This window comes from Dendropsophus ebraccatus, chromosome 10, assembly GCF_027789765.1.
Source record: "Dendropsophus ebraccatus isolate aDenEbr1 chromosome 10, aDenEbr1.pat, whole genome shotgun sequence".
Taxonomy (NCBI): domain Eukaryota; kingdom Metazoa; phylum Chordata; class Amphibia; order Anura; family Hylidae; genus Dendropsophus; species Dendropsophus ebraccatus.
This window is the reverse complement of record NC_091463.1, coordinates 74,367,831-74,512,009: the sequence shown is the minus strand read 5'-3', so window position 1 is coordinate 74,512,009 and position 144,179 is coordinate 74,367,831. Positions and strand designations below refer to the sequence as shown.

Sequence of the window (144,179 nt, the reverse complement as noted above, 5' to 3'; positions counted from 1 at the left end):
GCAGGTTAGACTAATCTAACTTGCTGATAGCTCCCTAATGCACGGGGGCTTTCCCATGCAGTTAGTAGTTAAATCAACTGCCCGAAGCACTGCCCTGCTCCCATCACGCCGATCCAGCCCACCTGCTCCAATGATTATCATTAGAAGGAGCGGGCCAGCTTGTCGCAATGTGGGCGGGGCAGTGCTCCTAATGGTGCTCCAGGCCATGAATTCAACTACTAACTGCAAGGAAAGGGTGCTGAAGAGGAAGGTAAGACACATACCTTCCTCCTCTGCACCCTGTGTGCATTAGGGGGCTATCAGCAAGATAGATTAGTCTAACCTGTTGGTAGTTCCCCATTCACATTTCACATTTTGAAGGTGGTGAGAAATGGAGACACACAGAATATTATAAGAATGTTATAAAGTTGTAGAACTTTATAAAATGGAAACTCCTTGGGGGAGATTTATCAAACATTGTGATAAGTGAAACTGGCTCAGTTGCCCCTAGCAACCAATCAGATTCCACCTTTCATTTTCCAAAGAGTCTGTGAGGAATGAAAGATGGAATCTAATTGGTTGCTAGGGGCAACTGAGCCAGTTTCACTTTACACCATGTTTGATAAATCTCCCCCCCCCCTTGAGTCACATTTCAGAGACTCCTGAGACGCTACATCACTCCTAGCCCTCTGAAAGGCCAGGCCTTTGCCATTCTAACTAACTTCCTGGGAAGCAAGGTGTTTACTGGTTTCAGCAAGGACTGTCAGCTACTGATTTCCAGATTTGCTGGCACAGGTGCCGAATTCCAGCGATATGAGAGTAATGTAGCATGGCCTCTGAGATGTTAGTCATGCCAGGAGAAGGGGTGTTTTCATTGCTAAGAAGATTCTAAGATAACCCCTTTAAAGGGGAACTCCAGCAAAAATATTTTTTCTTTCAAATCAACTGCTGTCAGAAAGTGCCAGAGATTTGTAATTTATTTCTGTTTAAAAATCTACAGTCTTGTAGTACTTTTCAGCTGCTGTATGTCCTGCAGGAAGTGGTATATTATTTCCAGTCTGTCACAGTGTTTTCTGCTGCCCTCTCTGTCCGTGACAGGAATTGCCTAGAGCAGGAAAGGTTTTCTATAGGGATTTGCTACTGCTCTGGACAGTTCCTGACATGGACAGAGGTGGCAACAGAAAGCACTGTGTCAGACTGGAAAGACTACACCACTTCCCGCAGGACATGCAGCAGCTGATAAGTACTAGAAGACGAGATTTTAAAATAGAAGCAAATTACAGATCTCTGACACTTTTGGACACCAGTTGATTGAAAGGAAAAATTATTTTGCTGGAGTACCACTTTCAAGTTTTGAAAGAGTGGAAGTAAAACTCAGGTGCGCACCTCAGTCTTTCTTTGCTAGTGCCTACAGTAGTCAGTGCGCTGGGCACTCCGCTGAGAGTAGTGGTAGATGGTAGTACCAGGTAGGATCCCGGGCAGCTGCCTGCCAGATGATATGTCACGGTTATGGCATGAAGGGATGCAGCTAACCAGCAGGAACCTGACCATGCGGAGCCTGAGCAATTCTTCGTTGTTCTTAGTCACGGCACCAATAATTATGCCAAGGTTCAGAAACAACGGTAGTTGTGTATTTATTATAACGGTGGTAACTAGTAGCAACAGTCTCTCCGGATGGGAGTAGTAGTGAGACTGAGGATAAGATGCTTGGCGGTATGAAACTGAGATGAATACTTGCTGTTGATGATTAGAGAAGATGATGAGAGGAATGACTGAAGAACGGCACCCAGATCTTGTGGTTAGGATGAGAATCTTGAGGACTTGAGAATAGAACACAACCAGGAACACTTCTTGTGGAACTGGAGCAGCAGAGCACACGTACCTCTCTCCTGACAGGGGAGAGAGGACACACACAACCTGTCCCCCTGAAGGTGGAAGACCAGACTGAGGTAGACAGGAAGTCACATGGTATCCTCAGCCAAAGCTCAATAGCCATTGGGATTACCATGGAAGCAGGGGCAGTCACGTGACATCCAGCCATTGCATCATCACACCATTAGGACATATAGGACCAAATATACATGAGAAGTACCATACTTGAACACTGGGGGGCAATATAATACCCTTAGGCACTGATAACTGAATATGCATACAAGAAATGAATGGAATAGCAGACCTGAATACTGAGAGGGGTGACACAATACACACAGTTTGCAGTGAACCATAGCTTTCCAGAACTGGCTATAATAAAGGTGCAGAGACAAAGTGGCAAATAAATACTCTGTTCTGGGACATTGCATCAGTCTTTCTTTACTAGCGCCACAGTAGTCATTCTTTCTTTACTAGCGCCCACAGTGGACATGTGCTGTACTCTAGTTATCATGGCTCCCATCACCAAAATGACTATGATGCAAATAATATTCTTGACAAAGGCAGCCCTTTATTTGGCTGGCTGAAACAAGCTGCCAAATAAATTTTACTGTTTGAATCCTATCAACCGTGAAACTGGTCTACTTGGATATGTCCCGCAGTGGACTCTCCTTGTTGTGGATTATCTTTTAGCCTACCTGCGCCCTATCCATACCTGGGTTACTTATGGTCCATAGATCCCTTTTGGATCTAACTCCACAGATCTCTACACACCTCTGCGTAGGTGTTCTCAGAAGGGGCTATGGTATCGCTACACATATATTCATCATAGAGTTGTGCCTATCCATTCGCACAGCTCCATCAGGTGAGTGCTTTCATTGTATCACTCACCCATCTTGAAGTATTTGCTTCACCCCACTACACCAGGAGGCGCCCCGTTTTCTTCTTTTTTCAATAATATGGCAAGAAACCACAGAGACCGCTGTTTTTCTAGGGAAATTAGACTGGGAGTTTCTCTGCTAAATCACACTGGGATCTCAGAATTCAGTAAAGGTTTTTAGTTTTATTTTTTAGCTCTTTTATTACATTTGCCGAGCACTTGCTGTATTGGACATTTTTGGATCATAGTCACATGAAAGATCAAGCATTCGTTGGGGAAAGAATATCCTCTGAAGATTTCTAGAAAGATAGATCACCCTTCATCGAGTTAGATTGATCATTTATGACCAATTTGAGCAACTTTAAAGAAGCACTTTGGAATTTTTTTTTTATTTGTCCCCCCGCAGCATGCTGGCGTATAGATTCGCCAACAATGATCGGTGTCCTGCGATGCGTCTTTGTTACCGTCCTGTGGCGCCGTTCAAATCCCGCACACGTTCATGTCACCACTCTTCTGATCCCTCTTCCGTCTCCATGTCCATTGAAGGCTGAAAGTCACGTTCTCCAATGCATCTCTATGGGAGAGCATGACTTCCGGCCTTCAATCGACATGGAGAAGAGGGTCAAAAGATCGGTGACGTGAACCCGCATGGGATATGAACAGCACCGCACGACCAGAACTAAGCCACATGGCGGGACAGGATCATCGCTGGTGAGTATAGGCGCCAGCGCACAGCGGAGGGACTCTTTCTTTAAGGGCGGATACCACACACAACCCATAGACAGACATGGTGTTGTTTGAGAAGATAAGTAAGTTCTCTTTTCTTAACGCGTTCTCCCTACCCTGTATGATAGGCGTTCCTATGTATCCTTCCCTTGATATTGTATTAATAGTGTAATCTAGGCTAATGTAGTTTTTCAGTCTATGGACGCTGCGAGACATGAAATAACAGTAGACGTGAGTGAAAGTAATGGATGGGAGCCGTCATTTCCCATATGATTAATTATCACTTCGTCTCAGATTTTTTTGTTTTATGAGGACAAACATAAGAGAATGTTCTGCAATTATTTCCCAATTGCCATCTTCCAACAAAGAGAGCATACATCATAGCACTTTATATTGCTTCATACAGGACAGTGCTGGCTCCAGGCCCGGCCCGCTCTCCACCTCAGTGTAAACACCTTAAGCCACTGGTACTCTGCTCCTTTCTTTACTTACACTGGAATGCACAACCTGAAAGGAACCAGAATTAAAGCTCCTCACTCACAAGACAGAGAGGAGAAGCCAGGCTTCCTTGTAGGTTCTTTCTTTTTTTTTTTTTTTTTTCGCCTTATCAAAGTGAGCAAACTCCATTTGGAGACCTGAGTGACATCATTCCTGCCTAATACATGGATATTTGGGTCAATATTGACTCGGGTGGAGATAGTGAAGTTGTCCAGAGCTTTCTTCCTTAGATCAGGTCAGACCCCGGCGCCAGAGTCCTTTACAGATTGGAAGGAACTTTCTCGACCTTGTTGGAGGAGCAGATAGCCGTTTGATCTTGTTTATACAATTGTGGGATTAGCTGTGCAAACTGCACCCTTTCCTTGCTAGGACAGTCTCCAAATAACTGTGAGGTGCACAATCGCGTTGAATACGGAGACACCACATAACTTCAAAAGAAATAAGTTGAAAAATTGAGACGTGAGATGTCAATCAAAGCATATGGAGGGCTTGTCTGACCCCACAAAGTGCAATATGTAGGTACAATCCCCAGAGTACACCCAACTATACAAAGTAGTACAGGATCTGATCTCCCCCACAAAGTACAATACAGGATCTTATCCCCCCCCACACACACACTGTACAATAGAGGATCTGATCTCCTCCACATCCTGTACTATACAGGATCTGATCTCCTCCACACTGCACAATACAGGATCTGATCTCCCGCACACTGTACAATACAGGATCTGATCTCCTCCACACTGTACAATACAGGATCTGATCTCCTCCACACTGTACAATACAGGATCTGATCTCCTCCACACTGCACAATACAGGATCTGATCTCCCCCACACTGTACAATACAGGATCTGATCTCCTCCACATACTGTACAATACAGGATCTGATCTCCTCCACACTGTACAATACAGGATCTGATCTCCTCCACACTGTACAATACAGGATCTGATCTCCCCCACACTGTACAATACAGGATCTGATCTCCCCCACACTGTACAATACAGGATCTGATCTCCCCCACACTGTACAATACAGGATCTGATCTCCTCCACACTGTACAATACAGGATCTGATCTCCTCCACACTGCACAATACAGGATCTGATCTCCGGCACACTGTACAATACAGGATCTGATCTCCTCCACATACTGTACAATACAGGATCTGATCTCCTCCACACTGTACAATACAGGATCTGATCTCCCCCACACTGTACAATACAGGATCTGATCTCCCCCACACTGTACAATACAGGATCTGATCTCCCCCACATTGTACAATACATGATCTGATCTCCTCCACACCGTACAATACAGGATCTTACCCCCACACACACACACACACACACACTGTACAATACAGGATCTGATCTCCCGCACACTGTACAATACAGGATCTGATCTCCCTCCACACTGTACAATACAGGATCTGATCTCCTCCACATCCTGTACTATACAGGATCTGATCTCCTCCACACTGCACAATACAGGATCTGATCTCCCCCACACTGTACAATACAGGATCTGATCTCCCCCACACTGTACAATACAGGATCTGATCTCCTCCACACTGTACAATACAGGATCTGATCTCCCTCACACTGTACAATACAGGATCTGATCCCCCCCCCCCCCCCCACACACACACACTGTACAATACAGGATCTGACCTCCCCCCCCCCCCCCCCACACACACACACACACTGTACAATACAAGATCTGATCTCCCCCACACTGTACAATACAGGATCTGATCTCCCCCCACACTGTACAATACAGGATCTGATCTCCCTCCACACTGTACAATACAGGATCTGATCTCCTCCACATACTGTACAATACAGGATCTGATCTCCCTCCACACTGTACAATACAGGATCTGATCTCCCCCACACTGTACAATACAGGATCTGATCTCCCCCACAATGTACAATACAGGATCTGATCTCCCACCACACTGTACAATACAGGATCTGATCTCCCACCACACTGTACAATACAGGATCTGATCTCCCCCACACTGTACAATACACTGTACTGACATCAACCATTGTGGGAGCTCTCATGGCGGCCATTTTGATGGAGGTCTAAGCATGTATTGGAAAGTATTCAGAGAGTATAGTATCAGAACTACAGGACATCAATGACCAACACTGAATGGGGCTAATCTGTGTCCATGACCGTGATTGTAAATGTGGTTCAGGGTATAAACCCACACACCGTATAAGCAGCGTATTTACTGCTGCGATACGCAGCAAATACGCAGCAAACACGCAGCAGATTAGATCTAAATAACTGAACACAGCATCAAATCTGTACCAACAAATCTGCTGCGTATTTGCTGCGTATTTGTTGCGTATCTGCTGTGTATACGGTGTGTGGGTTTGTACCCTCAAAGTTATGTGGAAGACATATTTCCTGCCATATCCTTCATGGATACATCTCTGCTATCTGTAGCTATAAATATTTAATATGAACATACTGTCAAGGTAGACACAAGATCACTTCAGCCGAAAGCAGTCTGTACTGTTTCCTCTGTACACAAGAATGCTTGATTTGGCCGACTGTTCCTGGGTTTTAGTGGAGAGAGGACTATAACCAGCAAGCCCTAGAGTATTGGAGACAAATTTCGGACTGAAAAACAACCATTGTTCTGGCAAAGTGGATCCATGGTGGGAAGTGGAACCTTACACCATTGTTGCCATTCCTTATCCATCTGCAGGTGTGTATACCTGGGAGAGTCTCTAAAGCTATCCAACGTAACCATGTGAAATTGTGCACCAGTGAGGAGCTGCTAACACTCCACCCCACTACAGCATGCAATGTCAAGTTATACTCCAGTGGCTGAAGCCATCCCAAGACTACCCACAGTAGGGGAATCTCTGTTCAATTGAAGATTCAAGAATATGGGCGCCTATCAAGTTATCCCTACTGCTGTGTCCGTACCTCATCCAGAGCAAATGCCTGCAGCAAAATATCCTCTGCCTACAACAGCACCTGCCTGCAGACAATGTGGATTACTCTGTTAGGGTGGGTTCATACTGAGGAATTCCTCAGTATGAACCCACCCTTAGGGTAGCTTCACATGTACCGTATCCGCAGCGCATCTCACGCTGCGAGTTTGCAGCGAAATCAGCCAATCAGGGCACCACTGATTGGCTGATGGGAAGCGAGGGGAGCCGGGAGCGTCACACACAGCTGCGGCACAGCAGGTAATGTATGCTCGGGGCCAGGGCTACCATACAGGGGCTGGGTCCCATACAGGCAGCTGCAAACTCGTAGCGTGAAATCCTCTGCGGATCCGGTACATTTGAAGCTACCCTTACTGTTCCTGTTCCATAAGAACCATTGCTGAGACACTCGAAGCAAAGCACCAAGGGTCAGCCTTCTGCCCACTACAGAGAGTAGCACATATATCCTTTATGGTGATTGCCATTGTTGCCGATGTATATATGTTTACTTAACCCAGTTTACCTTCCAATATTGTCATTCATATGTATGGACATTATGTGAAAGAGTTTCCTGAGAGAATATATTTGAGGAAAGCTGCTGCCAGATGTGGGGATAGAAATTCAATCCTGCATCATCTGTCAGGAAAAAGTTGGCTGAACTTGGGAAAACTGGTGGCTTCGGCCAACTTCTCTCTTATGTGTTTGGGGGCCTGTATATTAGAGATGTGCAAATCCTGAGCATGCGGCCTTGCATCCAAGTAAATGCAGAGTGTTCAGGTTTTGACGAACCCAAGCGTGCTCGAGGTTTGCTTATCTCTACTGTATATAGCAGTCAATAAGGAGTATAACGTCTCCTGTTCTTCTTTATGTTTCAGCTTCTTACTGTAAAATTCAGGAACAGCCTGATGGAAGACAAGGTTCTCCTGAGGAAGGAACCAGAGGAAATTTCATCCATAAAAGAAGATGTAATATATGGTATATTATAATGTCTATTACTGTACAATACATCTATTCTCTCGTCTTACAAATGCAGCCCACGTCAGACATTCCCATGCTGATATGTGTGCACACGCGTGTGTGTCTATGTGTGTAATTACCCGCTGTTGTTTTAGGCTGCTTAGCAACTACGCTGGAGCATGACCAATGACAAGTGGTGGGAGGATAGAGATAGATGCAGGACTTTACTAAGTGGTTATAGCTCTGACCACATATAACAGCGAGCCAACATTGTCATGGGAACCCTGAGAGCACTAGAGGAGCTATGGGAGGTACATAGGAGAGCTGGGCTGCACTAGGTAGGAGGCGGAGAGGGAGGGGATTTATTAGTGAAAGTGACATTAAACCATATACGTTCTCTGAGCACATATTTATTGCATATACTTCTCATGAGCAGATTGTTCTCTGATAAATACAATAAACGACGAGCTGGAGCAGGGCCAGATGGCAGACTCAGTCCAACCATGTCACCATGACTTAAGAGATGATTTGTGTACCATAGTCACAAGTCATAGAAGTCAATACAAAGTGAGAGCGGCACAGAATTTCTTGTGACATGGACGGTTCTTGATACGTGGTGACAGCAGCAAAGATGGAAGATATCTCATTAGCCTGGCACCGGCAAAATGACCCACTGCAATGTGGATGAATGGGCCACAGGTGCAGGATATGGTCAAGTGATATGAAAGAGAAGCAAGGAGCAGGGGCGCAGCCTTAGTGTAGACTCGGCATGACTGGGTCAGCTGGGACAGGTTAAAAAATAGATAATGTATGGTATGGGAGACAAGGGAGCAGGGCCGTCTTTCCCATTGGGCAGGGTAGGCGGCTGCCCGGGGGCCCTATGACTCATGGGGGGCCCCAGTGGCAGTCGCCTACCCTGCAGAAAGGGAAAGACCAGGGGCGGGCTGGGCCGGGGGGCATGTGCCGCCCGGTCCGGTCTTCCTCACCACCGAGTGGTGCAGTAGTTGAGACTGAGAGAATAGCGCGGCCGCCTGCCGCGCTATTCCCTCAGTCTCTTCCGGGCCTCAGTGATCCCTCAGGAGCCGCAGACGTGCCGCGCGCAGGCACGTCTGCAGGCACCTACATCAGGTCCCCAGCGGAGACGTCACTTCCCTGACGCGCCGCTGAGGACCTGAGTGGAGAGAGGAGCCGTCGCGCTGCAGCAGCAGGGAGAAGCTGCTGCCAACTGAAGATCCGGCCTGAGGAGAGGTGAGTTGTATTTTTTTTTATTTTCTTTTAAAACCCCTTCACATGTGGCCACAGAGGGGGGCTGTTCTATAAGGGGGGGATGCACAGGGGGGCTATTCTACATAGGGGAATGCACAGGGGGCTATTCTATATGGGGGGATGCACAGGGGGGCTATTCTATAAGGGGGGATGCACAGGGGGGCTATTCTATAAGGGGGGATGCACAGGGGGGCTATTCTATGAGGGGGGATGCACAGGGGGGCTGTTCTATAAGGGGGATGCAGGGGGGGCTATTCTATAAGGGGGGATGCACGGGGGGTCTGTTCTATAAGGGGAGGATGCACAGGGGGGCTATTCTATAAGGGGGGGATGCACAGGGGGGCTATTCTATAAGGGGAGGATGCACAGAAGGGGCTGTTCTATAAGGGGAGGATGCACAGAAGGGGCTGTTCTATAAGGGGAGTATGCACAGGGGGCTGTTCTATAAGGGGAGGATGCACAGGGGGGCTATTCTATAAGGGGAGATATACGGGGGGGCTATTCTACATAAGGGGGTGCATGGGGGCTATTCTATAAGGGGGGTATTCTATATGGGGGATGCACAGGGGGCTATTCTATAAGGGGGGGATGCACAGGGGGCTATTCTATATGGGGAGATGCACAGGGGGGCTATTCTATATGGGGGAATGTATGGGGGGCTATTCTATTGGGGGGATGCACGGGGGGGCTATTCTATATGGGGGGATGCACAGGGGGGGCTATTCTATATGGGGTAATGCACAGGGGGGCTATTCTATATGGGGAGATGCACAGGGGGGCTATTCTATAAGGGGAGGATGCACAGGGGGGCTATTCTATATGGGGGGATGCATGGGGGCTATTCTATATGTGGGCATGCAGGGGGGGCTATTCTATATGGGGGATGCAGGGGGGTATTCTATTTCTTTTTCTCCACATGGGGCTGCACAGCAACACTGTGAGGGGGATGCGGGGACTTGATCTTGTGTTGGGGGGCCCAGTCCGCAGCTGTGCCCAGGGGCCCATAGTTTTGTTAAGACGGCCCTGCAAGGGAGGGGTATGAGGGGTTAAAGACGGTTTAGGAAGGGTAGGCCAGGGTTTGGTTAGGAAGGGAGGAGTCATTAGGTCACTTACCAGGGGTGGAGCTAGCGTGCCTTTAAGAAGTGGTGAAGACAATGTAGAGCGTCAGTTTCCCCCTAAACCAGCTTCAGACCACCCATCCTATGTAGCAGCATTCTGAATGTAATGGTGTCCGAGTGTGGGCTTTTTGTTTTTATTTTCTGCCATGACAGCCTGCCGTAAGAAGGTCTTGCAGGGGACGTCAAAGTGGAGTAGGACCTGGTAAAGGGATGATACTCCCCCACTTCTTATGGTGGTATAAGTTGTGGTGATATGGTGCTGTTCTCACTGGGGTAGAACCGGAGGAAAGGCGGTATGGAAGTGCAGTGCCACCTGACTAATTGTCAGCTCTGTGTGCCTAGGGGGAAAGTTTCGGCACTGGTGCTGCTAGATGGTGCCCTGAATTAACCAAGAGAAAAATCCCCAACACAATAAAAAAAAAATTAAAAAATCCCAACGCACGATTCAATATACACAAACAAAAGGGAAGTGTTTATAGGGAAAATATGAATGTTCTTTATTTATTATTTTAAAAATTAAATTTTTAAATAAATAAAGAACATTAATATTTTCCCTATAAACGCTTCTCTTTTGTTTGTATAGATGGCGCCCTGCCAGACCTCCCTTGTTTTGTGGATCTGGATATGTTGTATGTTTTTTATACAGTATTTATTTACTTGTTCTGTTAAAGTGAATGAACCATCAGGTACATCGCTTTAAGATTTTTACATGAAGAGACTGGCGCCGGGATACCGATGCCGCAGTCCTTTTTTTGAACCGTGGCCGGTTCCCATGCACGGTGCCGGTCTATTCCCGAGCACCAGCCCAGCCTGAAGCAGTGGAGATAGGCTTGCCGATCCCCAGTGTGACTACACCCTTCCTCTTTGTGACACGGCTGCATTGATTCTAAGGGCCCTATTCCACAGTAATGATAATCGGCCGGATGGGCCCTATTTGGCCCGATTCGGCCGATTATCGCTCGGTGAAATAGAAAGAACGATCAGCCAATGATCGTGTCATCGGCTGATCGTTCATTTAGGGCCAGACCTAAAATCATCGTTCCCCCACCGTGCATCGCTACGGTTGAATAGCTGTGCGTGGCGGGCGACCGACGATTTGAGAGGCAGCAGCAGCAGCATACATTACCTGTCCAGGCTTCTTCTCCACGCTGTCTTCATCCCCGTGTCCCGCGCGCTCTATCTTCAGAATGGCCGCGGCGGCCTGTGATTGGCTGAATGTGGCCTGTCAGCTGACCGGCCATTCTAAAGATAGAGCGCGCGGGACCCGGGGATGAAGACAGCGCGGAGAAGAAGCCTGGACAGGTAATGTATGATGCTACAAGGGTTGCAAGGACATCGGTAACGATGTCGCTGCAGCCCTCGCTCAACGATCATCGGGCCGTGGAATAGGCCCAGTAAACGAGCGGCGATCTAGCAGATCGCCGCTCGTTTACATCGTTGATCGGGCCCTCCTCGGCCCTTGGAATAGGACCCTAATGGAGCTGCGCCACAGAGGGGAGGGTGTTTCTTCATAAGACACAAGTAGCCCAGTGGCCTACAGTGGAGCCAGTCCACATCTTGGCAACCAGACACACTTTCCACATAGGATAGTATCAATAAGTTACCTGGCACTTTTTTATCTGTGCACCAATTTTTATTGTTTAGTGGTGGAGCTGTAGCTGTAGGATGAACTGAGGTATCAGGTGCATCCAGGCCCTGGCACTCATTTTGCATTGCGGCATGGATAATGTAATGACCAGATAACTTTAACTGCAGACAGTATAATACTGACCCCCAAAAAATACAAATACAATAGGGCTATGCGTCATAAATGTTATGACGCTTAGCCCTATTGTATTTGTATTTTTTTTGGATTAGTTTTGCGAGGGTCTATTTATCATTATGGTGTTATGTATATACACTGGTATCTGATAGTATAATACTGATGTGTGAGGAAGGCCTTAAAGTGTGTAGAATTATTTAACCACTAGATGGCACTAATCATCACTACTTGTTTTTCCAAGAACAAGAATCTTGGGCTAGGACTGGGTTCACACTGCATTTTTACAGTCTGGTTAAGAGATCAGTTTTGAAATAGTTACTTTTAAAGTACACAAAAATGATAACCTTTTTTTTTTTACAATAGAAATCAACGGATCCACTTAATTGCATCTGTTTTTCCCATTGGGCAGATACAACAGACTGCAAAAACGCTAGCCTTGACTGGTATTTTTTTTTGCAAAAAATACATGAAAGTTCACAAACGTATTCATGCTGTCATGGCATTATGAACTATTCTATAAAGTATGGGGATCATACTAAGTGACAGCAGATTGAACTTTGAGTCATTAGTTGTAGAAAGGGGGAGCAATATACCTATACGGCATCCAAAGATGGGAACAAAAAATCCATCCAAATTTCTTTTCATTAAACCCCACCTATTACTATTAAACATGTTTCCTATATACATTATTTCATGATTTCAATCACAAATATTACTTATGGGCCCTTTTAACATGCTTCAATATGAATACAGACCACAAACTGGATAACCTAAATAAGTACAGACCACAGACTGATAAAATAAATATCCTAAACCAGACCCAGGGACCCCGGCCACATCTACCCTATATACAGACCCCAGACCTGAACCCCATACACTGACCCTAAACTGCCCCTTTAAAAATCCTCAGACCACCTTTTCAGCTACTGACCTCTTTCCATTCCATTGTATCTTGTAACGCCTGTGAACAAGGATCAGGGAATAAAAACTGTTCTTTTTAAGCTTTAAAACCGCTTCACAGTAACGGGAAATAGATAAAGTTGGGGTAAGTAAGGCTGATTTCTAGATAATCACAAGTTAGGCCTCATTTACACGATCTCTGCAATCTGTCCGTAGAATGGATGGTGTCCTGCGGAGTGGAGCTTGGAGCTCCCAGCATCATGATTATTTATGGTGTCAGGAGTAGAGATGAGCGAACCTGGAGCATGCTCAAGTCCATCCGAACCCGAACTTTCGGCATTTGATTAGCGGTGGCTGCTGAACTTGGATAAAGCCCTAAGGCTATGTGGAAATCATGGATATAGTCATTGGCTGTATCCATGTTTTCCAGACAACCTTAGAGCTTTATCCAAGTTCAGCAGCCCCAGCTAATCAAATGCCGAACGCTCGGGCTCGTATTGACTCGAACCCGAACCCGGTTCGCCCATCTCTAGTCAGGAGCTCTGATGGTTTTTAAATGTTTGTGCTAGTTTACTGACACAGCCGCGCGGCTGTGTCAGTACACTAGTTCGAACTTCCAAACAGTATCGAAGCTCCTAACTTTATAATTAATCATGATGCGTGGAGCTCCGAGATCCACTCCGCAGGACGCCGTCCATTCTACGGACAGATTGTGGAGATCGTGTGAATTCCCCTTAGTCTGATTTTGGCCTTTGATTCAGATTGAACACTGGAGACAATTATCATGACCTGTCATAGTTTGCAGGTTCGGATCCATTTTCCAAGTTTTTATTCTGTTTCTTTTGTATTTTGCATTTTCCTGTATGGAACTTATGAATTTATATATACCCAAGAATAGTTACTAGTTATTAAGGTTGAAAAAAACACAAGAGTCCATCAAGTTGAACCTATAATCCAATCAGGGGCTGGCTGGCAGATTTTAGCCTGGGGGGCAAGCACACGGCACTGGCCCTTGACTGGCAGGCTAGCGGCCCATCCACCACCCTGGCCCTTACCTGGTATTACCCTCCCCAAATAAGTGCGGGAAAGGAAGATTACACATGCGCCACAGAATTATAGTATTGTGGCCAGTGTTCCCAGCCACGAAAAGCCCTTGTGATATACATCTATTGGATTAAAGGGAACCTAGCTCCAGGTGCACAGCATAGTACCTTAGGATGCCTTTAAACAGAGAGATTTATCTGACCGATGTTTGAAGCCAAAGCCAGGAACAGACTATAAGCAGAGAACAGGTAATAAAGGAAAAACTGAGATTTCTCCTCTTTTCAACTCCATTCCTGGCTTTGGCTTCAAAAATCTGTCAGCTAAATCTGTCTGTGTGAATGCACCCTTAAGGTACCATGCTGTGTACCCGGTGACCCTGTTATCAGTGCTGTAATGCCCTTTTGGTTCTCTTATCATGTTAAAACCATCAGCCCTGAATCTCTGCAGCACCAGCTGTTATCAGAGGATGTACTACAACTCCCAGCATATCCTGAGGGCTGCAGACTGTAAGTAAATGCTGGGAGTTGTAGTGTTTGCAGCTGTTGTACTTGGAGGATTCCTGGTGTATTGTATACTGGAGGCTTTGTGAGAGATCAGTATACAGAGTTCTGTGAGGGATCAGTGTGTGGATGTGACCCCAGAACAGAACTAATAGGGGATAGAAGAAATATACCGTTACTGACCAAATCCAATACACCAGTATATAAGAAACATATATTGTCACTGTGACCACAACCATTACCACCCCATACTAACTAATACCACCACACCATAACTGAGATCCAGTATAACAAGACCAATAATACCAGTATAAAAGAAACAAATATCACAACCCCTTCACCACCACCGCCATTACTAACTAACATCCACTGTACAAATACCAGGATCATCCCCATAGAAGGTTCTCATTATTAAAATGTGTCAGCTGGTTGTGATCTCATGTGTAATCAAAGATACATAATGAACTGCTAGATAGCTATTTCCTACTGGATATCTATCTATCTATCTATCTATCTATCTATCTATCTATCTATCTATCTATCTCCTATCTATCTATTATCTATCTATCTATCTATCTATCTATCTATCTATCTATCCATTATCTATCTATCTATCTCCTATCTATCTATCTATCTATCTATCTATCTATCTATCTCCTATCTATCTATCTATCTATCTATCTATCTATCTATCTATCTATCTATCTATCTCCTATCTATCTATTATCTATCTATCTATCCATTATCTATCTATCTATCTCCTATCTATCTATCTATCTATCTATCTATCTATCTATCTATCTATCTCCTATCTATCTATCTATCTATCTATCTATCTATCTATCTATCTCCTATCTATCTATCTATCTATCCATTATCTATCTATTTATCTATCTATCTATCTATCTCCTATCTATCTGTCTATCTATCTATCTATCTATCTATCTATCCATTATCTATCTATCTATCTCCTATCTATCTATCTATCTATCTATCTATCTATCTATCTATCTATCTATCCATTATCTATCTATCTATCTCCTATCTATCTATCTATCTATCTATCTATCTATCTATCTATCTATCTCCTATTTATCTATCTATCTATCTATCTCCTATCTATCTGTCTATCTATCTATCTATCTATCTATCTATCTATCTATCTATCTATCCATTATCTATCTATCTATCTCCTATCTATCTATCTATCTATCTATCTATCTATCTATCTATCCATTATCTATCTATCTATCTCCTATCTATCTATCTATCTATCTATCTATCTATCTATCTATCTATCTCCTATTTATCTATCTATCTATCTATCTATCTATCTATCTATCTATCTATCTCCTATCTATCTATCTATCTATCTATCTATCTATCTATCTATCTCCTATCTATCTATCTCCTATCTATCTATCTATCTATCTATCTATCGCCTATCTATCTCCTATCTATCTCCTATCTATCTCCTATCTATCTCCGGTATAAGAACACTGACAATAGAACACAGTTGTCAAACTCCGTCCCTCCAGTTGTTACAACACTACAAATCCCATCATGACTGGACAGATAAACCATGACGGGAATTGTAGTTTTTCAACATCTGGAGGGACATAGTTTGACACCCCTGATAAGTTATAAGACCTTATAAGTTATTATAGTGCAGTTACATTCAGTGACTCACAGTAGGCGTCTTCTCTGCATGACGAAACGTCCACTTTTCCTTTTCTTCTCCATCCGGCTCCAGCCATCATGAAGGCTTCTCTGGCCATGACTCCTCTCCACGGGATCTGTCAGACAGACATTTTAGGCTTCTTGCTCCAGCAACATCCTCATCAATACATCCTTCCATATAGAATAGCCCCCCGCTGCACATCTCTCCATATAGAATAGCCCCCCCCCCCCCCCCCCCGCTGCACATCTCTCCATAAAGAAAAGCCCACCTGTGCATCCCCCATATAGGATAGCCCCCCCCCCCCTGTACATCCCCCCATTTAGAATAGCCCCCCCCTGTGCATCTCCCCATATAGAATAGCCCCCCCTGTGCATCCCCCCATATAGAATAGCCCCCTTGTGCAACCCCCCTCGTAGAATAGCCCCCTGTGCATCCCCCCTCATAGAATAGCCCCCTGTGCATCCCCCTTCATAGAATAGCCCCCCTGTGCGTTCTCCTTTATAGAATAGCTCCCCCTGTGCATCCCCCTTATAGAATAGCTCCCCCTGTGCATCCCCCCCTCATAGAATAGCCCCCTGTGCATCCTCCCTCATAGAATAGCCCCCCTGTGCACCCCCCCAATATAGAATAGCCCCCCTGTGCATCCTCCCATATAGAATAGCCCCCTGTGCACCCCTCATAGAATAGCCCCCTGTGCATCCCCCTCATAGAATAGCTCCCCCTGTGCATCCCCCCTCATAGAATAGCTCCCCCTGTGCATCCCCCCCTCATAGAATAGCTCCCCCTGTGCATCCCCCCCCTCATAGAATAGCTCCCCCTGTGCATCCCCCCCTCATAGAATAGCTCCCCCTGTGCATCCCCCCCTCATAGAATAGCCCCCCTGTGCATCCCCCCATATAGAATAGCTCCCCCTGTGCATCCCCCCTCATAGAATAGCCCCCTGTGCATTCCCCTTCATAGAATAGCCCCCCTGTGCATCCCCCTTCATAGAATAGCTCCCCCTGTGCATCCCCCCTCATAGAATAGCCCCCTGTGCATTCCCCTTCATAGAATAGCCCCCCTGTGCATCCCCCTTCATAGAATAGCTCCCCCTGTGCATCCCCCCATATAGAATAGCCCCCCTGTGCATTCTCCCTTATAGAATAGCCCCCCTGTGCATCCCCCCTTATAGAATAGCCCCCCCCCCCGTGCATCCCCCCAATATAGAATAGCTCCCCCTGTGCATCCCCCCATATAGAATAGCCCCCCTGTGCATTCTCCCTTATAGAATAGCTCCCCCTGTGCATCCCCCCTTATAGAATAGCTCCCCCTGTGCATCCCCCCCTCATAGAATAGCCCCCTGTGCATTCCCCCAATATAGAATAACCCCCCCTGTGCATCCTCCCATATAGAATAGCCCCCATGCACCCCCCCATATAGAATAGCCCCCTGTGCATCCCCCTTCATAGAATAGCCCCCCTGTGCATTCTCCTTTATAGAATAGCCCCCCCTGTGCATCCCCCCTTATAGAATAGCTCCCCCTGTGCATCCCCCCTCATAGAATAGCCCCCCTGTGCATCCCCCCCAATATAGAATAGCCCCCCTGTGCATCCCCCCTTATAGAATAGCTCCCCCTGTGCACCCCCCTTATAGAATAGCTCCCCCTGTGCATCCCCCCCTCATAGAATAGCTCCCCCTGTGCATCCCCCCTCATAGAATAGCCCCCTGTGCATCCCCCCCTCATAGAATAGCCCCCTGTGCATCCCCCCTCATAGAATAGCCCCCCTGTGCATCCCCCCCTCATAGAATAGCCCCCCTGTGCACCCCCCCCTTATAGAATAGCTCCCCCTGTGCATCCCCCCCTCATAGAATAGCCCCCTGTGCATCCCCCCCTAATAGAATACCCCCCCTGTGCATTCTCCTTTATAGAATAGCCCCCCCTGTGCATCCCCCCATTTAGAATAGCCCCCCCCTGTGCATCTCCCCATATAGAATAGCCCCCCCTGTGCATCCCCCCATATAGAATAGCCCCCTTGTGCAACCCCCCTCGTAGAATAGCCCCCTGTGCATCCCTCCTCATAGAATAGCCCCCTGTGCATCCCCCTTCATAGAATAGCCCCCCTGTGCATTCTCCTTTATAGAATAGCCCCCCCTGTGCATCCCCCCTTATAGAATAGCTCCCCCTGTGCATCCCCCTTATAGAATAGCTCCCCCTGTGCATCCCCCCTCATAGAATAGCTCCCCCTGTGCATCCCCCCTCATAGAATAGCCCCCTGTGCATCCCCCCCTCATAGAATAGCCCCCTGTGCATCCCCCTTCATAGAATAGCCCCCCTGTGCATCCCCCCCTCATAGAATAGCCCCCCTGTGCACCCCCCCCCCTTATAGAATAGCTCCCCCTGTGCATCCCCCCCTCATAGAATAGCCCCCTGTGCATCCCCCCCTAATAGAATACCCCCCCTGTGCATTCTCCTTTATAGAGTAGCCCCCCCTGTGCATCCCCCTAATAGAATATCCCCCTGTGCATCCCCCCTCATAGAATAGCCCCCTGTGCATCCCCCCTCATAGAATAGCCCCCCATGCACCCCCCCATATAGAATAGCCTCCTTGTCCATCCCCCCTCATAGAATAGCTTCCTGAGCATCCCCCCTCATAGAATAGCCCCCTGTGCTTCCCTCTTCATAGAATAGCCCCCCTGTGCATCCCCCCAATATAGAATAGCCCCCCTGTGCATCCCCCCCTCATAGAATAGCCCCCCTGTGCATCCCCCTTCATAGAATAGCCCCCCTGTGCATCCCCCCAATATAGAATAGCCCCCTGTGCATCCCCCCATATAGAATAGCCCCCCCTATGCATCCCCCCATATAGAATAGCTCCCCCTGTGCATCCCCCCTTATAGAATAGCTCCCCCTGTGCATCCCCCCTTATAGAATAGCTCCCCCTGTGCATCCCCCCTCATAGAATAGCCCCCTGTGCATTCCCCCAATATAGAATAACCCCCCTGTGCATCCTCCCATATAGAATAGCCCCCATGCACCCCCCCATATAGAATAGCCCCCATGCACCCCCCATATAGAATAGCCCCCTGTGCATCCCCCTTCATAGAATAGCCCCCCTGTGCATTCTCCTTTATAGAATAGCCCCCCCTGTGCATCCCCCCTTATAGAATAGCTCCCCCTGTGCATCCCCCTTATAGAATAGCTCCCCCTGTGCATCCCCCCCTCATAGAATAGCTCCCCCTGTGCATCCCCCCTCATAGAATAGCCCCCTGTGCATCCCCCCCTCATAGAATAGCCCCCTGTGCATCCCCCTTCATAGAATAGCCCCCCCTGTGCATCCCCCCCTCATAGAATAGCCCCCCTGTGCACCCCCCCTTATAGAATAGCTCCCCCTGTGCATCCCCCCTCATAGAATAGCCCCCTGTGCATCCCCCCCTAATAGAATACCCCCCTGTGCATTCTCCTTTATAGAATAGCCCCCCTGTGCATCCCCCCCCTCATAGAATAGCCCCCTGTGCATGCCCCTAATAGAATATCCCCCTGTGCATCCCCCCTCATAGAATAGCCCCCCTGTGCATCCCCCCTCATAGAATAGCCCCCCATGCATCCCCCCATATAGAATAGCCTCCTTGTCCATCCCCCCTCATAGAATAGCCCCCTGTGCATTCCTCTTCATAGAATAGCCCCCTTGTGCATCCCCCCAATATAGAATAGCCCCCCTGTGCATCCCCCCTCATAGAATAGCCCCCCTGTGCATCCCCCTTCATAGAATAGCCCCCCTGCGCATCCTCCCATATAGAATAGCCACCTTGTGCATCCCCCCTCATAGAATAGCCCCCTTGTGCATCCCCCCTCATAGAATAGCCCCCCCCCCCCCCCCCCCCCCCCGGTGTGGCCACATGTTAATGGGTGTAAAAAAAAAAGAAAAACAGCTCACCTCTCCTCGGGCCGGATCTTCAGTGTGCAGCAGCTTCTCCCTGCTGCTGCAGCGCGGCGGCTCCTCTCCTCTCCCTTTCCTATCAGGTCCTCAGCGGCGCGTCAGGGAAGTGACGTCACCACTGGGGACCTGATGTAGGTGCCTGCAGACGTGCCTGCGTACAGCACGTCTGCGGCTCCTGGGGGGATCAGGCGGCCCGGAAGAGACTGAGGGAATAGCGCGGCGGCCGGCCTGCAGAGAGTCGCGGCCCACTCATTGGTGGGGAAGACCGGCCCGGGGGGCACATGCCCTCCTGCCCCCCGGCCCAGCCCGCCCCTGAATCCAATTGTGTTGATCCAGAGGAAGGCAAAAAAAAAAGATGAAAATTGCTCCGTACCAGAGGAAAAAAGTCCTTCCTGACTCCAGATATGATCATATGGGGTCATAAAATATTATTTGGGTATATGGCAGGGCTCAGAAGGACAAGAGCACCATTTTGCATATATAGCGCAGATTTCACTGAAACTGAAGCTGAAGTTTTTGGGCACATGAGCATTTATGTTTTTTATCAGTTTAGTGGAAACCTTTTTTTGGAAACCACCCATTAGAGGTTTCATCTAGAAAAAGTGAACATTTAGATCCCTTAGGTGTTAAAAAAAGTTTTTGGCATTGAGCCGTAAAACAAATATTGAAATTTTTTCCAATAATATGTTATTAACTCCTTCATGACCAAGCTAAAATGGCCTAAATGGACAATTTTTATTTTAGCATTTTCATTTTTTTCCCTCACTTTCTAAGAAAGCCTTTACTTTTACATCTACAGGGGCATGTAAGGGCTTTTCTAATGTTTTACTTTTTTTTACAGTAAACCTTTTTTTTGCCCTATTGTGAATCTTTGTGACGTCTTGTGATGGTTTTAGTTTTTCACCTACAAGGCTGATTGGGGCGTCATATTTTGCACCATGATCTCCAGTTTTTATTGGTATTGGTATATATTGGTATATTTGTGTGGATCAGACGTTTTTAATTATTTTTTTTTACATATAATGTAACCGTGGTGTACCCCCGGGGTGATGTTATATCAGAGGATTGGCCGGCCACTTGCCAAATGGAGATGTGTGACTCCGGAGGTGGTTGGCCGAGATATAGCCGGACCTTGGAGATTTATGTTGTGACACCAGTGTCTAGGAGGCACACAGGTGTGAAGGCCAGTTGTACCATTTTCCCCTGTGGTCAGTGTCCTGCTGGGTCTACTGGGTTCTACTGGGTCCCTTGGGTTAGAGTGATCACGGATGGCCAGAGTGGTGTAGTGACCCTCCTGGACTCTAGGAACCGCCACCCACAGAAAGGGGAAGTGTCCCAAGGCTGCGGTGTGTGCTGTGTCAGTGGATAGCGAGAAATTACACAGTCTCTTTAACGTGAAGGAGCTTAATTTATTTGAAGTTGCAAATGGGCAGCAGGTTATACAGAATCAGTATGAGGTTTCTCTGGATAAAGCACTTGATAACACACTTGATAATAGTTCCAAATAAATACTTGACAATACAGCAACCTGATCTGTAGTAAAGGTGCAATGTAGGATATAGTCGTGGCGCTGAGTAGTAAGAAGAAACAGAGTAGCAGAGAGGAGGATGCCGTTAGAATCTCAACCCATGTAATACTGTGCTCTGCCGGGATGTCGGAGGATGAGGTAGAATACTTAGAAGAAGAAGAACACCTGTGCCCGTGTATTGACTTTGAATTAGTCTTCACACCACCTTATGCCCACTAGACTCGGCTGAACCTTCCTAGAGGGTGACACGGGCCCCAGACCTTGTTATCTGGGATGAGCGAAATGCTGAGGGTTCCCTGCTGACACCCGTGCTGCGAGATAGAGTTCCTAGGCTTACTGCAACTTTGCTCTATCTAGATCAGTTCCTAGCTCTTTGGCTTTTGTGGATACTGTTCTGCTCTGTGACACTCCTTGTCCTCGGCGTGGGTTGAGGTTGTCCCTGGCTTGTCCTCTTCTACGAGGGGCTTAACAGTGCATAGTGCTGTGTTGTGTTATTGAGAAGAAACTGAGTACTGTCTTGCGTCCTACCCATGCGAGGTTCTAGCTAAGACTGACACTTGAGGGTACGGGGACCTGGCAGAGGGCCAGGGCCCAGATAGGACCACTGTGGAGAGTTATCTAGCTTGCGTCCTTTCTCCACAATGCCTAACACGAAAGACCTTTGCTCCTCCTCCACCCATGTGACTTACTTCCCTAGCGTAACTAACGTGCGCTGTGAGTGGGTGAAGAGTGCAACAGAAGAAATAAGGAAAGGGTTGATAGGAGAGAAGAAAACGGGTTCCTACTGGTCTACAGATTCAGGTGACACATAAAGAAACGATAACCCTTTACATCCTTCAGCTGTGCAGCTTCCAAATACACACATATAATACAGTGACATCTAGTGGCGAACTTTAGTACTGCTTTCATCGCCACACAAGTACAATAAGTACAGACTTTTGCGAAGGGTGTATCTAACTGTAACACCCGTGGTAGAACACCACAAAACCAAAAAAATCAGCAATCCTGGCTTTTTTCAGAGAGTCAGACTCTATGAGAAGAACAGGGATCAGACTGCGTGGAGGTAAGCAGTTTATCTTCTATCACCCACACTTAAACACTATGACTCCTGCATGTATATATTTACCATTGTTTTTTTGCAATGTTTTTATTGCTTACAATGTAAACCATGTATACACACAGAAACATCTATTCAGAAAAGGATACACCTGTAAAATAACATATACAGTACGTGGTGAGTCGAAAGTCTCAATACACTCTTATATTTCAGAAACAAATCGGAAAGACATATCTGAATAGCCCAGCAAGTATTGGGTTTGGGCCTATCTTTTAACATGGCTGCCATCTTGAAATTCACCATATTGGATCAAGGGCAAGTTTCCTTAATGTGGTTATCTAGCATATCAAAGAAGAATTGGTATTTTTTAGCAGGATGAAAGTATAGTATAAAAACAGTGAAGAAGGATAATAACGGGACACTATTCAGATATATTTTAGAAGGACTGTCGGAAAGGCCTGCAGGGCACTATGGTGGTATAGTGAACAGTCACTCTTAGCACTAGTGACCTAAACCACATAATAAGGAAGGTAATCCTGCAATATTAGGATGTCCAGGATATGGCAGTATAATAAAAGAGCTGATAAGAAGCATGTGGTATGGTGTGGAAGGTGCAATGACATGGCGGTATAACAGTCAGGATAGAGGCTTTCTGACAATGCTACTCAGTATGTAATCTAGAAGAAGCAGAGAACACAATGACATCAGGAGATCTCACAACTGGGGGACAAGATGAGTTTTGCTGCAATGTAGATTGTGGATGTGTCATTTCTACAGCACTACCCCCAACCTTTCTAAACACCCCCCCCCCTCCCCCGCGAATTGGCAGTGAGCTCTTCCATGATTAGATCAATGGAATATCTGTCAGTAATTTCCCCCAGGACCTCTGTACCTGTGATCATAAGGGAGATCACAGGGAATAATGTCATCCCACATCCCACCCACCGGCTGACTGCCAGCCCTTAACTCATACTTGGCTGGGGATACAATGATATACGAGGCGATGGAGATACTAAATCTTGTGTGCTGGAGAAGGAGAGTGTATTATAATAAGTGATCATATATATAGGAGGAATCACAGCCCATACAGAGCGAGAGGAAGGAGATGTTATTAGCGTGCAAAATAACACAACTGTCATACCCCAATAGGGTCTCCTTCTCCAATTTATTCAATCTTTTTTTTTTTTTGTAGCGTTTGTCCAAACATAGTGCGTATTAGTGTGTTTTTAATAAGCCTTTTTTTTGTCCTGCTTTCTTCTTATTACAAGTGATGTGATGTAATTGAAACACAACCCAATGATAAAGGTTCATGTATGTATTGCATAGTATATTTCTCCCAACTAACATCTGACCAGGGTGTTTTGGCTCATAAGAAAGACACGTTGAACAATGGCTTTTATTTTTAGCTTTTTTACAGAGAAACATCATGTCTGATTCTACCCTTACCCCTACAGCCAGCCATAGTATCCAAATAACACAGCCATACACAGTGCCCATATAACACAGCCATACACAATGCACGCATAATACAACCATACACAGCACCCCCTAACACAGCCAGCTAAAGTACCCAATAATACAGCCATACACAGCTCCCCCATAACACAGCCAGCCACCGCACCACCATAACACAGCCAGCCACCGCACCACCATAACACAGCCAGCCACCGCACCCCCATAACACAGCCATACACAGCACCCCCATAACACAGTCATTCACTGCACCCCCATAACATAGTTATACACTGCACCCCCATAACACAGCCATACACTGCACCTCCATAACACAGTCATACACTGCACCTCCATAACACAGCCATACACTGCACCTCCATAACACAGCCAGCCACCGCACCCCCATAACACAGCCAGCCACCGCACCCCCATAACACAGCCAGCCACCGCACCCCCATAACACAGCTATACACTGCACCTCCATAACACAGCCATACACTACACCCCCATAACACAGTCATACACTGCACCTCCATAGCACAGCCAGCCACCGCACCCCCATAACATAGTTATACACTGCACCCCCATAACACAGCCATACACTACACCCCCATAACACAGCCATACATAGTGCCCCCATAACACAGCCAGCCACCACACCCCCATAACACAGCCATACACAACATCGCCATAACACAGCCATACACTGCACCCCCATAACACAGCCATACACTGCACCTCCATAACACAGCCATACACTGCACCTCCATAACACAGCCATACACAGTGCCCCCATAACACAGCCATACACTGCACCCCATAACACAGCCATACACAGTGCCCCCATAACACAGCCAGCCACCGCACCCCCATAACACAGCCATACACAGTGCCCCCATAACACAGCCATACACAGTGCCCCCATAACACAGCCATACACAGTGCTTCCATAACACAGCCAGCCACCGCACCCCCATAACACAGCCATACACTGCACCCCCATAACACAGCCATACACAGTGCCCCCATAACACAGCTAGCCACCGCACCCCCATAACACAGCCATACACAGTGCCCCCATAACACAGCCATACACAGTGCCCCCATAACACAGCCATACACAGTGCCCCCATAACACAGCCAGCCACCGCACCCCCATAACACAGCCAGCCACCGCACCCCCATAACACAGCCAGCCACCGCACCCCCATAACACAGCCATACACTACACCCCCATAACACAGTCATACACTGCACCTCCATAACACAGCCAGCCACCGCACCCCCATAACATAGTTATACACTGCACCCCCATAACACAGCCATACACTACACCCCCATAACACAGCCATACACAGTGCCCCCATAACACAGCCAGCCACCACACCCCCATAACACAGTCATACACAACATCGCCATAACACAGCCATACACTGCACCCCCATAACACAGCCATACACTGCACCTCCATAACACAGCCATACACTGCACCTCCATAACACAGCCATACACAGTGCCCCCATAACACAGCCATACACTGCACCCCCATAACAGCCATACACAGTGCCCCCATAACACAGCCAGCCACCGCACCCCCATAACACAGCCATACACAGTGCCCCCATAAGACAGCCATACACAGTGCCCCCATAACACAGCCAGCCACCGCACCCCCATAACACAGCCATACACTGCACCCCCATAACACAGCCATACACAGTGCCCCCATAACACAGCCAGCCACCGCACCCCCATAACACAGCCATACACAGTGCCCCCATAACACAGCCATACACAGTGCCCCCATAACACAGCCATACATTGCACCTCATAACACAGCCATACACAGCACCCCATAACACAGCCATACACAGCACCATACAAACACAGCCATACACTGCACCCCCATAACACAGCCATACACAGTGCCCCCATAACACAGCCAGCCACCACACCTCCATACCACAGCCATACACAACATCGCCATAACACAGCCATACACTGCACTCCCATAAAACAACCATACAAACTGCCCCCATAACACAGCCATACACTGCACCCCCATAACACAACCATATAAACTGCCCCTATAACACAGCCAGCCACCACACCCCCATAACACAACCATACACAGCACCCCCATAACACAGCCAACCACCGCACCCCCATAACACAGCCATACACAGCACCCCCATAACACAGCCAGCCACCGCACCCCCATAACACAGCCATACACAGCACCCCCATAACACAGCCATACACAGTGCCCCCATAACACAGCATCCCCATAACACAGCCATACACAGCACCCCCATAACACAGCCATACACAGTGCCCCCATAACACAGCCAGCCAGGGGCGTAGCTAATGTCTCCTGGGCCCTGGTGCGAGAGGCCAACTTGGCCCCCCCCCCCTCCTTTCACGACCAAGTGATGCTATTGTTGTGTGTGTGTGCGTATATATATATGTATGTATATATATATATATATATATATATATATATATACACACAGTGGTGCCTTGGATTATGAGCATAATTCGTTCCAGGACCGTGCTTGTAATCCAAATCCACTCTTAAACCAAAGCAAATTTTCCTATAAGAAATCATGTAAATGCAGACAATTGGTTCCGCACCCCAAATATATTTATTATTCTGTACTGTACAGTAATGGAGAGGATGGGAAACACAAGGGCTGACAGAGACTGCAGGGAGCATGAAGGAATGAGCAGGGCAGATGTGGGCACATACATGCAGCACTCTCTGTCCGGGGAGAGAGGGGTTACAGCTATGGAGAGATTACCCCCCCCCCCACAGTCCTGTCCCCTGATGTAAGCCCCAGCCTGAAGGGGATCTGCTATGATTTGGAAGGTGTTTAGAGTACAGTGCTGTAGACCCCGCTATGCAGGCCATGCCCCTTCTCCACTCGCGCTCCCACCCAATACAGGAAGTTCTTAAACCAAAGCAATGCTCTTAAACCAAGTCACAATTTTGAAAAACTGTGAGCTCTTAAACCAAAACGCTCTTAAACGAAGTTACTCTTAAACCAAGGTACCACTGTATGTATATATATATATATATATATATATATATATATATATATATACACACACACAAAGACAGATATTACCTATTACCGCCATACTGTTACCGACCAAATCCTGTATACTGAGACCAATATTACCAGTAATACCAGTATATAGGGAGGAAACATTACCGCCACACCACAACCACTACCATCACCACCATATTGTTACTGACCAAATCCAGTATACTAAATCACCTCATCCAGTCATATAGAGGTGGCCCCAGCTCTACACAGGCTCTATACACCATATACATTACAGTGCAGATATATCAGGTGACTCACAGGAGACGTCTTTTCTGATCGGAGTTCTTTCCTTTTCATCATCTTCTCCATCTGTCCTGGGCCGTTATGAGAACTTCTCCGAGCCACGAATCCACAGAATCTGCCAGACAGACATATTAGGCTCCACACTCTGACACCATCTCCATCTCTCTACACACTGCACATCTGTACTGTCCCCTTTACACCCTCATTTAGTGGGTAGCCCTGACTCTATGTGACCTCCTAATAATATATGCCCCCCTCTGTGTATTCCCTCTCCCCCTATGTTGCCCCCCCAAATAGATGGCCCCCTCCCTTATAGATGGCCCCCTCTACCCCCTCCCTTATAGATGGCCCCCTCTACCCCCTCCCTTATAGATGGCCCCCTATACCCCCTCCCTTATAGATGGCCCCCTCTCTCCTCACCCTCCCTTATGGATGGTCCCCTTCCCCCCCCCACCCTCATAGATGGCCCCCTCTACCCCCTCCCTTATAGATGGCCCCCTCTACCCCCTCCCTTATAGATGGCCCCCTATACCCCCTCCCTTATAGATGGCCCCCTCTCTCCTCACCCTCCCTTATGGATGGTCCCCTCTCCCCCCACCCTCCCTTATAGATGGTCCCCTCCCCCCCCCTCCCTTATAGATGGTCCCCTTCCCCCCCCCCTCCCTTATAGATGGTCCCCTCCCCCCCCCTCCCTTATAGATGGTCCCCTTCCCCCCCCCTCCCTTATAGATGGTCCCCTTCCCCCCCCCCCCTCCCTTATAGATGGTCCCCTTCCCCCCCTCCCTTATAGATGGTCCCCTTCCCCCCCTCCCTTAGATGGTCCCCTTTCCCCCCCTTTATAGATGGTCCCCTTCCTCCCTCCCTTATAGATGGTCCCCTTCCCCCCCCACCCTCATAGATGGCCCCCCTCTTTCCCCCCACCCTCATAGATGGCCCCTCTTTCCCCCCACCCTCATAGATGGCCCCTCTTTCCCCCCACCCTCATAGATGGCCCCCTCCTTTCCCCCCACCCTCATAGATTGCTCCTCTTTCCCCCCACCCTCATAGATGGCCCCCTCCTTTCCCCCCACCCTCATAGATGGCCCCCTCCTTTCCCCCCACCCTCATAGATGGCCCCCTCTTTCCCCCCACCCTCATAGATGGCCCCCTCCTTTCCCCCCACCCTCATAGATGGCCCCCTCCTTTCCCCCCACCCTCATAGATGGCCCCCTCCTTTCCCCCCACCCTCATAGATGGCCCCCTCCTTTCCCCCCACCCTCATAGATGGCCCCCTCCTTTCCCCCCACCCTCATAGATGGCCCCCTCCTTTCCCCCCACCCTCATAGATGGCCCCCTCCTTTCCCCCCACCCTCATAGATGGCCCCCTCCTTTCCCCCCACCCTCATAGATGGTACCCCTCCTTTCCCCCCACCCTCATAGATGGCCCCCTCCTTTCCCCCCACCCTCATAGATGGCCCCCCTCCTTTCCCCCCACCCTCATAGATGGTACCCCTCCTTTCCCCCCACCCTCATAGATGGCCCCCTCCTTTCCCCCCACCCTCATAGATGGCCCCCTCCTTTCCCCCCACCCTCATAGATGGCCCCCTCCTTTCCCCCCACCCTCATAGATGGCCCCCTCCTTTCCCCCCACCCTCATAGATGGTACCCCTCCTTTCCCCCCACCCTCATAGATGGCCCCCTCCTTTCCCCCCACCCTCATAGATGGCCCCCTCCTTTCCCCCCACCCTCATAGATGGCCCCCTCCTTTCCCCCCACCCTCATAGATGGTACCCCTCCTTTCCCCCCACCCTCATAGATGGCCCCCTCCTTTCCCCCCACCCTCATAGATGCCCCCCTCCTTTCCCCCCACCCTCATAGATGGCCCCCTCCTTTCCCCCCACCCGTACAGGCTGATAAAAAAAACAAAACTTAACTCACCTGACATCGCGCTCCCACATTGATTCTCACTCCTCCTGGTCTTATCCCCGGCAGCGCTCGCGCATCCCAGAACTCCCTGCGCGCCGGAAACCGGAAGTCAGGGCCCAAGGCGCGCAGGGAGTTCTGGGATGCGCGCGCTGCCGGGGATAAGACGCGACACCCCCGGCAGCCGCGCAGCAGCCGGGGAAAGACGGAGCCAGACTCTTGTGACCGCAAGCAAAACAATGCTTGCGGTCACAAGAGTGATTGATCGGGGGGCCCCGCGGGCCCCCCTTGTGGCGGGCCCGGTCGCGGCGGCGACCCCCGCGACCACGGTGGCTACGCCACTGCAGCCAGCTACGTTACCCAATAACACAGCCGTACACAGTGCCCCCATAAAACAGCCAGCTACAGCACCCACATAACACAGCCCTACACAGCACCCACATAACACAGCCATATACAGTACCCAATAACGCAGCCATACACAGCACCCACATAACACAGCTGTACACAGTGCCCCCATAAAACAGCCAGCTACAGCACCCACATAACACAGTCATACACAGCGCCTACATAACACAGCCAGCTACAGTACCCAATAACACAGCCATACACAGCACCCACATAATATAGCCATAGACAGTGGCTACCATGGAGCACGCAGCTGCTATGGGGCCCAGACCCTCTGGCAAAGTGAGGCCTGTCTCCATGGTGCTACAACACTGACAGATTGTCTGAGAGGCCCCACCACCATGACACACTGCCTCAGAGCGTCCCACACATCTGACTCCCAGCATGGCCCGTACCCTACCCTCCCCCACTTCCCACATACACACTGTATGAGACCCGGGGAGGGTGTAGGGACTCCCTCCCCGGGAAATAAGAGCAGTAGAGATGAGCGAACCTGGAGCATGCTCGTGTCCATCCGAACCCGAACGTTCAGCATTTGATTAGCGGTGGCTGCTGAACTTGGATAAAGCCCTAAGGCTATGTGGAAAACATGGATATAGTCATTGGCTGTATCCATGTTTTTCAGACAACCTTAGAGCTTTATCCAAGTTCAGCAGCCTCAGCTAATCAAATACAGAACGTTCGCTCATCTCTAAAGAGCAGCCTGTACCCACAGGCACTCAGAGTGGCTTGTACCCGCAGGCACTCAGAGGGCCCGCACCCCATTGTACCCGCCAACCACAAAATTTCTCAGAGCTGCATCCACCAGCAGGGACTTCAAAAGGCCCACTGCCTCTCACTCCCACCCCACTCCGGACCATATCATCACAGAGTCGCCCACATCTGAAGGGGGACAGCACCACCACACAAACCTTACCTTCCCCGAGCCAGCACCACAATGTGTCAGGGTGGCCTGCAAGCAGGCTGTCTTTGGTGAAGACTAGGGGAAGCTTAGGAGCTTACTGCATACTCTTTATTCATTGGATTCAATAATACCTCAGTATGCAGTATTGTCTTAAAGTGTCACAATCGTTCCGTTTTTTTTTGCAGAAATCAATAGTCCAGGCGATTTTAAGAAACTTTGTAATTGGGTTTATTAGGCCATTATCTGCATTCAAAAAGACTTTCCCAAGGCCCCCCCTCCTCTCTTATTCACTGCTCATTATCAGGAAATCTCGACTCTTTTACATCAGTCGGTCCCTGTGTAATCTATGGAGAGGGGAGGGGGGAGGAGGGCGATTAGTCGCCAGCAGAGAACAAAGGATTACACAGTGAGAGCTGTGTGAAAGCCCGTATTCAGAGGTCAGAGAGGTCAGTGTTGACTTCAGAGGAGATAGCGGGTGATGTAGCTGTAAATTAACTCTTGGTTGTCCTGTTTTGGTGCCTCATCTCCCTCCACCCCTCCCCTCTTCGTAGACAATCATGAAGACAGGGGGGAGAGCTTCAAACTGCTTTTTCATTATAAAAATCCTTTTTTCGGCTTATAAACCCAATTACAAAGTTTCTTAAAATCGCCTGTACTATTCATTTCTGCTAAATAAATTTAAACAACAGCGACACTTTAAATTCTCAATGGCCGTGTTGTCTGTGCAGAGGATTTGGAGCTCTGTATCAGGGAATGAAAGCTCAGCTGTTATAAAGATATATTAAGATATAACTCCGCACAGAATTTTGGTGCTAAATGATTGCTTTTAAGTAGACATATGGATGGGGTGACTGGGGTGACTGGTTTGGGATCAAAGCTGCTCGCATGTTAATGTCAAAAGCTTGGCAATTGTGGGAATATGATATAGACTGAGAGAAAAGGTTTCTATTTGTGAATAGTGACAATCAGTGCAAATTCTGATAAGACCAAAAACAGACTTTACTGCTAAAATCCGCCTTCAATAATCTCTCTGGATGCAGCCAAATCAGCTTTGGCATCACGACAGAGAGGAAGAATTGCTAGTTTGGTACTAAAATTAGAAAGTGCTCCTCGTCTGGATCTTTATGTATATCCCGGGAAGGTTTAGCTGGAGAAATATTTACTTTTTAGCACCAAGGAAAAGACATCTCTGTTGACCTTGGGATGACATCAAGATAAATAATTCCTCAAAATGGAGAAAAGATATGATTGGATGAATTCCTAGCTTTACAGAATAGATTGTAATTGCGACTTGTCAGAGATCTATCCTTTAGGCTCTGCTCAAGATGCCATTATGGCTCCTATTTATTTTGGGAGCCATGACACTTACAAAACATTTGGAATTAAAAGAAAAGTCTGGCCCTTTAAAAAAATTTGGCAGGGGGAATGGGGGAATTTGAACAGGAGTAAAACCTTACCTCTCCCTGTGCCTGCAGTGAGCAGTAGAGCCGGGCTCCGGGATCTCCAGCGCTGACACGTCACAACCAGGCTGATGGACTGGCTGCTCAACCAGGACAGGCATTTTGCTCTGAGCCGTGACATCATCACAGCTTGAGGGAAAATGCCTTCTGGCCGGGGTCCCGAGGCTGGTCTTGCCGCTAAACGCAGACACTGGGAGAGGTAAGTTCCTACTCCTGATTAAATTCCCCCTTGGGGTATGTGCACACTGAGCAATTCTCGAGGAATTGAGGAAGAAAGTTTTCAGGCAGAATTCAAGCAGAATTTAAGCCCCCCATTGACTTCTATAGGATTCCTCTAGCAGATCTACAGCAGAAAATTCTGCTCGGAAATTCTGCAGTGTGAACAACAAAGCAGAAAACCCATTGAACACAATGGGACTTTGCTCTGTACATATTTTACAAGAGGAATTTCAAGCTGAAATTCCTCTTCAATTCCTCCTCTAATTCCTTGCTTTTTCCTCAGTGTGCACATACCCAAAGGGTGGAGTCATACTGAGGAATTCTCGCGGATAATATCCGCGGAATTCCGTCGGCTGTCCGGGCACACGGCCGCGTGCCTTTCCGCCGGCTCCATAGACACCATTCTATGGGCCAGCGTATTCCGCTATCCGGCGAAAAAAGTGACTTTAGCCAACAGGGCAACATCACCCCTTAAAGGAGACCTATCACCCCGGCTGCTGGGTTGAAGCCCGTCCGACCCCCCAGTGGAGCCCCTTATACTTCCCCCTTCCTCTAAGTCTCAGTCCTGGACCCCGTCCCGTTGTCGAGAAATCCCTGTCGGAAGCCGTGCACGCGCTCACCAGAGATGAGTCTGACACCCATAGAGAATGATTGGAGCAGTCATTCTCTATGGGCGTCGGACTCATCTCTGGTGAGCGTGCGCACGGCAATGGGAAGGGGTCCGGGACTGGGACTTCGAGGAAGGGGGTAGTATAAGGGGCTCCACTGGGGGGTCGGGCGGGCATCACCCCAGCAGCCGAGGTGACAGGTTCCCTTAAAAAAAAGAATACATTGGCCAAAGGGACCAGTTAAAATGGCTTTTACGATACAGTTCTAGGAAATATATAATCCTCAATAGTAGGACCTGGATGCCTGTCAGGCTGCCCATCCTGGCTGGAGGAATGTGGCAGATGATTCCCTTAATTTCTTCCTCACAGAGTTAGTGTTCACCATGAAATTGACTCTTTTTGCCCATTCTCCAAAATTTACCAATGACCTGACTCTATTTCTCCTACTGCCTCTACCATCTCTGTGTCAGCCCCATGCTACATTTCTTGTGTCTGTGTCACTGAATTACCCTCCCAGGAGTATAGTTGGTTTTTTCCTATGTATTTGTTATTTAACTGCACCCTGAGTACAATTCCAAAGGAAAATATTTTTCCAGAATACTCTTTTAAATGGAAAATTCTTAAAGTGATACTGTCACCCCAGTTTTCCTGTGTGCTGGTATTGGCATCATCAGTTACAGACAGTGTCACTGAAGCGTGGCTTGGCATCCATTGAGCCCCCTCTCCCTGCCTCCATCCAGTGCCCATGCTCCCCCTGTGATCAGGCGGAGACAGAAGGTTCAACGGATGCTAAGCCCCAACTTTAGGGACAGTCTGCAACTGATGGTGCCAGTTTAGGTTCACACTACATCAGAGGCTGGGTCTCAGCTGCCATCCGGCAGTGACAAATGGAACTTAATGGACCTCTACACTGATAGAAATGAACAGAGACCCCAAGGGACACATTAAATTCTAAGGGGTCCACTGAGTTTTCTGCTCATGACCATTATTTTACAGGAGTGTAATGGGACAGAAAATACTGCATGCAGTGTTCTGTCCCCTCCTTGTAAATAAACTATGTGATGGAGGATCGGAATGGATCAGAGTGGGATGGTCGACTCATGGAAATAGGAACAACCTCTGTTACTGGTTAAGACCACCATGCACTGATTCCCCACATGCTACCATTGTTAGGTCTGTATAACAAGGATCCCTGCAAAGGTAGTCACCATGTAAACAAGCAATCTTGCCAACATATTATTGGGCCTTCATTGTAGGGGCCCTGGTGGCAACTACCTCTGTGGCAGGGATGGAGAACCTTATGCCCTCCAGCTGTTGCAAAACTACAATTCCCATTATCCCTGGACAGCCAAAGCTAAAGCTTTGGCTGTCCAGGGATAATGGGAATTGTAGTTTTGCAACAGCTGTAAGGCCAAAGGTTCCCCATCCCTGCTCTATGGTAGAGATGGCATAGGGAACCATTTGGCAAATCTCCAGTAGAATAAGTTTACAAAACTATCCTAGCTATCATATAAAAACCAATGTCAGTATGTTACACCCCTATTCGTTCAAGCAGCACTATCTTACTGGAGCCATTAGAACAGACGGGCAGTACAACATTGGCCAGCTTAGCTCACAGACTATGAATCCTGTCCAGACTGTATCTCGCTGTGCGTGCTGAGCTAAAACCATATTCTTATCAATAATTCACATGCAATTGTTGTTAATTAAAATACAGAATGGGCTTACATCCATTTATGTGTAACTAGTAATCCCTCTGTATTCCCATGGTCTAGGTACATACATAGAGGCGGACTTCTTCCATTAACAAACTGTCCACCTTCTGAGTCAATCATTCTCAGTATAGAGACCACCTGTGTAGTATGTACTATGGGATCTAAACATTAATGTTGGGCATAGCTATGGTGGGGGGCTGGCAGGGCATGTGACCTGGGTGCATGGAGGGACACTAGAAAGCTAACCTACCTTAACAAGGGTATTCAGATACCTTGCTGAAGGTTATGCAAATATATAGCTAAGAACCCCAAGATGATGTGTACTTCCATATTCCATGGTTTTCATTCTTACACTAAACCTCTACTATTTGCTGCATAATCATTGAATCAGTACAATGGATGTAAATGCACTGGTGCAATCCAGCAATGACTGTATATAGCTGGGGAAAAGAAAGGCTGCGGAGGACGTAGAGTGACAGTGATAAAATGGAGACATGGGAGTGAGAGGGTGATGTAAATGCGTAGGAAAGGGTGAGGGGCAGCTACTAAACTAAGAAGGAGAGAACAAAAGGCTGGTGTAATGCATACTGTAAGACAAAGGAAGGTGCAAAGACATAAGCAAGAAAACCAGGGCCATGCTGAGAAGAGGCAAAAATGACCCCAAGAGGAGGCTAAAACATGAGACAGCCAGCAATCCTTGTCATATCGGAGACAGCCACAAATCTGGGCTCAATCAATCTCTCGCCTACATTCCTATACACACAAGCCATTCCAGTGACTGGGGAAAGATGCAGGATGAAATCAGCTTATAATATGGCAGAAAATCTCCTCCCATCCAATAGAGAAAGAGTCATTTATCCGGATTAACCGAGACAGCAGCATGTGGAAGAGAGACAGCGAGAGGGAGAGAGACAGACAGGGCTAAAGAGAGAGAGAGGGAGAGAGTGTGCAGGGGAAAGTGACAGAGCGAGATCGCAGTGTGGAAGATTCAGGAGGGGAGGGATCAACAATAAGGAGTGAGGGGGAGACAAAGAGAGAAGAGGCAGAGGGAGGGCAGAGAAAGGTAGAAGACAGAGGGATGCAATGACACAAGCAGAGGAGGGGAGACAGCAGGTAGTCTCAGGGAAAGAATGGGGGGCTGGGGACAAGAAGGTGAGAGAAGGAGAAGAGATGGCAGAGAGGGAGAGATAACCTGGAACTGATGCTGATCACTGGCAGAAAAGCATCTCATCTGGACCAGCAGCTTTTTCAGCACTGGACAGCGACCTGGCTGAGGAAGCTGGATGGGGGGGAGCTGGATGCAGCAGAAGATGCAAATGTAGACGGGGGGCAAGAAGAGGCGTTTCTTCTTTAACTCATTAAACAGGTGCTTGTTAAGGGTTGGCTGCTCCCCCGACAGACCATTGTCATTTATTCTCATTCTTGAGTTATTGATCTCAGCCGTCGGGGCATCGATGTAGGAAGGGGCGTGTATTATCCATGTAGGAGGAATTACCAGCCATCTCCTGGAATAGGTGACCAGTATCAAGGAAATGCTGCTACCTGCCCCGTCTAAAAGATTTGGGGTGAGCTAAGGACAAGACTTTAGGCAGCAAAGAAAGAGGGGAGTTGTGGTTCTCCCCGTCTCCACACTGAAGATGTTTCCAAGGAGTGATCGGTAAAATAAGAAGGTGGAAATCCGTAGTAAGAAACGGTGGTTGGAGAGGGGGGCCAGCTCGTTCCTCCCAGGTGTCCGAGCTGAGCACGGCGGGGCAAGAGGCGGACGTGATGGGCGAGTGGACCATACTGGAGCGCCTGCTGGAGGCTGCAGTACAGCAGCACTCCACCATGATAGGGAGGTAAGCTAATGGACTGCAATGGAGGGGTGGGCTGGGGCCCAAGGGTTTTGACACATGGGAAAATATTGTGGTATTGCACACCATACAGGATCGTGTTACCATAAGACCTTTAATATTCAGTAATACAGGGCCTACCATACTCTTATTTACACCATGGCAATGCAGATTTCCTCACACCAGGGTACAGGAAAGGTGGGTTAATAGGTGGGTGTGGTGAGTGCTGTGCATAGAAGGATTTACATACAGGAGCAATAGATGAGGTGCAGGACTATAACGATACAAAATCATATATGTTTTCTGTTTTTCCCAACTGGACATGAAAGGGTTAAAGAAATCTATAGGACCAATCCATACCAGGGTCTTGGCTGATTGAACCCTGCACCATGTATCATTTATACATTCACACCATGGCAGCGACATGAAGGCGGTATTAAATGGGATAAAAAAAAAATTGAATGTGTTCCATTTTACTCATTAAAGTCTATACAATAGAGCAAAAATATGAATGTACTAGGTGTGTCTGTCGTCATTCTCACTATTTACTATATGCCGTGCGTGTTGCTAGGTCACCGATGGAGTGCTAGTGTAACCATGCAAACCTGTCACTGCTTGATAGATGTATAGATGTTACAGTGTATCTCCATGTATACCTTAATCGCCGACTCATAAAGATCACTTGTTTCTCCCAGTCTTTTTTTTCTCCCCCGTCTGAAATGTCACACTCAATTTGCCATTTTCTTTGCCGTTCCGTAACCTTTCGTGGTTTGGTCCGAAAATTTTCTAAATTAATTTATAAGAATCGTTCATTCGTTTAATAAGGACGTCGGTCCGGTTGTAGAGATGATTCCTTGGTGGGTGATTTGCAGAGGAGATTCCCACCAGGTCATTTCATGGTTGATACATAGGGCTGACTCATTGATAAGGCAGCTGTAAGTAATGTAATTATATTCCGAAAGCCTGAAACCAACAATGCATGATGGGGTTCCTTCATGTGTCTACTGTCCACCCTATACTAAAGCTCAATATCTATTATTTTTGTGTATATCTACTATAATGCTGTCTAGTTATGACCTCCGTGTTACTAGATATATGGGATCTGGTGTTAGGTTGACCAGCAGTGGGTATACAATGCTGTATTTCTCGGCTCTAGGCCCAAGGCCAATGGAAGCCAATTGACCGTATTACAATGTAGGCCCTTATATACAGTCAGCAAATGAGCAACCGTACAGGCAGGGAGCGGACTGCGACCAATCAGATGCTGCGAAGGATTTATATGTTCATTTTCGGGACTCTTTATATTATGTACTGTACACAGATTCAGCTCAGTCATTCTTGGTTCCCATCTCCAAGTCAGTGTGTTACTCCCTCAGGATCCCCTATTTCCAGCCTAGCGTCCTCACATACTAGAGGTTACTGACAATGCACTGTCAATGTCAATGTTTTCTAGCTCTAGGCAAGTAAGACGTTTCAATGATTAGAAAAACATGGCTGTTTTCTTCCAGAAACCACTGTACTGTATACGTTGTATACGGCAGGGGTAGGGAACCTTGGCACTCCAGCTGTGGCAAAACTACAACTCTCATCAGGCCTGGACAGCCAAAGCTTTAGCTTTGGCTGTCAAGGCCTGATGGGAGTTGTAGTTTTGCCATAGCTGGAGAACCAAGGTTTCCTACCCCTGGCGTATACGGTATAATGTTACGCCTACAATGAATTGTCCACCAATTTATTATGTCTTTCCAAATGTTCTGAGATAGTCCTAAAACTCTTTCCAGACTTCTCTGGGGAATTGGATGACATGAAATGCAGAATGACTTTCACAAGACTAAATGAATTAGCGGACAGTTCATTGAATTTCGGTTTGACAAATCTTTCTGTGTAATAAATGAACGACTGTAAAGTGGAGGCCCAGTTTAAAAGGGTTTTCCACCCTGTATAGCTATGTATCATGACATGCTCAGGCAGGTAGTGAGGGGCTGACAGGTAGACCTCCGCCAACTACTAATCAGGAACTGTGGCGCAAGGCCCCATTATATGGCAGGGAATGGGGTTCAAGTGAAGATGCCCTGCAAGGAAGGTAGATATGGCTTCCCTACTCCCCCCACACACACACCACCACCACCTGCCAGGGCATATTTGTTACATTGGTATACAGGGTGGAAAATCTCTTTATTAGAATAGAATATAAATTACAATTTAGGTGAAATTTATCACGCTGTCATATAGTAAGATTCATTTTGTTGCCCATAGCAACCAATCACAGCTCAGCTTTCATTTTACGGGAGCTTATCAATATATGAAAGCTGAGCTCTAATTGGTTGCTATGGGCAACAAAATGAATCTTACTATAAGACAGCGTGATAAATTTCCCCAGTGACCATGTTTTTTCTGGAATCCATGCATCTAAGAATATTTCCATAACACAGTATAGGATGGCTTATGCCACAATTTGTTCTTGTTTTGTTCGTATAAGATTCTATGTGTCTCCATATGAACCAAATGGGCTCATATATTCTTATATGCAAGTGTATGAGAAAGTGTATGACGCTAGAGTGCGCCATTACTGAAACACTGGGGTGATGTCTATAGCTGGTCACACAAGTTTTGGCATTGGCATGAGAAAAGAGATGACTGGATGAGGAGATATTCAGATGGCAAAAGGGCTCAATTCCTCATAGAAAACAATATGTGAGGAACTTATAAGGCCATTTGGCAGTCATTACCAGGGAGGGGCGGGCAGTTATTACCAGGGAGGGGTGGGCAGTTATTACCAGGGAGGGGTGAGCAGTCATTACCAGGGAGGGGTGGGCAGTTAAAACCAGGGAGGGATGGGCAGTTATTACCAGGGAGGGGCGGGCAGTTATTACCAGGGAGGGGCGGGCAGTTATTACCAGGGAGGGGCGGGCAGTTATTACCAGGGAGGGGTGAGCAGTCATTACCAGGGAGGGGTTTGGCAGTTATTACCAGGGAGGGGCAGGCAGTTACTACCAGGGAGGGGTGAGCAGTCATTACCAGGGAGGGGTGGGCAGTTATTACCAGGGAGGGGCAGGCAGTTATTACCAGGGAGGGGTGAGCAGTCATTACCAGGGAGGGGTGGGCAGTTATTACCAGGGAGGGGCAGGCAGTTATTACCAGGGAGGGGTGAGCAGTCATTACCAGGGAGGGGTGAGCAGTCATTACCAGGGAGGGGTAAGCAGTCATTATCAGTGAGGGGTGGGCAGTCATTATCAGGGAGGGGTGAACAGTCATTACCAGGGAGGGGTGGGCAGTGAGGGGTGGGTGAGCAGTCATTACCAGGGAGGGGTGGGCAGTCATTACCAGGGAGGGGTGGACAGACATTACCAGGTAGGGGTGGGCAGTCATTACCAGGGAGGGGTGGACAGTCATTACCAGGGAGGGGTAGGCAGTTATTACCAGGAAGGTGTGGGCAGTTATTACCAGGGAGGGGTGGGCAGTCATTACCAGAGAGGGGTGAGCAGCCATTATCAGGGAGGGGCAGGCTGTCATTATCAGGGATATTCAGATGGCAGAAGGGCTCAATTCCTCATAGAAAACAATATGTGAGGAACTTATAAGGCCATTGGGCAGTCATTACCAGGGAGGGGCGGGCAGTTATTACAAGGGAGGGGTGGGCAGTCATTACCAGGGGGTTGGGCAGTTATTACCAAAGAGGGGTGGGCAGTTATAACCAGGGAGGGGCGGGATGTTATTACCAGGGAGGGGTTCGCAGTTATTACCAGGGAGGAGTGGGCAGTCATTACCAGAGAGGGGTGGCCAGTCATTACCAGGGAGGGGCGGGCAGTTATTACAAGGGAGGGGTGGGCAGTCATTACCAGGGGGTTGGGCAGTTATTACCAAAGAGGGGTGGGCAGTTATAACCAGAGAGGGGTGGGCAGTTATAACCAGGGAGGGGCGGGATGTTATTACCAGGGAGGGGTTCGCAGTCATTACCAGGGAGGAGTGGGCAGTCATTACCAGAGAGGGGTGGCCAGTCATTACCAGGGAGGGGTGGGCAGTTATTACCAGGGAGGGGCGGGTAGTTATTACCAGGGAGGGGTGGGGGAAGTCATTACCAGGGAGGGGCAGGCAGTTATTACCAGGGAGGGGTGGGCAGTCATTACCAGGGAGGGGTGGGCAGTTATTACCAGGGAGGGGAACGATAACCATAGGGCACAGGATGCTAAGGATGAAGGTAATGTTCTTATTGTTTTTTGGTAAACCTTCACTTCATTAAATATGTAAATAAGAGGATTTGGTCACAGTGTTCAGGGGTGGTAATCCCATCCTCAGTGCACCAAACCGTCTTATTTGCATGTTGAATAAAGCAAAAAATTTCCCAAAAACAGCGCTGAGGATCAATGTAAGAAAATTATCTTCTGGTCAGAAGGTTCTATCCTATTCTTAGTATGGGTGATAACTAGCCAATCCCAAGTCCTTTGAATGGATGGAGCAGCAGTGTGAATGCCCCTTCTGTGCTCAGCATTCATATCCTATGGATTGCAAATAATTTTCTAAAATAAGAATACCCTTTTAATGTTTTGCCACAGGCAACAGACAGCGCAGACAGATGTCTAGACGTCCTTAGGTAGCCATACAGATTAGATTAATGGAATGAACCCCCTCATTCAGCCGACCATGAAATGCATATGGGTTCTCTCGGCTCTCCCATGATCACAGATATTGGGGACAGATGTGGATTGGGCAATTGGATTTCAACAACCTGATCCTTTTGTTCTCAAAGGATATAGGCTGCAAGTAGACATGTCTAGCTCTGACTCTCCCTATGGAGAATACACGTACAGTATGCTGTATAATCCAGAATAGGGAGACACAATGTTCTGGCACACTCAAACTATCCTTGCATTACATGGGTGGGCAATATTATGAATGGTCACTATGTAATACTTCAATTTCCCTACAACAGCGGCTTCCTCCCGCTAAAAAATTATCCAGCGTTGTGGAGGCCAGACAGGGACCTGGGGCAATCATCAGTGGATTCTATGAGTTGTCTACTAACCATTTAATGATATATTACATGAATTGTACTATAGGCAATATTTCTTTTACCCTTGAATTTTGTTTGTCATCGCACACATCATACAGTTACAAGAAAGCATATTTGAAAGCTTTTCACTGGAAATGTCTTTACAGATCTCCTCAATGCTAGTGAGAATGGAGTCTTTGATTACATTCACTCCACTGCTTGCCATGACATTGTGACGCTACTTGCAGCACCCACTTAGATAGTTCATTACAAACAGATTTATATAGATCACATGCAGTAAGCTTTTATATAAAACCACAGAATTACACAAAAACAGAGTTATCCTATTCACCATTTTCCCCCTAAGGGTGCGTTCACACGTACAGGATCTGCAGCAGATTTGATAGCGCAGATTTGAATCTGCTGCAGATCCGCAGCTGATCTGCAGCAGAGTTGCTTTGCATTGAATCTGCAACTTCAAATCTGCTGCAGATCCTGTACGTGTGAACGAACTAATAAGCATATTATGGACCTCGATTTTGTTCCTACACTAGATTGTATGTGCAACAGTTCCACCTTTCTGCCAAAAGAGTCGGCAGAAAACAATGAAACCAAATGTCTTGAATTTCCCCCAAAATGACTATAGGAAAAACTAAATTATAGATGAGGATCAGCTTATTCCTTTGTGACCGTGTGGTGGCACAAAATATCTGAGTTGTCTATTATGGATGGAAGTGAAGAACAGGGACCACTCATAGTGCTATACTTTATCCTATTGTTCCTACACCTTCAATTCCAGTAAAGACGTCCTTCAAATAAAGATGCCCTTGAGGGAGTGAAGATTGTGAATTTCCCAAAAGGCTTTTTATGCTTCCTGTGGGTGTGACCCATAGTGACCTTTAGTGTCTACCTTCAGACAGCTCAATCATAGGCAGGAGCTTTACATAAATAATCCATGGCATGTCTGTTCTGCAGCCTACATATTTTACTATTGTCTAGTTCTCTTTTACATCAAGCTGACACGTCATAAGCTTCTATTTACCCAGCAATGCATACCTACCCTAGAGATGACCATCTTCTCAACAACCATCCATTGTCATTTTGCTCTTTGCTCACCATTATTACTCATCCCTAGTCTAATGCAATTCGCCTCTCCCCAGATCTATCTCATATGACATTCTTATTAACAGCAATGATTTATTCAATACTCTTAACAATTTTAAGGTAAGAAAGGAAAACCGATCAATCAATGTAAAGAATGACTCACGGACTATGAGTCATTGGTTAGCACCAGTCATATTCTTGTATCTATAGACATAAAAAAGAAAATCTATAATAAAATCTGTGCTGAAGCATTTCTGATCTGCCAATATACAACCCGGAGGGTTAGTGATCCCTTAAACTGGTACTGATGATGACATGACTAGTGCGAGATACCCAACCAATGTACATTAGCCGTAAGTAGAAATGTAGGATCACTGCTAAGGTCCACTAGGCAGTCCATTGATTTCAGCAGGCACCATGTAATGCCTTATTACCCCTGTAGTGGCGCTGCAGGAAATTAAATACTTGCTGCCAGGTTCTCCCTTGGATATTGAAGGTGATCACAGGGATCCTTGCAGGGGAACACACTATGATCACTTTAGTTTGGGAGAACTTTTTAGATTGTCCAAAGCATATAACGCCTTTAAAGTGGTATGTGTGTATGTAGGGGATCACTCGACTGCTGGGTCTTCAGAATGGGTCCCGACTCCTTTGGTTTGAATGGAGCACACATGCTGCCACATCATTCATTCTCTATTTGAGTGTTTAAAGGTAGGTAGAAAATAGTTGTACTCCAGTATCTCTATAGACATTGAATGGGGAGGTGGTCAACCCACCACTCCATTCAAGGCAAAGGAGCTGTGGGCCCGTTCTGAAAATATGTTAAAGGGGTACTCCAGCGGGGGGGCACTTTTTTGCTGGGACCGGGGAGGAGGTGGCCGAGGGAAAAGAAGTCCACTCACTTTCCCAGTTCCAGCGGCGGGTCCGGGTATCTAACGCGGGCCCGAGACGTGATGTCTCAGGTCCGCTTAGCCACTCAGTGACGGAGGCGGAATCCGTTTCAAGTCCGCTCAGATCCCGCCTCTGTCACTGAGTCTCACGTATCGTCTCGGGCCCATGTCAGGCACCTGGAAGCGGCAGGGGACCGGAGCGCCGCAATGCGGGACCCACCGCTGGAACTGGGGAGGTGAGTGGACGTCTTTTCCCTCGGCCACCTCCTCCCCGGTCCCAGCAAAAAAGTGCCCCCCCCCCGCTGGAGTACCCCTTTAAGTAAGATATACCGTTGTAAGGAGAGAACTTCTCTACATTTCTATCACTGCATTTTTCAATATCTATGTTTTAACCCTAAAACAACCCATGCCGTACTATTTTGGCTTGGTGTTATAGTAATAGTATTTCTTGGTGTCATAGTAATGGTGTGGGCCAAGGAGGTGTGCCATCACCAGCCTGCTACAACTAACAGCTGATACAGAGCCAGACACCATGGTCAGACACAATACCAGCGTCTAAACAGAAAGAGCAAAGGAGGCTCACTTTGTCACCTCATTGATGCCCCCTCCACACACACACACAATTGAAGGGCGCCAATGGGTTTCCATAGCAGCTGGGGGCCTAACAGCAATTTTTTTTTGTCATGAATTTGTTCTGCCTTTTAGGCCTAACCCAAGGCAGGACCTTATGTGCTGCCTGCCAGTAAATCACTAGAAGGAAATAATATACTGCAATACAGGAGCACTGGAGCATATCATATGAACCATCAGAACATTGCACTGCCAAGTCCAATATGGGAAGAAAAAAAAGTAAAAGTGAATAAAATAATAAAGTATCTTAAAAATATGCAAAAATAGAAAAAAGTAAAAAAGATACAGCTTACCATTAGAAGGATCTTTAAGTAGCAACAAGAGTAGACAAAGGAGGGTGCACTTGTGAACAAGTTGAAGAAGCCGACACTCCAGGACGTATAGGCAGCTAAAACTTAACTTTTATTCATATGTTAAAAACTAGAAAAATACATGACTGGACCTATGAGTTAAAACAAGAATAAAACAAGGTGACCAACCAATAAAAATGTGCCACATCCAAAATCATGTGCTACCAAGCACAAGTGTTTAGTTAACCCCATCCTGTTTCCAATAATAAGATACATGGTTAAGTGCATATTCACATTTACAAATACCAAAGCAGAAACAATGGGGGCCTTTTTTATACTGGCTATATGTTCATTAATGCATTATTTAAGCTTTCTAATAGTGCAGCCTACATAAAGAAGCTGGCAGCCTATACACTATATAGTATAGATGACATGATGCAATTAATGAATTCATTAATCTTAAAAGTTTGGTTACATGAACTGTTTGTGTACTCTTTGTTATGGATTATATATTTACAAGCGGAGCAACAATTGACTCCACATTTATGACAACCCTTGATGTTACTTGTATCCTGAACATTGATGGGATGCAACATACTGGGTGCTAATAAATCACCTAAAGATTTCACCCTTCTTACTACACACCTGTGGCCATGTTCAAGAATTCGAACGATAATCGTACGTGTAAACGCAGCGAGCGATCAAGCAACAAGCGAGAAATCGTTCATTTTGATCTTTGAACACGTTCTCGAATTGTCGTTTGCAAAAAATTCGCAGATCGTTCCGTGTAAACAGTCGTTCACCAATTTAACCTATGTGCGAGATAGGCTTAAGCGATCGCAAAACCAATTTTCCATACGATATATCGTTCCGTCTAAACGCTGATCATTATAAAAAAAAAAACACGTTACTTCTAAATCGTTAATCGTATGATCGGGCGAATTATCGCTCCGTGTAAACCCAGCATAACAATGGGTAGGTTCTTATTAAGTATCTGTAATATTTAATTATATTCTGGTGAGTATGCTGTGGATAAAGTGGACTTGAAGATGTATGTTCACACAGTGCATTTTTGTTTGTACCTACTAATAGTTGTTCACGATTTCTATTAAACACTTTATTGTATGCTCTTTTAATAATGCGTTTAGAGTATCCCCTTTGTGTTAAACGTATTGAGGCTTGTGTGCACTGTAAAATCTGCATTGTCTGAACATATACGTTTAATGCAAGTGAATTCCCCAACTGGGACGGCTTGTATGATGTGCTCAGGATGTTCACTATGAGCGTGGAGGATAGTAATACCCGCAGTTGGTTTGCGGAAGACGGACGTTTTAACAGATTTATTCTTAGCAAATGCAGTTAAATTAATATCTAGAAAGGATATGCATGTATTACAGAAGTGATGTGTTAAAGACAAATGATGAGTGTTTTGGTTCATGTACTGAATAAAAGTACATGCCTCTTCCTCCCCTCCATTCCAAACCAACAAAACATCATCAATAAAACAGCCGTACCATTGTATATTATGAAAGAATAGATTAGAAGGTGTGAAAATAAAAAACTCCTCCCACCAAGCCATGTATAATCCTGCCAAAGTAGGTGAGAACCTAGCCCCCATTGGTTCCCACTTTTACCTGCAAAAAGAAATCATTATTAAATGTAAAATAATTGTGTTTTAACAAAAAAGTGTTAAAAATAAAAAGGTTTTTAAAAATATATATATTTTTTTATTTGTTTATTTTATTGCAACTAATGTCTGTATAGTCAGAATACTGTACAGTGCATCAGCCTAGCTTGCATTATAGAACCTCCTTGGTAATGAGGGTTGAACATTGCAGAGCCTAACTTATCGTAACCCTGTCCTCTAAAATCCAATTGGTCATCTTGTGATAGACGGCTCCATTATACCACAATCTGTATGCTCCACAACACACAAGCAGTTTCTCCTCACTTTCTGCCTATCAATCACCCATACATTGTATGTCATTAGCACCTGCACTGCATAAATTCTATCTATCATCTATATCCTATCTATATTCTATGTTCTATCTATCTATCTTTCTATCTATTTATCTATTCCTCTCATTTATCTACATCTATCTCATTTATATACAGCTATCTATACCTATTTCAGATCTATCTATCTATCTATCTATCTATCTATCTCCTATCTATCTATCTATCTATCTATCTATCTATCTATCTATCTATCTATCTATCTATCTATCTCTCCATCCACACATACTGTTGCTCACTCACTACTACCGACTGTGCTGTCTTTAGATAATTTGTTTGCAGCTAATAGCGCTATAAAGTGAATAATAGCGCATTATCATACCCCTGACATTATGCATGACCTACATAATCCATCAAAGCCCAGCAGCTAGTTATGGTAAAATATGCAGTCCTATCTAGGAAAGTCAGGCACCAGGTAATTTTTTACATTAACTGATTCATGTTAAATAGACTGTACACAGAATACATCATTTCCATACAAAATATCTGTTTAACCTCTAAAGGAACCATGCAGAGAATTTATCACGCCTGCACAACCATCTGTAATATACATTGGTTTATCTATAAGAAAAACAGAGGTGGCCGTTGCACCTGGGCACTTGTGCCTTAAAGGATTAGAAAAACGTGGCCGCTTCTTTCCAGAAACAGCACCACTTTTGTCCTGGGTGTAAGTGTTATAGGTCTGTTCTATTAAAGTGAATGGAGCTGAATTGTAATACCACACTCACCTGAGGACAGGGGTGGTGCTGTTTATGCAGCAAAGAAGCAGTGTTACCCAGGGACAAAAAAGTCATGTTAGGCCTCTGGTAACAGGCTCCCACTACATCTTCAGTAGACGTCCCTTACTAGAAGTGGTTTACACTTTACATATTTATGACATATCCACAAGAAGAAGAAACTAGATGGGAGTGTAGGTCGTTCTTACCCACCTGTCTCCATATATCCTCTAGAACTAGTGGAGAGAGTGTTGAGAGCAGTGCATTATGGGAACTCCATTTACAGTTAGGGTGGTACTACACAGGACGATTTTTCGGCGATTAACGATAAATGACCGCTATAACAAAGGATCTTAAATCATTCACCCTATTACACAGGACGATGATGGTTATTTACAGTCATTCTTGCGCTTGTCCTTTCCTGGCTGATAGACCAGGGAACGACCAATCAACGTGTTATTACACCGAACGATGTGTAAACAATAAACAATGAAAATAGGTCCAGATTTTATCAAACGATCAACGATTTCTCGTTGGTTGTTTAATCATTGCCTGCTATTACTCAAAATGATTATCATTTAAATCCAAATGATCTAATGATTTTTTTTTAACGATAATCGCCCCATGTAATACGGCCCTTATAGGGGCCCCTGGCATTTGGTTACAACATGCCCAATTTCTTTTGCTTCCTAGAAGGTAGCCTTTTTTTTGAATTCCCAAGTGGCATCTTGGCTTCTCATATTACAGGCCCTGGGGTACAAAAAGATTCAAAGCATCTTATTTCATTTACAGTATACATCTGGGTGCAATGGCTCTGATGGACAGCTGATTGCCAGTCAGTTCCTTACTGGCACCCACCATTTAGATATTGACGGCCAATCACGTTGTATCCAAATTAGTTAGCTGCTTATTTACCTTTAAATTTAACTTTTTTCTAATTTTGGGGGATTTGGGGGATAACCAATTACCAGTTTCCCATAGAGTTTTGGTCTCAACATACAATGGTCGTGCTGGAACCAATTAATATTGTATGTTGAGGGACCACTGTACATGGGTATTTTTCCTTACCATTGCATCTTCATATGGTGACTACATCCCAAATTTAAGACCTTCGCTAGACATCATTTATCTTTTTTCTGGTTGTCCCATGGACACTAACCAACGCAATATATGTGCACCATATGTGCACCTAAAAAATTGCAGTATATGGTAAGCTGTATCGTATTATTATTATCTATGTATGATTGATGTTATAAATGGATGCGTTTCCTCCGAGCTTATGCGTGTATAAACCTCCTCACTGCATCTGGCTTGATAGGCTGATTGAAATGAAACTATAAAGCATTGCGAGTGGTTTCTCTCCACATCCTCCATTTTAATTTCTGCCTTTCGCGAGGCCGGATCTGGCTTTACTGGTGATTAATCATCGGCATGCCAATACCGGGACGTCCAATTAGTCCAATCCATTAAGGGAACTTAATTAAGAAAAAATGATTACACAGAGGAGGTAAACGCTGCCTTCAGATGTCCGGGACAATGGAAAAGTCACAATGATGATTCCGCTTTAATGGATTCACCTGCTTTACTCATCTATTGAACACCCCTGCATATTTTCATTGACATGATGTCATGGACAGATAGGTTAGGTTTTTGTCCCACGATGGCTAACCACAGCGCACCAAGGAGGAGTATGTGAGATGTGAACATTTACTATGCTTTACATTACATGTGATGCTGCAGCATATTACAGACAGTAGAAAGGAGGTCCAGCGCCACAAGGATCAAGAGCAATTCTATCTATATTCGTTGCATCTTAAAGCTACACACATGGGAAAACGGACTAAAACATCAACAGGTTTTGGGCTTTGGTAGCAGCTAGAGATGAGCGAATTTACAGGACAAACAAAGCGAATCACTTCCTTAGCTCGGCAGTCTGCTTATCAGCCGGCTGCCTTTAAAGTCTGTGCTGCTTCGCCTCAGGGGCCTGGAAAAGCTGGATCCAGTCCTGGGAGAAGTTCCCCAGAACTGGCTCCAGCCTTTCCAGGCACCCACGGTGGAACAGCACAGAGCGTCATGGACGTCAAAATCAGCAGGCTGATAAGCAGGTTGCCGAACTTACAAAGTGTTTTGCTTCGTTTGTACTGTAAATTTGCTCATCTCTAGTAGCAGCTCTTCGTTGCTATAAGGAAGGGCTACTAGAAAAGACCAAAACACCGTTTTCCTATGTCTGAATGGAAGGGCTATACTAGCAAAGCCCAAAATGTTTTGGCTTATTCATTCTATCTATCTATCTATCTATCTATCTATCTATCTATCTATCTATCTATCTATCTCCTATCTATCTATCTATCTATCTATCTATCTATCTATCTATCTATCTCCTATCTATCTATCTATCTATCTATCTATCTATCTATCTCCTATCTATCTATCTATCTATCTATCTATCTATCTATCTCCTATCTATCTATCTATCTCTCTATCTATCTATCTATCTATCTTTCTATATCTATATGGAGCTTTTAGATACAACTAATTCAGACTAAAATCCTTTTTTTGCCTTGTGATGCCAGACTTCGTTTCTTCGTATGTACACTTCAAGGGGTAGTCCACTGCCACTCCGTGTGAACAAGGGTAAGCTGGACATCTACGTGTTTGCGGTTTATGTCAGACAATAGACTACTGCAATAAATTAAAAAGCATAACATGAAGCTTTAGGGCCCCAGCTTGAAAATCTGTCACAGGGGTCTCACCTTCCATGGGCTATTTATAATACTCGCCTGGATGCAAGTTCTCTAAAGTAATGCCCCTATCCACAAACCAATATGGTCACTATGATAGACACTAACGCACAGCTTCTTGCTACATAGACAGCAGAGGGCCTCTGTGCGGATCAGTAGATGGATCCTTTTTCGTCAGATAACTGATCCAGTGTTGACCCAGAGAGCTTCCTAAAAAAAACCTCTAGGATCCTCCTTAAAGTAGCCGTGAGCTTAGCTTTCATCCAAATGCTCATTCAGCCGACAATGTCTTTCAATTCACCAAACTGGGCAAATATAATACTTCTGTACAGGGGCGTAGCTAGGATTCACAGGGCCCCATAGCAAAAAATTTTAGAGATACCTGCTTTACTGCTCATGCACTGATAACCTCTGACCTCTGCACATTTTTTTACTTGGTTGCCAGCTGGAGAACAGAAGTCAAGGCTTATCAGTGCAGTAAAGCAGAGATCTCTGTCTTCTGCTTGTTAACCCTTTTTTGTGTTACAGCATGTAAGTAAACATTGGGTCACTTACACACTGCAGTACATAAGGGATTAGGCAGAAGGACCCATACTCTTTCCTTTTCTCCCGGGCCCCCCTCCTGCACGGGCCCCATAGCAACTGACTACCCTGCCTCTATGGTAGCTACGCCACTGCTTCTGTATTATACTACCTGTTCATTTAAAAAAAATTAAAACCTGCATATTCACTTTCCCTGCTGCTGTCATGTCTCCCGATCCCCACTGCTGTCCTGTTCTTCCTGCTTTTTAGGGTACAAACACACAGACCGTATACGCAGCAGATACGCAGCAGATCTGCAGCAGATTTGATGGTGCAGATTTGATGCTGTGTTCAGTTATTTAGATCTAATCTGCTGTATCGCAGCAGAAAATACGCTGCGTATACGGTGTGTGTGTTTGTACCCTTATCGAGTTTTATGATGATAGAAACGGCCTACTTATCCCAGTGATTGGCTGACCAGATGAAACATCATCAGAAGGAGGAAGAACAGAACGGCAGTGGGGACCAGAAGACTTGATAGCGACAGAATCGGGGAGGAAGAGGGAAGGTGATTATGCCAGAGAGGTATTATATTTTTTAACCCTTTAATAACTTTCTAATATCGCTAATATACATCAATCCATCAGTAATTATGTGTCCTTCTTATTGGATATAGTAGAAAAAAAGCCTTATCATCTTCCTTTATGAATGGCACGTATTACATTAGGGGTGATGCTACAGATTTTGCACTGGAGCCCAGAACCTTCATTTTGTGCATCTGAATTTGCCCTCTTTCCTGCAGAACCCATGAGCTGCTATACTGTATGTATAATAAGAGCACATCTGTCCCTAAAATCCACAGATCGTGGCGCCTGTATTTTAATTACCCTGGATATAGTGTCATTCTTAAAGGGGCCTAAAAACTAGGTCTAAACTGATGAAAAATTTGAAAATAAAAAAGAACAAGCATTTCTGAACTGTATAAGGGATATAGACTTCCCCCCATAGGCCTGCATTGCTTTGTTAACCTGTTGCCCTTGTTTACACCCTACTAAGGTACTGGCCAGTGGCGTAGCTACAGTGAAGGCAGGGAAGGCGACTGCTATGGGGCCCCTGCATGAAGGGGGCCCGAGGAAGCCTGACCTGCCTTCATGGTAGGTACCCCGCTCCCCCAGGGGTCCAGAGAGGAAGAGGGACCCCCACTGCACTGTTCAGCCCCCTCATTGTAGTGCCGGGTGAGCGGGCTGAACAGAGGAGCAGGACCTGCCAGACGGCACAGGAGAGGGATGAAGGACCTTTGGGTCACATGACCCAAAGGTCCTCAATACCTATGTGAAGGATTTATGGGGCCCCATACAGTTTTTTGCTATGGGGCCCCATGAATCCTAGCTACGCCCCTGGTACTGGCAAATGGGCTTTACTAAAGGGGATGATTATGGGCAAGGAGCATTGGTAGAAACGCTCCTTCGGCCAATAATCGTCCCATGTAAAAGTGACAGTGATCAGTGACAGTGGTCGCAACGTTTGTACTGCGGAAAAATATATCGCTATTGGCCACATATCTGCATACCTCCCAAATTTTGCAAAGAGCAAAGAGGGACATGTGCGCCGCGGTCCCCATAGCCACGCCCCCATAGTGACCCTCCATAGCCACGCCCCCATAGCGACCCTCCATAGCCACGCCCCCATAGCAACCCTCCATAGCCACTCCCCTACAGTCACCACATGCTGCTGACTGCATAGTGCCCTATACAGTATCCAATCCCCCCAAAAATGCCCTATATAGTATCCAATTGCCCCATTATAGTGCCCCACATAGTATCCAATCCCCCCAATAGTGCCCACATAGTATCCAATCCCCCTATATAGTGCCACACATAGTATCCAATCCCCCATATAGTGCCCCACATAGTAGCCAATCCCCCGTATAGTGCCCCACATAGTATCCAATGCCTCATATAGTGCCCCACATAGAAGCCAATCCCCATATAGTGCCCCACATAGTAGCCAATGCCCCCATATAGTGCCCCACATAGTAGCTAATCCCCCCCTATAGTGCCCCACATAGTATCCAATGCCCCCATATAGTGCCCCACATAGTATCAAATGCCTCATATAGTGCCCCACATAGTAGCCAGTGCCCCACATAGTAGCCAATGCCCCCATATAGTGCCCCACATAGTAGCCAACCCCATATAGTGCCCCACATTGTAGCCAATCCCCCCATATAGTGCCCCACATAGTAGCCAATCCCCCCATATAGTGCCCCACATAGTAGCCAATCCCCCCATATAGTGCCCCACATAGTAGCCAATCCCCATATAGTGCCCCACACAGTAGCCAATCCCCATATAGTGCCCCACATAGTAGCCAATCCCTCCATATAGTGCCCCACATAGTAGCCAATCCCCCATAGAGTGCCCCACATAGTAGCAAATGCCCCATGTAGTGCCCACATAGTAGCCAATGCCCCCATATATGTCCCACATAGTAGCCAATCCCCCATATAGCGCCCCACATAGTAGCCAATGCCCCATATAGTGCCCACATAGTAGCCAATGCCCCCATATAGTGCCCCACATAGTAGCGAATCCCCCATATAGTGCCCCACATAGTAGCCAATCCCCCATAGAGTGCCCCACATAGTAGCCAATGCCCCATATAGTGCCCCACATAGTAGCCAATGCCCCATATAGTGCCCACATAGTAGCCAATGCCCCCATATATGCCCCACATAGTAGACAATGCCCCATATAGTGCCCCACATAGTAGCCAATCCCCCATATAGCACCCCACATAGTAGCCAATGCCCCATATAGTGCCCACATAGTAGCCAATGCCCCCATATATGCCCCACATAGTATCCAATCCCCCAGATAGTGCCCCACAAAGTAGCCAATCCCCCATATAGTAGTCAATCCCCCATATAGCGCCCCACATAGTAGCCAATCCCCCCATTTGTGTGGCCCGACTAGAAAAACAATAAACCAGTAACTCACCTGTCCGCCGGTCCCAGCAGCTCCTGTCCCGGCAGACCGCGCACTCCTGTCATCCTCCGGGGCGGGCAGCGGGGTACAGAGACACTGACTGTGCCAGAAGTAATTCATGACAGAGGCTGCAGGTCACTTCCGGCACAGTCAGTGTCTCTGTACCCTGCTGCCCGCTCCGGAGGATGACAGAAGTGCGCGCTCTGCCGGAAGAGGAGCTGCTGGGACCGGCGGACAGGTGAGTTACTGGTTTATTGTTTTTTTCGGTGGGGCCACATATAATGCGGGACACTGGGTGCTGTTCCGGGACCGTGGGACAGCACCCCGAAAACGGGACTGTCCCGCGGAATCCGGGACAGTTGGGAGCTATGTATCTGCCTGTGTAAACAGGGGATGTGCGGCCAATAGCAATACATTTAAATGGCTGCACGAGCAATACAGCAATACTTAATTCATCGTGCTTTCTAGAGGCACTGCAAACAAGTCCTTGCACGGCCCCATATCGGGCTGTGAAAAAGGACCCTTAGCCTACAAGCAAGGGGGATTGTGGGAAAGTGTGTGCACTGTTGCACAGCAAAATAAGGATCACAGTTTAGAGAGAAAACCAGAGAGTGATTAAATCTATTGATTAAAAAAAAAAAAAAAAAAAACAGTACAGGGGTGAAGGGTACTTTACTTAAAAAAAAAATTGTATGTGTGATTTTAACTACTTTGTTCTTTAGCACAACAACTTCAGGACAGAGGCTGAATTAAGGTGCGCCAAGTATCACCTCATCCCGAAGAACTAACAATGTGCAGAAGGGTCCTATTCCACGGGCCGATGATCGTTGACCGAGGGCTGCAGGGACATCGTTACCGATGTCCTTGCAGCATACATTACCTGTCAGTTCTTCTCCTCCGCTCTGTCTTCCTCCCTGGGTCCTGCGCGCTCTATCTTCAGAATGGCCTGTCAGCTGACAGGCCACTCAGCCAATCACAGGCCGCGGCGGTCCTGGCCTGTGATTTGCTAAGCGCTCTGTCAGCTGACAGGCCATTCTGAAGCCAGAGTGTGCAGGACCCAGGGAGGAAGACAGAGCGGAGGAGAAGACCTGCAGGTAATGTATGCTGTGCTTTTTCAAATCGTCGGTCGCCCGCCGTGCACCGCTATTCCACCGTAGCGATATGCGGTGGGGGAACGATGATTTTAGGTCTGGCCCTAAATGAACGATCAGCCGATGACACGATCATCGGCTGATCGTTCTCTCTATTCTACTGAGCGATAATCAGCCACATCGGGCCGAATGGGGCCGATTCGGACAATTATCGTTCCTGTGGAATAGGGCCCATAGGGTAATATTACAGAAAGCAATTTTCAGCCGTACTTGGCTGATTACCGGCTGTTTGGGGCGATAATCGTTTTGTGTAATAGTTCATCTTTTAAATCAACTATAAGCCAACATACTCAATGTAGGCTGATCTATGATTTAAAGCATGACCTAAAATCCCAACAAGGACAGTGACAGTTTGTTGGCCATTGCTCCATGAAATAAGAGTGGCAGCAGCAGACCGCCACTATCTCCTATGGACTACCCAGACGGGCAGCCTCTCTAGCAGCTACACCCCCCCTCCCAGCAATTCAGTCGATGGAAGCCACTAGTGGGTTTATCCTGTACCTACTAGCTACATACTGTCTGCCACATCTCACCCAAGTTATAAGATTTTCCAAGCAAACTGAAAACTTTCTTTGCTGCCTTTCTTTCCGCTAAAAGAATTTAAAAAAAAAACATACTTACCTTATTGTCTTAATGTAAGAAGAGGCAGAAGGGAAGTTTTCCCCCAAAAACTTTTTTTATTAGTGAATTCTACTTACCCTAGCTAGGTTTTATTAGTCTGGATTCTGAGCTAGGGATTCCTATGCTGAGCACATCCTTGGGCTCTCTATGTGGATTTCTTTATGTAGTATTACTATATAAGTGATACTGTCACCTCCTTTAAGGCCCGTTCACACTACGGAATTGTCAGTTCACGTGAGTTCTTTGAGGGGAGAGTGGAGGCGCTCAAGCCCTCCAATTCAAGCAGATAGCAAGCAGAATTTGGTGCCAAGTTCGCGTATGGGGGTTCCGCACGGAATTTCGGCGCTGATTCCATAGTGTAATCTCGCTTCATTTCATCAGTTAACAGTGTTGACTTGGCGGGGCTTCATGGCAATTAGGCCCCCATCTCCCGGCTGGGCAGAGGGCCCAACTGCAGTGAAGCTCCGCCTAGGTGACACAGTCTACCAATGAAATAAAGCTATTTTAGATTTATATTTTTATATCAAATAGGCAGGATCTAAGCTTGTGGATGGTGTGGAGAACCAAGTAAGGAGGGGGTTATAGTATCACAATAATCTTCTATTTATTTTCTGCACATTATGGCTGATAGACACATACTATAGAGAAGCTCTCCACTAGTGGATGCCGTGATAGCAGACATTGTTTTCTGCTCAGTGCTCGGGATCCACGATGGTACACGAGAGGTGGTGGCACTTGCTAACAATAGCTATTACAGTATCTCATTAACACCTTGAAGGCAGCACCTAGTGCTAGAAGTCGCACCATGTGCTGGCACCTTTACAAGATGCTGAGGATGACCCAGTCACAGCTTATGCCGTTCTTGTGATTAACCTCTTCATGTGACATGCCATGTGTATGTAGAAGGCTAGATTTCTAAAATATACGGCCTACAATGTAGACTAGGGATGGGGAACCTTTGGCCCTCCAGTTGCTGCAAAACTTCAATTCCCATCATGCCTGGACAGCCGAAGCTAAAGCTTTGGCTGTCCAGGCTTCATATGAATTGTAGTTTTGCAGCAGCTGGAGGGCCGAAGGTTTCCCATCCCTGATGTAGACTTTCAAGCTCTCTTGTATCTTATGTAGCAGGAGGTCTGGGGGTATCTGGGGCTGTGTGTGGGCACCTGTGGAAGGCCATCTGGGGGACGTCTAACAGAGAAGCAAAGTATGGGGTCACCTATGGCTGGCCATCAAGAGGCATCTTTGTCAGACACTTTGTATGGGGGGCATTTGTGACGGCTAAGGGTGCTATTCCACAGGCCGATGGGGGCCCGATCAATAATGTAAACTAGCGGCAAACTGCTATTCCATGGCCCAATAATTGTTTAGTGAGGGCTGCAAGGACATCGTTACCGATGTCCTTGCAGCCCTTGTTTTAAAACACCATACATTGCCTAGCATGTTGCAGGTCTTCTCCTGCGCTCCTTCCTCCCAGTCCCGCACGCAGCAGTAGCTTCGGTGTGGTCTGTCTGAGCTGACAGACCGCTCAGCCAATCACTGGCTGCGGCGGTCCTGGCCAGTGACTGGCTGAGCGGTCTGCGCACGGGACTGGGAGGAAGAAGGAGAGCAGGAGAAGCCCTGCAACATGTTTACGTAATATTTGGTGCTTTTGAAATCGTCGATCGCCCGCCGCACATCGCTATTCCACGTAGCGATGCGCGGTCGGTGCCCGATGATTTTAGGTTGGAACCTAAATGAACGATCAGCCGATGACACAATCATCGGCTGGATGTTTTCTCTATTCCACGGAGCGATAATACGATTCGGACGATTATCGCTCTGTGTAATAGTACCCTAAGGCCATTGTCAGGATCTGGAACAATAGACCAGACCTGGCACAATTTTTTTATATTCGAATGAATAAATTTTGCAACTACAGCTTCAAAAAACAATCCATGGCAGATGATATCTACATAACACAGTTATTACATTTAAGAATAAAATACTTTAAATCCATTATAATCTATCGGTCCAGCTCTAATCTGTTTTCCACCAATTATGTAATCCATGAACTAAGCCTTGCTGTTTATTAGGTCAAGGGCCAGTATTATGAACACCAACGTCCCGATTGTTGTAGGCCAGGACGTTATATTGGACCGCTTTTTGAGCATTGCAACCTTGTAGTCACCTTTAAAAAATGTTGTCCTCCACCTCCTGCTAACATGGATGGGTTACAGCTGAATGTGTATAGTGTGTGGATTCAGCAAGGCTTGGTTTGTTAGGAATTGCTGGCACTTCAGCTTAAGATGAGCCTGTTTTTGCTGTGGTGGCATCTTAAATCTCCTGGGCTCAAGGTAATCTATAACCGAGCCTCCAGCTATCATGCGTCATCTATACTAGCATTCACTTCTTCTAGTATTTTTCCCTTGAGGATGAATGGGTGCTAGTATCTGCTTTGTGATGGAAAATTCCTTATAATCTTCAGGGTACTTTTCCTTGGCCATTGGCACCCTGAGAGGCATAGTCATAGTGTCAGTGGCTAAACCAGTTGAGGAAGGCTTGATGCCGAAACGTCCAGTCATATGTATTCTGATGATTTTTCTACAATAAAATATTTTTGAAGCATGATATGGTGAGTGCCGAGAATGGACTTTTGAAGTGGCTAAACCATTGTCGCTGGTACTATCTTTACCAACTAGAGATGAGTTCCATAGGATGTATCCATGTTTTCCCAGGCGCCCTTGGGCTACATTCAATGTCTTCAGCCACCGGTATTCAAATGTTGACCAATCGGACTTGAGCAACTTATCTCTAGTATCAGCCTATACAGAAAAGTTTTGTTTTTCGTTGCCTCTTCCCAAAAATAAAAGGCTAATTAATAAAGTATATATACCCCAAAATGGTGCCATTATAAAAATACAGCTCCTCCCGCAAAAAACAAACCCTCAATGGAAAAATAAAGTTATGGCTGTGAATGTAAGGATGAAAATAGGACTTCCCTTTAAGTACTAGATTCCCTTTAAGGTGCGCTCTTCTGACACTGTTATAGGGTTACCATATATAAGAAGCACTGCGGAATTTGTTGGTGCTGTACAAATAAATATTATTATCATTATTATTATTATTATTATTAATGAAGCAAGAAGATAAGATATGAATTCACATGAACCGTCATTTTTCAGAAAATATTTGACCTTCATAGTTGATTCTAAAACTTACCAGAGTTATTATTTGCAGTGAAGAAACACTATTAGACATCAGCTGTTTGCTGCATCTTTGTGCAAGTTTCTCCAGGCCTGTGGAAGAAGAGAGGAACATCCCACTAGGGCATTGTGTACTTTGTGCCATTGTTTGCGTGAGTGCATGTCTAGAGCCCTGTGGTGCGGTCTGGCACATGTGCGACCAGCCTTTCCATCTGCTCTAGCTGCACGCAGACCATTGCTCTCTGCATGACAGAACTGCAGATCATGGCCTAATATTCCAGCTATTTTATTATATATGAGACACATCAAAGCCCCATCTGTTGTGTACTGTTTGTACTTTGGCTTGTAAGCTGTGGGAGCCCGTGGTGATGGTGTTTATCCTACACACTTTTTGCACAGAATGTCGCCCTATTACACTCAGCATAAGAGTACAACATGTATCCAATAAATTTCCTATATAGTCTATATAGTATCAGGGTTAGTCTGAGTGTATCAGGGCCTGACCCTGACTAAATTTGTATGTGGGCTAAATTAACATTGTAATAGACACAGACGTACATAGCCATGCCACTAAGTAGTCATTTGTGTCCACCCATGTGTGTCGCCACATATATATTAAAATGGGGGAAAAGGTGCTTTCTCCCCAGTATCTGTTTTGCTCTGTTAAAGTGGTTATCCATCAAAAATCTTTTTCTTTCAGATGAACTGGTTTCAGAAAGTTATATAGATTTGTAATTTACTTCTATTTCAAAAATCTCAAGTCTTTCAGTACTTATCAGCTGCCGTATGTTGTGCAGTAAGTGGCGTTTTCTTTTCAGTCTGACACAGTGCTCTCTGCTGCCACCTTTGTCCGAGACAGGAACTGACAAAACACAGTAATCACTGAACTCAAGGAAATTAGTAAAAAAAAATGAAGTACTTAAGAGTCTCCACTGATGCCCCCAAAAAATTAATTATGCAAAACAAGAGTCCGTGGAGCCTCAATTGCGAATCTCAAATTACAGGAATAGCCAGATATCCCTAGCCTGTTGCCACGGGGTGCCTCCATGATGGGGAGAGCACCACACCACCCTGATAGATAGCCCCAAAAGTCCCACTCGGTTGCGAGTATTGGAACATAAATAGGGAAATAACTGTCCAGAGCAGGAGAGGTTTTCTATTGGGTTTTTCTACTGCTCTGGACAGTTCCTGTCTTGGACAGAGGTGGCAGCACTAGAGCACTGTGTCAGCCTGAAAAGAAAACACCACTTCCTGCAGGACATACAGCAGCTGATAAGTACTAGAAGACTGGAGATTTTTAAATAGAAGTAAATTACAAATCTATATAACTTTCTGAAACCAGTTGATTTGAAAGAAAAAGATGTTCACTGGACAACCCCTTTAATATATATGAACAGTATGATATATATTAATTTTTGCCAACATTTATTGTATTGCTTTATTATGTTATGTATGTGGCTGCGGTGGCTGTGTGGATTAGTAACAAGGTGCTGGGGAATTCTGCCCTTGTGTGCCATGCAGATGATAGATGGTAGCAGAGGCTAACATTGGAGACAAGGACAAGAGCTGGGCTGAGCATGTGACTGATCCTGAGTCCATATATATATATATATATATATATATATATATATATATATATGTATATATCACATAACAACAGGCCAGGGTTCTTACTAGTGTGTAATGGGTAGAGTACGTCATAAGGGTAAAGGGACTGTGTATAGTGAGAGATCTGGTAACCAGAGTTCCTAGACTGTTGTTGTACAACATGTCAATTCTTCCAGAGGAATTCAGATCCGTGGCAAAAATTTTTGTGTTGCAGAAATCCCATTGAACTCTATAGGATTCGCCGGAAATGGAAATGATTCAGTGTCCTAGGTTTTACTGTGTATTCTTTACACAACGATTTTGAACAGACTTTATTTGATACTCAAAACAATGGCCGTTATTTAGCATACTTTGGCTTTATTTAGGTTTGGGTTGAACGATGACCGCTTTCAATGCCCTTTTGGGTGTGGCGTTTATTAAAGGTCCATTGAATTTTGTTAAAAAGATGGTGAAAGGACGGCCCAATAACAAAACTAAAAAAATCTGTGTGTGGACCACATAAAATAACGGACGTCATTGCCGAAAATACATCTGCTGTTAAAGGTCATGAACAGCCGTGTCAAATGACGTCCGTTATTCAATACGTTATGTGTATTGGGTGTCCGTCATTCCATTGACTTCAATGCAGATAATTCGGTAATAACAGACATTATTTGACATTTATTTAGCGGCCGCCTTTTCTCTTTTCTCCTAATGGGCCCTTATAGGTAAAAACAGTGGACTGTCATAGCAAGCAGCCATTGGATAAATACATATGTGCAGGAGCAGACTACCTTCTGCTTAACCCCTTATATACTGCAGTGTGTAAGTGACCCAAAGTTCAGAAGACAAGGAGATATCTGCTTTACTCCTTATGCACTGATAACCCCTGACCTCTACACAGAGCTCTGCACATTTTCCCTTACTACTTGATTGCGCAGCTGGAGAACAGAAGTCAGAGGTTATCAGTGCAGTGAAGCAGAGATCTCTGTCTTTTGCTTGTTAACCCTTATTTTGTGTTGCAGTGTGTAAGTAAACATTTGGTCACTTACACACTGCAGTACATAAGGGGTTAAGTAGAAGGATACACGCTCTTACCTTCTCTCCTGGGCCCCTCTCCTGCCTGGGCCCCATAGCCACTGCCTACCCTGCCTCTATTGTAGCTACGCCACTGGTGGCATTGCCTATATTCCAGTGTATATACACATAGCCGCCATGAACCTATAGAATTAAAAACACCACTAACACGAAATAAACATTTTTATAGACGCTCCTGTCCATGAGGTTATGGATCAGCTCTTAAGACATCTGAGCTGATCTTGTATCACCCACACTCACAACTCCCCCCATCATCCTCCGTCCAGCCTCTCCTACTCCCATTCCCATCAGGTATCGCTGTGTACTACTCTAGCACAAATGAGACGTGACATGAAAGCTTCTTCTAATATCTGGAGATCTCATCAAGCAGACACCGACATATGTGCTGGGTCTAACAACATCTGGAGAGGACGCCGCGCTTATTCATTTATAAAACAATAGAACCAGCTCTGTGATTTCCACCTCATTTACCACCGTCTCTTGTTTCTTAATCTAGGTATATATTCTCCTGGTTACCGAACAGCACATATTACTAGATCACTGTGTACAGGGGGATATCTATGAGGACAGGACCTACACTAAAATTGCTATCATATCCTGTATAGCTTCATATTTAGCTGTTTGGCCAATTACTACAGAAATCCATATAACCATTTAGAATGCACTATAAATAATGGTATTGATATATCAGATTTTATTGTCTAGAACAGGGGTAGGGAATCTTGTCTCTCCAGCTGTTGCAAAACTACAACTCCCATCATGTCTGGACAGCCTAAGCTTTAGCTTTGGCTGTCCAGGCATGATGGGAGTTGTAGTTTTACAACAACTGGTCAGTCAAAATTCCTTACCACTGGTCTAGAAGCACCAACCATAGAGACATGTTACAACACTGCCATAAGGCTACCTACATCCACCACTAGGTGGAGTTTATTGCATATAGTGTACAGCTTCACCACTGCCATAGCCATAACACTACCTACATCCACCACTAGGGGGAGCTTATTGCAGACAGTGTACAGCTTCACCACTGCCATAGCCATAACACTACCTACATCCACCACTAGGTGGAGTTTATTGCATATAGCGTACAGCTACACCACTGCCATAGCCATAACACTACCTACATCCACCACTAGGTGGAGCTTATTGCAGATAGTGTACAGCTTCACCACTGCCATAGCCATAACACTTCCTACATCCACCACTAGGTGGAGCTTATTGCAGACAGTGTACAGCTACACCACTGCCATAGCCATAACACTACCTACATCCACCACTAGGTGGAGCTTATTGCAGATAGTGTACCGCTTCACCACTGCCATAGCCATAACACTACCTACATCCACCACTAGGTGGAGCTTATTGCAGACAGTGTACAGCTTCACCACTGCCATAGCCATAACACTACCTACATCCACCACTAGGTGGAGCTTATTGCAGATAGTGTACAGCTTCACCACTGCCATAGCCATAACACTACCTGCACCTATCACTAGGGGAGCTTACTGCATAGAGGTGCACTTCTGCCATAACACTGCCATAATACTTATGCTACTAATATATCCACCAAGGGAGACATGTACACCACTGCTATAACACTACTTGCATCCACCACTAGGGGTGCTCACTGCATACAGGTACACCACTGCCATCTCAAGTCTTCCCATACTTATCAGCTGCTGTGTGTCCTGAAGGAAATGTTTTCTTTTCAGTGCTCTCTACTGACATCTCTGGCCGTGACAGGAACTGTCCAGAACAGAAGAGGGTTTTCTATGGGGATTTGCTACTGCTCTGGACACTTCCTGACACAGACAGAGGTGGCAGCAGAGAGCACTGTGTTAGACTGAAAAGTAAACGACATTTCCTTCAGGACATACAGCAGCTGATAAGTATGGAAATTAAATAGAAATAAATTACAAATCTATGTAACTTTCTGAAAAGATTTTTATTGGATAACCCCTTTAAAGTCAATGGAATTTTATTACAGGACACATCCAAACGGGCCAGTGTCAGTGTTGAGCTAAAATAACGTCTTACAGCCTACATTGCAATGTCAGCCGTAGGAACATGCCAAACAACGGCCATTGTTAGTACGTTGTGGGGACATAGCCTTAATATCATGCATATAAGAGGCCTGGGTAAGGATTTTTGTTGTCAGACTGTTACTGCAACCCATCATAGCTCCATTGTTGCGCCAGTCAGACTAAAAGGTACAATCCAATGTGACAACCAAGTTATCGCGGGTGGGATAGCTGAAAACGCTGCACGCTTGTCCTATGGCTATGGCAGCATCACAAGCTGTCACTAAGTATCCTTCTGTTGCCCGCGCTTTTTCACATGTTGCTTCGCGGAGAATGTCATCCTCCCAGACGGCACACGCTCCTTGCACTCCCATGATCTGCACTGAATTAGCCTAATGATACAGCAAGGGTTAATAACGCTGGTAAAGCTACCAAAAGGGAAAGGGAGATATAAGCTCATCTGTTGTAAGACGTGGACAGATAAATCATTCAGTTCAGTTTAAACATGTCGGCGTGGTTTTACGTCGGGGATTATTTCAAGATTTTAATCAAATTAACAATTAAAATGACAAAGCGATTGTACGGTACATTGTGCTCCTCACCAGGAAGTATGAGGGTGCATGATAATGATACATTCTGTCTAAATAATGTCATTTTATGCAGATTTAGACTTGACTTGTTTATTCAGTTCTACTTGTACATGTATTATAGTCCCCCCTGGTACGTCTACCTAATCCAAACCTGAGAGTAGAAAACACTCCGAATATACCTTCCTATCTATATTACTAGACTCCTTTAAATGTCCAGATTTTAGGTAATAAAAATGTTGGCGAGTATGGATATAGAGGATATAAGATAGAAATTTTCACTCAAACATAACTTTTGATATGTTGCTGCCAATGGTGAGACTAACAATTCCTTCCATACTTTTAATTATCTATTCAGTCTCCTTCCCCCAGTTCTGAGCTGCTGCTTTCTGCTGGAAACACAAAAATCTGTGTGTTAACCTTCTGAGACAGCTGATGTTAACAAGTCTGACTGTTTTTATCTGCAACATTGTAGCTTCTTTGTAATGCTGGGAGGATAAATCACGGGGAGTTCATCAGCAACAAAGAAGGTACAATGTTGCAGATAAAGCCTGCCAGGGATTTGTTTACATCAGCTGTCTCAGAAGGGAGGGGGAGGAGTGGGGGAATGAGAGGGACACTCACACACAGAATATTGTGTCTCCAGCAAAGAGCAGCAGCTCAGAACCAGGGGAAGGGGACTGAATAGATAATATCAAGTATGGAGGTAATTGTTAGTCTCACCATGGACAGCAATATATGAAAAGTTAAGTTAGTGGCATACCCCTTTAAACAGTGCTAGATTAACGTTTTGCATATTATTGGGGAGGAAAATAGCCGGTGCCTAAATATTACCACCAGCGCATAATAATTGTATCATACAGTTCCTATTAATACTGCCATTTAGTGCTAATATAGTGCCCCAGTGCCCAAATAATAACACTACATAGTTCCTAGTAACATGACATAGTCTTAGGAGAATTGCCCCTTTGTGCGCATGCGGTGTCTTAAAATATCAGTATACAGGCAATAGTAGGTATGGTAATCTATGATATATAACATATGTCCAACTGCAGGACGGCCCCGTCCATTGTGTTCTTTTCATTACTCTTATAACTTCCTAATAACATTTCTGTTTTTGGGCTAGACTTGACATTTGTGTAGTGATGTCGGTTTAGATGGCTCCTGGTTATCTGAATAATTTATATTTGCAACCATTATACATGATTTTTTTTTTAACCCAATAGTTCTATGTTATTCGGGGGGGGGGGGGGGGGAATACAGACTTTTAGTCATTTGCATGATTGTAATGCTACGTAAACGTGTTATAACACCTATTGATTACTTTTCGTTGCCTGTGTTGTATCTGGTTTAGGTGTCAATTATTATTATTATTTTTTTTAAATGTAATAATGTCGTTAGAGATCTTATTTGTGGGTGGGGAGCACAAAAGGCTACCCTTGCCTACCAAGCCAAGATTATTGTAGAGTTTGGGTATGCTATTTCATGTATGTTGAGCACTCAATGTCTCCTTCTTTTCCCGGTAGGATTCTGCTGACTGTAGTGGTCATTTTCCGCATATTAATTGTGGCTATCGTTGGCGAGACGGTCTACGAAGACGAGCAGACAATGTTCATGTGCAACACTCTTCAGCCTGGCTGTAACCAAGCCTGCTACGATCGAGCTTTCCCAATCTCCCACATCCGGTACTGGGTCTTCCAGATAATCCTCGTGTGCACGCCCAGCCTCTGCTTTATTACATACTCTGTCCATCAGTCCGCAAAGCAGAGAGACCGGAGATATTCCTTCCTCTACCCCTTACTAGAGAAGGAACTGCCAAGAGAAAACAGGCGAATGAAGAACATCAATGGGATCCTAATGCAGAACCCAGACCTGTCGTCCAAAGATGAACCAGACTGCTTAGAAGTCAAAGAGATCCCAAATACACCCAAGAAAGCAGCGAAAAGCCCCAAGGTGAAACGTCAAGAGGGGATATCCCGCTTCTACATCATTCAGGTCTTCTTTAGGAATGCTTTAGAGATTGGCTTCCTGGCCGGACAATACTTCCTTTACGGCTTCAGTGTGCCACCCATCTTTGAGTGTGACCGCTACCCTTGCGTCAAGGAGGTAGAGTGCTATGTGTCTCGACCAACCGAGAAGACAGTCTTCCTGGTCTTCATGTTCGCCGTCAGTGGCATCTGTGTCCTTCTTAACTTAGCCGAGCTAAACCACCTTGGGTGGCGAAAGATTAAGACGGCCATGAGGGGAGTACAGGCTCGCAGGAAGTCAGTGTGTGAGGTGCGTAAAAAGGAGCCATCCACCCTGGCTCAAGTGCCAACGCTGGGGAGGACACAGTCCAGTGAGTCAGCTTATGTTTGACCCCATGTGTGGTCATGCCAATGATTTAGAGATTTTCTCTATACTATAGAGAATGTAATTGGAAAACAGTTATGGCAGAGAATGGTGTCAGTCTTCCAACCACCAGTGGAGACCCTCAAAACTATGTTAGCGGCCTGTCAATAATTTTGGCTGCTGGCTTTCATGGGAAGCAAAGTTTCGATTTAGTGGGGGAGGATGGGGTGGGATGTGTGTAAAGGGTGGGAGATGAATCTATGGACAATTGCTTTTTTTACGACAACTTTGGGCCTGTAAATTGAAGAGTTTTGCTCAGTATTATTATATTCTGCAACTTATCTTGTTTTTATAATGCCAGCCACATACGGACTGATAAGATGGCGAGTGGTATACATGTATCCTCCAGGGTGTGTATAAATATAGAAAATCTGCACTAACTTATAAGAAGCCATAACGACAAAGGCAGGGAGGACAAATAAATACGACAAATAGGGGTCCTTTAAGAGAGGAGCTTGAAAAACCTCTCACGACTGTTATATACCTCTCACCTCCCACTCACTGCGAACTCCCTCCGATAAAATCCTCATTCACACCTCACCTGCTCCCGAAACAGAATTGCCAATTACAAAACCTGTTAAGGAGCCAGGATTTTCTTTTTTTCCCTTTCTGTTTTTATTTCTGTAACACGTATCATGAATTAAGACAAAGAAGGGCACAAGAACACCCAGCAGGCATGGAGAGAGAACACTGGAACAAATAGGGTCAAAAAAACACAGCAACACTGATGGTATACCTATAGGTATAATGGTAGGAGGTATAATGGTATACCTATAGGTATAATGGTAGGAGGTATAATGGTATACCTATAGGTATAACAGTAGGAGGTATAATGGTATACCTATAGCTATAACGGTAGGAGGTATAATGGTATACCTATAGGTATAATGGTAGGAGGTATAATGGTATACCTATAGGTATAATGGTAGGAGGTATAATGGTATACCTATAGGTATAATGGTAAGAGGTATAATGGTAGGAGGAATAATGGTATACCTATAGGTATAATGGTAGGAGGTATAATGGTATACCTATAGGTATAATGGTAAGAGGTATAATGGTAGGAGGAATAATGGTATACCTATAGCTATAACGGTAGGAGGTATAATGGTATACCTATAGATATAACGGTAGGAGGTATAATGGTATACCTATAGATATAATGGTAGGAGGTATAATGGTATACCTATAGGTATAATGGTAGGAGGTATAATGGTATACCTATAGGTATAATGGTAGGAGGTATAATGGTATACCTATAGGTATAATGGTAGGAGGTATAATGGTATACCTATAGGTATAATGGTAGGAGGTATAATGGTATACCTATAGGTATAATGGTAGGAGGTATAATGGTATACCTATAGGTATAATGGTAGGAGGTATAATGGTATACCTATAGGTATAATGGTAAGAGGTATAATGGTAGGAGGAATAATGGTATACCTATAGCTATAACGGTAGGAGGTATAATGGTATACCTATAGATATAACGGTAGGAGGTATAATGGTATACCTATAGATATAATGGTAGGAGGTATAATGGTATACCTATAGGTATAATGGTAGGAGGTATAATTGTATACCTATAGGTATAATGGTAGGAGGTATAATGGTATACCTATAGGTATAATGGTAGGAGGTATAATGGTATAACTATAGGTATAATGGTAGGAGGACCAACGAAGATGCAAACTCATGTACAAAAAATAAAGAAGAGCTAAGAAGATATGATAACGAATAAAGCCAAGGAGACAACCTGAAGGAACATTGTATCATGAAGCAGACACTACACCCAGTACACTAAATATTATACGTGAAGGTTTCAATGCTTTAATTTAATATGGGATATAGGGTTATTACAAGCTTGGGGGCTGATAAAGTGATCGATGTGATAGGGAGATGAAGATATCAGGTAAGGGAGTAAATTACCCAACCATCATAGGCCATTCTCTACACCCTATATAACAACATCCCTGATAGCAAATATGCACCACTCTGTCTCCAATAGGCTGCCTCAGATACTAGGTGGAGTATTGCACCCCATATTATTGTCATAATATCCTAACTTCCCATGATTGAACTTAAAATATCAGAAAACGACACAGGATCTGGGTGTTATATATAGAGGCAACATGCCCACTTGTGCAACCCATCTACTTAGTTGGCCAATCTGCAGTATATAAAGGGGTATTCTACTCAAACATAACTTTTTATATGTTGCTGCCCATAGTGAGACTTACAATTCCTTCCATACTTGTTATTATCTATTCAGTCTCCTTCCCACAGTTCTGAGCTGCTGCTTTCTGCCAAAGACAAAAAAACTTGCGTTTATCCCTTCCAGCATTACCGAGTTGCTACAAAGTTGCAGATAGGGACTTGTTTACATCAGCTGTCTCAGAAGGGAAGGGGAGCCAGAGAGAAAAGCTCACACAAAGATTTTTGTGTCTTCAGCAGAAAGCATCGGCTCAAGAACTGGGGGAAGGAGACTGAATAAATAATAACAGTATGGAAGGAATTATTAGTCTCACCATGGGCAGCAACATATAAAAAGTTACGTTTGAAGTAAAGAAGAACAAATCAGTAGACGTGAGCTATGAACACGCAACATGTGATAAAGGCTCAAGATTCTACATGACAAAACACAGAAGGGCTCAATACAGATAGAGCACTACAACTTCCAGCTATTAGACACAGACAAAAAGAGAACACAATAAAATGTACCAGTCTCAACAAGAGCAATTAGAATGAGGATACATAACTAGGCACAATGAGGGAGCACCGAAACACCCAGCTGTTGAGCTGCAAGGCTTCAGGGCAGATTTCCGATACTGGCGGACAGTTCGAGTAGCATGACTATTGACGATTAAAAAAAAAACAACAACCTAATTTTCTAATAATTTTGCATGTTAAAGATAACTATTAAGATTTGCTATTTTGCAAGATGAAATGACGCCTCCAAAGACACGAATGTCTTGCTTGAGGAAACCAAGAGTGCATTTAGTGGTTGTAAATTTGGCATGCTGTGGTGCTATCTTCATTCTCATCCGATATTAATATGAACTACCATCGATGTATAAATGATCTGCATTTTCCATTGATAATCAACTGGCATGGTAACTGGAATAGGTTGTGGCCACCACAACCTCCAATCATAGGCAGGACCTTCCACCCAGTACAATGCACCACAACTTTCATTTATAGGCAGAGATTCTAAGCCAGTACAATGCATGGAGGAGTGATTAACCTATACTATTGGTTTAAAGAAAACATTTAACATTCATGACTTTCATCTATAGAGTAGTTACCATCTCTCTGGAGGACCCAGCACATCTGTGCATTACATGGGCAGCCATTGATTTTAAGTGGGCACCATGTAATACTGAATGTCCCCTGTGGAGGCACTGTAGGGAAAAGTAACACTTTCTGCCTATTTCTCTGAAGAATACAGTTTATCCCTGGTATTCTTGTCAGAATCCCTAGAAAGTTGTCACCTACACTAAGTTTGGTCTTTACTATATATCAGGTAATTAACAAAGACGTCATTCTATAACTCTATTATATCTGTTGATCTATATGGGGAAAATGTGATTTCTTTAGCCAACCTTCCCAGTAAGGTTTTGTAGCTAGATATACAAGATTTATATGGATACAGTATTTTTATAAGGTTTAGATAAGTGTTTTCTCTACATAAGCCAATATCTCTATACTCAAGTTACACCAATGTACCCCCAAGGCTATGATCGTTCACTATTCTTACGTAGAGTGCAAGGACTCCCTAAACGGCCTAGTATCTTTGTAGGGTAGACCAAAGGTTTAGGTTAAAAATAAAATAACTTTTTCTGTGATGTAATATGTTCCTTCCAAAGTTGCCAAAAGACCAAACAAGGCTGGGACATAAAGCCGCCAAGTGGTAGCAATTGTGCTAATAGGCCATCTGTGCCAGTGGAATCCAATGGCTTTGCCAATGGAGTCTATTAAATATAAGCATGTTATATGGGACCCTTTTAGTTGTTTTCAATGCACTTTTTCTATAGACTCCAAATATTATGACGCCCACTTAAAGTGGTATTCTCCTGATCCAAAAAGTGATACTCTGGTGCTAAAGCTTACTATAGAAGTAGGGGCTTGAAATGGGTACCAGTATGAAATGCAGCTCAGAAATACAGATTTGGATCTGCTTTGAGTAACTGCTTATGCCAAGTCAGTCTAATGTCAGGACTATGGTACCAATTTCATTTTGGGGCAAATAAGAGTATCATAAGAAAACTCATCTGTGAAGCAAGGGAAGAAGGGATCAATCCTGGAACAGACTAAGAGGGGTCTGGCATTAAACATCCTGGGCCACTACCAACCATTACAGCCATGGACACCTTGAGTTAGGGTAAATTGCATTAAAGGGGTATTTTGGCCAAAGTATTCATTACCTATCCATTGGTGGGGTGCTATTGGCCTCACTTTTACTACAACTAGGTATCCCCCCTCTTGTCTTATAACTACTGCAGGGAGGAAGGAGGAGTCAAGGATGAGTGCAAGCACTTTATTAAAACTCTATGGACATGGCAGATACAACCATGTGCAACCCATGGCCCTAGTGCCCTTTAAAGATATTCTATTCATAGATGTAGATTGGAGAGTGCTACATATGTCCTGACAACTAATTCCTACCTCTAATCTGTGGCTGGGCTTAACAACAAGAGATATGGGACTAAAATTCTCTGATCTGTTGGGGTCTCACTGGTAGGACCCCCCACCTATCGGATTATGGTGTCTTTTGTCAGAATGCCCCTTTAAGAAGTGGAATAATTGACTATGTGGTCGTGGGTCGGGAATGGACATGAGCTCATGAGCAATGCCCTAAATGTCCCTGGAGATATATATATCTATATATATATATATATTGTAAAAGGCTGTTTAACTGCTTCCTGGAGACAAAAGGAAAACATGTCCTGTGTCCCCTTCCCCTCACAGAAAAAACATGGCCTACCCACTCACTTATAGCGCCTGTCAGTCCTTCGTCACCTGTCCCAGAGAAAGTCTATGAGCCATGCTTCCCTCAGCCACATGTGGTGATTGACAGCTTTTCCTGTATAATTATATAGGGTGAGCTGTCACTTTTTATGGGTGTGGGAAGCAGGACTCACAGGCTTTCTGTATAAGAGGGCAAGACAAGAAGGACTCACAGGCTTTCCGTATAGAAGGGCGGGAGAAGCAGGACTCACAGGGTTTCTGTATAAGAGGGCAGGACAAAAAGAACTCACAGGCTTTCTGTATAGAAGGGCAGGGGTAAGCAGGACACTCAGGCTCTTTTTATAAGTGGGAAGGGGTAAGCAGGACTCTCAGGCTTTCTCTATAAGCGTGCCGGAGGAGGCAGGACTCACAGGCACTCTTGGTCATTGGGTGGGAGGAGGCAAGACACACAGTCTGTGGAGGAAATCAGGACACACAGGTTTTCTTTATGAGCGGGAAGAGGAAACAGGACTCACAAGCTTCCAGTACCAGTCCTGATAGCAGTTAAACTACTTTTTATGTGAAAAATTTTGATCCAAATAATAGAAAACAGTATATTCCCGAGCTCAGAGTCTCTACCCCTATCCCATGCTGCCTCAAATAGGAGACCTAACAGATTTGCTTTATTTGATAACTAATAGCATAGCTCCACTTAGAGGATTCATCTGGGACTGCAGCTGCTTCATCCTCAGCATAGGCTTGAACCATTCAGATACACATGTGCCCCCTCTTCTCAGTAAGCCAACTTGTCATATGTCACACAACTTTTCTACAATCATTAGTTGGTATGTAAGCATGTGTTTTATACCTGTATACGGCCTGTTTTTTTCTTTTACTTATTTTTTTTTTTTTTTTTAAAGTGGACAGTATTGTAACAGAATGTTATGTTAGTGGTTTGATGGTTAATTATGCAGATCAGCAATTGGGGAAATCCAGTGGGTTTTTACTCTTTAAATTGATGTTTATTTCCCTTTAAGGAATCACTGCCTCCATTTAGCAAATTCTTCCTCAGGAGAGACAAGTCAATGGACGTCTTTTACTAACTGATCTGTAGGTAACTGTGCGAAGAGTCGACTCATTGCTCCATGCTACGCCCGCCTTCATCTGCAGGCAGCGCTGTTTCATGGTGATGTCATCTGGCATGAAACATGCGCCCCAGGTCAGACTCAGGATACAGCCAAATGGAAGAAACTCAACGGTGCTTGTATCAACCAAATTTACAGAAATATCCACCAGTTTCAGACATTGACTTCCTATCATTACATTTCTGGCACGGGGCCATGGGATGGGGTGAACCGATGATGCAATGCAGATTTCAGCTGTAATACAGGTGCAATATTCTGAGAACAAGTCTCAGGAATTCTATGGAGAATCTATGAATTAATATAATAAATGCTGATATGTGTCTTCTTAATGTTATTGCTCTGTGGGGGAAGGGAGCAGGGGACGCAGCACAGTGGTTGCAGCAACTGTTCCTGTCTTGACCACTAGGTGTCTCACTTCTCTGCATTCTGTGTCCACTGCTTGTCCTCAGGGGAAATGTGTTTCTAGTAACAGACAAAGTAGACCATGTTTTCTGTGTAGGAGAAAGAAAGAGACCCCCAAGAGCTTGGGCTGTGTACTTGCACACAGAGACACTCTCATGCTGAAAACAATCTGCACTGTTCCACAAAGGTAAATCCGGGCTTCCATCTCATCTCTGACCAGCCATGACACTCTGGGAGGCTTTCTCTTTTGTAAATACCAATGTACTTACTCTCCCTCCGCAGTAGCAGCTCAGTGCTTAGTGTAACTCTTTCCTCATTGTGATCCTGCTGTTTCTGTCCTGTTTGCTGACATAGCACGTTGCAAACCCAAGGCAACTGGTAACCACACAACACCCTGATTTGCCATCTATAGTAGTGTACCAGCCTGTTCAGTGGACTTTCACCATAACTGTGTCATGGTATAGAAGATGTGTATGTTGTGCTGTGATTGGCTAGAGAAGTAAGGAAGGAAGTACCTGTGTGTGTACTACTGGCAATCAGCCCTGGTCTGGTCCCACCCCCAAAATGGGCGAGTATGAGAAATATATGTGCACCATAACAACAATGAGAGTAGCATACTGATTTATAAAAATCCTTTGCAATGATAGGCAAGCTTTAAAGTGACTGTACCACCAGGCCCAGGCGGAAACCCTAGCCCCTCTATGATAGGGTTCCATTGATTCTAATGTAGTCACATCATGGAGGGGCTGGAGTTTCTTCCCACTGGGAGTGGGTTGGCCGCCTCCAGTGCTTCAGCCTGGGCCTGGTGGTACAGTCACTTTTAAGCTGGATCTTATCACAATACATCCAAGAATAAAGCCCTCAATCTGGTCATGTGAGCTATAAAGTGCGGCTTATGATTTGTGTAATCACAAATCCATCGGCTATTTTCCTTTGCATATGTGGTAGTCGCAGAATTTTTGCCAACATCAGTCAAAATGATACCATGCATTAACTTACTGTACATTACCTTCCTTATCCTGGTGAAGGAGCAACAAAATTTGCATCTCACCGCTCTTGTGGTACCAAGCATAGTCAATGGCATACGAACTATACCTAGTACATGGTAGCCATAGTACCTCTATTCCTATGTGTTACGCTTTCTCCAATGGTGGCGGCAGCAAGATTTATCATGTACTGTATGGAGGGGAGCAGGGACTCTGTATGGGTTGGATCATCCTTTAATGTCACAGGAGGCTTGGCTGGTTCTTGCCTATGAGCTTTAGCCCCACCCCAAGTGTTGTCATCATATGTGACCAGCCCCTCCAGCCTACATCACCATTTCCCTGTCATGTACATATATACACAGGTGCTGCAACTTCATTGACTGTCCAGTCCCCTGCAGTGAAATGAGATGTCCTACAACAGCTTTGAGTGGGTAATTGGCAAGAGTGCTGTGGGAGGGAAGTGAGCAAGGTGGGAGGACTGTGTCGAACATATGAGGGAAAGCAGTGTATTCTCAGAATAGTACTTAGCAATTGTTCAAGCAGGGAGCTCAGTCATGAAATACAGAACTACAACAAATAGATTTTGGTGGTTTCAGAACTGGGGCAGACAGGTAAGTAATGCTATATGCTTCTGCATCATGTTGATTTTTTACCTGATGTCAGTGACCCTTTATAGGCTATGTTCACGCGACAATTAAAACAGTGGCCGTACTTGTTATAGAAAAATGTGTTGCATCGAAGTCAGTGCAAACAACGGCCGTTGTTCACACAATGTATTGAACAATAGCCATTGTTTGATACAGCCGTTGAAATAATTGACGTGTCAATTATTTACGTTCATTGTGCATTGATTTCAATGCAATTTTCAATGCAACAATGGCCATTGGTTGACACTCAATACAACGGCAATTGTTTTTGAGTGCCAGACAACAGCCGTTGTCCATACATTGTGTGAACATAGCCTTTTAAAGTTGTTGGTGATGTAAAATGATCCCTTTTCAGTATAAGGAACCCTTGCATATTACATGATCACATAGAAATGCAAACAATTTGTTCCAATGATTTATTATTCTGAATAACATGTAAAACAGATGAAACAAACATTCAGAAACAGCAGAATATGTGATATTATAAGTTACTGTACAGTAGTGGAGAGGATGGGAAACACAAGGGCGGACAGAGACTGCAGGGAGCAGAAAGGAATGAGCAAGACATATGAAGGCACATACATGCAGCACTCTCTGTCCGGGGAGACAGGGGTTACAGCTATGGAGAGATTACCTCCACAGTCCTGTCCCCTGATGCAAGCCCCAGCCTGAAGGGGATCTGCTATGATTTTGAAGATGAGGGAGACTTCCTGGGTCAGAGTACAGAGCTGTAGACCCCGCTATGCAGACAATGCCCCTCCCCCACTCGCACTCCCACCCAGTACAGGGAGCTTTTAAACCAAAGCAATGCTCTTAAACCAAGTCACAATTTTGAAAAACTGTGAGCTCTTAAACCAAAAGGCTCTTAAACCAAGGTACCACTGCATATGTATAATATATATGTATATACACCTTATCAGAACTCTCCCATTGGAGACCATGTTCTATGAGCCAATGGCAAGCTCCATCCTTTGCTTTAGCAGATTTATCAAGTCATCTAATTACTAGTTTATTTTCATTATCCCAGGGCAAAATCAACTTCTTGCCAGAGGTAATAGACAGCAGACTGCAGCAACACAATCCCTTTAAGCCCTCAATTAGCAGTTTTCTGTAGGATGGTCGGGTTCTCCAGCAATGTATGGGGTCTTTTCGCTTCTTTTTGGAAGCTGCTGCTTGCTTTGGCTAATTTATGGATGTCTCGTCCCCCAAATAAACACAAAATGCCCTAATAGAGTACTTTTGTATCCACTCCCAGGAATATACTGTTATAACAAATAAACTAGATGTTCTAGTACTGCCAAATCTTTTCTGCTCTCAGCTCAGTGCCAATTCAATCTTCAGACTACATCTGTGACTGGTTACTAGAGATGAGAAACCATTCAGCAGCTGCACCATATGAACACATAAATGAGCAAGGAGTATACATGAACAGATGTAAGCACCGGGTGGTCAAAAAACATGTAATTGGCTATAAAATAATTGCAATATTGTACACAGTCCATTACCACTATGTGTATGAGCACCCTTAAAGTGAAACTATCAGCAGGTTAGAAGAATCTAACCTGCTGATATCTCCCTATAGCGCACACGCCACTGAGGGTGAAGGTAATTTTCTTACCTTCATCCTTGGCACCATTTCGGTAATGTTAGCAGTTTAATCCTTATGCTAACTAGGTGTTTTGGTGCACTAATCCACCTCCAGCTTTCCCACCCTTCCTAATGAACATTAGCAGAGCGGCCGGGGGGATCAGTGCTCCAAAATGTCTAAATAGCATAGAGGTTAAACGACTAATATCATGAAAACAGCGCCAAGGATGAAGGTAAGAAACTCACCATCCTCCTCAGCGCCCTGTGCACTATAGGGAGATATCAGCAGGTTACATACTTTTGTATTATGTCTATTTCGGTCACTTTATGTAGAAAGAGTCAGTGGAGCCTTATTTAAGAGTCTCGAAATATGGGAATAGGCAGATATCCTTCCAGGGAAGGACATACAGGAGCCATCTCTCGGCTAAGGAGACCAACAAAACCACCATATTAAGTGGCCCTTTCAATCAATACCCAACTCACTTTACGATTCTAAGGATATGACAAGGGAATTACCAAAACCAGGTATCGATCCGCAGACAGATGTTTCAGGGTGTTGCCCCTCATCAGTGTGGAGCAGGATTTTGGCTAAGAGGAAGCAATGCCAAGTAGAACATAATGGTAAAACACTCACTGAGCTCAGGGAGACCAGCCAAAGAAAACACCGCAGTCTACTAGCAAAAACACTCAACACAGTGAAAACCTAGGCGGATTGACTTCTGAAAAATACAAATATGAAGAAAGAGTCCGTGGAGCCTAATTTAAAAGTCTCGAAACACAGGACGAGCCAGAAATCCCTCCAAGGAAGAACCTAGCCAGAATCCTACTCCACACCGATGAGGAGCATTACCTTGAAACAGCTGTCTCTGGATGGATACCTGGCTTTAGTATTTCTTTTGTCATATCCTTAAACTAGTGAATTGAGTTTGATAGTGACTGAAAGGGCCACTTATTATGGTGGTTTAGGTGGTCTCCTTAGAGGAGCTACCCTTTGGCAAGGTACTTTCCAGAAAGGATATCTGGCTAGTCCTATGTTTGAAGACTCCTAAATCAGACTCCACTGACTCTTTTTGCATATTGTGCACCTACATTTTCACTATGTTGAGCACTTTTACTAGCAGCCGCCAGCAGTGTTTTCTTTGGCAGGTCTCCCTGAGATCAGTGATCGATTTCCTTTATGTCACAGTGTTAAAGGCTATAGCCACCTTTGCAATGATTATTTTCTAAGCAGCTTTCCTAATAGTGTTCATTAAACATTTCTTTCCATTTAGCTGCTGGACAGAGAGCAATAAGTCTGTCAGATGGTCTTTGTGCTCCCTGGGTGTTAGAGATTACAGTAGTTATGTGGAGGGCGGGGTTTACACACAGAGTTTCAAAGAGTGGACAGAGGGGAGAGAAACCTTGAACTCCCTGCAGGATGGAGACAGAGCGTGGAGCTCACAAAAGTATCTTCATAAGGGGAAATCATAAGGATGTGTATAAAAGTGTACAGGAAAAAACTGAGCCCACATACCAAACTAGAGGATAAGAGAGAGAAACTAAGCAAAATCTTAAATAAAGACCTATGTATGGATAAAGCAGGGTTGTAACTCTGGGTGTTTGCTCAAAAATACATGACTTCTGGTTTCTGGTCCATTCTCTCAATGAAAAATCTGTGTGGCGGGATAACATCCTCTATTTATGGCTAGACTGCTCTGATTTATGATGTTATTTTTCATTTTATGTGCACATTTTTGCTCATATCCACGCAAGCTCTGAGAAGCTATATTTGTACATTTTCAGTGCGTCTGGCTTGCGTGTGGCTTTTCACAAAATTATCACATGGCTTGCAACTTTCTGTAAATTATGCACACGATATGCCCCCCTTTTTGCACTATAAGCACAACGCATGAATAAGACATATGGAGGAAGAATTATGAGACTGATGTAAAGCAGAATTGTCTTGGTTGCCCCTAGCAACCAATCAGATTCCACTTTTTATTCCTCGAAAAATAAAAGGTGGGATCTGATTGGTTGCTAGGGGCAACTGAGCCAATTCTACTTTACACCAGTTTGATAAATCTCCCTCAAAGGTGTCCATAGCCTTTAAGGCCTGTCCTAAACCAGTGTAGACAATGTCACAACAACATCTTATTAAAAGGTGTATATACTCTATAGAAGTGCTAGCATGACACAATGGCACAATAATATCAGTATATTAGATGTATAGCTAGACTTATTGTACACTTCAAGGAAATCTTACAGACACCTTTACAGCCTCCAAGCTACCAGTTGATCAGCATTTCTGGGGTAATTAAAGCTTTAATAGTGCAGTGACCCCCAAGCTGTCATAAAACTACAATTCGCATCCCAGCATGCACTTTGAGCCTGCAGCATATATGCCTATACATTTAATTTAAATGATAAACCATATATACTACTGTATTTTGCATGAACCATAAACCCGATGGGAACACAGGCTAATGGGGTGCTGCAATAGCACATATGGCTGTGTTCATCTTAGCCACGGTCATAGGACTGCTGCACTATGTTAATATTCATTGCAACCTCCAGTCATTCCCAGTGCATTGCTCCCGAAATAGACTGTTTATATGCTTGATCTAAATGCCGTATGGATAGGAGCAAAGACTATTTACAGAGGGGAAATACAGTGAATCCATGGAAGGCTCAAGCTCCACATTGGGAAGAAATGATCCAATGGAAATTAGAATGACCTACAACACAGAAGCGGAGGTCATGTCCTTATATCTACGGTAAGACCAGAGAGCCAAGGATTCTCTCCGGCTCCGAAAGAGTTAACATTTCATCAGCGGAGCAGAACAAGGTAGCCTCGGAGACCAGCACGCTCGCTCCTCTACACGCGAGCCCCCATCTTTCTCTCCGCCGCTAGAACCGCAGGGCAGCCTCAAAGCTAAATTTAGAATGTATAAAAGGACAAGAAGGGGGTGGGGGGGGGTGAAAAAAAAATAAAAATTCAGTGTTTCTATTTCTGTGGCATCAGCAGGAAAGAAGGAGGCAAAACTGAATGTAAGACATAGAAAATGCATTAATCCCTTGAATAATACATGGAGCAAAGCCAAGAAGCCTCACATCAGCAGACAGACGCGCAATGAATGAGCAGCCGGGGGATTAGAGGGGAAAAAGGACATTTCTGCATTAAGCAGCGACCATGAACTTCCAGACTCCATTGGGATTCGCCTGATACCTGCCACACTGTGTAATTTAATCGCAGCACTTCCATTTCCAGCAAAGCTAGTAATGTGCCATATGGCAGTCACTGGCTCCGATGACACAGAGCACTTCCTACATCCCAAATACTGCACCAGTCAGCTATTCACAGTGGCGCCAACTCATTTCGAATACCACTTGGCAATACACTAATGCCAAAACTAGCATCAAGTGTAATCGACCAGGTTGGAACTTTTCTGCTGCCGTCACTTCACCTTTTCAAAGTCACATTTTGTAGCTGTACAGTATCCATGTGCAGAGTATGCAAACATTAGGGAGACTGAGCATAGCTCCCTGGGAAAAGTATGCAAAATAGTTCTATTACAGGTAACTGTCTGCAGTGCTAGTTATAGGTAGTTACTCTGTAAGTCAGTGACCAATATCTGGATGATGGATGAAAAAGTGAACCACCTGGAATGGGCTCCAATTGTTCTCTAAAGGCTCTATTCCACGGGCCAACTGAGAGGAGCAAACGAGGGATATTAGCACTCATTTGCTCCTCGTTCTCCGCTCACTGCCAACGCTATTCCACGTGGCAGCAGCAAGCGATTGAGTCCGGGGAGGGGGGGGGGGAGGGGGCTTCCCGGGTGATCGCTGATCGTCCGGGCAGCCCATAGGATATTACACAGAATGACGCAGCAGATCGCTGCTATATGAGTCGTTTGTATTTCAACATGTTGAAATACAAACGACTTTAACGATCAGCCGACATAAACGATGTCAGCTGATCATTGCCTCCTATTTCACGGGACAATTATCGGCTGAATATGTCCGGTAATCACTCCGTGGAATAGGGCCTTAAGTCTTACATATAAACAAACACAAATTAACCAAACTAATTATATAACAAGTAATTGAGCACATGAACATTCACACTGCAGGGAGAGAGAAAAATTTACACAAAAATTAACCTTTGTGTGTATAAATATATCCCTTAAAGGGGAACTACCAACCTTTTGCACAGGAGGTGCAGAGGAGTACAGCATGTCTCTTACCTTCATCCTCAGCACCATTCCGGTGCAGTTACTCCACGGTTTGGTAACACCGTAAGGAGCACTGCCCTACCACGCCCCTTCTAATGATTACCAATGAAGCAGGCCAGCCAGATTGTCGCTAAGAAGACAGGGCTCCTAATGGTGTTACTGGACTGTGGAGTAAACGACTAAGTGCAAAGAAACAGCGCTGAGGATAAAGGTAAGATACATACCTGCATCCCTGGCGCCTCCTGTGCAATAGGGACATATCAGCAGGTTCGATTCATTTAATCTGATAGTCGCCCTTTAATATCACCCATGGTGGTCTAAAATACATTATTGGCTTTTTTCCCATTAGTTTTGTATGCGGTTTCCATGTCGTTTTGTGTCAGCCTTTAAAGGAGAAGTCCTCGTGCCCTGTAGCACGGTCCTGGGTGCCACTGACAGCCGCCAAAACCCTGCAGCTTCTCCAGCTGCAACAACACACTTGTCTGTTCTGCCAATTAGCGACGTTCGTGGTTTCCAGGCAAAAATGACATCCGACGGCCATCAGTAGGACTCGGCAAGGGGGAAATGGAGGCATGGAGATGCCAGTATTTGGCTGAGGGGCCTGTCACTTCAGAGAGCGGCTCAGAAGTTAGAGCAGCGGCTACGGGCAGAAGCTAGAGGACATGGGGAGTGTAGACAGGTAAGATTGAAGTTTATTATTTTACAATTAAGGCAAGGGCTGCATGGACATTGCTAGTGATATATGCAGCCCGTGCTGCACGATTGCAGCACGTAATGTCTGTGGGGCCACTCAACAGATTTCTGCAGGCTGTAGAGCCTTCTAAAATGTAGTTTCCCTTCGGTCCTCTCACCTCCTTCAGGCTTGTGTATTGTACTCCAGTGCCCACTCAGGTGCCAAGAAGGAACGTAAGTAAAACACCCAACCTTACCTGTCATGAGAACCCCATACACCTTAATACTTTTGTCAGCCATCGTATAAAGTGTATGGGCTGTAAGTGATTTGACCTACAATCTGGTATTTTAGCAATGATTTTGAAGCCTTTTCTATCTTCATGCATAGAACACTTCTTCTAAAGATCTGAGGCATTGAAACAAGTCTTTGGGGGAAAGATACCCACACTGCCAGTCTCTGTAATGGAGCCATCCATCTGCCCATTAGCTCTTGGAGAAGTCATTCACCAAGGATCACTTACAGGCTCTTCCTGCACCGTAGGGGTTTACTTCATGCACTCATGAGACCCGACAAAGAGCTGTTTGTTTTGTCAATGCAGAATTCTTCCAATTCCTACAACCTCAAAACTATTCCACCTCAGTAATCCGCACTGCCTACTAAAGGGTAGGATAACCGTGCCAAGGCTGCCTCTCCAAGACTACTGGTCTCATGGAATGAAATGGCCCACTCATGTGTCTCTTCATTATTATATTGGGAGATGTTCCTAAAGATGTTACATAGAGGTTCTCTTACTCTGCAATTCAGTTTCTTCATTGGTAACTTGTTCTAGGTGTGGGTGATGGTAGTTGGATTGCTAACCACTTCTACTGGCTATGGGATTATCCACAAATCAATTCCTTCTGGTGCAGAACGCATGCTTCTTTGCTACCACGCATATACCGTATACATTTTCCCCTCCTTCCCCCACCCAGAAACAGGAACTATTCTTCCGTGGAAACAAACACCTGCTCTATTGTATTTCTGCAGCGGTGGGAAAAACCATTCTACAAACCTTGCTATTCTAGAGCCTTCTCTCACTTTGCCTGGGTTGGTGGCCAGTCTTTACCCCTTTGACTCATGGATCAGGAATGTGACAACTTAGAAGTTTGGACAATTCTGTACGCAAAAAAAAAAGTTAGCATTTTTGCTGGTATTCCGATATGCAAATCAGGTCCACTGTGCACAGGAGGTAAGCCGGTTCAAAGATATTGTGCCACCTCTTCTCAGTCCCACCTCCAGTATCCGGCCCAGCCAGTGCAGCAGTCACAGCGGGGTATGCAGCCTCCAGTATCCTGACAGGCCAGGCAGGATACCATGCTACAATTACTGCTCTGTCATCCAGCTGCACTGACAGGCTAGGCCGGATACTTGAGGCGGGAACTGAGAACAGGAGGGGCACACATCTTGGGGAGGTAGAAATCTTTAAACTGGTCTTCTCTCCCGTGCCTAATGGGCGCCTAATTTGCATACAGGAATACTGGCAAAAAATGTGAACGGGACCACCAATTCAGCGCAGCAGCACGTATCTGGTGGTATGTTATAGGCAGTAAGGTGGTACATTCAATTTAACATTTTATCTGGAAGCTTTTTTTCCTTTTTAAACTTTCCACCTAGTGCATTTTATATGTAATATGATTTATGCAATCGGTGCTCTGCTGGTACAGCCTGCCATATCCTGTCTGCAGTCACACTTAATTTCAAGACCCCTTAATTTCCCTACATGCATTGCCAGTGTATTTGTCATTCTACATAGCGAGGAATATAAAATACTCTGAATTCCAAAATAGATTTATTTGCACAGAAGAGATGTAACCAAGTCCTTGTACAAAGCCAAAAGGCATGAATGTCCGCTGGATAACCAAGGAAAGACAGCCCAACTACAGCCGTCGTGTAGGTCAACCACTTCATGATCTTGCAAGTTCTCTGTATGCCAGCGTCGGCTTATGACACATAGTAACACCCACACTGTTCTCCGGGGGAAACGCTTGCTGCACAATTACAGACTGTATGGGGAACCCATCATTTAGTCAGATTACAGGGTCTGGTGGTAGAAAGTTATATGGAGCTTCTATTCCAGACATCGAGCAGATAATTCAATCTGGTTAAACAAGTGCCGATGGTGACCTAATGAATCCTGTTAATCCAATAGGTATAATGATGAGCCGCCTGCAAGCGAAAGGACTGGAGACTCATTCAGCTACAGCCGGGCTCCAAGATCACCAACGTATAGATTAAGCTCTGGGTGGGAAGCCCAGGCCCAAATCAGGCACTAAAAATAAAATAGATTAAAAAAAAAAAAAAAAAGTTAACCATGGCTCTCAAACAGGTCTGAACCCACAATTCTTTTCATCTGTTATAGAACATCTAGAAGATCCCCATAGATAGCAAGGTTGATCTTCATAAGCTGCTAAATGTATGCGGTAACATGAGGGATATGGCTACAAAGCTAGACCAAAATCCCTCTGCTGCTATGCTTATCTATAGGTAGGTTTAACAAAAAACCCAATGAAGAACATCTACATGCATTGTAATCCCTAGAGTTTGCACGATTTACACCAGGTCGTTCCCACGAGACATACTAATAGGTTAGCTGGCACGTATGTGCATACAGAAGATTAGACTGAGCCACACTAGAGAGGGATGTGAGCAGCGATAATCTGCACAACACTGAGGAGCATGTCCGTGCCATAAGGGAGGCATTTACTGAACGCCTCCTGGAACTTACGAGATTTCTCGGAATGCGCGTTTCTCCACATATTTGACCTTCAGCTTTCTCTTGAATCTGAAAAGAAATTCACAGGTCAGACAGGTCTACTGACCAGACTTTTTTTTTTTGTATTATAGAAGTAAATGGAAAAAGGATCCTGATCCATAAAATTGATAAGGCTGGGTCCACACTACGTTTATACAATTAGTTTTTGCAAAAAACCCGATGCATGTGTGCAACCGCTTTTCCATTGACTTCATTATAAAAAAAACAAACATAAAAAAAAAGTTTTGATCTTTTTTTTTATAATAGAAATAAATGGAAAAATGCACACAAATCCATCAGTTTTTTCAATCCTTTTTTTGCAAAAACTGAAGAAAAAAAACACTAAACGGAAGGGACCTATGGACCCCAGCTGATTGAAAACTACAACCCCCTGCATGCCTGGACATGATGAGAATTGGAGTTTTGCAACAGATGGAGAGCCGTAGGTTCCCCGTTGCTGGATTAGGGAAACAGAGATTGACCACAAATACCCCAATACCAGTTACAACCCATGGTTATGACTGGTGGCAATTCAGTGACTGGGGCTTTTCATGTCACACCAGCTCTTCAACACACAGACACAATTGTGGAGACCTTGTGAACACACCACAAGGTTGTCCCACATGGCCAGTATTTTTTCTATCCTTTTACAGCACTGGATTAAATAACCTTATATATCCATACTCTAGTAATTTCCAGATACAGATAAACTACAAAATGGACATTATTGGTTTTTCTTTTTCCCACAGGGGATGAGTATGCAATCACTTGTACAGTGCACTGCAATACTAATGATTGCGTCACTTTGTTCCTGGCAAGTTATCATTGAAGTATGCTCATGGCTGTCCTGGAGGCCTTCACAAAGCCACCAGCGCTGAAAAGACAAGCCAACAGCATTCTGCAGCCAGGAGGGAGGACTGATAGAAGAGGCAGAGTTTTTTAGTCATCCTAACTGCAAGGAAGGGTTAGCTCTTTAAAATTTTCCAGTTTCCTACAGATTTGGGAAAAAAATGCTCTGCGCTGAATGTCAAAAAGCCTATGACACGGTCTGCATCTGCCCCTCGAATTCTAGGCCGACCATGCCTCCTACACCTGTCAATCATTATGGGAGGACTTACCGTGACAGTCGGCGCAGAATAAAGAGCACTTTTTTTTTTTTTAAGAGATGGGATCATAGCGCCAACAAAAGATACCTATGTGATGCCCGCTTTATATGCATATCCAATGCTGCCAGTTTTCTTTTAAAGTAGTAGTGGTTGCTTTTTGTGGAAGGGGGTCATTCAATAAATTACTGCTGCCCTGGAATTAGGCAATAAGCATAACCCAATGTCAAGTGGCAGGCACTTCATTTTGCTAATGCCCTTACTCCTGTAGTTTTTGTGGTTACTAATGACACAAGATTCTTTAGAAAATCCTTATCTGACACGACCCAGCCCCCAGCACTTACTTTGCACGCTCCCTTGGTTCGATGAGATTTCTCTTCTGGAAACTCTTAAACCTGTCTTTGGTAACGTTCCCCTCCGGCTGTAATCAGACAACATACCCTTGTTATTCCAGTAATTTTCTAAGTATGTCAAGTGCTCACATAACATAATCCATTCCCAAACACCCTCTTCCCAAAACCACCAACAAGAATTAAACCCTAGAGAAATAAGATTCCAAGAAACACAAGTGGACATTTTACCTTCAATTTCCTCAGAGAGTCTGTTAGTTCTTCACTTAGCAGAATATCTATGTCGGGTTCTTGATACCTTGAAATAAAAAATAAAATACTGATATTTTCAGCCACAAGACCCCCACCATTAATAAAATCAAAACTACCATATACATGGCCATGCTCATCTTGCCGGTTTGTAGTGGTTATCCTACAAATAAGTGACAAGTCTCCTGTGCAGTATTCAGTTCTCTGCCCTCAGGCCCCAAAATGGGTTAACACTCCCAGCTCCAGGGCACCCAGGGTTGGCATCACATTTCCAGCAATGCTGAAAATTCTCACAGCGCAAGGATGTGTCTCATCACAGGGCAGAGACTGGGGCTTACAGGGTTATAAAAAATAAAAATGGAAAGAAATAGTCTGTCTTCTTCCTGACACAACAGGGCCTCCACGTCAGGCGATTTCCAGTAAGACCTAAGGGTAATGCAGCCCCCTCTGCTGCCACCAATGTTAGTCAGGTACTACAGGGCTTTTCTAGTGCTGCCGAACAGCGCTATCGATATGCAGAGAAGAAGATTAGGCTGTAGGGCTTCGAGCATTGGTGGCAGCGGAAAGTGCCCATGACGCCTCCCTACTGCAGACAGTCAATAAAAGTGGATACGTACGTAGAAGGGGTGCCCCTTCAAGACAGAGCCCATTGATGCACGGATGTCTGGGTCAAATTAATGCAATGTTCTCCCCACCTTCTAAGAGCCATAGCACTTTTATTTTTCCACCTACAGGACTTGTTTTTTGCACCCTGATCTCTAACTTTTATTAGTACATTGGTGTAACAAAACTTTTGATCGCTTAATAATTTTTTTCTGATCTATAAATAAAAAATAAAAAAAAAAAAAAAAGAAAAAGAAAAAAAAAGAAAACAGCAATCCTGTTTTGTCCCCCCCCCTTCATTTATGCGGTTCACCGTGCGGGAACAATAATGCTATATTTTAATACATCGGACAATTACATATTTTTATAATGGGCAAGGAGGTATATTAAAAAAAATTTTTTTTGGGGGGGGGGGTGTTTAAGGGTTTTTTTATACTAAATTACACATCTTTTTAAATACTTTTTTTCACTGTAAAGCACACAATCATTAGATATACTGCATATCATTCATATCATATCAATGCAATCATTGTATATACTGATCTATGCAATCCCATAGCAAAGATCCGAGTTATCGATGGTCTATGCATACACAGCCTTGCCTGACAGCAGACTATGCATAAATCCCCCATCCGACAGGATGGAGGTAAGTCACTTACCCGTGCCCGTTGGTACAAGCGATGGGGACCCCCGCAACATGGCTGTAGGGGTCCCGATCACTTAGTGACAGGAGCTTGTCCTGCCACTGAGTATTTTAAACGCTGCAATTACTATGGAACTCAGCGTTTAAAGTGTTAATGCGCCGCTGCTTGTCATTATGCTGGGCTCCCGGGACACTGGTGTGCACGGGCCCGCTCTCAACTGAAGCGGTCCCGCACACATCAAACCCCTCTCACCTCAGGAACGTAATAACATACATTCCTACTGCACGGGGTATGTGCAATAGGAACGTATATATCTACGTATTGCTGACGTGAAGAGGCTAAGGGTATGTACATATGCAGATTTTTTTAATTAACTTCAATAGAAAGTCAAAATTATGCAACAAATCCACAGCAAAGTGTGAACAACCCTGAATATTTCAATTTTCATAACACTGCTTTAGAAGTGTAAAGCAATTCAGCAAAAAGGTTGAATGAACCAAGCATGAAGCACGTCACTATAGCATAATATCAGGCCACCAATACCCCCCCCCCTTTCTTACTCACTTTAGACGGCCCAGTCTTTTGGGCTGCAAGGCCTTTGCTTTTCGTTTTTCCTCACGCAGCTTCTTGCGTCTTAAGAGCTCCTCTTGTCTAGACTTTAAGGACGTCTGGATGGATTTCAGCTGGAACAGGCTCTGCCGCCGGAGTCTCTCGGATTTCTCAGCTTCTAGACGGTTTTTCTACAATATAAGCAGTTTTAAGAAGTCTTACTGGGCAGGAAAGAGAAGGGTTCGTAAAGCCAGGCACCCCAATGATCACGATTACAGCGGGTCTGGCAGACCAGAAGTCCTACTTAGTGACTCTAGCTATGGCTTCCATAAAGCCCAGGAGGACACACGGACATGGGCTTTCGTTATCTGCCAAGCACCCTGAGAGATGACAATTGTTTTCTACCCTCAGACCCTGGGGATGGAAAACAGACCATAACCCCAGGGCACCCAGTGTTTGCATCACATTTCCTACATACAATGCAGAAAATGCTCACAGCGCAAGGATGGGTCTCATCACAGGGTGGAAAGATGAAGCATTAGATCTGCTGTTGGGGCTCTGAGGATCTATAGAGATCAAGTAATCAGAAACATTGTATTCTAGTCTGTCAATAATCGTATTGAAGAACACTAGTCAGCCTGCTTACAGGGATCAATACATGGATAACACATGTAGTTAGCTACAGAAAATATTGCACCTACAGAGTTGATTATATTGTCCGATGCATGATCACTCAAGGGGAGAACATTTTTAGAACCTGCCAGAAAGATTCAGTGGGAACCCCCTGTGGCTATCATGGTTGATTTGGTAATAGACCCTTAAATGGAGATTTATCAAACATGGTGTAAAGTGAAACTGGCTCAGTTGCCCCTAGCAACCAATCAGATCCCACCTTTCATTTTCCAAAGAGTCTTTGAGGAATGAAAAGTGGAATCTGATTGGTTACTAGGGGCAACTGAGCCAGTTTCACTTTATACCATGTTTAATAAATCTCCCCCTTAGGGTACATACACATGTAGCACATAGACGTTTTTAGGCAAGGAAGGATGCAGCATGTAATTGAGTTTCTCCACAAAAGTCTGGATTTAAACGCATCCAATGAACGCTAAGCAAACATTGCACCGACAATAACCTTGTTTTATTGAAGCCAGAAAATTACTTTCTGTAATAAAATCTTAGCTGTGAATGTAAGCAGATCAAATGCCCCGTCACTGCTCGGCAGCTGGTACGTGTAAAGGTGACTATACAGCTGGAAGTTACCATTAACATGACAACTGGTAATTAGAAATCAATAACTGATGCCCACTCCACCTATCTATGAGAATAAAGCAGATTAAGCCTTCATTTATGGAAATAAACACAAGGCAGAATATGTGACTGGAGCTGGAGGGAAACACCTTGACAGGAGAAGTGGAATTAAGCTGGTATTGGCTGGATGCCCAGGTGGCAGTGAATTATCATGCAGGGATTTACAGTCTGAGAAGGGCATCGGTGCTTAACTGTGGGGGGTGAAGGTCACAGGAAACCCCAGGCAAAGTCACGTGATGTTTACATCCAGAGATAGATGGAAAATAACCAGGCGATAATATTTTCTACACAGAACGTAGACCCCCGGGGTCTTGAGCACTGCTGCCCCTTCCTTTGTTTTAATCTGCAATTCCAGGCACAGCTACAAGTGAAAGGATGTTGCCATGTCTGGAAGTAAACGGAAAGGGATTGCACAACACTTTCCTAATGTGTGGGGTCCAGGTGTGATCATCCACGTGGTCTATTCTAATGCAATACCCTGAAAGCCACCCCCCCCCCTTTCAACATCTCATTCCAACTGGAAAAGATGGGGACACAAGACTATCTCACCATGCTTTTGGCTTCTTTTTCCTTCTTCCTCTGCCGTTCTGTCTTCCTCTCTCTCTGGTGTAGGGACGTCGTCATTTGCTCCTCGTGCTCCCCTTCGCCTCCTGAAGCGTTATCATCGGACTCCTCCACTAAACCCTCCACCAGCTCCCGCAGCTGGCTCTCCTGTCAGAGGGAAGACAAAGCAGCATTAACAATGGACAGGTCTAAGTTACATAATACAGGGTTCTTCTGTGCCTACAGAACCTAAAATTTGATGCTGAAATGTGGATGTACTATGTTACCATACAAGCATAACAGGGGTATTCTCATCTCAACCATTATACTTGTAGGGTTCATCGAGATAAATATTTTTGCAAACACATACCAACTTGTCTCCATTGCCAAATATGTTTTTACTTCCCATTGTGGACCTCTCGTTTTTGTTCCCGACCACCACTCCCCTCTAAAAGCAGTGGGCTGGCTGTTTATATATCTAGTGTAGGTGTAGTGTGTATACACACACTAGCTATACATCAACAGTACAGCTATATGGACACCAGCCAGACCAATGTTTTTAGAGTGGTGGCTGGTAAGCTGTACAACTGTCTGTCAACAATGGGAGGAAAAGATCAGGCATATCAGGAGGCAGCAGCTAAATGACTAAATTAATTTTGTATATACTGCTGCCCTGCTGGAGAATATATCTGCAATTCCCCGTTGTGCTGTTGCGGCATCTCCTGTGTCCCCAGCTAACTGCAGCTCCCGACACTTACAAAACATTCTCCTCTCAGGAAGGAGAGGCTGCGGCACTGTCCAGTCTAGGTCAGTGACTTGTTGAGCAGGCTGTCACTCCCGAGACAAAAGTCTTGGAAGAGACTGCAGCTACAGATAACAGGGGACACTGAGGAGCATGGAGAGGTAAGCATAACATGTTTATCATGCTCTCCAGCAGGGAAGCATTGTATAAAAAGTTCCCTAACACTGGATAACCCCTTTAATTATATCAGTTGAGATGAGAATACCCCTTTAACCCCTACGTGATGGCCCATACTCTTTTTATAGCAGCTGCATAAGGAGTGAGCTTAGCCCATTACAAATGCAGCAGGTAATAGAGGCAACACTGCTGGTATTGAACTTTAGTCCAATCCAAGGAGTTTTACCCTTTAGATGTCACAATGAATTATATACAATGGCATCCAGAGGCCTTCCATGCCACAAGCATGCAGTTCTTGTATCTCACAGATCAGTGCAATACATACAGAAATCTAACTAACATGTCAGTCGCACTGCATAATAAATGTGAAATAAAAAAGTATTGCTGTTAGAAAGTGACAAAAAAAATGCAGAACTGAAAATTCTCTTCATCTATGAGGGGTTAATGCCAACATACAGAACTCCTGTATAGTAGGTATAAGGGGACACTGACCTCTGTGGGAGCTTCATCCTTGGAGGGACGTTTCAGCTGTCTCTCTAGCTTTTTCTCCTCTTTCAGCTTCTTCACCTCAACTATATGGGCTTCCAGCAGCAGATCCTGGAAGCGAAAGTCACATTGTATAACAGAAAATCTTTACACAAGACAGACAATAGAGTAAATGCAGAGTCCTAAGTAGAGTAATTGACTACACCAGAAACAGCTGAACAGACATTGATGTGTACACCAAACTTTTGTGACTATACACACAGTAAAGGCAACCAAAAACTAACTATTTTGGCAGGGTCAGCCATCTCATATGTATAGAGGCATCCAAAGTCTCCCTCAATGATAGATTCTGGGGGACTTTGGAGTTCAACATGAAGTTTCCTTTAGTTCTCAGGGAGATAAGTCACAGATGTGCCTGGCAGTGGCTTTCTCCCCATTGAGAATACATGCAGGAATCAGGAAAAAAGGCTTGGTATGTGGCAAGTACACCACTCCATGTACACAGATAGAAGACAGTCTGAGGAATATTAGAGTCACTGACCTGATGGGAGTCAAAAGTTGGATTGTAGGAGGCTCCGGGAGCAGCTACTTCAACAGCTGGAAGCTCTGATGGTTTTTTGTTTAGTCTTTCAGGACGCTGAGGATGACATATACGTGGTTAGGTCAACCTGCTGCATGAACACAATTCTTATTTATCAAGACGCCCCTTCATACAAAGCTGCTGAGGATATGCTATCATTTATATTTTCTTTTACGGAAAAAAAGCCAGTGTAGAGAAGAACTGGCTAATTCCCCTTTATGAGAGGCTAAGGTGCCCAAGGTAGTATTCAGTATCGTGCACGTTATACATAGCTGTAAGTGTATTCAGAGATTTCCAGCAGGAACAGAGGACTTGCACTACATTCAGCGTTCAGTCACAGACTCACCTTTACACGACTCTTCTTGGTCTGCTCTAGATACCACTGGTCTTTTCCTTCAACCGCAGAATCTAAGGGATCTGTAATAAAAAGGAGGGATTTAATGTGTGACAAGCGTCAAGGAGTCAGGTCTTTGCATTACATAATTACTAGAGATGAGTGCAGCTGGAGCATGCTCATGTCGGATCATTCAGCATTTGAATACAGGTAGATGAAGTTGGATGCAGCGCTAGGGCCAGGTCACACTACGGAATCCATGTGGATAAGCTCCGGCGGATTCTGTGCATGGTCCCACTTAAAAATCTGGGGGTCCCATAGGCTCCATTCTATGGTCAGTCGAATTCTGCCATCCGCCCTAAGAATTGACATGTAACTTATCCATGAGGATTCTGCAGTGTGACCGGGCCCCTAGGGAGTCCTGGAAAACACATACAGCCATAGGCCAAATCCATGTTTTCAGGACTCCCTAGGGCTGCATTCAACTTCACAAAAGCCAAACGATTGGACTAGAGCACGCTCCAGCAGCGCTTATCTATAACAAATACCGGCCCCACATACTTTTCTCCCCCCACAGGTCATAGAAGCCTCGGTTGGGGTTATTGTTGGCCTCCTCTTTAGGTGCTGGACTGGGTGCCTCTTTCTGTGCCAGGAGGAGTCTGTCTGTACGGGGCAGAATTCCCTTCTTTTGCAGCTTCTTCTCCAATTCTCGTTTCCTTTTCAACTTCTTAGCATTGGGCACCTGGTGAGATAAAATGCTGAGAGGGGACGGAGGACGTCAGTAACACAGCAGCACTACATCATCCTGTGCTGTCACTATAGCGGATGATCTATATCCCTCCTGGCAGACAACATCTCTCGTCAAAGATGCAGCTAGGCAGGAAAAAAAAAAAAAAAAAAAAAAAACGAACACCATGGCTTCCTGCCCTGGAAAAGCTGATGGATTGCAGACAGAAATAAATCAGAGAAGATCAGTGCAGTTTTTTTTCTTATGCTTTCATTAGCTGATGCCCAAACCACTACATGCCTGGTCAGCTTTACTTACAATAGACCCTAACAATTGTCAATCGTATCACAGCAAACCAGTCAGCTACTATGCAGGAAGGATTCTTTACAACATTTCATTAGAGTGGGCCTTGCTTTATTAATAATTCATGTCTTTCACTCCCACCCCCCTGCTGTACAGCTACATTAATATACAGATGTGATCAGTCCTTTTGGTTTCTATGCTTACCAGAAGCCTTGTCTCCTGTGTCCCTTATATGTAAACTTGCTACTTTAAATGGACTAAATATGGCAGGACGTAGCCATAGGCACCCACCTCTGCTTATATCTAGTATCGAGGAATAGTGAACTTTTGAGTCTTCCCCAATGAAATTTGCAGGAAGCTCCAGTGAGAAACACTTTCCTATTAACATGACCCAAGTGACCAGCAAAATGTGCCAGGGTTGTTCAGCCTCTCAAATTATTCGAAACCCATAGTATGGTAACAGATTATCTGACACAGCCATCTAGTGGACAATGAGGGAAAGACGCTTACACATAACTTAATATTCATTTAAAAAGGATTATCCAGAGGTTTTCATACCTCACCTACCCACAGGATAGGTGATAAGCAACTAATCAGTGGGGTCCAACCTCTGAGATCCCAATGGGAAAGGGGGTGGGTCCTTTGTCCTCAGTGATTAGAGTGGGGGTCAAACATAAGCACTATCATTCTATTTACTTGCTATGAGAGTACGTGCTTGGCTGTCAGTTCCATAGGAGGAAAATGGAGCGCCAGCAAGCATATTCAACTGCTGCTTTATTCCCCCATGGAACAAGAGGATCCTATTGTCTCAGCTTGTGGGGGGTTTAAGCATTTAGACCCCACCAACCAGACACTTATGAACGAGTTTTTGGGAGAATATTTCATGGTCTGTGTCTGAATAGAGTTTTGACATTTTTCCCAGTCGCACGTCATCTATGCCAGCGCCAAACTTATCAGCCTCAAAGGGGAACTACCAAAAGGTTAGAGGAATCTAACCTGCTGATAGCACCTTATAGCGTTGGAGATGCTGAGGAAGGTATAATATCTTACCTTCCTCCTCTGCGCCAGTCCCATGCTGTTAGTCAGGGTAAACTCCACTCTGGAGAACCGCTGTGTCATCCAGCCTGCCATGTCCATTCATTATCATTAGAAGGGGTGGCAGCGCTCCAGAGTGCAGTTTACCCAGACTAACAGCGCGGGATCAGCACTGAGGAGGAAGGGAATAGACATACCTTCCTCAGAGTCCCTGGCGCTACAGGGGGCTATCAGCAGGTTAGATCTGTCTTACCTGCTGACAGTTCCCCTTTAATGTAAGTTTTAAAGTGTGGTCTGGTTTGGAGTGATATTTCGTAAACATTTGAGACATCACACGTGGTGGGAAATTGAAAAAAAATAAAAAAATTAAAGATTTTTTTAACATATCACTTCCCCTCAAGATGTTGCAACAAATATACATATTTGTCTATCTCTCTCGTCTAGGTGGCGTTGGTTATTATGGACAAAGCAAAATTGTTTCTGTCCTCAGACAGATCGACAGACCTGGGCAGTTGCAATACAGAGATGGGTGAACCTCGAGAATGCCTTGATTCCTGGTGGCTGAAGAAGTCGGATGCCGTCCTAAGGCTGCCGAGCATGCTTGAGGTTCACTCATCGCTTGTTACAATTCATCACCATCGTCAAGATCTTTGCTTGCCGTCAGTGAATGGGAAGATTAGTTAATATGCCAAGCAATAAAGACAAACTTAATACAAGTCCTCACTCTTTAGGTGCTGGCACTTTAGAATCCGGCTGTAGAATGAGGTCGATCTTCAGAGGTTTCCTGGTTTTCTTTTGCTTTCTGGCACCTGTTAATACAGAGAAGACAGTTATAGAACCATAGTCTGGAACCTTCTGTGGTTAAAGGGGTACTCCAGCAGGGGGGGGGGGCATTTTTTTACTGGGACCGGGGAGGAGGTGGCTGAGGGAAACTACGTCCACTCACCTCCCCAGTTCCAGCTGCAGGTCCCGCATCACGGCGCTCCGGTCCCCGGCCGCTTCTTGGTGTCTGACGCAGGCCTGAGACGTGATGTCTCAGGTACGCTCAGCCAGTCAGTGATGGAGGCGGGATCCGTTTCAAGTCTGCTCAGATCCTGCCTCTGTCACTGACTGGCTGAGCGGACCTGGGACATCACGTCTCGGGCCCGCATCAGACACCAGGAAGAGGCCAGGAACAGCAGCGCAGCGATGCGGGACCCACCGCTGGAACCGGGGAGATGAGTGGACGTCGTTTCCCTCAGCCACCTTCTCCCCGGTCCCAGGAAAAAAATGCCCCCTTGCTGGAGTACCCCTTTAAACATATGTAAGCAACAAATTCTCCATAGACGCAGGGCATTCAGGTTTGGTGCACACTGCCAAACCTGAACAGTGCAGCAAATCAGCTCAACATTAATAAGCAAGATGCTCAATGCCTTGTGGGAAGCCATGGATTTCATCCGCTCAGTGTCTAGGCGGAAGCTTTTAGTGAATCTACACCAAAAGCCACATGCAACATTAGATTATAAGGCAGAATTAGCTGAGTTTATCTGCTGCATGTGGAGTTCCCTCAGAGTATTGCTGGGGGAGAAGGAAAGATTCTCAGACTTCATAGTAATTCAACGCTCTCCAATCCACGACTCTCTAGCTGTTGAGGAAATCCTAACATGTCCTAGCAGTGTATGACAACATTAAGGGGGGGGTGTCACCAGATAAGTTAACCCCAGTGGCCAACACGAGACTTAAGGAGAAGTCCAGGGATTTAGAATATTTTGAGGGGAAGTACAAACATACCTCTGCCCGTGGTGAGGAGCGGCACCCCCGTCAACAATCATTCTGCCCTCCAGTTTTTCTTATGTCACGACTTGGGGGGGGGGGGAAACCACTCCAGTCCCTTACCCCCCACCCCATTCACTGACTGTTTCCTGTAATGTGAAGCTGAATTGGTCCCATATACGCAGCGGATCTGCTGCCTGTATGGGACCCGGACCCTTTAACCCCGAACATACATTAAAGGGGTTATCCAGCGCTACAAAAACATGGCCACTTTTTTTTCCAGAGACAGCCCCTCTCTTGTCTCCAGCTTGGGCGGGGTTTTGCTGCTCAGTTCCATTGAACTGAATGGAGCTTAATTGCAAACCGCAGCTGAACTGGAGACAAGAGTCATGTTGTCTCTGAAAGAAAGTGGCCATGTTTTTGTAGCACTGGATAACCCCTTTAACTGCTCGGCGCTGCAGCTGTGTGTTTTGAGGCTAGCTCCGCATCAGCCAATCAGTGCATGGCAGCACTGATTGGCTGATGGGAAGCGAGGGGAGCCGGGAGCATCACACACAGCCGCAGCACCGAGCAGATAATGTATGCTCGGGGGCCAGGGCTACCATACAGGGGCCGGGTCCCATACAGGCATCGGACCCGCTGCGGATTCACCCAGTGTGTTTGTACCCTTAAACAAGGCATTGTCATCTGTAAGACATTAACCATATCAAATAATACAAAACCAAGCAATTTTAACAATGCTTTTTATTAGTAAAATTACTTCGTTTAGCATTTGACCCTCTTCCCTGTAGTGCGGACAGCTTGTTGCCTAGGTTCCCGACCACCACTCTCCTCTCTGAGGGGTGGCCAGTCTGTGACATCACTCGGTGGCTAGGGGGGCACTGGTGAATATAATCTACAACTTTTATGTCTCCCACTCAGATCCCAGGTGGCTCTCAGGCTTGTGGATCGTCCCAGGGGATCTAATTGGGAGACAGAGAAGGAGAGGATACAGCTCAGCTCTGCTGCGTCCCATCCTCCCCAAACCAGGAAGTGAGAGGGGATACTGAATATAGGGGACACCAGACTTCCCCTTTAAGAAGCGTTACCAGCGCTATTCTCACCTTTCTTCTTGTTGCCGGTGTCCATAAAGAACAAGTGTTCGTCCGCTCTTTCTGCCAACAGACCCCTGCGAGACAAGATACCGGTCAGTAAGTCACATAATGCATCTATAGAGGGTACAAGCTTTAACCAGAAAAACTAAGGCAAAAGAAGTAGTTTACATTTCAGTCAGTCTGAACATGATGGGAGTTGTAGTTTTGCCACAACTGGAGAAAAACAGTAAAACTACAACTCCCATCATGCCCCATTACAGGCTGTACAGCACCGTCCTAAGGCCTCTAGTGACCAGGGCCTTCATCTCTAGGACCCCCAGCCGCCCCCTGCCCCCATGTTACCCCGCTACCCACCCGACTGTCCTCTCCTGCAGCCGCACATCGTCCATGAACTCCTCCACATCCCGGACATCGCTGTGCTTCTTCCAGTTCTTCTTCTTGTTTCTATTCACCCTCTTCCTCTTCGGGGTCTTACTCTTCTCCCCACACTTAGAGAACGGCGTGAACCCCAGGAAATCATCGCTGCGCTCCACGCCGCCGCTGCTTGTGGCGGCCGCCATCTTGGAGTTAAAGGCTGGGCTGACGTACAGACCGGAAGTTCGTCATAGAGGTTCAGTTGAAGCCGGACGGCGGCCATCTTTGTTTAGGTGCTGCGTATATTGTCTTATTTGGATGGCTCACTAATTGCCAGTATAAATCAAAATCTAGCACTATGTACTGTCATCATATTGTATCTCTATAGAAGTGTGCGCTGTGACACTGAGGCTGTGACTAATGCACAGCGACCAGCGTGTATGGACAGGCAATGGCATGCTGGGAGTTGTAGTTCTGCACCACTTTCCCCCCTCTCTTGTCTCCAGATTGGGTGGGGTTTCAAACTCAGTTCCATTGAAGTAAATGTGGCTTAATTGCAAACCACACCTGAACTGGAGACAAGAGAGAGGGGAAAAGTGGCCATGTTTTTGTAGTGCTGGATAACCCCTTTAAGGGTTAAACCTTCCATGTAGCTTTATGTGCCCTGTTTTGTGCCCTCAAATGTTTAGGATTTTTATCATAATATTTTTCTCTGCATCCTGATAAATATAACTTTTTGCCTTTGTCCATTGATGTCGCCATATGAGCTATTTGGTATTTAGGGGATTGGCTGTATTATTATAGCACTGTGCTATAGTACATATTGTTTAATGTTTATCAGGGAGGTGAAAAATTCGGAAATTCTTCCTTGACATTTTTTTTTCCAGAAATGAATAAGGCCGGAAACACACATAGCTTTTTGGGGAAAAACCGCCACTGCAGGTGCAAGTGGATCCAACAGGAAGGAGACGTACAAGTCCTCCCTGTGAAAAAAAGGTGCGAGTGTGTAAACCCATAGATAATAACAGTACCGTGAATTGCTGCGGAACTCGCAGCGTGAAATCCACTGGGATCCGGTACGTGTGAAGGCAACCTAAGAGAACAATATTTTACTGTCTATGTTACTCTGCTCTAAAAGCAGTGGTCTGGCTGTAGTATACATAGCTATAGTATACAGATTTATATATAATATACAGTATATATACACATGGGGGAGATTTATTAAACATGGTGTAAAGTGAAACTGGCTCAGTTGCCCCTAGCAACCAATCAGATTCCACCTTTCATTTTCCAAAGAATCTGTTAGGAATGAAAGGTGGAATCTGATTGGTTGCTAGGGGCAACTGGGCCAGTTTTACTTAAACACCATGTTTGATAAATCTCTCCCTTATATCTCTATATATTTACATTATAACTCGCCTGTGAAAATAATATGAAAATCAAAACTCGCATGTAAAAATCGCACCAAACACGCAGTGATAATACACATACATTGACTTGATAGCAATCAGTCTCTGTGGATTTTTGTGCGAGAAACTCGCAGCGATAAATACACAGCGATACGGTACGTGTGAAGCTACCCTGAGGCTGGGTTCACGCTACGTATATTTCAGTCAGTATTGTGGTCCTCATATTGCAACCAAAACCAGGAGTGGATTACAACACAGAAAGGTTCTGTTCACACAATGTTGAAATTGAGTGGATGGCCGCCATATAACAGTAAATAACTGCCATTATTTCAATATAACAGCCGTTGTTTTAAAATAACAGCAAATATTTGCCATTAAATGGCGGCCATCCACTCAATTTCACCATTGTGTGAACAGAGCCTTTCTGTGTTTTTAATTCACTCCTGGTTTTGGTTGCAATATGAGGACCACAATATTGACTGAAATATACATAGTGTGAACCCAGCCTCAAAGTGTATCTGTCTTTTTAAAAAACCTTTTTTCATGTCATAGAGACATGTAAAAAGTTTTGATCAGTCCGGGTCTGAGTGTTCAGACCTGTACCGATCGGGAGACCAAGTTGTGGAAGACTGCTGCGGTGCGGTCCACTCTCGCTCTGTGTTTGAAAAAAGTCAAGCTCATAGTGTAAGGCCGCAGCGATCTTCCCCAACTTGGTCTCCCGATCTGGGTCCCGGTCTGAACACTAAGGGCCCTATTCCATGGGACGATTATCGTTCGCATAATCGTTAATGATAAACGATTTCAAACGACCGCTATTGCAAACGGCCTGAAATCGTTCACCCATTCACATGGAACGATAATCGATACTTATGATCGTTCTTGCGGTCGTCTTGTCGTCGCTATTGCTTTCGTTGCTACTGCGAACGACGTCTTATTCAATGTGAACGATTTGTGAACGAGCAACGATAAAAATAGGTCCAGGTCTTATTAAGCGATCAACGATTTCTCGTTCGTCATTTAATCGTTAACTGCTATTCAACCGAACGATTATCGTTTAGATCCGAATGATGTGACGATAATTCGAACGATAATCGTCCCGTGAAATAGGGCCCTTACACCCGGACCGATAAAAATGTTTGTCATGACTATGACTTGTCAAAAGTTCTTTAAAACGACAGTGACACTTTAATTCGACCAGTCTTATGAGTATAACTATGTTAGTTGAGATGGGAATAACCCTTTAAGTTAGTGCATACCAGCAGAAAACAGCCCAGAGGTACTAGGTGATTCAGTTCATGGCAATTGAAATGGATGGCACCTGCTGTTGTACACCACAGTATACATCAGCATGCCAGTTTTGGTGGGAAACCAATGGATACCCGTGACAGACAGCATAAATACAATGGGGGATTTATCAAACCTTGTGCAAAGAATGAATGCTTCCGGATTATCTGTGAAATCCTCTGCTAATCTGGAAATTCAGGTCTCCATGGCTATGGAGATGCAATCAGTGGATAATGCCTGCAACCTCCACTGGATCTAATGCGGGTTACGCATATATTGTCCAATTTCATCTCCATATCCAGGTAGACCTAAACATCCAGATAAGCAGAGGATTTCACCGCTAATCTGGAAGCGCCCGTCATGACAGGTACACAGTATATTTTACAGGAAGGATTTTCTGCTGCGTACCAATCTTGGCGTTGAGAACAAAGACCAGCAGAGGGCGCTATGAAAAATTCAACTTTTCAGTCCCTTTATTTTCTTACAAACGTTATTTCTCACCTTGTGTCATATGAAAAGTCTGGAACAAGTAACACATTACATTTCCGTTTTTTTGTTTTTTTTCCAGCTATAAATACTGCCAGTTGTGTGTTCTTGTTCTTGATAGGGCATGCCCACAGATCTCTGGTCCAGAACTGAATTCCTTTCCAGCCCCTGTTACACCCACATCTGCATTTAGTGCCAGCTGCTCAGTTCTAACTTATGACAGCAGATGGAGCTTGGACTTCATCCATAGCAAAGTGTTCTGTTACCTCTCCTGCTCCTTTATATGGCGCACACCTGCCCTGTTTAATGCAAATCAAGTCTCTAAAGCAAAAAAGAAAATTTAGCATGCGGGTGGGTATCTTTTGATCATTGTTCTGCCAGCTCTGGCAGCCTTGCACGTGAGTATTGCAATTTCCATTCAAGTCTATTAAAGGGGTACTCCGGCGAAAATGTTTTGCTTTCAGATCAACTGGTTTAAGAAAGTTAAATAGATTTGTAATTTAATTCTATTTAAAAATCTCAAGTCTTCCAGTGTAATTGGCACCATCAATTACAGCCAATGGGGGAGATTTATCAAACATGGTGTAAAGTGAAACTGGCTCAGTTGCCCCTAGCAACCAATCAGATTCCACTTTTCATTTTCCAAAGTGTCTGTGAGGAATGAAAAGTGGAATCTGATTGGTTGCTAGGGGCAACTAAGCCAGTTTCACTTTACACCATTTTTGATAAATCTCCCTAAATGTCTCTAAGGCGGGGCTTAGTGTCCATTGAGCCCCCTCTCCCTGCTTTGGTCAATGCTCCCTGTGATGAGGCAGGGGAGGTGTTCAGCAGACACTAAGCCCCGTCTTAGAGACATTGGCTATAACTGATGGTGCCAATAACTGAACACAGGAAAACTGGAGTAACAGTATCACTTTAAAGGGGTATTAATCTCAAAATAAAATTTTAATATGTCGCTGCCCTTGCCAAGAACATTAAAAACAGCCTTTTATTACCTTTTTAGTGCTTCCCCAGTGTCCTCCTACGTCATCTTCGGGTTCCCGGTTGAACGATCCCGCTTCCAATTCCGAAAAGGACTCTTCTGGCAGTGACAGCCTGCTCAGCCAATCACTGATCGTGACCAGACAGCGCTGTGGCCAGTGATTGGCCTGAGCGGGCTGTTAATGCTGAGACAAGTATGAAGTAGAGGCGGGATCCCTCAGCCGTAGGATGACACCGGGGAGAGCACAGAAAGATAAGGCTGTTTGTTATAATCTTGCAAAGGGCAGCAACATATTAAAAGGTAATTTTGAGTGGAATACCCCTTTCAATCTTCGTGCTACTGTACTGAAACAGCTGTACAAAGATTTAAACAGCTTGGGAGCTTGATGCCGGGAGTTCCGTGCATGGACCGTAATTGCGGAATATGTGACTCCCCCTAAGAAATACTTTTAGTAAATCTGGGTCTGTGTATTTAAAATACGCTGTTGCGGAAGAAAATCTGCAATTTATTTTCCCTGTGTAAAACATTATAGTTTGTATGACTTTTATATCATAGACAGTTAAAGCTAAGCCTCAGGTACAGCTGGATGCCATTGGACCTGGTATTTGAAGGGTTATAGCACTGAATGTAGAGGCCAAGTGTTGTATGACTAAAGTGAGAAGTGTGTGTGAAGTTCTCCAGATTTGGACCATATATGAACATTCCAGTCTCTGCAAATAACACCCCCACCCCCTGCAATCATTACATTACCCAGGGTTTCCTTACACCCCCTCAGTTACGGGGCACACCCAGGGTCACCACTAGGTTATGCCCAGAGAAAAGCTCCGGAATGAAATGCACACAACTCACCAATGTCATTACTTACACACTCGGAAAATATGCCAGGGAGAACAATGGAGGGAAGCGATGGATAGCGGCATGAAAGACTTTCTTGGAATGTATATAAAGGATTCAGCAGGGAATTCACTACAGCTGCAATTATCGTGGGATGGATTATGAGGTGTTATGTGTATTGTTAATCTGGAGAAGTCGTACCTGGTTGTGTAAGTCAGGGATGGTAGTATTCAGAGTAAGGGATGGTTGGATGCAGCCCTGATAGTTCAGCATGATAGCTGTTAGATGTCATCCATTGTTAGATATTAACAGGGCTGTATTTACCACTAGGCACCCGTGGTCTGGTGCCTAGGGCAGCACCTTGCAGGGGGGCAGCACCAGGGAGCATGGGGAAGGAGACACCTTTTTTTTTTTTTTTTAGTCTCCCACCTCCCGTTCAGACTTGCCAATAAATCTGGTGTTTTTTTCGAGGGGGGTTGGGGGGGGGGGGATATGGTGGTATTGGTCTGGTATGGTGGTGTTATCCAGTCACAGTTTGGCTGGTATTGGTCAGGTCTGGTGTGGCGGTGTTATCCAGTCACAGTATGGTGGTATTGGTCAGGTCTGGTGTGGCGGTGTTATCCAGTCACAGTATGGTGGTATTGGTCAGGTCCGGTGTGGCGGTGTTATCCAGTCATAGTATGGTGGTATTGGTCAGGTCTGCTGTGACGGTGTTATCCAGTCACAGTATGGTGGTATTGGTCAGGTCTGGTGTGGCGGTGTTATCCAGTCACAGTATGGTGGTATTGGTCAGGTCTGGTGTGGCGGTGTTATCCAGTCACAGTATGGAGGTATTGGTCAGGTCTGGTGTGGCGGTGGCAAATGTGCCACCTGGAGCTATTACCTACCAATTTACCAATCCTGTGGTGAGAATTCCCTCAGACAATATGCTTAAAATTTGTAAAAGTTGTTTATGTGTTAAGCAGCTAAAAACCATGAAAAACGTGATTCAGAAAATGTCTTCAGGTTTAGTGCCTAGGGGCGCAGCAGTTGTTAATACGGCCCTGGATATTAACATTAAGGGTCTATTCACACGTCAGTATATTTTCCAATCCGCAATTTTGAATCCATAAGCAATCCGCAAATTTTCATCCGTATTGCATCCGTAAAATACGGACCCCATAGAGTTGTATTGTGTGTGTCAGTTACTGTCCGTACTAGGGCCTGTCCTTTTTTTTTTTTTTGCGGAACGGATTGCAGCCCAGTACACAACACGGATGTGTGTATGGGTCCATTGAAATACATTGGTCCTATTTTTCTGCGGATCCGCAATTGCGGACAGGAACAGGATGTGTGAATAGGGCCTAAAGTTGCAAGTAGGAAAAGTGGTGAAATTATGAAAATCACAGGATTCTTGAGACATGTTCATGATAGGCAAAGGATGACAAAATATTCAAAATATCTCCGTTTATTTAATATTGAGCATGAGCACCACATGCAGAAATACATGCACGTACACGCCTTGGCATAATGAGGTTATTAATGGTTGTCTAAAGAATCTTCTGCCACGCTTGATGCACGTGGCCTTGCTGATAATCAGGATCTGCTGCTGGCATCGTTGCCAGCTAATGATGTTCCAGATGTGCTGAATTGGAGCTGGTGCAGGCCATGGCTGTTCACAGTAGGACGTGCAACATGTGGTCTGGCATTGAGTGGAAAAACGTCATGTCAAAAATTATTGATTGCAGAGGGTCTCACTGCTGATGAGGAGATACAGATGGGGAGAGAGAACAGGCCGGCCGTGCGTCTCACAGAGTAAAATGAGTGTTGGAATTAGCGAGTGGCCAGGGAGTGGGTCAGGGCCCTATTACACTGGACGATTATTGTGCGAAAAATCGTTAAATCGTTCGAATTTAAACGATAATCGTTCTGTGTAATTGCAGGGAACGATTAAAAAAAATCGTTCGTAAGTTGTTGATCGTTGATTTAGATCTGAACCTAAAGTTAATCGTTCGCTAATAGTTTGCTAATCGTTCGCTGTGATTCCACATTCGTTCGCTTAAATTCCATATTTTTTCACTAATCGTTCATTGTAATTGCACATTGCCTATTGTTTTGCTGGGATCAGAAGTAAAAAACGATCATAGTAACGATCGCAATAACGATCATAGTAATGATCGTAACAATGATTATCGTTCTGTGTAATATGGTGAACGATTTCAGGTTAACGATAAACAATCTCATTTGCGATCATTTATCGTTAAAAATCGCTCTGTGTAATAGGACCCTCACAGCCGCCCTTCTCGTTCCCCGGCTATATCTGCTGATTGCCGCAGATCTCAGCAGTGAGACCTGCCGTGATCATGAACTTTTGACATGCCTGATGATATGTAAAAGTACTCTTTGAAAGGAAAATAACATATGTTAAATGTATGGAAATATGCTTGGTGTTCTGCAAACCTACAGCTATTCCTATGGCACTGTTATGTTGATTTGGAGATATCATGGGCCTGCCATCTCATCCCTCCTCACTCACTGACAGCTCTGTAATCTGCTGATCCTATGACCCGGCATACTTGCACTCTGCTGTGGAATCTGGGGCAGCCCTGGCAGGAGAGGGTGGGGTTCTGGGATTCCTTGCCAGGGTCTGCGCAAGAATATATTGAAAGAAGCAAGTCTCCTCACAAGTACAATGTGTCCCTGTGTTACAGAGTACGACCACGGTGTAAAATGTCACTATTTACTTACTTGCCTACTGCCGGCCTTGGTGGTAACACAAGTTATAAGAGGAATTTTCAGTGGATAGAAACTTTCTTTTGGTAGAATACCCAAGTAAATTATCCTCTGGGGTTCCACTCGGAATTGTATGATGTGTCCTTATATACCCTGACACTGGGCAATCATTGCTGTCAGTCTATTCATACACCTCCAACAGAAACAACATGGGGACAGTTCAATGCTGAGAAAGATGGCCAGAAATATTATTGTATGCAAAATACAAGGATTTACTAAAAATAGAGATGTCAAGAGGGCTAAAATCCTGCACAGTGAACACAAACAATAAGAATAAAAACAATAGCAGAATTTTAGTTTTCTCTTCACTCCCCAACTTTGAGGTATCCCAGAATGGTGCCAATGGAAGCTACAACTCATCCTGCAAAAACAAGTTAGAGAAATGGGGGGGGGGTAGTAATCACTTAACCCTTTGAGGACCAGGCCCAAAATAACCCAGTGGACCACGCAAATTTTCATTTTTGCGTTTTCATTTTTTCCTCCTCCCTTTCTAAGAGCTCTAGCACTTTCATTTTTCTATCTACAGGGCCATGTAAGGGCTTGTTTTTTTTCAGGAATTGGTGTACTATGTAATGGCGTCTTCCATTCTACCATAACAAGTATGACGTATCCCCCCAAAATATTGTTTATGAAGATATAAATTGGTGAAATCGTAAAAAAGAATGCAATATGGTAAATTCAAGGGAGTTCCTGTGTCTATGTAATGCACTATATGGTAAAAGAGACATTATACCATTATTCTATAGGTCAGTCCGAACACAGCCATATGCAGGTTTACACAGATTCTCTAATGTTATATATATTTTTAATTAAATTCTTTTTTTTTGCAATTGATTATTAATAAAATGGGCCTATTGTGACGCTTATAACGGTTTTAGTTTTTCACCTATGGAGCTGTATGGGGTGTAATTTTTTGCGCCATGATCTCTAGTTTTGAATAATACCAGTTTTGATCACTTTTCATTATTTTTTTTTTTATATATATAATGTAACAAAACACAGCAATCTTGGTACTTTTTTTCCGCTTTTCGTTTATGCTGTTTGCCATTTGCCATGATTGTTATATTTTAATAGATCGGACAATTACGCACACTACGATATTTAATATGTTTATTTTTTTATATGTTTTATTTACATAATGGGAAAGGGGGATAATTTTTACTTTTATTGGGGGAGAAGCTTTGGGGAATTAAAAAACATTTTTACTTTTTTTTTTTTACACATTTTAAGTCCCCCCGGGGGACTTTTACCTGTAATCAATAGATGGCAGACAATGTACAATGTTATGCCATAGGCATAGCATTGCTCAGTGTTATGGGCGCAAAAGCTGATCGGACCGTACCGAGGAAGGTAAGAGACCTCTGGTGGTCCGTTAAAACACTTGGGACGCCCGCAGTCACACTGCGGGGGTCCCGATCGGTAAGTGACAGGAGTTGCACCTGTCACTTACACTTAAACGCTGCGATGCTGCCTGTCATTAACGTTGAGGACCCGGCTGCTCACTTCAGCTGACCCCACCTGCTATGAAGCGTGCTGCGCTCCGGAGCGCGCTTCTTAGCACCTTAGACACCCAGGACTTACAGTTACGTCCCGGGTCTTCTGGTGGCAGGCGGCCAGGGCGTAACTGTACGTCCAGGGTCATATAGGGGTTAATGGGAAACTTTACAGCTTAATGCTATGTTCACACAACTTATCTTTTACATAAATCACGGCCATTGTTGGTATTTGCAACAACGACAGTGATTAATGCAAAAGATTAATACGTTGTATTTAAATTAATGGGATCCCGGCCGGAGTGTATACACATAGTATATGCTCCGTCCGGGATTCCAACCAGCCAAACGGAAAACTGACATGTCAGTTTTGTGCATCCGCTTTTAATTGAATAGCGGCCACACAAACTAGTCAGCTCACACAATGGAGAGTGCAGCTCCGTCCAATTCAACAGAAATTAAGTTCATCCGGCTGGTACTGCATTTCCAGCCGGGATGATCTTCTCTGACACCGGCCGTTCTGTGACACAGCCGGGTCTCAGAACGGCCAGTGTCATACTGTGGTGTAGCCCTATAGTGGACAACCGGTCACTTGCCAGATGGTATGGTGTGATGCCGCTACTGTAGTGGTTGGTTGGGATATAGCTCAGAGAGTTGGTAGATTGGTCATAAGGCCAGTGACAGTGGGGCACACAGGTATGAAGGCACACCTGCTTTTAGTTTAGGGTAGCTGGCTATGTTCTTTCCCCTGTGGTTGGAGACCTGCCGGGCTGTGAGGGGGTCCCTTGGGTACTTATCGCGATGGTCCGGAGTGGAGTTGTGACCCACCCGTTCTATCTGTACCACCATCCACAGAAAGGGGAGATGACCCAAGGATAGAGTACTGACTGTGTAGGTGTCGGAACAATAATCACTGAGTCTTGTTATCATAAATAAGATTTCTTTACTGTGAGAATGCTTTGTACAGGATTAGAAAATAAACTTCTGACTTGAGTAAACACAATCTGCGTTAAGAGCTTAAGGAGCAGAAGAGCTGAGCTGACTTAGTTGTTTGCTGAAAAGTAGAGTGACCTGAGAACAGTAGAAAGGAGTTTGTGCTGCAAGTTTAGAGTAGTGGAGAGAAGTTTGTGCTGAGAGTCCCAACCCAGGGTAGAAGTGTGCTCTGCTGGAACTTTGGAAGAAGAAGTTACAAGTATACTTGTGCCTGTGTTTTGACCTTTGTTGTCGTGATAACACCTGTTGCCCTACAGTGTCAGGTGACCTGTCCTATTAGGGTGAGACAAGCTCCAGACCTTCTTACCTGAGTTGAGCAAGGTGGGCAAATTACCTGGTTACACCTGCGCTGCAAGATAGAGTACATAGGCTTGTAGCAACTTTGCTCTATCCGGATTAGCTCCTCTTGTTTCAGCATACTGTCCTGCACTTTTAGAAGTGTTCACAGCGTGGGTTGGGGTGTTCTCTGATTTGTCCTCTCTCAAGTAGTTTAGCACTGCATAGTTGGACCAAAGATAGCGTCTACAAGAAAAGTCTCTCTGTCTCCCATGTGAGTCCGTTCACTACCACAATCCTGACTAGACTACACTGGATACTGACTGGAGGGGGGATCTGGCAAAGCCAGGGCCAAGCTGGACCACAGCAGGGGCCATTTTGTCTTGTGTCCTCTCCACCAAGACTTGGGTAAGACTCAATAAGGAGGTGTAATGTCCCCTGTGAGTGGTGGAGAAGAAAGTGTAAAGAGATGAAGCAGAATAGAGATAGGTGAAGAAGAGAAGAGAGCTCTTATTGGTGCGCAGCTTATAAACAAACAATAACCCCTTGTTCACTACAGATGTGCAATATATAAGTGCATATACAGATATATAGCAACATGGTAAAACTTAGGTATCACTTCATTACCACATTAACTTGTGGTACAGGCTTTTGCAAGGGGTATATAGACTAATAACACCGTGGTCAGTGAAAGAAGGTACATGTGTGCGTACTGCTAATTCCACCACCTGAAATGCCACTTCTCCGCACCACCTGCCTACCATCACCCACCTCCGCCACTGCTACCACTGAGTGTCTCCCTGACTTGCTGTTCTTCATTGTGTCATACAAGGACCTTCCCGCTCAGCCAGTCAGGGTTGAGTCAGGGGATATTTCCAAGTATTTTTTTACATGGAATGGCATCTGGTAAATAGAATCCCTATTGTTCTGGGCGCTCAGGTTTGTATGTTCAGGCCAGAAAAAGATGCAGTCTATAAAGGTGCCATCTACTGAACACTAATCCTTCTCCATGTCCCAGCATGCCTCAGTATCATAACTTTCCTCAGAAATAAATAATAACTATTACTGAAACATGTCGAGACAGAATAGTGCCTGGATGAAGTATTATACAGCTTCTTATACTCTACACAATAGGATTCAGTTATGCAATGCAAAAAGTGCATAGTGAAAGTATGTGAGGAAGGTGTGTGGTTGTAGGGGGTGCAGGTACTATAGTATGTGGGGCATGTGATAGATTGGGGAGAGGGGGCTTTGTGATAGATTTTGCATTGGGACATCATAGAAAAGTTTGACATGTCATAGAGACATGCCAAAAGTTTTAATCGGTCCAGGTCTAAGTGTTCAGACCCATACCGATCGTGAGAAGACCGCACTAAGCACTGTCCTCTCCAGGCTCTGTGTCACGTGATCAGTCGAGCTCTTAATGTAAGTCTATAGAGACTGACTGATTAGGCTAGGTTCAAACTGCGTTTTCAGCATCCGTTTAACGGATCCGTTTTTTGCAAAAAAACGGATTGTAAAAAACTGATGCATTTGTGTGCATCCGTTTTCGATCCGTTTTTCCAATCGACTTCCATTATAAAAAAAAAAAACGGATCCAAACGGATGCATTTTTTTGACGCACAATAAAGTACTGTTGACAGTACTTTTTTGACCGTTAAAAAAAACGGATCCGTTAAACGGATGCTGAAAACGCTGTGTGAACCTAGCCTTATGCTGACAAAGAGCAGGGAGCGGACGCGATGCAGCACTGCCCTCTCCACGCTCGTTCTGACAATCAGTATGACATGTCAAAAGTTTTCTATGATGACAATGACAGTTTAAATTAGGGTACTATTACACCAAACGATTATCGGACGCACTTGGCCGATTACTGACCATGAGGGCAGATAATCATTTAGTGGACTAGGTCATGCTGAAAGGCAACGATCAGACAACATGCATGATGTCAGAAAATATTTGTCTTTCAGCATGTTTTAAAAAAACTACAACGATAGTGACGGTCTGCTGGCCATGTAATAGGAGCGATGGCAGCTCTCTTCTATGGGCCACCTGGTGCTCCCTGATCCCCGCTGTTGGACAAACATTCTAGACTACACACTTTTCCAACACCAATCTCACCTTTTCCCCCTCATAGTGTCCTAAATAATGTCGTCCTTGGTAGGGAGGTGCCATAAACATGTAGATAGGGGCCCCTCAGTAAATTGAGTTGCTAAAAGTAACTAGAGAGTTGCCACCAGTATCTCAATCTGTCTCCCAAAAAGGAGAGTTGCCCCCAGCAAGTAGAAGTGCCCCCAAGTGGGTATGATGCCCTCCAAGTAGGTAGATTGGCTCCATCAGGTGCAGTGCCCCTCAGTAGGTAGGCAGCTTTGCTCCTCACAAGAAGCAGTGCCCTCCAGTAAGTAGTGTTCCCAATGTAGGTAGTGTAACCCATTCAGTAGGTACATTGCCCCAGGAGGTACAGTGCCCCTCTAACTAGATAGGGCTGACCCCAATAGGTACTGCCTCCCCCCCTTCGGTAAATAGGCCTGCCCCCAGTAGATACAATGCCCTTTCAGTTAACAGAACTGTCCCCTTATTAAAATAAAATAAAATAAAATAAATAATAATAATAATAAATATACTTACCTTCTCTCCAGTGTTGTCAGGCTCCTCTTCTATTATACTGTCATCCTTCTTCTGGCCTACAGGCCTACAAAGTCTGAAAATTCTCATACTCACAGCTGAGTGTACTCCTTTCCCCACTGTTCTGTGTTGCAGTGGGGACAACAGCACTATAGGTTATGGTGACACCCCTTCCCACCAACATCCCACCATGTGCTGCCTGAGATGAGATGCTCATCTCGCCTCATCTCAGATCTGGCTCTGCCAAGCACCACCAGTGGCAGAGGATTGCAGTAAGTATGCTTTTTTTTTTTCCTTACATTTTCTTTAAGCTCAGCTTGGCTGCTTTTAAAAACAATAATAAATCTCCCTTGTAGAGGGCTGAGCATGAAAGGCATCTCAAAAATATTAATGAAGTGAAAAATATTTGCAGGGAGGAATGGTCCAAATTTTTTTTCACTTTTGTGCAAATCTTGTTTTCACTTCTAAGAAACATTTGATGAATTGAGTGATTGTTGCTAGCAGGGGATCAGTTATTCATTTTAGGGGTTCACTTTGTCCCTGCCCTGTGGATGTTTACATTATGTGCCCATGAACTCTAAGGCTATGTTCACACTGCGTATATGTCCGGCCGGATATTTTCGCAGCCGGACATATACGCGGTAAACTCCGGCCGGGGATTTACGCTACTTGCGGCCGGCTACGTACGGACCGCGAACTTACGCCCGTAGTCTACTTATGCTTCCCGAGCGCCCTACGTAGCGATCTGACAGCGGTCTTTTACTTGGAAATCTTTGCCTAGCCCCGGACACCCCACAGAACCTTTTGGATCGGCACAAAAAGCTGCAAAAATGAAGAAATCACCACTACGTACGGGACCACATGTAACGCTACGGGCGTAAGTTACGGCATTTTCGTCCGCAAACAATGATCTGGTTCATTTGTTACGCCGGCGCGTACGATCCAGGAGTAAGTTCGTACGTAGTGTGAACTGTGCAGCCGTACTTCGTATACTTTCCATTATACGCAAACTACGTAAGTCTCCAGCCGCTTATTCACAGAACGCGCTACGGCCGGAAACTTACGTAGTGTGAACATAGCCTAAAGCTGTATTAGCTTAGGTAGATTGTGTTTGTATATGAATATGGCTTTAAAACAATCAGTATTCTGTGCAGAAATCCACATAATTTCGAAGGAATTCACTTACTTTTTCATACAAATGCATAACTTGAGGGCAGTGTGTTTTTGTGCGACCTCTCTACCAGGCAGCCCCCCTTGTGTTACCTGCTTTTCTGACTGTGGAGTGGTTTCCTTATGGAGAGTGTGAGTCATACTGTGATTCATCTGGAGGGGGCTGCCAATGTTATAGAACATGTTATTCCTAATAAAAACAGAGCAATATTCCGGGGCAGGAACGGAAAAATCAGCAAAGAGCAGAGATTTCAGTAACAGTGTGTACTGCTTATATCAGGGAGTGGCTCTATGTTAGTGCACCCAGCTATAATGAAGAGCATCACTATAGGGGTTCATTTGCATAAAAATCAAAGGGGTTCTAAGTTTTAATACACGGTTTGTCACAGTTGGCTCCAGTTTTACTCATCTCATTGTCACAGCCGCGGCGGCGTCCCGCGTTCCGGGCCGCCGCCGCGACCGCTTCCTACCCCATGCAGCAGTCGGTGTCCATAGTCGGGGACCCGGCGCTGCTATCACCTCGGCCCCGGCGGGCGCCTCACCTCTCCACGCTCCTGTCTCCCGCTGTGCCGGCCGGCGCGCGCGTCCCCGCCTCCTCGGGCGCGCGCGCGCCGGCTGTCTCAGATTTAAAGGGGCAGTGCGCTCCTAATTGGTAGTTGCACCTAATCGCTCCCCTATAAATCCCAGCATGCCCTGTCCCCTGTGTTGGAGCCTCTACATGCTTCCCATAGCGTTTGGCCCAGCTCCCTGTTGTTCCTGTGTCCTGTCCGTTACCTGGTCCCAAGTCCCTGTTCCTGAGTCCTGTCCGTTACCTGGTCCCAAGTCCCTGTTCCTGGTTCCTGTTCCCCTGTCACTCCACCTGTTCCCGGGTCCAGCCTGTCACGTGCTCTCTCATCTGCAGACTATTGCCTGTGCCATCTCCTGCCACGCCTCGCCTGCCGACACCAGCAACGAAGCCAGGGGTAGCGACCTGGGGGTCGCCTGCCGCAGCAAGTCCATCCCGCCTTGCGGCGGGCTCTGGTGAAAACCAGCGGCCCCTTAGACTCCGCTCCCTGGTGAGGTTTGTGCCATCGCTGGTGCCGGTCCAGTGGATCCACTACTCCAGGCGTTACAGTAGGCTCCAACCATGGATCCCGGCGAGGTGCCTGATCTCCGTGATGTCGCCAGAGTGGTCACTCAGCAGGCGCAACAAATCCAGAAACAGTCACAGCAGATCCAGCAACTCACTGCCGCCTTACAGCAGCAGACTACTGCCCAGCGCACACCACCTCCTGACGCTTCTTCTTCACTCCGACTGGCCCTCCCAAGCAAGTACTCTGGGGACTCTAAGTTGTGCAGAGGATTCTTGACTCAGTGCACCATGCACATTGAACTTTTGAGTAGTCAGTTTTCCACCGAGCGCTCTAAAGTGGCTTTCATCATCAGCCTATTAGAAGGTAGAGCCCTGGCCTGGGCCACACCACTGTGGGACCGTGATGATCCTGTTGCTGCCAATCTCCGGGCCTTCCTATTCGAGTTTCGCTCCGTCTTTGAGGAACCTGCCCGTGCTTCTTCAGCCGAGACTGCTCTCCTCAACCTCTCTCAAGGCAGCTCCTCTGTAGGTGACTACGCCATCCAGTTCCGCACCCTGGCAGCTGAATTGGACTGGAACGAGGCCGCCCTATTGGCCACCTTCAAGAAGGGCCTGTCTAGTCGAGTGAGAGACGTGCTCGCTGCCCGAGACCTGCCTACCTCCCTGAACGAACTCATTCTACTGGCCACCCGAGTTGATACTCGTTTTTCGGAGAGGGAGGAGGAGGTTCGGCATGAACATTTACTAACCCGTTCCCGTCGCCATCCCCAGCTGGCGCCGGTTTTCCAGAATCCTGACCTTTCGATGTCCCAACCCTCTCCTGAGACTCCTATGCAGGTGGAACGGGCTCACCTGACGCCTGATGAAAGAATCCGGCGCCTGGAGCAGAATCTCTGTCTCTATTGCGGTGGTTCCGATCACTTCCGGCTGGGATGTCCTCTACGTCCCCAAACATCCGGAAAATGCTCGCACCTAGGTCCGGTGGGACAGGTGTCCCTAGGTGTGAATGCCACCACTCCAAGTCTGTCTATGCCAGTTTCCATCCGGACTCCCTCAGGACAAAATCATCAGACTACTGCCTTCCTCGATTCTGGGTCAGCAGGCAGTTTTATTGCGGCAACATTGGTCCAAAGATGGCGGCTACCCGTGACCCGACTAGCCAGGCCCCTGACTATCTCCTCGGTCACAGGCGAAATTCTTACCGACCGTGTGTACTACCAGACCGCACCTTTAGTCCTCCAGGTGGGTCCTTTACATCAAGAAGAGATATCCTTCTACGTCCTGCCCCATTCTTCCCCCGCGGTCCTCCTGGGACTCCCGTGGCTGCAAGAACATGCCCCTCAACTGGACTGGAGAACCGGGGAGATTCTCAGTTGGGGTCAGGACTGTTCCAACCAGTGTCTCAGGTCACCTCAGACCAAGTGTAATATGTCGTTTCCTGTCCCAGCCAAGCCTCTATCCGACCTACCGGCAGAAGACCAAGACTCGGCGGATGCCTTCTCTGCCGAGGTGTACCCTCTCTCCGTACCCAAGACTAAGGTCGTGTCCTCTCACCACCGGGAGAACTTACAGAAGGTCCTCGTCCACAGACCCACAGTCCCTTGCCATGTTTTACCGCCTGATCGCCTAGCACCAGTCGTCACCTCCTCGCTTCGGAGAGTACCCCCCGGAAAGACTCATGTTCACCCTGCGCTTCGAAGAGGTATTTTGAAGTGGGGTCATTCCTCGTTGGAGGCCGGGCACCCTGGAGTCCGTAAGACCGGCCAACGGATCTCTCGCCACTACTGGTGGCCCAGTCTGTTTCAAGATGTCAAAGACTTTGTGGCTTCCTGTGCCATCTGCAGGCAAGAAAGAGGGGGAGGCCAAAGGGGGGGGGTACTGTCACAGCCGCGGCGGCGTCCCGCGTTCCGGGCCGCCGCCGCGACCGCTTCCTACCCCATGCAGCAGTCGGTGTCCATAGTCGGGGACCCGGCGCTGCTATCACCTCGGCCCCGGCGGGCGCCTCACCTCTCCACGCTCCTGTCTCCCGCTGTGCCGGCCGGCGCGCGCGTCCCCGCCTCCTAGGGCGCGCGCGCGCCGGCTGTCTCAGATTTAAAGGGGCAGTGCGCTCCTAATTGGTAGTTGCACCTAATCACTCCCCTATAAATCCCAGCATGCCCTGTCCCCTGTGTTGGAGCCTCTACATGCTTCCCATAGCGTTTGGCCCAGCTCCCTGTTGTTCCTGTGTCCTGTCCGTTACCTGGTCCCAAGTCCCTGTTCCTGAGTCCTGTCCGTTACCTGGTCCCAAGTCCCTGTTCCTGGTTCCTGTTCCCCTGTCACTCCACCTGTTCCCGGGTCCAGCCTGTCACGTGCTCTCTCATCTGCAGACTATTGCCTGTGCCATCTCCTGCCACGCCTCGCCTGCCGACACCAGCAACCAAGCCAGGGGTAGCGACCTGGGGGTCGCCTGCCGCAGCAAGTCCATCCCGCCTTGCGGCGGGCTCTGGTGAAAACCAGCGGCCCCTTAGACTCCGCTCCCTGGTGAGGTTTGTGCCATCGCTGGTGCCGGTCCAGTGGATCCACTACTCCAGGCGTTACACTCATCTACTTTTCTACTACTACTCATCTAATTTATTAATTTAAAGAGACTCTGTCAGTAGGTTTATGCTGTCCCATCTAAGCATAAACTAGTGACAGAGAAGCTGAACAGAATGATGTATCACTTACATTGTTCTGTGCAGCTGATCCAGAGGTATCCTCCTGAATAACATGGACAATACGTAGTCCTCTCCATTATGTGCATGAGCCCAGTAGTCCTGAATATTTATGAGAAGCAGAAAACTCTACCCACCAGCTGATGATTGGTAGTTATCTGTCCATGCTGTGTATAGTCAGTCAACTTTCAATCAGCAGCTGGATGGTGGGCGAAGGGGTGTGGCAAGAAACGTATTTTCCTGCATATTAGGAGAACAGCTGAAAAGAATGATGTAAGTAATAAAAAAAAAAAATAATAATAATAATAATATAAATGCATATGTATAGAACCTATAACCCCTCCCCCTTCCCTGTATCCATCCCCTCCTTGGTTGAACTTGATGGACGTATTAACTATGTAATACACCAATCTGTTCAGCATTTCAAGTTTATGCTGCCCTCATTTAAGGCGGGATAAACGTAGCGGCAGAGTCATTTTAATTATCCGACAATAAGAAAAAGCGCAACAAAAGTCTGTTTATTCACAGGAGTCTTTCACATGTGGAGGGGAGGGAGGTGAGCGCAGGTGAATAAAGTGACTTTTGTTGCAGCAGATTGGTGAGTGCAAGCACTTTTTCTTATTGTCATTTATATATATACCTTCTGTACTGGCTACGCACCTCCTTGGCTGCCATCTGAACCTGAGTTTTTCTATTGAAATACATATTACTATAATTCCGCCATTTTTTTTTTACAATCCGGCTGATCAATGTCACTTAAACGGATTATCCAGCACTAAAAAAAACATGGCCACTTTCTTCCAGAGACAGACCCTCTCTTGTCTCCAGCTTGGGTGGGGTTTTACCACTTTTTTCCACAAAATTTAGCATCTTCCTGTATGAGTAATTTTATGCTATATAAGCACTCACAGTTGCTGTCGCTGTGATTTTATAGGAAGCTCCGCCCCCTGGCTGTGCCATCCCAGCCACAACTTAGAACGGTTATCCAATCCATAATATGGCCGACCATTGATGAGCATATGACCTTGCTCCTCCTTCGGTGTCCTTCACTGAACTTATATGAAGGAAGAATAGGGAGGAATAAGGTCACATGCTCCTCCATATTCAGCCATATTATAGAGAGGACCACTGATCTGAGCGCTGGGTGGGCTAGCACAGCAAAAAGGGTTTATCGGGTCTAGAATGAACCATTTTAGTTTAAGAGGTGAAGTCCAACCCCCAAGACCCTTTTCAATTATTAGAATGGAGGAAGTAGGAACAATATAGAAGTAGGAACAATATATCCAGGAACTCATTTCTATAATTAGTTGTGTCCGGTCTGTTTTAGTGCTTTTCCAATAAGGTTCTATTGATGGCCAAATTTGTATTATATCGCCTAGAACATATCAGATTGGGGAAAATCCTTGTCTAGTGTTAGCAATATTTCCATGCACTGGAGTGGTAGTATAAATGGCCTTTTACACAGCAACCACCCAGCTTCCATTTACTATAATTGACATGTCAGTAGGGATCTGATTGTTTGCTATGGCAACCCCGCTGTCATTTACGCTGCTTTTACACATATCCCCCACTGTGGTCATCCAGGATGCAGCCTGATCACTTGCCTGATCGGCTGGCGTTCCCATTGTATTTATGTCACACACATAATTCATATCCCCTGTGTGCCAGAATTTCCTCCCATCTGTAAACAGTCTCTGTGAGTCCTAGATGTTTATAGTGCGCAGACATATACCGGCTAATCGGCAGCATCTCAGCGCAGCCCAGACAGCTCACTGCAGCCTATTGCAAGACAATGATGTCTGGGCGTCAGCTCTCATGGACAGGGGCCAACAACCTCACATACATATGCGGTAAATATAAATAGTCCAGCAATATATAGATAAGAGGTCGGGAGTCTGGATTCAATTTTCATCCCATGTTAACTGTTTCAGTGCTGGACATCCTAGTCCACATTGTGTGGTTATGACATGGCTTACAAGAATGACCAAATGTTTTACAGCTGTTCTGTTATGTATATTCTATTGTGAGTCACCTTGAGATCATTTAGTAAATACTTAAATGGACACTGTCACTTTAAAAAAACTTTTGACATGTTGAACAGTTGAGGTCGAGCTAGAACAAGTCGGGAGAAAGTGCACATACTCTCCCAGCTCTGTGCCATGTGACTGTAATGGACTAGTCTTTGGGTCCACGTAGGTCATGCACACAGACGGCAGCATGCTTCTCCCCACTCCCTGCTGTATACACTCCGACCGGGATTCCATAGACCTTAATGTGATTGGTAATTTCTAGGGATGGTCCGAAACTGAGGAGGTTTGGGTTCATATGAACCCGAACGCTCTGCATCAGATTCCCGCTGTCTGCCCGCTCCGTGCAGCGGTTGGATGCAGCGGGTGGATACAGCGGGAGGACCGCCTGGAAAACTGGGATACAGCCTATGACTATGGCTGTATCCCAGTTTTCCAGGCGGTCCTCCCGCTGTATCCACCCTCTCCACTGAGCAGGCAGACAGGAATCATTGCCGAGAGTTTGGGTTCGTACGAACCCGAACCAAACTCGGTTCGGACCATCCCTAGTAATTTCATTAAATAACAGCTGTGGTTGTTGACCGTTGTTTAATGAAATTATACAGAATGTGAACTTAGCCTAACAGTGGAAGTTACGACGTTGTGCACAACAGATGATAGTGGGATTCCGTCAAGGTTTCCATCATTCTGGCAGCGACAATAGCGACGTATTCTGTTTTGTTCTTACTTTAATTCTTACAGAACCCTTAAAGTAAGCTCTAAGTCAAGCCCAGATGTGAACGTAGGGGTCCTTCATGCAGAGCAGTATTGTTTAGACTCACAAAGGGGTCTTGACAATGCTATGTAGGAGCAGTAGTCTAAAACTTACTTCATTACTTGTGAAAATAGGATCAGTTGTATTGGTGAAACCTCCACCTACTCCTCCCAAAAAATGATATGAATGATGTCCTACCAACCAAAGAAGGTGCTGAGAATTCATGCTAGTATGGCTAACTGCGCAGGTCATATTTTGGGTTGGTGTATGACTTAACTTATTATAATTTATTTACTGTACACACTGAAAGCAATTGGGCAACTTTAGGCACTACAGCATATCTTCTGGTATGAGAATAGTTAACCTCATCATAAAAGTAAGATTACAAGCACTTCTATTACCCCTTCCTCCATATTGACCCCAATTAGTAGGGCCCTATCACACTGGGCCCAGTTGATAAATCAGGCCATCCAGAGAAGTATATAGAGTACAGGGCGCCCTATAGCAAATATAAAATCCAAGGCCCCCCTTGAGGAGCTGATGGATACCAACACACTCTTAAATATTCTCAAAATAAAGTCCTGGTTCCCCAATGTCTTTTTCATGTTTCTCATTTTCCACTTTATTGTTTATGGAGACCACATTGCTCTTCAAGTTCTCACCTCCCATAAAAATTGAGACTTCTCTGGGCAGTTCTGTCTGCAAAGTAGCTTCTCTCATGTATGGGTTGTAAGACTCCATATTGCAGTATGGTGGTCTCCTCAAAGCACTTTACTACTAAAGCAATAGTAATACAGACTGGATAATTCTGTCCATCTAAGAGTTGAACAAATTCAATACTAGACATCATAAAGTATATACACATTATTTATTTCATGTATAGTGTTCTGCTCAGCAATGCATAGACTGATATATATTAATACCCAATAGTTCTTTCTGAGCACCAGTATTACATAGTAGTCAAGTGTGCATAGTATTTCAATTTACAGACATAATAGGAGTCATTAGAAGTAATCAGGCTATAAGCACATCCTGAATTTATCAGCATATAACAGATGTAATAAACTTCACAGCTATACTGAATATGAGGTTTGATACTGGACACAAGACAGTATGTGTCTCCAACTACTAGTCTGTGGGTGTGGGATGGTAACTATGGCAAATCTCCTTCATGGTGTGTCTTAAAATCCTTCATAAGAGGAGCAGTGGTACGAGTCACACTTAACCCAAAGGACCCCCTGTCACACACAAAGACCCTTAGAATTATATATGGCACTTCGTAAGTAGAGGCCCTATTAAAAAAAAAACTGTAGTCTTTTATGTGCCAGATATTAGGATGTGCTAATGGGCCCCTATGTCGTAGGACCCCTTGTGCATCTGCCTAGGTTGCACACATGGTGTATCTGCCCCGGTTCAGCCCACTTCACCTTGAGGACCGTTGACTTACAACATACTGCTGACAACGGATCAGGCTCTTTATTAATTACTTACATTCTTTTCATTAACCACAGAAACCCTGTGATAATATTGAAGCAAACACGTATACAAATATATATATATTTAAGCAATAAGGCATAATGGTGACCTGCTGCTTATGTTCCATTCAGTGAGGAAAGCAGAATATATCAACATTAAGTTTCTAGTGTGGATTATGTAACAACAGACATATAGCTTAGATCATGACCAACTCATCCCAACCCATTCACATGACCAACCCGTCCCTCTTCAATCAAGTTGTGTTCAAAATGGCCGCTCTTAATATTACAGAGGGAATGGCTTACATACGACATATATTTAAGCACTGGTCAGTATCGGACTGGCCCACCAGAGGACTGGAGGCCCCCAGCTTTAGAACCTGCACAAACACTGACTGACATGTTATTTCTCACTGGTTCTTCATTTGTGAGCCCCTAGGATCATTTTCTCTGAAGGGTCTCAGATACCCCAGTCCAACACTGAGCCTACTATTCATCTAATAGAGATGTGTGTGGTTCCAGATACATGTATTGTCCACTTGTGGTCCAGGAATTCATCACCATAGGCCAAAGTTTGTGTGGTAGACTTTGGTTCTTCTATGAGGTGTTTTACCCAGGTTTTGCTATAATAGGCCTCTTTCTCATATCTTTAACTATATGTGTTTCCTTTCATTCACATGAGGAGCTTCTAAACAGGGTAAGTAACTTGGATATATTGAAGCAGACATTGTGCTTGTAGAATAATTTGCTTAGGTTAGTATCATCTGATGGAGAATGTTCCTGTGAAGGACATTGAGTTTGTGACTGTGCAATAGGTCTGGGTTAAGGCCAATAATTTTGAAGCTTAAGAACCTTTATTCAGCAGAACCCTTCTGTCGCCTCTTGGATGGTGGGACTAGGTGTCTGGGCAACTCAGGAGGGAGCCCATGCCCATCCAGTTTGACTTCAATCAAATGACTTGCTAAAGCAAACTCTTCATCATCCAGCATGCCATCACGATCAACATCCGAAAGTTTCCATATCTTGCCTAGGACAGAGTTGGGTAACTTGGTTGTTATCATCCAGTTCTTTGCCTTTGTGCCAGTTAATTTGCCATCAGTTGGAGCTAAGTTGAAGAAGATCTCATCATATTTCGGCTTGTCTTTGGTAACCACCCACTCTTCATCCTCAATGCCTTCTAAGATGCCATCGGTGGAGCCTTCAACAAAAGGACCGTTGTGTGTTCCATCAAAGGCTCCTCCTTGTACAATATTATCAGTGGTGTCCAGGTCTTCCTGACGCAGGAGGGGCATCAGTTTGGCAATGTCGACCGTCAGCATCTCATCAAGAATGTCAATCATATTCAACTTTAAGGAATGAAACTTGGTGAAGTCATGAATCATGAGCTGTTCCTGTAGGATTTAAGGAGAAGTAAGAAAAAAAATTAATTTAAAGACAGATGACAAATATTCTTATGAGAAAGCAGAGGAATAAGGGCCCTATTCCACCGGACGATTATCGTTTGCATAATCATTAACGATCTCAAACGACCGCTATTGCGAAAGACCTGAAAACGTTCACTCATTTCCATGGAACGATAATCGTAACTTCTGATCGTAATTGCGATCGTTTTTCTTCGCTATTGCGTTCGTATTTATTGCAAACGACCGAACAATGTCTTATTCAATGCGAACGATTTGCGAACGAGCAACGATAAAAATAGGTCCAGGTCTTATAAGGCGATCAACAATTTCTCGTTCGGTCGTTAATCGTTAACTACATTTCAACCGAAAGATTATCGTTTAGATTTGAACGATTTAACGATAATCTGAACAATAATCGTCCGGTGGAATAGGGCCCTAAGTGGTCCTAATTTCTATTTTTTGTGTTTTTGTGTACGGTGACATTTTTCAAAAAACCATACTATGAATCGGTGCAAATTTCATCTAGATAGTAATTGCTGAGAACTGCCAAATAGTGATTGTGTGATTCTCATACATGGTACAAATTCCATTGGCATTCCAGGCCATTACTAAACCTGAATTAGAGATATTGGAGAGATAGCTACCTGCATCTTGGCACAGTCAGGGAAATCTCCAGGAGAAATATGATGTTCTAGTTGGATCTTGGCATAAATAACAGGCAACTCATGAATCAGCTGCTTCTTCTTGTTTCCTTTCCTGAAGACAGCTGGCATCTCCTTCTTTAAGTAGCTGATGATGTAAGCGTGAACCTAAAAAAGTAAGAAATTTTAGCATTATCTATCGACCATGTCAAACTTAACAGTATACCACTTGAAGGGATACTCTGTTTTAAAGAATTTATGGCGAATCCCAGAATGTAACTGCCCTCTCGGCTCTTTCAATAATGCTACAGACTTTAATGGCACCACGTCTTCATTGATTATAAAGAGGAAAATGGTCGCTGACATAGAACAGCTTAAGTCAGAGAATTTGTCATATTTGACGACAAGAATAATACAAACATGGAAAAATTACGTGGGCCATGGGATAACCTTATAGACTCAATTACACGTCAATGGGGTTAATTGGGCAGTGACTGGATCAAACATGTGATGGAACTGGAACACGATAATTTTTTACTGTCTGTTCCTATAACAAGACAGAAAACAGAATTGACAGAAGTGAACAGTGCCTAGGGAAGGGCATAAGACTCAAGTTCTCCTAGTAGGACAGTATCCCATTGGTAGACTGCCAACTTATTATCTATTTATGGCATATCTGAAGCTATGGAAGACTCATTGCAAAACTTAAGTCCTACATGCTTGTCTAAGTTCATGCTAGATAGGAGGTACCTTAAACATTGACATGAACTTTCTGAACAGAAGGATGGCATGACCTTTTCCTATTTTACTTACCAATATGGCGATGATTAAGAAGGACATTTGATCTGGGGCCACTTTTCTCCATGGACCCACTGTATGACTGCACAAGCTGGCCTACAAGCTCATAGGTGTGGCAGACAAAGCTCTGTTACATTCTACTTTATTGGTCATTTGTAAGTCATATGAAAAACTCATTACTAAGATTTGCATCCTCCTCCCTCATACATGATCCCTGTTTATTGTCTTCACTTTTTGTTATGGCAAGACATTGCTTTTGGAACAGTTAAGGGAAGGCACAAATGGTGCGTCTGACACTTGTGGTGTCTCTGCTCCGTCCACGTCACAGTCTTTCTACCAGCATCCTGCTCTCTTCCTGCTAAGGAAGCAGAGAGAATTCTTCAGAGTTGGCAGGGAAAAGCAGGGACCACAACATCAATAGAGAGAATGGTAGGAAGACAAAGCGGGCGGGAGCGTGAGACATCTAACACTTCAAGGGGAACAGGATGACAGAAAAGCTTTCAGCTTCCTTTGGGACTGACACCATTAATGACACCGACTCGCTTATCTATTTCAGATGAGACAGGAACCATTGGATATGAGATAAGATACAACCTGCCCCAGTCATTGCCCTTTCTGTGTCTGCAAATTCACAGCTTTATATTGCAGATATCTAGTTTACTGCGGATCGGCTGTTTCTAGACCAACATGGAATTTTTTTATTTTTTTTTAATTTATGATACTGTAACATACAGACGGAGAAGATTGATTGGGGCGTGTGCTAACTACTTCTATCAAAGATTTGGGGCCCAGTTTTGTCCATTAGTAATGGGTCCATTGTGCAGATCCCGTGGCCCTGTCAGTGTTGGCAACTACATATTACCATTCTAGTGGTGCATTGTGAATTTACTTTACAGATTTAGGTTGATATTTATCATGTGGACTATAAGTGGTCCCTGTCAATTCTTGGCCCATCAACAGAGATGAGCAAACCCAAGCGTGCAGCATTTGATTACCAGTGGCTGAAAAAGTTGGATGCAACTAGGACGTCCTGGAAAACATGGATACAGTCCATGACTGTATCCTATGGCTGTACCCATGTTTTCTAGGCAGCCTTAGGGCAGCATTCAACTTTTTTAGCCACCGGTAATCAAATGCTGCACACTTGGGTTTAAACAAACCCAAACGTGCTTGAGGTTCTCTCGTCTCTAGCCATGAAAAATACCCAGTTGGCAACCGTGACTAAATTCATTCCATGACTTTTGCTTCTTTTTTTTACCCTTTTTTTCCTAGTGAGGATTAAAACTATAAGAGAAACAGATTGCTGATCCCAGGGAGACCAGCCAAAACGACAACACTGCCGGCTGCTAATGAAAGTGCTCAGTGCAGTGAAGTCCGAGGTGCATTGCCCCCTGGGAAACATGAATATGCAAAAGAAGAGCCCGTGGAGCCTCATCAAGGAGCCTCAAAACACAGGACTAGCCAGATATCCCTCCGGGAAGGACCCAGCCAAGGGGGGGCTCCTGTAAAGATACCACCAAAACCACCATATTAAGTGGCCCTATAAGTCAATGTAATGACAAGGGAAAAACCAAGGCCAGGTTCCATCCACATACAGCTGTTTCAGGGTGTTGCTCCTCATCAGTGTGGAGCCTAGTAGAGCCATAAGAGAAACAGATCGCTGATCTCAGGGAGACCAGCCAAAACGACAACACTGCCGGCTGCTAATGAAAGCGGTCAGTGCAGTGAAGTCCTAGGTGCATTGCCCCCTGGGAAACATGAATATGCAAAAGAAGAGCCCGTGGAGCCTCATCAAGGAGTCTCAAAACACAAAACTAGCCAGATATGGGCCCTATTCCACAGCAACGATAATCGGCCGGATCGGCCCCATTTGGCCCGATTCGGGCGATTATCGCTCTGTGAAATAAAGAGAACGATCAGCCGATGATCGTGTCATCGGCTGATCGTTCATTTAGGGCCAGACCTAAAAATCATTATTCCCCCACCGCGGATCGCTACGGCTGAATAGCGGTGCGCGGCAGGCGACCAACGATTTGACAAGCACCATACATTACCTGTCCAGGCTTCTTCTCCGCGCTGTCTTCATCCCTGGGTCCCACGCGCTCTATCTTCAGAATGGCCGGTCAGTTGACTGAGCGCTCAGCCAATCACAAGCCGGGACCGCCGCGAGTGTGGCCTGTCAGCTGACTGGTCATTCTGAAGATAGAGCGCGCGGAGAAGAAACCTGGACAGGTAATGTATGATGCTGCAGCCCTCGCTCAACGATCATCGGGCCGTGTAATAGGCCCAGTAAACGAGTGGCGATCTAGCAGATCGCCGCTCGTTTACATAGTTGATCGGGCCCTCCTCGGCCCGTGGAATAGGACCCTATCCCTCCGGGAAGGACCCAGCCAAGGATTAAAACTAGATGGCAAGCCAGATAACAGGTGAGGGTGGGACAACTTTTGGTCTCCTAAACAAAGTGGCACCTGTACTGCTATGATGGTGGCCCTGCCACTGATACAATAGAGATAGTTCTATGTCTATGGGCATCTTCAGGATACTTCAGTCGAATGATCCTGGGATTCTGTGAAGAAATGATAACCATCTACAATCTATGGTGGCTGTATTGCTTCCTTAGGAAGATATCTGGGATATCTGTCTGCATCCCTACTCCTGTTTACATAGCCATACAATTACATTTTCAGATGATACAGTCATGTTGATGGAAAGTTACTGTTCTCATCTAACCATCAAGTGAAGAGAAACCTTGAGATCTGAATTATTACCAGACCTTGTCCTGAAGAACAACCACAAGAGGACCATAAATTCTGCCTCCTTTCCTACACTTTGTGTCATGCACCTTCTTGTAGTCCCTTGACCTGCACAATACTCTAAACAAAAGCTACGAAGACCAAAATAACTGGACTAAATATTGTACATCCTGAAGTCATGAACTCATAGTTGGAGCCATCCAACAACCCATCATTCACCCATTGAAGGTAACATTAGGATACCAATGAATCCCAAGTAGGAGACTTAGAAAAATGTGAAAGGCCATTACTTCAAGACTCCTAAAGTAAACAGTTTACTAGAGGTGGAACCATTTTAAGAATATCATGTTTCCTGCCCATAAAACTTTTTTTTGCAGTTCATTAGCTGTTCAAGGCTACTGTAGTGCTAAACTGGAGCTAAGAGTTAACTAAGGGTCCTATTGCACCGCCTGATCATTTTAGTAAACAAGCACCGATCTGCTAGATTGGCGCTCGTTTACTGGACCTATTAGGCAGCCCGATAATCGGGCAGTAAGGGCTGCATGGACATCGTTAGTGATGTCCATGCACCCCTTGCCCAAACACCTGATCCCTTACCTTTCCCTGCTCCCGGTCTTCTCTCCTGTGCTCTGCAGCTTCCCGATTCTGGCGGCAGCAGCGCCTGAGCGGCATGTCAGCTGATAGCACCCAACGATTTTAGGTCCAAACCTAAACCAACCATCAGCCGATGATTGATTCATTGGCTGATCGGTGTCTCTATTACACGGAGTGATTATTGCTTCGTGCAATAGGGCCCTAAGGCTCTGACAATGTTGATGACTATATAAGACCATTATACTGGAGTATGATGAAATTACTTGACAGACTGGGGGCCAACATTGAAGCCCATTAAGTTTTTGGGTCAGAGTTGGAACACTTCTCTAGTTGGGCCCCATCAACAATGCCCAGCTGTCAAGCCCACTCTATTCCTGCCTTGAGCTCAGAGCAGATGAAGGTTTACGTACTGTAATTTTTTTTAACTAGAATATGTTATGTTTGACTTGAGCGATCGTCATTTGCTCTGAGCCTTACAATATACTTTTTGCAGTTCCTTTAAGTGATTAGGAATGCATTACCTCATCTTGGTGCATACAGAGATGGAGTGCTCCCACCAGGCCGGTCCTACCCGCACAAAACGGTTTCACAGATGTTCATGCACCAAGATTTTATACACCTCCCTCCCTTGGTGAGGAAATCCCATACACTGCTCTCATTAACAGGACAAAGCAGGGGGACACGGTGAGAAGGTGACAGGAAGAGATAAGGAGGTCCTAATGTTTCCAGGCAGTCTCTGGAGCCATCAGCCAGCTTCCCAATGTCATCATACAGGCACGTACCTACTGTATGCCTTCCCCCCTAGCAAGGACAAATCCCCCAAATTGTTGTTTTTTTGGTCAAATGTTCCAACTCTGAAGGATCTTGTGTAACAATTTTCAAGATGTACAAGCAAAAAAGAAGACAGAGAAGGAGATTGTCACGGCAAGAGAACAGAGAAACTGGACATAGACTGTACTCATCTAGTTAGAGACATGAGAAAGTAGATGGTGGATGATGTATGACAAAATCTCCAAGCATGCATCCCAGGCAGAATCATAACAGTCTTCCAGAAAGTCCAACTACAGCCTTTAAACTATGGTCAAACCCTTGTAAGATGAGCTGTCTACGATCATGTGTTAAGCCCCTATTACATAGGGCGATGTGGAGAGCAAGTGAGATCCAACCTGTCAGGTCGGCGCTTGCTTACTCCTCCTTTCCCCACCTGCAGGCGGTGCTATTACACGCGCCAACAGCGAGCAAAGAGGAGAGGGTAAGAGCTGGGGGGATGGCGTGGGGGCTGTCCAGGCGATTGTCAAATTTGCCTGCCCCACCAGCCTTTATTGATGGATCTTGAGAGAGAGATGTGTCAATCAAGGCTGGTGTCAATCAAGGCTCAATCAAGGAGAGAGAGATGTGTCACTCAAGGCTGGTGGGGCAGGGAGAACTGCACGGGACTGCCTCAATAAGATTGGGCATTATAAATGTAATGACAAGTTCCCTTTAAGTAAATGCATATGTATGTAAGCATCAATGTCAGGGATGGACATGAATGCATTCTCTGAGCCATGAAGGATTTAGATCTAAGTGTGTTGATATAACTAGGACAATGTGGGAACTGGTGGAGGACACATACAAAACTGAACAATCAATGGCACCAGAAGTCCCAGGGTACTATCTAAAGGTCCTACTGGTTGTTACTATTGAAATAAGTAATGATAAGGGTAAGAAACTATCTGGAGTAATGAGTGGCATAGCTGGGGATACTGGTGAGTATTTACCCCAAGTGCTTGATGCCATTGAGGGCAACCACAACCTATTCTACCTTGACCAAGATGCTTAGATACAAGACTAGGGTAGAGGACTAAAAATTTTCCTCCAGCAAAGCCTAATAGTGATTATTATAAATAGAGGGAATTAGGAACCATGGTAAGGAAGAAACAATTCTGCATATTTGCCTCAAGATTTCCATTGTGTTTAGCTGCCAGTCTTACTATAATAAACCTCATTGTTTTCTCCCTTTCCTGATCCTGCTGGTTTTTCCATGGTGTGTTCCTCCTCACCTCAGCCTTTCCATTCTTTTACCTCTCTAGTTTTCCCTCTCGGTATATTCTCCGCTCTCTCTCTCCCTCACTCCCGCTCTCGCTCCCTCGGTGAGTAAACTCACAGGAATGTGCTGGCTTTGGGTCATAACACCATTTTCCCAGCCTGGATGCCAGAGCCAGAAAGAGAAGCAAATGAACTCATCTACTGTAAGAACAGGCCCTGACCAGCCATGTACAATCCCTGCACCCTCTCCTCCATACCCAAATATAGATTATTCTACATACGCCCGGGAGGAATATTGCCTTTTATGAAGGATTGCCAGGACGAATGGCGCGTTTACACAGAGAGATTTATCTGACAGATTTTTTAAGCCAAAGCCAGGAATGGATTTGAAAAGAGGAGAAATCTCAGTCTTTCTTTTATGACCTGTTTCTGGTTTATAGTCTGTTCCTGGCTTTGGCTTTAAAGATCTGTCAGATAAATCTCTCTATGTAAATGCGTCTCTCACATAAGATTGGACACTCAGGATGAATGTAACATTAATTAAACATTAATCAGGTAATGCTATGATCCCTAATGATAGAGAAAAATCTCTAAGGTATAAGAAAACAGGACGGGTCCGAGATGCACTTTACGACTGATCTACACTGTGGCCAAGAGATCAGGATCCTGAATGCAAACTCCACCTCTATTAACTCTGAATTCCCTAATAGGGTATATGAAAATTGGTTTTATACAGTGGGCAAATCCTATAAAGAGGACCTGGCAGCTCTCTAACATTATGCACAAAAAATAAATAATAAATAATAATTTTATTTTCTTAAAACTTTGGTTAGGTACAGTTCCTCTATATTTTCTCTTGTTACTGTCACGTAAAAAAAAAAAAAAAAAACTTTTGTTATGTCCTAGAGACATGTTAAACGTTGGTCGGGTCTAGGCATTCAGACCCCTACAGATCGTTATATATAGCAAGGAGAAATGCTCGGCTGAGAGCTTCTCTCCCTGGCTCGCTTTGCTCTGTGTCTCATCACAGGAAACAGACTTAGGGCCCTATTCCACGGAGCGATTATCATTCGCAAAATCGCTAGATCATTCGTAATTGAACGATAATCATTTTGTGTAATAGCAGACAACAATTAAACGGCCAACGAGAAATTGTTGGTCGTTTGATAGAATTTGGACCTATTTTAATCGTTGTTCGGTCATTCGTAGTAGTGCCGAACACAGTAGCAACGACTGCAAGAACGATCATAAGTAACGATCATCGTTCCATTTAGTTGGGTGAACGATTTCTCCTTCCTTCTTCCTTACTTCTCCTGCCTATATGTAACAGTCAGTAGGGGGTCTGCATACCCAGAACAAGACCAATCAAAACTTTTTAGATGTCTCTAGGACATTTTAAAGGTTTTTTTAAGTGTCAGAGCCCATTTAAATAAATAAAAAAGCTACACACATTTTATTTTATGGGAATTACACATATTTATATATACACTAGTAACATATATAGCTATTCCACTTGTCATTTGCTAATCCATATTATAATCAAGTTTGGTGGATTGCAGTGCAGAGTGCGGTAAGCTTTGATCTATATAGATTGGTAATCAATGGTGAGCAGCTTTATTGATTTGGGGTGTATATTTCCTTTCTTTCATCTAAAATGTCAAAGTACAGATGTGTCACATAGCTAATAATGGATTTGCATCATGTTCTCCATTAGCAAAAAAAAAAAAAAAAAGTGTTTATCCATATTGCAGGATGGTGGTCGGAAGTATGGATATGGTCATGCGGTTGTGCATCCGGAAGGCCTGATGAGGTATGGCATGTATGTATGTGCTGTTACACCCCATGCCTTGGTTTCACAATTACTCTATACAATGACGATGGTTAAGTAGTATAAACTAGTATACCCAACTTAGAAGTATTGGCTGTGTACCTAGAGCACTCCGACAAAACTAGTGCACAATCAGTCTTGGCTTGGCCAAATGTGTATGTATTCTGAATGGGGTAAGATGCTGCCAGACACCTCTAGTGGTCATTTATCTCCTAAAAACAATTGGGCCTGTTCACTTCTAATGTCCAATCCTTTTTTTCGCCCAACGAATGCCATAAGTGGAAAGTTGGGAGGATCCCATAAATGTTAGGTGGTCAGCCTGTCCCGCCGGCCCAACCAACATTAATCTAATGTGTACAGCCAACTTTACACCTTCTGCAAGACTTAATATAGTATTTGGCTTAGATAGCAGGCCACCCCCATAGCCACACTCCCGGACATCTGTATTAGAAGCCCGACATCCTCAGTGCAATTCCATGCTGAGTGATTGTGTGACATCGATAGCTGGACACACGCTGGGTGTTTATGTTCCTAAATAACCTCACAATGAGGGGTCTATGTATTCACTTCCCATTCCAAACACAGAGCTCTGTTACATTGTCCCTATGGTTGTGTCATGCATAGGAGCACAAACTAGCCCTTTGACCTTTCTGATATACAGTATGTGCCTTTATTTAGGTAGGGGGGGCATGCTGCCATCTTCTGCAGATGTTCCAAAAGTTCCAATAGGATTTGCACATTAGGTGACCTTTATAAAAACATTGTAGAAAATAACACAATGTTATCTTGATGGAAAGTTGTTCGTCTATGGCAAGGATGGGGAACCTTTGGCCCTCCAGCTGTTGCAAAACTACAATTCACATTATGTCCGGACGGTCAAAGCTTTGGCCTTGCCTGTCCAGACGTGATGGGAATTTTAGTTTTGCAACAGCTTAAGGGCCGAAGGTTCCCCTTCCCTGCTGTACACTGATACAATGACATATGAACATGTGAGGTCTGACAACCCATCAGTGGTAGCGGGAACATTGGACGAGGGTGAAATTTAAACAACAACATCAAATATGTCAGAAAAATAAGAAAATAATTAGTGAAATATTTAATAAAATTATAGCCATGTCTTACCCTAACCAACCGTGCTCTTTTAACCAGGTCATTGAGCTTGCGCAGAGCGGAGTTCCTGGGCAGGTTCTGGATGTCTTGGAACAAGTCGTGCTCCTCCTGTTCAAACAAGCGTCTGTTGTCGGGAATCATTAAGGGCTCAGACCAGAAGGATCCAATGTAGACCCGCAAAACTTCAGGTGTATTGAACACTTTGCCCAAGGACCACATCAGGGCACCATATACACGCATCAACTGCTGGGTTTCCACCATGTCGGCCTTATTCAGGACAACACGGATCTTATCCTCATTACCCTTTAGAGCTCTAATGGCCTCAGAAAACTCATCTGAAATCTCCAACTTGTGGGCATCAAAAAGAAGAATAATGCGATCAACTCGCTCAGCAAACCACTGCAGGACAGATGGAAAGTCATAACCTAGGAACAAACAAAATAGTCTTATTAGTTACACAGGAAGTATATAAAAAAGTTATAGCTGATAAGATTCAGGAGGAAATAAATAAAGGGGTACTCCATCTCATAAAGTGATGGGGAAGCTGACTTGAACCAGACTAAAGTAAATGGAGCCTTAATAACTGAGTACAGGTGACTCTTATACCACAGCCACTGGACCATGTGTGCTCAACACAGAGAATCAGTAGCCTCCAATCTCTAATGATCACTTTTATTTTAGAGCAACGCGTTTTGGCTCTGTCTGTTGCTTGCACAACCCTTCAAGGTAAGTGCTTCTATGTAGGCATGGTTTTTGTATATTGAAATTATTGGTAAAATACTAGATCTGAAAGTACCACTAGGACATGCCATCACTTTGTAATGAGTGAGGGACCCCCACCAATCCTGAAAATGAAGGGGCAACAGAAACGATTCAGCAATGTGGCCTTTTGCCAGTCTTGGAGGACTGTCTTGTTATTTCAAACGTTATTGTTTGTTCCCTTCTAGGTGTATGCATATCTTCTTCAGATTGCCCTATAGATGTGTCATTCATAGCTGCATTTACATTCTTTAGACTTCCTAGCTAACATCTCCTTATATTCCCTGCTTCTCCAGTGTCTATATAGACCTCATGGACAGTGTTGAGTGAACTTGCCAAACTGTTCGGCTTCGGCAACGTTCACTGAACCCAAATGCTTGACATTTGACTCCTAGCAGCTGGAGAAGTTGGATGCCATAAGCCATATCTATGTTTTCCTGGCAGCCCTAGGGCGGCATCCGACTTCTCCTGCTACTGGGCATAGATAATAATGTAATGCTCTAATAGTTTTATTCTGTGAATTGTGGACTATACACCAAATCCTACAGCCGGCAGGGAGAGGAGGGAAATTGATTACAAGTACTAACTTACCTCTCCCTGTGCCCATGGTGAGCGGCGGGACCCCCGCCGGGCTCCAGGGTCTCCGGAGCTCACACGTCATAACCCTGCTGATGGACTGGTCGCTCAGCCAGTCAATGACTGGGGCGGGATGCATAACTCAGGGAAAAATGCCTTCCAGTGGGGTTCCCACTGCCGCTTATTGCGGGCATGGGGAGAGGTAAGTTAGCACTTTCCCCCTGCCCCTGTTTGCTGCTAGCTTTTATAATCAGCCAAACTTCTCCTTTAAAATTGCAGCCTTCCCGCTGCCGTATTCACATGTTTATTCACAGATTTTCATCGAATATCTCATTGACGTTTGAAGGGATTTGTGCAGGGAGCTGAACTGCACAGACTAAGGAAAGACATAAACAATTTATATATAACCGGACTCCACATCATTTAGTAAGAGATGAGGGCAGAGAACGGCCAGAAAAGGTTTATTTTATTGTAATCGCACTTGGGTCAATTTGCAACGTTTCTCTTCCATTTCCAAGATTCTTTATGAGGTTAAACAGGTGCAAGTTTTATACTTGTAATCCTGGTACATTCTTCTCTGATGTCTGTTACTTATCTGACACCTGTGGAAAGCAATGTGAAGGGTGCGGGGGAGTGTAATCATTCCAAGGCGCCATGTTTTAACTATTACCAGTTTGGTGGACATTAACCAGGACTGAAAGAGGTAACTGCAAGGATCAAGGAGCCTATTACATAATGCTGAGCCCCCCACACTATTTATTGAAACACTATGGGGAGATTGGTGTAAAGTAGAATTGTCTTAGTTGTCCCTAGCAACCAATCAGCTTCTACCTTTTATTTTCCAAATAATCTGTGAGGAATGAAAGGTGGAATCTGATTGGTTGCTAGGGGCAACTAAGACAATTCTACTTTACACAAGTTTGATAAATCTCCCCCATTGTGAATCTGCAGCTGCATCCCCTTCTTATCCCCATCTTCTAATTTTGCAGGAAGCCTGAAGACAGGTGAAGACCTTTATAAATTATGAAAAAAATTGTCTTTACTTGTCATGTCAGATTTTATTTAATATCTATCTAGAATGTTTAGATTATTCAGCAATTTCCATGATACAATATGTTGTCTACACTACACAGTTGCTACACAACTTATAGCAGTACAGGGACATAGTCTATAGCAGTAATGACAAATCTCGGGTCTCCAGCTGTTACAAAACTACAATTCCTATCATACCTGTCAATGTCCTATCTATGACTGTTCAGGCATGATGGTACTTTTAGTTTTGCAACAGCTGGAGCGCCAAGGTTTGCCATGCCTTATCTCAGTGATTTTCAACCTTTTTTGAGCCGCGGCACACTTTTTATACTTAAAAAATCCCGGGGCACACCACCAACCAAAATGCCACAAAATGACACTAAAACAGTACATATTATACATATACTGTAGTTAATAATATAAATTCTAAATGTATTTATACTCACTCAGTGTGAAACCTGGGCCTCTTTTCTTCTCCCCCCTGTGTTTCTCTCCTGTGCTTCTCTCCACCATACTTCTCCCCCCTACTTCTCTCCTGTGCTTCTCTCCACCATACTTCTCCCCCCTGCTTCTCTCCTCTGCTTCTCTCCACCATGCTTCTCTCCTGCGCTTCTCTCCCCCATGCTTCTCTCCTGTGCTTCTCTCCACCATACTTCTCCCCCCTGCTTCTCTTCTGTGCTTCTCTCCCCCATGTTTCTCTCCACCATACTTCTCCCCCCTGCTTCTCTCCTGTGCTTCTCTCCCCCATGCTTCTCTCCTGTGCTTCTCTCCACCATACTTCTCCCCCCTGCTTCTCTCCTTGCTTCTCTCCACCATACTTCTCCCCCTGCTTCTCTCCTGTGCTTCTCTCCCCCATGCTTCTCTCCCGTGCTTCTCTCCACCATACTTCTCCCCCCTGCTTCTCTCCTGTGCTTCTCTCCCCCATGCTTCTCTCCTGTGCTTCTCTCCACCATACTTCTCCCCCCTGCTTCTCTCCTTGCTTCTCTCCACCATACTTCTCCCCCTGCTTCTCTCCTGTGCTTCTCTCCCCCATGCTTCTCTCCTGTGCTTCTCTCCATCATAATTCTCTCCCCCCTGCTTCTCTCCACCAAACTTCTCTCCCCCCTGCTTCTCTCCGCTGTTTCTCTCCCCCATCCCCAGGTTTCTCTCCCCCCCTTCCTCCTCACCTCCTCCGAGATGGTCGCCGCTGCTGTCCGCCTCACCTACTGGCCGCCCGTAGGGCCCGGACGTGCTCCTCCAATCAGCGGAGACCGGGAGCGTGGTGCGCACCACGCAACCGCCCACATTATAATCCGCCACTGATCGCTGCGCATTGCCAGGGAACAAAACACAGGGGCACCATAGTTTGGGGAACTTTCCCCGCGGCACACCCGACCATGGGCACACTGGTTGAAAATCACTGCCTTATCTAATGCTGCATTTACACAGAAAAATTATCGTTCGAATTTTCGCAATAACGATCACACTTAAGCGATAAACGGCTCGTGTAAACACAGCGAATGATCAAGCGACATGACAGAAAAGCGTTCATTTTGATCTTTCAACATCGTCGTTGGTCGTTCGCTAAAAATTCGCAGATCGCTTCGTGTAAACAGTCTTTCAACGATTCACCCTATGTGTGAGATGGGCTTAAGCGATCTTAAAACGATCACAATAACAAATTCTCCAAACGATATATCGTTCCGCCTAAACTCTGTTCGTTATAAAAAACACATTGTTACTTTAAAATCGTAAATCGTTCTATTGGGCGAATTATCGTTCCGTGTAAATGCAGCATATAGTGTATTCATTGATGAACTGATAACTCTATAAGGCAGTGCTGCCAAACTGGCAGCTCAGGGTAACAGGTGGCTCTTGTGCATCTTATGTTCTCATATGGTGTAGTTGAGGTCCCCAAGATGAAGAGGCAAGTAACTATAGGGAGTGCAGAGGTAGCCATACACTTAGGGCCGTGTTACATGGAGCATTATTGGCTGAACAGGCCGCTATTGCTCTGTGTAATAGGACCAGCAAGTAGAAGATTGAGAGCATGCATTGAGATTGAGGCCCTGGTAGCTGAGCGGACCCAAGGGCCTCTCTGCCATACAACAATGTAACAAAGCCGTGTTTCCATGCAGTACACTGAGTACTCAGCACAACCAAAAAAGTGCATGACACCTACAATCCCCACAATATGTTGACATAACCACCATTTGTGTAAAGTACAGACTAGGCCCTCATTAGCTATGATGCATGTACTATTATGTGTCCAGCACCTTCCTTCCCTTCTGATACGGTTGTCAATGATCTGGCCGGGGATGTCTGTAAACTCTGTACCCTCTGGCAGGGAGAGATAAGAGCCATGCTCATTGTTAGCGGTATAGAGATTGTACTCCTCAGATGGGATATGATTTCATTATGTTCTCCACTGCCAGCAAGAAGTTTCCCTCCTCCCCGTCTACTGGATCTCAGCTGCCCCCCTCCCCCCTCACCAGGATTCAAACTTTCCAGCAAACCCATGGAACCAAGAGCCTTTTTTGGAGATGTAAAACTGGGAGGGAGCAGAGCCCAAGGGAGACGGGAGGGCTGAGATCTTGGAAAGAGATGATTCTGTGTAGCTTAAGTGACGGCCACAAACTTGTCCTACTACCCTAACAGCTATGTAGGGAATTAACTCATCAGTCACTGGTATAAGTGTGTTGCTTCTTTGAGGCTATGGTACTGTACAGCTGGAGTCACATGATGCAGATTATGCGTACGTAAATCATACTATTAGTTGCAACTTTCTGCAAAAATTTGGCACTTAAAGGGGTATAGGGGCCAGAATACCTTTTTAAGGCTGTTAAACCCATTTACTTGTATCTGAACAACACTGTGATTGTGCCATAGAAGGAGAGTTGTTCCTGATCTGCTATCCTGCTATTACCACCAAGTTGCTGATCTGTTGCACCATCCTCATCTCTGCCAATGTCTCTGCTATCTGCCACTGGGGCTGTCTAGCCTCCCTAGCTAGCTATTAGCTATACCAGGACCACTTTTGGGGTAGCAACCTGGTATCCTCTAACACTAGAAGTCCAGCACTCCACATCCTGGAGGGAGTTAAAGGGTTAAAACCTAGAGGATACTTAACATCCCCATACACCTCATACTGTTTAAGTGCATAAGGGTCTCCCAAGACTCCACTGACAGATGATATTGGTGGAGATAGGGGTAAGTGCGATGAACCCTTTGTTCTCTAAGGAATAAGCTGGTGCCTGAGCTGTCTGACTGCAGCTCACCTCTCCACCTCCATAGAAAACACAGGAATGTTCAGCCATGCCAAACGTTCATGTGTGTAGGGAGAATGGGAAAGATATCTGTCGGATGATCGATTGCTTAGTCGACAGGTATTAAAGTAGTATGGGCACCGTTTGACTCCACCACTCCCAGTTTGGCCCTAAGTTAAACCAGTAACACAGTGGATCCACATTCATCATGACATTACACTGTCAGATTTGTTTTGCAGGCAAACAACACTCAAGGAATCTAAGAGGACCTTACATGTCCACACATTACTCTTACATTCATTTAAATAGGATCCATGTAACCCTTCCTTTCCCATGTGGTAGCACTGTCAGCTGATTACTAGGGATCCCAGGGAGGGAGAGGAGAGCCTATTTATATGTTTAGGCTAGGTTCTCACATTTTATTTTTGCTCAGTATTTTGCAACCAAAAACCAGGGGTGGATTGAAAACACAGAAAGACAAAATGGCAAATAATTGCTGTTATTTTAAAAGAACGGACATTATTTGCCAATAGATGGCGGCAATCCACTCAATTTATATATCACAGCATGTTCTTAGGGCTGTATTACACAGAACGATTAAGAGGAGAAAGCGAGCTCCGACCTGTCAGGGAGGACCGCCGACCTGTCAGCTGCAGGAAAGGCGGCCTGGACATTCTTTACATTGTCCGGCTGCCCATTGAAGAGATTACACGCAGCGACAGGCAGCAGACCCTCGCTGCACTGATCGTTGTCATTCAACATGTTGATAGTCGCCTTTTAACATGACCTATTAAGCCAAACGATTATTTGCCGGAATGGCCGGTAGTCGATCAAGTACGTCCGATAATCGTTTGGTGTAATAGGGCCCTTAGTATCGTGCCTAGTGCTAGGACAAAACTGTCTCAAAGTGCAGAATAAAGAAAGATGACGTGATAAATCAGAGGGCAGAAGCCTTTAGTATGTTGTTTCGGAATACAGTAGGAGTATTACATATATTAATGTTAGATTTCTCTTCCAGCCATTGCCCCCCTTACCGGGAACACCTCTATTTGTGCTGCTCCTAAGCAACATTCCAAAACATAGAATGGGAGGGCTACCCCGGTGAGGGGGAGCGGGGTAGACACAGGGCTTCCCCAGACTTGTTATCAACACCCCCTCTGTATACACCCACGCACAGATATGTGCACATACAAGGCACAAGTGGAGTCTATTAGGGATTGCCAGGAAAGGAATTTCACATGGAATGTACATTTAGCTGACATGGAAAAAAAAATCCTTCTTTTTCCTTCAAACGTTCCACTCAGGGAGATCCCTCGTCTTTACCTTATAATATGGAAACAGTTAACCAGCGGCCGACGCAGCGAGGTCCAACAATGAACATTACACAGAGCCGCGATTCATGTCTAACACAACACTGCGAAACATAGCAACAGAGGGCCCGACAGCTGGGAAAGAAGGAATATTCCGGGACTATCTGAAAATGCCGCCCTATGTACAGAGTATACCAGCGCCAAGACAACCTCTTATGTATTATTACAGTGCCAAACTAGACTCCTGTTATCTATCAGTGTCACGAAACCCTCCCCAATTACAGTACAGGCTTATAGTTTCAGTCTGTCCTCCTTATACATGTTAGACTACAAACAGAGCAGTGCCAAGGTAATCCATAATGTATATTATAATATACAATGTCAGGCCTAGTGACAAGCCAACCTCCTATAATCTAATAGTGCCAGCCCACCTTGTATTTACTGTAAAAAAAAGTGTGTAACAGTACCAGGCTATGCTCTAAGGGTACGTTTACACTGAGTAAATCAGGCATAATTCTGCGGCGGAGCTCCTCATGTAAATTCTTTGAGCGGAAAGCGGAGGTGCGTGAGCCATCCCATTGACACAGTGAGGCAGGCTGGATTCCAAGGCTGGGAGCTTCGCCGTGGAATTCCGCCTGTTTTACTCAGTGTGAACGGGCCACAATAGGGCTAGGCTGCCCTCATATATGACTACCCTCAGTGTAGAACAGCTAGAGCATTCTATATTCTTAAAGGTAGGGTGTGTCCATGCATATGGAGCCTATTGATTTCTTAAGGGGCCTATACAGTTTCAAATTATACATTTCTGCTTACTCCCACATACAAAAGAGACATTAACTGTTGGAAGAGCCCCATACACCTTATACTGTTGGATAAACCCATCACCGGTGGCTGGTTGGGCCGACTTAAGTATAAGGTGTAAGGGAAACTTAAATATGCAGTGTTCTTACCAATAAATCATTTTTAAATCAGCAGGGGAGGTGATATACTACATGTTTGATATATACTTGATTTATTTTTTTTCCTTTTTTCTATATGAAATACAATGCTTTACATTTGGCCACTAGGTGTCTCACTTACTGGAAACCTGCAGTCGAGGCTCCATCACTAAGGCTATTAGGTCTTTAGTAACAGCAAAAAAAAGACCAAATGCAGGAAGTGATGTCAGTTACCCAGTAAAGATGAATGCTGATTGGCCAGAAGCCTTGCAGTGCTGCAGATGGGTAAACTGACTGATAAAAAGGCCGTCCACCGGCTCAGAGTGGAATAGACAAGCAGCACAATGGGCATGGCTGAAGCAACAAAATTAAAGTAAAAATAAAAATGCAGACAGCATACATAATGCAAGCATTTCCTATATATTTGCTTTTTATTATGTCATGACAGGTACTTTTTAAGGCTGCCACTGAGGTAACACCCTGCAATCTGCCTATTGTCGGGCGACCATTCTAACTAAAAATTGTGTATTTTTTAAATTGTGTTTTTATCAACACTTTTTTACTTCCTTTTTAACTCTCTCCTCCCCTAATAGGGGAGGACAGGGCACCAAACTTCATTACATACAACATAAATAACACGAACAACAAAAGAAACAATTATCAAGAGGAGTAGGAAAAAAATGTTTATTGGGAGGGTTAAATGGCTGGGACCAGAGTTATCTCTTATCCTAGAGACATACAAGCTGGAGCCAGTTGTAATACACAGCTAGCAACCACCTGCAAATGTCAGGAAGAGGTTAATTGCCGAATTAATTATATAGGGACAGCTTTCGCCTTTGGGCAAAATTTGGAAACCCTGTTATGCCCAGTTCCCTGTACATCAGTAGTTTCCAACCTGCAGCACTCCAGCACTCCGGTTCATTGACTGCCTTGGTACCTCCCATATTATAACATTGCTTTATATCTGCTTACACTGACACCTGATTTACAGCTATGTAGGATATTTATCCCCTATGATATCCCTAGGGCATGGCTGGTTTGTAGGCTCCCATTACTTGGTGTTTATATGCTGGAGCCAGGAGGCAGAGAGCCAGGAGTAGAGCTGTAGCCGCTCCTAGAGAGAAGGGATATTTCCATAAACAATAGCAGATTATGTTTAGATCAGTTAATGGTTGCAGATTCCTGCTGCCCTCTGCCCTTCCCTTCTCCAAGCACACAGGATGGGACATCCTGCACTACGTCTGAACCAGCTCAGTGGACAATCTTCCCAAAACTTACCTATTTCCTAGTCATAGGCTGCAAATATAGTATCAATTAATAAACATCTATAGATTAATTTGGGGGAAGGTACCAACTAGAGTTACCAATGGGTCCATCCACAATTTCATCCCCTATTGGAGATCAGCATAGCGTATAAGGGAAGATGCTAAGCTTTGGATATATATAGTGTACATCCTGTTTTATCTGTTAACAAAGAGTAAAGCTCCTATTACACAGGATGATGAGAGGGAGCAAGCGAGCTCCTTGTACCCCACGTACTGCTGGCGCTATTACACGTGGTGGCAGTGAGCAGGTAAGAGCCAGGGGAGCTGCGGGGGTCTGCCCAGGTGATCACTAGATTGTCCAGGCAGCCCATGGACGATTGCTGCCTATTTCCCGGAGCAGTGGCAGCTGAACGTTAATCGTTGAACATGTTGAAAGACAACAATCAGTCGACCTCGTGCGTGTCGGCTGATGGTTGTCTTCTATTACACAAGACAATTTTTGGCTGTAACGGCCAATATCGGCCAAATATGGACGATAATAGGGTCTTAGGGGCCATATTAAACAGGGCCAGTAATAGGGCCAGTGATCAGCCAACAAACAAACCTACACTCATCTCTGAGCCTATTGGGTCAGTATGACCAGTCAAAATGTCATTACTCACCAGCCGCACATATCCACACATACTATAATAGGGATATACGGCTGACGACTGATGGCAGCAGGGGGTCACATGAACAATCCAGCAATCATTCGTGCAGTCCTCCCTGCACTGTGCTTTGCAGTAGGCTCTATAAGGCCCTTATACAGAGATTTCCCTGCTGTGCATACTTGAGAGCCAATAATGACTCCATATTGGTGGCAGAAGCAAGACTATGGCTCTCTAGCTATTAAAAATCCCAGCATGCTAGGATGACCTGTAGCATGTTGATATTTGTAGTTTTGCAACAGCTGAGGAGCCCTGCAATGGCGATCACTATACAGCAATACAAAATCCACTACCATAATGAAGATGAGCTTTGTGCGCTCCTTACTGGCACACATTATGACTCCTTCCACCAGCTAAGATTCATGATATCTCATTGCTATGTCACACTGACATTTTGGAAGACCTCCTAAAATTCAGAAAACCACTTCAATTTTTTCTTTCTTTCATTTTCTCCAAAAATTCTGTATTTGGAGGTGAAGTGAGATTGGGGAGGAAACGGTTTCAGCATTGTTATGCAGCTTCTCAGCTTAGTGCCCAATCATAGAAGATTGTCAGCAGAAAAAGACCACTGGGTCCATCTAGTCTGCCCTTTTAGTATTTCCTTTCTTATTATCTTAGGATACATATATGTTTATCCCAGGTAGGTTTACATTAATCTAATAGTCATTGGCACAAGGCTAAAGTAATGGGAGGATTCACTTCAGGGTTGGATCAGCGCTCAGGTGAGACTTGAGAAGTGGCTTTGAAGTCCTTTGTTGGCTTTCATGGCCACAATAAAAGAAAGAACATCAAATATTTATCGGACTAAGGGTACTATTACAGAGGTCGATGGCAGCCTGATCAATACTGTTAACGAGCACCTATCTGCTAGATTAGTGCTCGTTTACTGATCCTATTATACAGCCCGCTAATCATTTAGCAAGGACTGCACGGACATCGTTAGCGATGTCTGTGCAGCCTTTGCCTAAACAATTTTTTTATTGCCTATCTATGTTCCCGGTCTCCTCCTCTGCTTTGCTTCCTCGCCGCGCTGCAGCTTCAGAGCAGCCTGTCAGAGCTGACAGGCCGCTCAGCCAGTCACTGCCAATCACAGCTGAGACAGGCCGCTCTGAAACTGCAGCGCGTGGGACCGGGGAGGAAGCAGAACGCAGGAGGAGACTGTTTGTTGAATCGTCAGCCGCCAGCCACGCATCACTAATACACATAGCGATGCTCGGTTGGCGGCTGATGATTTTAGGTCTGGGCCTAAAGAAACGATCAGCCGATGATCGTTTCCTCGGCTGAATTTGTCTCTATTACACTGAGCGATAATTGGCCAAATCGGGCCAGATTCATCTGATTATCGCTCTGTGTAATAGGGCCCTAACTGTATGAGTTAGCATAGTATAGTTATATATTATATTATTATGCATCATATTCCACGTATTAGATCCACCAAAGAGTGACTGTGGTCTAGTGATGAAGTTTTGTGCATACTGTGTTGGGTATAACACTCACCTCTGCTCACTCGCTGCTTGGCCCCAGACAAGATGCCCGGAGTGTCTATTAGGCTGATGCTTTCCAAGACTTTGTTGGGCAGATGGGCACACATGAACCTGGCCGAAAGGAGAACAATGACCGGTTAATGGAAATACAAACCATGGTAAAATAATAATAAAAAAAACTTAAAAGGCTAGGCCCACATGTAGTTCAGGAACAGGTCCTAGACACAAAAAAGTATTGGCTGTCCAGGCATGATGGAAACTGTGGAGAGCCATGAATTTGACACCCCTGGTTTAAGGGAAAGAGCAGAGAGAGACTGGTGTATATGCTGGTGTATATGCTACTTGACCAAGTGACCAAATAAAGTTGCATTGGGCCTTCAAAATGGCTGACAGTACTGGTAACTTCCTGTGCCGGGTCACTGAAGAACAGCTCCATTGAAGTGAACGGGGCTTAGCTGCAATATGTCCTCTGTTATTTCATACACCCTGAAGATATGCCAATGAAATTACATAAGAAGTTGATGTTTATAAACCACTTTGGCTCCATTGGTGAGTAAGGAAGCCATTCCCATCAAACATAAACAGTGACATGCTAATAATATTCAAGATCCTGTCATCTAGGAAATGTCAAGGAGTTGCTGGACGGGGCCGGGATGTTCCTCCCAAAGTTCACTATGAGCTCTTTATTACTGTTTACGTGTCAGACAATGTGTCCCCTGCAGGTATTCTCTAATTGTAGCATAAACATAAGGAAAATAGTATGCAATAGTCAGGATTTGGCAGCCATGTTTTTTTTTCCTATGAAATGCAAAAGTTAAAGGTTCTGGTGGTGCACATTGATATGAGGATCTCCACCCCTTGGATTGGATAGAAAAACATGGCCACTAATTTCTAGTATATAGTGAGTGACACCGCTGAATCTTTACAGTTGTGGGGATCGAAATGAGTCCCCCAGTTGCAGCAGTGATGGTTGCTAGGCAACTGTCTATCCTTATCCATTCTAAAAGGGATATTCCAACCCTAGATTGATGGCCCATCACTTTATGATTGGTTGGGGACTAACCTCTAGGACCCACCTCTCCTAAAGGGGCCCCAGCCATCCACTCTGCATCCACACAGCCCATTTAAGCATCCTACACTATAAGGTGGCTGGAAGCGACACTAAGAAGAGAATATATAAAAAGGCATGCAGTACTAAATTACTGCTGTGGTCTCTCCTTGCTCAGGATCAGTCTGACCCCAACCAAACATAAAATGATAGCATATCCAAACAACAGGCTAAAGATTATATAACCTGGGAATCATTTACTAAAGGGATTTAGAACAGTACAGAAACATTCGCCCCCCCCCCCCCCCCCCTTATTTTCTTTCTTTCTTTCTTTTTTTAACAGGAACCCCACCATATTTGTCCATGGGTTGCATCTGTGGCTCAACTTTATTGAAGAGAACGGGACTGCAATACCACACATTACCTGTGGACAGATGTGGCGCTGTTCTTGAAACAAAGCATCCATATTTTTCTAACCTAGTACAACCATCATTGAAGCTACAGCAAAATCACATTCCTATTGGATTCTCCCAGCAACTTTCCCAATTTCTCCTAGCCACATAGAATGTTATAACCTTATTACCACTATACAGTTCCTAAAATCTAGATATATTAGGGAATTGTTTACATAACAAAACTTATAGTTATCTAAGGTCAGGTCAATGTTTACTCTCACCCATTGCAGGTGTTTATATCTTATGCACTGACCTGTTCAGAAAAGTGTTCCCGAAAGGGTTGAGCTTGCGGAAGGGTTTATTGGGGTCTACCATCAGTGCATTCCCCGGGATGACCCCCTCGGTTTCTCCATGCATAACGGCAATAAAGGAGTCGGTGGTGGGCTCAGGTCCAATGCGACTCCCTGGGATGTCCTGCTCAAGGAGATACTTAATGAAGGTGGTCTTCCCAGTGGAGTATTGCCCCATGACCAATACCATGGGCTTGTTGTCAAAGTCAGCATCTTCCAGAGCTGGAGAATGGAAGTCATGGAACCTGTAGTAATCTTCTACAGGTTTCAACTTCTTCTTATACAGGTCCTTAAGACCCTCAGTGACCGTATGGATGACTTCTGGGTTCTTCTTGTTCTTCTCATTCTTCTTCATCCAGCTGAACATTTTCACAGTTTTTTTTTTTTTTTACAAAGTTTTTTTTTTTTTTTCTTTACTTCACCTGTGGGGGTTTTGAGGTTAATATGAGGAATCTTTGGTTTCTTTCTATATAGTCGAGTCCTTCCGTATTTCTAACTTTGCCTCCTTCAAATCTGCCTCCTTCTCTCGTCTTGAGATGTCAGTCTGAAGCTAAACCTAAAGTCTATCCCCCAAAAAAATGTAACCACAGGACTGGAAAAAAAAAAGGCAGGCAGGAACAGGGTGTGTGCGAAGGAGGCAGGAGGGAATAGTAGGGTGGGGATTTCAGGACCACCTTTATGTTTCCACAGAGAGTGTTAATAGGTCAGCTATAGAGGGGGAGCTCCTTACTATTCCAAACCCCCCGAGTTAAGATGATGCCAAAAACACAGTGGAAAACAGCTGTATAGAGAGAATGTATGAGTTATTGTGAAGGGGGGGATATTCCACTCCCTGGGTGCCCACCCCACTAAAGGAATGTAGAGTGCTGCTGGAATTGTCATACTGGAGGAAGTATGGGCATCTGATGCCACCTAGTGAGGGAAAATAGAATAATGTGGATAGATGCCAAGAAGAGGAGGAAAAATAAGAAAATTGTGTATACGCTCATAAAATAGCTTCTTTATTTGTTATATTGTGCTATTTTGTGTAGTTTTGTTATAGCGCAAATAATTTTGTAGACATATAAGTTATTTTTTACCAATGGGCCTATATTTCTGCCCCAAACTGTCTGATACTTAGACATAGATCTGTGCACCATAGAAGATAGAGCAATACTTCTGTAAGAGAATATCCCCCTATGACTATGTTCACACTACGTAAATTCGTGGAAATCACGTCCGTTGTTTCAACGGC

At 45.0% G+C, this 144,179-nt stretch overlaps 3 protein-coding genes across 3 annotated transcripts; 1 reads left to right on the top strand and 2 right to left on the bottom strand.

Annotated features, from left to right (window-relative positions):
• Positions 1–36,425: 36,425 nt before the first annotated feature.
• LOC138765651 (gap junction delta-2 protein-like) lies at positions 36,426–65,978 on the top strand. The gene is made up of 2 exons (XM_069942607.1): positions 36,426–36,496; positions 65,147–65,978. Exons 1-2 carry the CDS (start codon positions 36,426–36,428, stop codon positions 65,976–65,978), a joined length of 903 nt encoding a protein of 300 aa, XP_069798708.1.
• Positions 65,979–82,423: 16,445 nt separating this feature from the next.
• On the bottom strand, positions 82,424–96,567 carry NOP53 (NOP53 ribosome biogenesis factor). Its single transcript, XM_069943363.1, has 13 exons — positions 96,337–96,567; positions 95,992–96,056; positions 93,861–93,945; positions 91,633–91,829; positions 91,084–91,154; positions 90,699–90,794; positions 90,164–90,268; positions 88,759–88,920; positions 86,917–87,092; positions 85,088–85,154; positions 84,851–84,927; positions 83,377–83,433; positions 82,424–82,920 (listed from the first exon to the last, which is right to left on the bottom strand). Exons 1-13 carry the CDS (start codon positions 96,540–96,542, stop codon positions 82,914–82,916), a joined length of 1,371 nt encoding a protein of 456 aa, XP_069799464.1. The 5' UTR covers positions 96,543–96,567; the 3' UTR covers positions 82,424–82,913.
• Positions 96,568–118,055: 21,488 nt separating this feature from the next.
• On the bottom strand, positions 118,056–143,712 carry EHD2 (EH domain containing 2). Its single transcript, XM_069943362.1, has 5 exons — positions 142,909–143,712; positions 141,166–141,263; positions 129,849–130,261; positions 120,729–120,893; positions 118,056–120,072 (listed from the first exon to the last, which is right to left on the bottom strand). The coding sequence occupies exons 1-5, from the start codon at positions 143,310–143,312 to the stop codon at positions 119,536–119,538; spliced, it is 1,617 nt and encodes a 538-aa protein (XP_069799463.1). The 5' UTR covers positions 143,313–143,712; the 3' UTR covers positions 118,056–119,535.
• Positions 143,713–144,179: the final 467 nt, after the last annotated feature.

What these genes read in the sequence shown, in the direction of transcription:
- LOC138765651 (XM_069942607.1), top strand. Translation starts at nt 36,426, where the DNA reads ATGGGCGAGTGGACCATACTGGAGCGCCTGCTGGAGGCTGCAGTACAG. An exon ending in CACTCCACCATGATAGGGAG is followed by an intron (nt 36,497 to 65,146) that starts GTAAGCTAATGG and finishes TTTTCCCGGTAG; the next exon opens with GATTCTGCTGACTGTAGTGG.
- NOP53 (XM_069943363.1), bottom strand. Translation starts at nt 96,542, where the DNA reads ATGGCGGCCGCCACAAGCAGCGGCGGCGTGGAGCGCAGCGATGATTTC. An exon ending in CACCGGCAACAAGAAGAAAG is followed by an intron (nt 93,946 to 95,991) that starts GTGAGAATAGCG and finishes CTGTATTAACAG; the next exon opens with GTGCCAGAAAGCAAAAGAAA. An exon ending in ACTCTCTGAGGAAATTGAAG is followed by an intron (nt 84,928 to 85,087) that starts GTAAAATGTCCA and finishes GTCTGATTACAG; the next exon opens with CCGGAGGGGAACGTTACCAA.
- EHD2 (XM_069943362.1), bottom strand. Translation starts at nt 143,312, where the DNA reads ATGTTCAGCTGGATGAAGAAGAATGAGAAGAACAAGAAGAACCCAGAA. An exon ending in GGGAACACTTTTCTGAACAG is followed by an intron (nt 141,264 to 142,908) that starts GTCAGTGCATAA and finishes CCTTTCGGCCAG; the next exon opens with GTTCATGTGTGCCCATCTGC. An exon ending in CTGACTGTGCCAAGATGCAG is followed by an intron (nt 120,073 to 120,728) that starts GTAGCTATCTCT and finishes TAAATCCTACAG; the next exon opens with GAACAGCTCATGATTCATGA.